This window comes from Nicotiana sylvestris, chromosome 4 (assembly GCF_000393655.2).
Source record: "Nicotiana sylvestris chromosome 4, ASM39365v2, whole genome shotgun sequence".
NCBI lineage: Eukaryota > Viridiplantae > Streptophyta > Magnoliopsida > Solanales > Solanaceae > Nicotiana > Nicotiana sylvestris.
The window spans coordinates 39,493,515-39,637,693 of record NC_091060.1 but is presented as its reverse complement, the minus strand read 5'-3'; the positions used below and the strand labels follow the sequence as shown (position 1 = coordinate 39,637,693).

The window sequence follows — 144,179 nt, the reverse complement described above, 5'->3', positions numbered from 1 at the left end:
AGAAAGTGAAATGGTGGATTATTTCCTGCAGGCCTTAGAGCCCACTTATTTCAGTCATCTGGTATCGGCTGTAGGCAAATCCTTCAACGAAGTGGTGAAAATGGGGGGCATGGTAGAAGAAGGGCTCAATTCAAATAAAATCATGAGCTATTCAGTTATTAAGGCAACCACTCAGGCTATTCAGGGCGGCGCAGGAGGAATAATTGGGAAAAAGAAGAGAGAGGATGTGGCGACAATTAATTCAGGAGATTGGTTCGGACCTAGAGGCTCATCTTACCACTATAATCAGCCTCGACCCCACCACCGAACTTACCCCCATACCCAGTATAATCCACCCCAACACTATTACCCCCACCAGAACCTCATTTTTCTGTCCACCACACCCAAACATACAACCAACCTCCTACCCATGCGCAATGGCGTGCGCCCATTCCCCAAAACACTTATCCACCACCACGAGCCTATTGAAACCCTCCTGGACCAAGTTTTCGGCCTAATCAAGCATTTAAGGATGAAAGGTTGCAGAAAAAGAAAACCTTTACTCCATTGGGAGAGTCATATACTAGACTATTTTATAGGCTAAGACAACTGGACATGCTAAGGCCGATACAGTCAAAATTGCCAAATCCTCCCCCAAAAAATCTGGATTATTCTGTAAGCTGCGAATATTGTTTTGGTACTCCGGGTCATGACACGAAGAAGTGATGACACCTAAAAAGTGCTATCCAGGAGCTCATTGATACTAATAGAATTGAAGTTCAAGCTCCAGAGGCGCCTAATATCAACTAGAATCTGATGCCAACCTACCAAGAGACAAATATAATTGAAATAATGCATAAGGGAGGGGAGCCCAAGAAGCCTTCACAGACCGTCATGATGATTGATCCAGTAAGGTCAAGCCAATTGAACCATTTATGGAATTTAAGAAGAGGTTTTCAAGTGATGTGGCAAAAAAACAAGAAAGGGTGAAAGTGGTTGTGCCAGGAGTGGCAAGCAGACCTATCATAATTGTGGAAGGTGCCCACACAGATCACGTCATTATTAAGCCGGTAACCCAGTTACCGATAGTCAATAACAGGGCTATTCCGTGGAATTATGAATGGGTGACAGTGACTTATAAAGGGAAAGAAGTTAAAGAAGAAGTCTGTGCGACCCAGGGTTTGACTCGTTCGGGGAGATGCTTTGCCCCCAAGGAGTTAAGAAAAGCTAAAGATAACCCAGTATTAGTGAAGAAAGCTGTAACTAAAGAAGAGGTAGAGGAATTCTTGAGAAAGATGAAGATGCAAGACTATTCTATCGTGGAACAATTGAAAAAGACGCCTGCTCAGATTTCAATATTGACATTGTTAATCCACTCAGACGAGCATCGTCGAGCTTTAATGAAAATCCTGAATGAGGCTCATGTTCCCGATAAATCTCAGTGAATCATCTGGAAAAGATAGCCAACAAAATCTTTGAAGTGAACAGAGTCACTTTTTCTGATGAGGAATTGCCTGTAGAAGGTACTAAGCACAACAGAGCTCTTTACCTTACGGTGAAATATGAGGACTCCGTGGTTACCCGGGTATTGGTCGATAATGGTTCCAGTGCGAACATTTGCCCTCTATCCACTCTGAGCAAGTTGAAAGTAGAAGATGAGAGGATTCATAAGAATAGTATCTGCGTGCAGGTATTTAATGACGGAGGCAAAGATTCAGTTGGGGATATAGTGCTAGAGCTGACAATAGGGCCAGTTGAGTTCACAATGGAGTTCCAGGTGCTAGACATAGTTGTTTCCTACAATCTGCTGTTAGGTCGACCATGGATTCACGCAGTTAAAGCAGTCCCATCAACACTACACCAGATGGTCAAATTTGAATGGGATAGACAGGAAATAGTTGTGCACGGCGAAGATAATTTATGCGCTCATAGCAATGCCGTTGTGTCGTTCATTGAAATGGAAGATGACAAGGGGCCCGTAGGTCTACCAGGTTTTTGACACGATGTTGTTCGAGAAAGTTCCAGAGGGGAAACACATTCCAAATCCGAAGATAGCCGCCGCATCAGTCATGGTGGCCTTTGAAATGTTGAAGAATGGTTTTGTACCAGGCAAAGGTTTGCGTTCATCTCTGTATGGCATCATACAGCCGGTGTCCCTCCCTAAAAACTTGGGAACATGTGTCCTGGGATTCAAGCCCACAACCGCAGACATAAAAAGAGCCAGGAAATTGAAACATAAGGCATGGGTCCTTCCAAAGCCGGTCCCACGTCTTTCCAGATCATTTGTCAAGTCTGGCCCAGAAGTCGCCTAGTAACAGCAATTCCCAGTTATGTGATTGATCCTGACAAGGAATTAATTGAAAAATTCGAGAAATTGTTCGACGATGTAAACATGGTGGAAATTGGAGAAGGTTCTAGCAACGCGGAAGTGCAATTTATCGGGCCAAAAACAAAGCTTAACAATTGGAAGGCTACTCCTCTCCCCATTCGGAAGGAGTTTTGGTAGTTTATTTTGATTTTCCTTCAGTTTGTCTGGGTTATTCCAGATTTGTAATCTAGATTGTTATCTTTCAGTCTGTTTGAGTGTGCAAACCTTGTTGTTTTTTATCATTCATGAAATGCAATCTCCCTTTCTTCATCATTCCTGATGGTTTTCCTTTTTGTTTTTCTTTTCTTTTCTATACAGTTCTTTTTACACTGGTTCTAATGACATGGTATGCATGAGGAATCCTTAGCCTAGTCTTAAACATCAATCTGATTTTGAAATAATAATTCAAGAAGTAGAGTGTGATGACGAATCAGAATATGATGAGGATGAGGCTTTTGAAGATATTAGTAAGGAATTAAATCACTTTGAAGGAATACCCAAACCCAACCTAAATGATACAGAAGCCATCAATTTAGGGGACACAGATAATATCAGAGAGACTAAAATAAGCGTCCACCTTGAACCAAAGATCAGGGAAGAGATAATCAAATCACTGATTGAATACAAAGATATTTTTGCATGGTCATATGACGACATGCCAGGTTTGAGCACTGATTTGGTGGTCCACAAATTACCCACTGACCCGGTATTTCCTCCCGTCAAGCAAAAATTGAGAAAGTTCAAAACTAATATGAGTGTGAAGATTAAGGAAGAAATCACTAAGTAGTTGGATGCAAAGGTCATTCGGGTCACACGATATCCCATTTGGTTAGCTAATGTTGTGCCAGTACTAAAGAAGGACGGCGAGATCAGAGTATGTGTTGATTACCGCAATCTCACAAAGCAAGTCCAAAGGATAATTTCCCACTACCCAATATCTACATTTTGATCGATAATTGCGCTAAGCGTGAAATTGGATCTTTTATGGATTGCTATGCAGGGTATCATCAGATTTTAATGGATGAAGAAGATGCGGAAAAGACGACATTCATCACGCCATGGGGAACTTATTGCTACCGAGTAATGCCATTTGGTTTGAAAAATGCTGGGGCAACTTACATGAGGGCAATGAATAGTGTGTTCCATGATATGATACACAAGGAGATTGAGGTATACGTAGATGATGTAATCATAAAGTCGAAGCAGCAGGCCGACCACGTCGGAGATTTGAGGAAATTTTTCCAGAGGCTTCGCATGTACAACCTCAAACTTAACCTTGCCAAGTGCGCATTTGGTGTTCCATCCGGAAAATTATTGGGATTTATAGTCAGCCGTCGAGGCATTGAGTTGGACCCGTCAAAGATCAAAGCTATCCAAGAATTGCCGCCTCCGAGGAACAAGACTAAGGTGATGAGTCTATTAGGGAGTTGAACTACATCAGCAGGTTTATTACTCAGCTCACGACAACTTGTGAGCATATTTTCAAGTTGCTGAAGAAGGATGCTGCGGTCAAATGGACTGATGAGTATCAAGAAGCATTTGATAAGATAAAATGATACTTGTCAAACCCACCTGTGCTGGTTCCACCAAAACTAGGGAGACCTTTGATTCTTTACTTGTCAGTCCTGGAAAATTCATTTGGTTGTGTATTGGGTCAGCATGACATCACTGGCAGGAAGGAACATGCCATCTACTATCTTAGCAAGAAGTTCACAGCTTATGAGGTTAAGTACACTCACCTGGAAAGGACATGTTGCGCCCTAACTTGGGTAGCACAGAAATTGAAACATTATTTGTCATCCTACACTACTTACCTCATTTCGCGCTTGGATCCGTTGAAGTATATCTTTCAAAAATCTATGCCCATAGGAAGACTTGCGAAGTGGCAGATTTTGCTCACGGAGTTTGACATCATCTATGTGACTTGGACCGCGATGAAAGCCCAAACATTGGCCGATCATTTGGCCGAGAACACGGTCGATGAAGAGTACGAGCCATTGAGAACTTATTTTCCCGATGAAGAGGTGATGCATATCGACGAACTAGAGCAGATTGAAAAATTAGGTTGGAAACTTTTCTTTGATGGGGCTGCCAACATGAAAGGAGTTGGAATAGGGACTGTGCTTATTTCTGAAACAGGGCATCACTATCCTGTTACGGCTCAGCTTCGTTTCTATTGTACCAACAATATTGCTGAGTACGAGGCATGCATTTTGGGTTTAAGGCTAGCTGTAGACATGGATGTCCAGGAAGTCTTGGTCTTAGGAGACTCGGATCTTCTGGTGCACCAGATTCAAGGAGAATGGGAAACACGGGATTTAAAGCTCATACCATACCGACAATGTTTACATGATCTTTGTCAACAGTTTCGATCAGTAGAGTTCAGGCATATTCCAAGGTTCCATAATGAGGTGGCCGATGCTTTGGCTACATTGGCATCAATGTTACAAATCCGAACAAAGCTTATGTTGATCCTCTACATATTCAAATCCGAGATCAGCATGCTTACTGTAACATGGTGAAAGAAGAACTTGATGGTAAACCGTAGTTCCATGATATTAGGGAGTATATCAGAATGGGTTTATATCCGATGCAAGCCATGGGGGATCAAAAGAGAACAATTCGACGGTTGGCAAGTGGATTTTTCTTTAGTGGAGGAGTTTTGTATAAAAGAACACCAGACCTTGGATTTTTAAGATGCATATATGCTAGACAAGCTACGACTGTCATGTCCGAAGTACATTCAGGAGTCTGCGGACCACATATGAGTGGATATGTGTTGGCGAAGAAAATTCTCCGAGCAGGTTATTATTGGCTCACCATGGAGCGAGATTGTATCAGTTTTGTGCGCAAATGTCATCAGTGTCAGATACACGGAGATTTGATTCATTCTCCACCATCAGAATTGCACACAATGTCAACACCATGGCCCTTTGTTTCTTAGGCATGGATGTCATTGGACCAATTGAGCCAGCAACATCCAACGGGCATAGGTTCATTCTGGTAGCCATTGATTATTTCACCAAGTGGGTTGGGGCTAAAACTTTCAAGTCTGTAACCAAGAAAGCAGTGGTTGATTTTGTTCACTCAAATATCATCTGTCGATTTGGAATCCCAAAGGTGATCATCACGGATAATGGTGCTAATATTAACAGTAATTTGATGAAAGAGGTATGTCAGCAGTTTAAGATTACACATCACAATTCCACCCCATATCGTCCCAAGGCGAATGGAGCAGTTGAGGCAGCCAACAAAAACATAAAGAAGATACTTCGGAAAATGGTAGAAGGTTCCAGGCAATGGCATGAAAAATTACCATTTGTGTTGCTGGGTTATCGCACTACTGTCCGTACTTCAGTAGGTGCAACTCCTTGTTTGTTGGTATATGGCACTGAAGTAGTGATACCTGCGTAAGTTGAAATCCCGTCCCTTCGGATTGTCGCTGAGGCTGAGATTGATGATGATGAGTGGGTCAAAACCCGTTTGGAGCAGTTGAGTTTGATTGATGAAAAAAGATTGGCAGCAGTGCATCGTGGCCAGTTATATCAAAAGAGAATGGCGAGAGCGTACAACAAAAAGGTGTGTTACCGAAAGTTTGAAGTAGGTCAGTAAGTATTAAAGCGCATCCTTCCACACCGGGCCGAAGCGAAGGGCAAGTTCGTCCCAAATTGGCAAGGGTTGTTCATTGTAACAAAAGTGTTGTCCAATGGTGCTTTCTATCTAACAGATATCGAAGGCAAATATGTATACATGGCTATCAATTCTGATGCAGTCAAGAGATATTATGTATGATTTCTTTGGTTCAATGGTAGATTGTTTGTACTTGGCATTGTTTCGAAGATTGGAATGACGAAAGTAATTTGTTCTGCTATCTAAACACTCTACCCTTTGTTTCCCCTTTTGAGACTTATTTATTTTATTTCATACCCCTCTTTTGGAATCAATAACGAAAAAAGAGAGAAAAGAAAGAAAAGAAAAAGAGAAAAAAAAAGAGAAAAGAAAAGAATTGAAAAGAGAAAATACAAGAAAACAAAGAAATTCAGGTGTGAACTACATTTGACCTGATTCCTGTTAAGGATACGTAGGCAGCCTCACGACTCAGTCATATCATATCAAAATAAAAATAAAAAATCCCCAAGCAAGAAACTGGGGCAGAAGTTGTGATTGTGGTAAGAGATCAGATTCCAAAAGTTGTAATTTTGACCCATTTAAGTTACTTTGAGCCTTTTTGATACCCTTTTCTTTCCGAACATATCTAAAGAGCCCACATTGCCGTCCAAAGAAAGACCTCCCAATCAGTCTTCAAGAGATGCCAAGTCAAGCAAGTAAAGAAGATTCATATCAGGGTCAACACTCCGGTTTAAGCAAGAGAAATCAAAAAATGAGAGAGTCTTATTGGTGAAAACCCTCATAGGCACCATGAGGCGACGAAAGCTGAAAGAAAGTAAAAATGAGAGAGTCTTATTAGTGAAAACCTTCACAGGCACCATGAGGCGACAAGGAATTGAGGAATGAACAAATGAGAGAGGTTTGTCGGTGAAAACCCTTCAGGGCACTGCAAGCCGAACAAGGTCTATAAGTTGGTGGAAAGTAAACATCGGGTTGCGAAGATCTTAGAGCACAAAGTAAAACAATTGGAAAAGTGATTGGTTAAATAGACTGGGTTGATTAATCCAAAATGCATACCATGATTATTGGTGTCAGTACTCCACTCAGATAAGTTTCTTTTTCTCTCTCCAACAGTCATCCAAATTTGGATTTTCTTCTTTATTCTTAATTCTCAAAATCGTCGCATTTCATTGCTGTTAATTTTACTCCTCTAAAGCTCTTCCAAGGTTAGCCTTGTTTCAACAAATAAGAAGGAATTTCAAAGTTTACTACCAGTTTCAAAATTGCACAAAGCAAAATGCGGCTAGGACATGCCAGAGATAGTGTGATGAAAAGTGGGACATAGAGTGTAAGCAAAAGTTAAATCGGTGAAATGGTTCAGTAATGTCGCGGGAGATGCAGAGGTCAGAAATGAAAAACAATGGTTGGGGTGTAGAGCACTCAAATCATCTAGGGTCCTGGGGTTAAGGATAAATCAGAAGGTCAAACAATTCTCGACTGGCTCAAGGCAGGCAGTAAAAGCAAAGCATGGCAAAGGAAGAACCACCTTCAGCAAGAATACCACAACTAACCATCACATTTTAAACTGACAAGATTTTTCTTTGATTTGAAACAGGGGCAAAAATTTCATTTGTTTCGGAGAAATCCTACGTGAAGAAAGAGCAAGTACCAAGCAGGTTTGATCGCAAAGTTTTCAGGACCCTCCTGGAAAATGGGACATAGTTTAAAATTCAAAATAATCATGAGTAGCAGAATCTAGCATAAATGTACCCCAAAGGAATATAAGCGGAACTTCGAAGTTTGCATGCTTGAGGTAGGATTCACTAGAAATTTTCAGGACCCTCCTGAATAATGGGACCTAACTTTAAGAATTTCATTAGATAACAAGATTTAACATAAGTTCTACTGTAAGGGAGTATAATTTAGCCCTAAAAATGTCACTCTTAAGATAAAACTTGATTTTGATTTTCAAGACCCTCCTGGATAATGGGATGAGTTTTAAATCTGTCTTAGATAACAAGATTCAGCAGAAGTCATACCTTTAGAAGATACAATGTAGCTTTGAAACAGGCATTTTACTAGAAGTTTTCAGGACCCTCCTGGATAATGGGATCTAGCTTTCAAATTCTTATAGATATTGGTAGCATGATTCAATTAACACTCACGGATATGCCCGACTACCAAACTAGGGCAAAAAATTTTCTTTTGTTTTGTCTATTTTGTGGAAGTCAGGTGCCCATCTGAAGAGCAGGGAAGGACAGCACTAGTTTCAAAGAATAGAAAGCAGTTCATACCCAAGCAATCAGGAACCCGCCTGGAGAAACAAAGGAGGACAAGTTAAAGAAAAGTAGTTTCTAGAAGAAGACAGTTCAAGTCAAGCAATCAGGAGCCCACCTGGAGAGCAAGGGAATACAATTCAAGTTTTAGCAGTCAGGCGCCCACCTGGAGAGTAAGGGGATACAATTCAAGTTTCATCAGTCATGCGCCCACCTGGAGAGTAAGGGAATACAATTCAAGTTTTGGCAATCAGGCGCCCACCTGGAGAGCAAGGGAATGCAATTCAAGTTTCAGCAATCAGGCGCCCACCTGGAAAGCAAGGGAATACAGTTCAAGTTTTGGCAATCAGGCACCCACCTAGAGAGCAAGGGAATACAATTCCAGTTTTGGCAATCAGGCGCCCACCTGAAATAGCAAGGGAATATAGTTCAAGTATTGGTAATTAGGAGACCACCTGAAGAACGAAGGGAAGCAGCAAGTCAAGTGTTGGTAATCAGGAGCCCACCCGAAGAATGAAGGGAAGCAGTTCAAGTTTCGTGGAAAAGAAATGCAAGTATTGGCAATCAGGAGCCCACCAGGAGAACGAAGGGAAGAAGCAAGGTTCAAATGAGTTCAGCAATTAGGAACCCACCTGAAAAACGAAGGGAAGCAGTTCAAGTTTCGAGGAAAAGCAACACAAGTGTTGGTAATCAGGAGCCCACCTGGAGAACGAAGGGAAGCAGCAAGGTTCAAAGGAAGACAACAATCAGGAGTCCACTTGAAGAACAAAGGAAAAGCATCTCAGAATGCAATTCAAGTTAGCAACAAAGGAATCTCACTCAGAGAGTACAAGTCAGCAGGGCAGCAGAAACTACACGTTCAAGTTTGAAGATATAGATAGGATTCTTGTAATTCGTATATCATAGTTTAGTCTGGCTTCTTTTATTTTGTCACGGTGTAATAAGGAGTTCAGTAAGCAGAAACAGCAGCAATAGCAGCAAAATCACAGCTCTTCGATAGTACCAGCTACCAAAACTTCTTGAACTACACGCAACCTGATTCCCCTATAACCCGGGATATGTAGGCTGTCCAAAACCAAGACTCGGTTGCACCCTTTCTCTTTTCTCTTATCCTTATTTCTTCCCTTTTGAATAAAAATATGTTCAAAAATTAGTCACATGGCTCACCTTATCTTTGCTTGAAAACTCTTCATGTTTCCAAACAAAGAGGGGCAGTTGTGAGCACCTAATTTTTGACAATATTTAATTTTTTATCACTTCTTCTATGTAAATATTTTAGGGGTTTTAACCTACAATTGTTAACTTTGTTACACTTTTTATTATAGGGTAAAAATACAAAATTTTAAAAGGTGAATTATTATTATTAATATTTTTTTTTATTTTTTATTTTAAAATAATAAAAAAATTCCGAAAAATATTTTTTTTTAAATTTTCAGGAGTGATTTAAAAAATAAGAAAAAGGGAAGTACTCCCTCCGGTCCAAAATAAGTAATTTTTTGGATGTTTTCACACAGAATAAGAAATCCACCTTTTAGCATTAATTAGCAATATAATTGACCATATTAACCTTCACTATCTCACATAAATACTCCTAACACATATTCCAACACTATTTACTCCAAAGACAATATAGGAAAAAAATAATTAATTCATTCTTGAAATCTAGAAAAATCACTTATTTTGGACCACAAGAAAAAGGCCAAAAAATTACTTATTTTGGACTGGAGGGAGTATTGAATAAAAAAAATTAAAGTAAAAGTAGGTGGAATTCTCTTTTAAAAAGTAAAAGAAAGTAGAAAATTAAAAAAATAAAAGAAAGTTTTGTGAAAATTTTAAAAAAATAAAAAGTAAAAGAAAGTTGGAATTAAAAAATAAATATAAAGGTATCTGAAAATTAAAAAATTTTAAAGTAAAAGAAAGTAGCATTTTTAAAAGAAAAGCAAAAGAAAGTGGATTGTTTTTTTAAGAAAAGTTAAATAAGTGGAATTCTCTTTAAAAAGTAAAAAAAGTGGGATTTTAAATAAGATAAAAGTAATTAAAGTTGGAATTTAAAAAATAAAAGTAAAGAAAGGTGGGATTTCTTTTTATAAAAAATAAAAGCAATTTGTAAGTGGAATTTCTTTTAATTAAAAAATAATAAAATAATAAAATATTTTTAAAAAACAAAATCTGAAAAATCTCGAAAATTTTGCTATAAATAGAAGAGAAAATTTGAGAAGAAGAAAAAAAAAAGAAGAGAGGGGGAGGAGAGAAATTTAGGTTGAAAATTTTCATTAAATTTTTCTTTCAACATTTCGGGCCTTGAATCTTGGGTTTGAAGAAGAATTGATAGAGATTTTGTTGTTGCTGCTGTATTGACTCTACAACTTTCAGATTTTATTCATTTGAATTCACTCTCTTGTAGGTATGTAATTCAAGCTCTTGAGTTAAAAAATGTCAGAGCATCTTTATTGAAGCAGAAGCAAATTGATTTGGTTCTTTTGATAAAGTTTCTTTCGTATTGGATCTGTTCGCATGAATGATGTTTCTTTGATTGAGTGAATTGAGATTTGCAAATGTTAACGTTATTTTAGTATGTTCATGACTCTGTCTCGTTTTTATTTTTTTTTACTTGTTTTTATTTTTCTTGGCTCATGACTTGTAACCAACATGTATTGTTTTGTTTACATTTAGATTTAAAGCTCATGTAGCACCATGGTCATATTTTGAAATTTAAAGAAGTATGTGAAGTTGAACAATTTGTCAACATTAAGATGTAAAAAAAAATAGATTGCGTTAGTGGAAGGATCTTATCTTCAATTTATGTTATTGGCTGCATACTTTCTTAAATTAACCATGTAAAGATTCAACTTCCTCTACTTCAAAATGGTACTGTAGAAGTTATAGTGGTGATACTAAAACTTTCTCTTTAGCATAGTGTTAAATAAATTAATTACTTTAAGTGTTCTTTGTTATAATCAAGTTAAAAATGCATTTTTGTATGTCCATGTTTATTTTGTTCCTTCTGGTTCATCCGAATAGTTCTCAACATGGTTTCTTTTTTTTTTTATGCTCATATGGTCATTTAAGATTCATTATTTTGTTATAAAATTTTGTTAGTCTCTTTCTAGAATTTGAAAACGAAAGTCGATCTTTTGAAGATGATATGGAGATGAACCCAAAGCTGGCACCTGTCTCTTATTATTTTCACATAAATGCCAACTCAACCTTTCTGAATTGTAGTATACTATAACAAAAGGCTCCAGTGATATACATGTAGCTAACCCATTTCTTTAGGCCTTTTGTACTTATCAATTTATATCACTCCATCCACAATAAAACCTCAAAACTCATGGCCCTCATTTAATTAATTTTAAATCCTTAGAATTCGAGGCATGTCATTTAGCGAATTTTCTATGGCCCTCGCAAAGTTGAAAAATGCGTAGTTGCTTTAGGCGCGTAATTTAAAATTACCTTCCTAAACTCGAGTGTGCATTTCATATGACCCAAATCCAAATCCCAACAACGTTAAATAAAATATGTCGTGAACTGTGGGTGCATTTATGTGACGTGGTTCAAGACATATTTTAAATGATGTTGCAATCTTCCTAAAAATGAATAAGAGCGGTTAATAAGTTAAAATTGAACCATAGGCTAAAACATGTATTAAAATCAGATAATAGGCCAATTATAACAGTTGAGCGACCGTGCTAGAATCACGAAACCCGAAAATTCCTAATACCTTCTCCCGGGTTAATAGAATTACGTACTCGGATTTCTGTGTTCACGGACTGTAAAACAGAGTCAATCTTTTCCTCGATTCAGGATTTGAACCAGTGACTTGGGACACCATAAATTATCCCAAATGGCGACTCTGAATTTTTAATAATAAATGAATCCCGTTTCGATTGTCACTTTAAGTTGGAAAAAACTCCCTTATACCCTTTTCGAGGTGTAGAAAAAAAGGAGGTGTGACAACAGCATCTTGTCAATTTGGGCAAACTTGCCTTTAGCTTTGATTCGATGCGGCATGATGCATTTCAATAGGGTTTCTTTATGTTCTATCTGCCCCAGTTTCACATAATTCGGGCTTGAAGTGATCTCAAAATGCCTTTACTTAGTTCCCTCAAATGTTCCTACATCTTCAACATTGTTTCATTGCTTCGTGATTAAACTGACTTTAAAACCAGGCTGAGAATTACGCGTGCATGTCATGTCACTAGAGTCAATAGGAAATGAACTATAAAAAGAAAAGAGAACTAAACAAAAATGACTAAAAATCACAGAAAACAGAAAATTGCATTAGACAGATGGTGAAAGGGTTTGGACAACAAAACAAACAAACTAAACTGGGGTTACAAACCTAGAACAAACCTAGACAACACTAAACGGGCTACTATGACTAAACAAACTAGGCAAAATAAAAGGATAGAAGGGTTTGAGTCACAAGACAATATCCGAATTACAACTCTGAAATAACCCAGACAATAGAAATGACAACAAAATAAACCACCAAAACTCCTCCCTGGCTAACCAAGAAAAGAGCGTCTTTCCAATCATCAAACTCAACATCTTAGCCACTGACTTCTGCATCATCAATACTAGGACCTTCACAAGTCTCCATCACATTCCTTAATGATTTCCACTTTCCTGTGCGGTCAGGCGATGATGGTTCTTGTCTCTTGCCCTTGGGCATTCGCTGTTTTAACTATTTTGGGTCCAGTCTCCGAGTCGCGTTGGGACTCGAGCTTTAATTGACCCTTAAGCTTTTTCCTGCCTGCATGGGTGGGTAACGATGGCCTTCTATGCTTTGGGTCGAAGTAACCTTATTGGTGTGTGGCTCGGAGGCTCACTCGGCTGGCTGACAGTGGCATTTACGCCGTGCCCTTAGGCACGTTGTAGTTTAATTATTTTGGGTCCAGCCTCCGAGTCGCGTTGCGATTCGATCTTTAATTGACCCTCAAGTATTTTTGGACCGCTGATAGCGCCTCTTACATTGTTTTGGTCGTTGAAACCTTTTGATATGTGACCCGGAGGCTTACATAGTTAACTATTTTGGATTTGATCTCTGAATCGGGTTGCGATTCGAGCTCATTTTAATCCTAAAGCTATCAATTTTTTAGCTGGCGACAATGGCTCTTACGATGTTTGGTCGTAGAGACCTTTTAATATGTAGCCCGGAGGCTTGCTTAGCTGGCGACAATGGCTCTTACACTATTTTCGCTCGTGAGATTTTTTGTAGGCTTTGTTTTCCACTCGTTAAGGTCATTCGAAATAGTTTTGCATGTCCTATCATCGGTTCTGGAAGAACCTGGATTTCAAGTCGTTGTCGGCGATGTTTTGAGCACTTCGGAAGGTTTATTGATCGTAGGTTGAGTAGATGGACGCTTTGCGATTTGGAGCCGACGTGGTCGGAGCTCATTTTTGCCTGTTTAGGGAAGCCTATTTTAACTGATTCTTTCCGAAGTATATTCAGAGTAGTGGCCTGCGATTTTATTTAGCGACAGTTGGGCGTCCTCGAGTCACGTTATTTTGGTTGTATCAGCCGTTTTGACCGTAGTCATATGTGTTTTGTCGTAACAATTTTTTGATCCTGAGCGATAGTTTAGGCGTCTACACCGAGGGTATGCCCTTTAGGGATTCTTACAAATGCGACGTATAGCCTAAACTTTAGGTTTTTCATGCTTGTTGAAGTCTTACAGTTTGTCATGCCTATTAAGGTCTTACAGTTTGTCATGCCTATTAAGGTCTTACAGTTTGTCATGCCTATTGAGGTCTTATAGTTTGTCATGCCTATTGAGATCTTACAGTTTTTGTTGTGATGTAGGATTGGTCTGGTTACACCGAGTCTATCCACTAGGGGTCTTACTGTTTCAGGTTTCCCAACGTATGGCAATTAATGACAGTCTCCGAGTCATCGAGTTTGTTTAAGCTTGAAGACCACTTCTCGTGAGCTCGGAGTTTCCTTGTGGGGGCTTTATGAGCCCGGAGTTCCGAACCTGGGGTCGTGCGGGTGTTGAATTGCTGACGCTAAGTCTCCGAGTATCTCGGGACGCGTTTGATGGGGAGGCATTCGCTGCGAGCACATTGAAATTCCCTTTTCTGAAGTATGAAATGTTGAAATATATTCTTTCATTGCTTGGCGTAAACATATATTGTTTCACTGTCGTGAGCTCGGCCCGCGCGGCTCCTTGGGCTATTTGATCCGGTACATTGCCTCCTATCGGAGCCCCATTCGTCATTTTCCGAGGCTGAGCCGACTGTAAAGGGAGTCCCGTAGGCTCTTTGAATCCTTCTTTAGGGAGTGTGTGGATGTCGCCTCATTAAAAAACCTTGCCGGCAAGGAACCTGCTTCTGGATAAAAGCCTGGTCGGAGAAAAAAGAGTGTGACGTTTGCTTGAGGATTTTTGTAGGGTTTCACAACCGGGCGCCCTAGCAGTAATATCGTTTGAGCATCGATATATTCCAGTTGCTCGGACGCTACTCGCCCTCCATGGTATCAAGCTTATAGGAGCCTTTGCCAACTATCCCAAAGACACGGTACGACCCTTCCCAATTCTGGCCCAGCTTTCCTTTATTAGGGTTTCGGGTGTTGAGAGTAACCTTACTTAGGATCAAGTCTCCGATTCCGAAGTATCGGAGATTCATTCTCCTGTTGTAGTATCTTTCGATTCTCTGCTTCTGGGCAGCCATCCGAACCAGCGAGGCTTCCCGTCTTTCATCGAGCAGCTCGAGGGCCGTTGTCATGGCTTTGTTGTTTTATCCCTTATTAGTGTGCCGGAATCTAGAGCTTGGTTCCCCAACCTCCACTGGTATCAGCTCTTTGGCGCCATATACTAGAGAGAAGGGTGTCTCCCCGGTGCTTGATTTTGGAGTCGTCCGATATGCCCACAGCACCTCGGGCACCATTTCTCTCCATTTTCCTTTGGCACTCTCCAATTTATTTTTCAGGTTTTGAATGATGGTTTTATTCGTAGATTCGGCCTGGTCGTTCGCACACGGATGGTACGGCATCGAAAGGATCCTTTTGATTTTGTTATCCTCAAGGAACTATGTTACCTTGCTCCCGATGAATTGCCTCCCGTTGTCGCATGTTATTTCGGATGGGATCCCGAACCGGCATATGTTGTGCTCCCATATAAAATTGATGACTTCCTTCTCTCTTGTTTTCTCGAAGGCCTGCGCTTCCACCCATTTTGAGAAATAATCAGTCATAAATAGAATGAATCTAGCTTTACCTGGCGCCGTTGGCAAAGGGCCGACGATGTCCATTCCCCATTTCATGAATGGCCATAGTGATAAAACGGAGTGTAGTTGTTTTCCGGGTTGGTGGATCATAGGAGCGAATCTCTGACACTTGTCGCATTTTTGGACGAATTCCTTGGCATTTTTTCCATGCTATCCCAATAGTAGCCTGCTCTGATCACCTTTCGGACTAGGGAGTCTGCCCCGGAGTGATTTCCGCAGTTGCCCTAGTGGATCTCTCAGAGCACGTAATCTATGCCGCCCGATCCCAGGCACACCGCCAGGGGGCCGTCGAAAGTTCTCCTGTACAGAGCCCCATTTTTGTCGTGCGAGAACCAGGCCGCTTTGGTTCGCAGGGCCCTCGATTTTTTTGGATCCGCAGGTAACTTCCTGTCCTTCAGATAAATGATGTATTTGTTTCTCCATTCCCATGTCAGGCTGGTGGAGTTAATTTCTGAGTAACCTTCCTCGACCACAGACTTGAATAGTTGGACGACAGCTCCGGGAAGAAGGTCTTTCTCTTCAGCAAAAGACCCCAGGTTCGCGAGGGCATCGACTTCGCTGTTTTGCTCCCAGGGTACATGGACCAAGGTCCATTCTTTGAAAGCGTCGTAACGCGACTTGTATTTTGTCCAAATACCTTTGTATCATGTCTTCCCAGGCTTCGTAGCTTCCGTTTACTTGATTTACTACGAGGAGCGAATCGAATTTTGCCTCGATAATCTCGGCTCCCAAACCCTTGGCCAACTCTAAACCTGTAATCATAGCCTCATACTCGGCTTTATTATTAGTTAGCTTTGTGGTTTTTATGGATTGTCTGATTATGTTGCCGACGGGCAGCTTTAAGATTATACCGAGTCCGGATTCTCTAATGTTTGTGGCACCATCCATGAACAGGGTCCATACCCCAGAGGATGTGCCTGATTTTAGTGAAAGTTCCTTCTCTACCTCGGGGACGAGGGATGGTGAGAAGTCGACCATGAAATCCGCTAGGATTTGGGACTTGATGACCATCCGGGGTTGATACTCGATATCATACCCTCCGAGTTTGATGACCCATTTGGCCAGTTGACCCGATAACTCAGGTTTGCGCAATACGCTCCGAAGAGGATAAGTTGATAGAACACAAATTTAGTGGCACTGGAAGTAAGGCTTCAGCTTGCGCGAGGTGCTTATCAGTGCGAGAGCCAATTTTTCCAGATGGGGGTATCGGGTTTCGGCATCCCCCAAGGTTCGGCTTACATAATACACAGAAAATTGTGTACCTTGCTCTTCTCAAACTAGTACGCCGCTTACCGCTATTTCGGACGCGGCCAGGTATAGGTATAGCGTTTCATCCTCCTTGGGTGTGTGCAACAAAGGCGGGCTAGACAAGTACCGTTTTAGTTCTTCCAGGGCGTGTTGGCATTCCGGAGTCCATTCGAAGTTGTTCTTTCTTTTGAGTAGGGCAAAGAAATGGTGGCTTTTGTCTGACGATCCTAATATTAATTTGCCCAGGGTCGCGATCCACCCCGTCAGCCGTTGGACGGATTTCACGTTGTTCACCACTGTGATTTCTTCGATGGCCCTTATTTTGTCGGGATTGATCTCGATCCCCCTGTTTGAGACCATGAAGCCCAGGAATTTGCCTGAGCCTACTCAAATGGTCCTCTACGTGAAGGAATTTGACTAGCATATCATCAATATATACCTCCATCGATTACCTACTTGATGCTCGAACATTTTATTAACTAGGCGCTGGTATGTTGTTCCTACATTTTTTAGCCCGAAGGGCATTACGTTATAGCAATTTGTACCATATTTCGTGATGAATGAGGTCTTTTCCATATCCTCGGGGTTCATCTGGATTTGGTTGTACCCCGAGTAGGCATCAAGGAAGGTAAGGGTCTCGTGGCCGGCCGTAGTATCGATCAGACGATCGATATTAGGCAGCGGGAAGGAATCTTTGGGGCACGCTTTGTTTAAATCTTTATAATATACGCACATCCTTAGCTTGTTCCCCTTTTTTTGGTACTACCACTATGTTAGCTAGCCATTCGAGATACTTTACCTCCCTAATGGCTCCGATTTTAAGACGTTTCGCTACCTCCTCTTTAATAAAGGCGTGTTTTACCTCGGACTGTGGTCTCCTCTTTTACTTCACGGGTTTGAATTTGGGATCGACGCTTAACCCGTGGGAGGTTATTTCCGGTGGGATACCTGTCATATCTAGGTAGGACCAGGCAAAATAGTCGATATTGTTAATAAGAAATTGAATAAACCCTATCTTGAGTTCGAGGGTCAGCCCCGTTCCCAGGTATACCTTGCGATCCAGGAGGTTCTGGATCAAAACGGTCTGCTCCAGCTCTTCGACTGTTGACTTGGTTGTATCCGATTCCTCGGGAGCGATGAAAGTTTGAGGGGCGAAGAAATCTTCCTCGTAGTTTCCGAGGGTCTACATGCTTCTCCCATCGTTTGAGGCCGAGTCTGTGGGGGTTGGAGCCTCATGGTGGACCGCAAACATTTCCCTCGCTTCCCGCTGTTCTCCATGTATGGTCGTGATGTTGTCCTTTGTGGGAAACCTTATCACCTGGTGCAAGGTCGAGGGCATTGCCCTTATATTGTGTATCCATGGCCTGCCGAGTAAGGCGTTGTATCTCATGTTGCCGTCGATGATCTGAAACTTGGTGTTCTAGGTTGTGCCAGAAGTGTTGATCGGGAGGGTGATCTCTCCTTTCGTTTCTTCTCCGATCATGTTGAAGTCGTGGAGGACTCGAGGGATGAGAACAACTTGACTGAGCAGCCCCAGCTGTTCTACCACTTCTGACCTGATTATGTTCGCCGAACTGCCCGAATCCACGAGCACATGTGTTATCCTAGTGTTGTTTAAGAGAAACGAGATCACTAGTGCGTCGTTATGCGGTTCCATCATGGCTTCGAGATCCTCTTCTCTGATTATGAGGGTTTCTTTTGGTAAGCGTTTTCGGGCTGGTCCCTCTTCTGTAACGGATGTTTTCGTTCGTTTGGACATGGGTCCCTGGAGATCGTTGGTTCCCCCAATAATCACGTGGACACTATGTTGGGGATCCCTCCACTCCGCTCGGGTTGGACCCGGTGATGTACCGGATTCTAGGTTAGTCGCGCCCTTTTCTCTGTCGCTTTTGAGGTTCCGCCTTCCCATTTCACTAGCCGAGCCAGGCGCTCTGCCCTGAAAGTGAAGATCTTGGACAAGAAAAAGTGTGAAAGATAACTTGCATTTTTGCAACCAAACCAGCAAGAAAATAATCACTATTATTTTTAGCCCCACGGTGGGCGCCAAACTGTTCACCGTGAAAATGGTAACGACAATTAAATTTATAAATGGGATTCTAAAAATACGTGATCTATTCTCGAGCTAGTTGTTAGAGTAGATGATGCTAAGAACGTGAAGTTTAACGATAAAGTACAAGCTAAAATGAGGCAGTAATCAAACCGAAGGGGCCTGTTTCCCGGATGCAGAACCGGTTGATGGGGACCTCGGGGTCGAGATTCGAGTCGAGCTCGAGCTATCGGGGGTAGCCGGAAATGGGATAAAAATTAAGGATATGATTAAGCAATGCTTTTTACGACTGATATTGAGCAATATAGTGAAGATCAAGTAAGAGAACGATAGATATTAAAGTGGCCTCGGGCCAGTGAGAACGAGCAAGTTAGAAAGAAAAGAGAGAGAGAGAGAGATATTATTGCACTTGTGGAGAAATGGAGCAACATCAGCCGGGGTTACAAAGTGATGGGGATCCCCTTTATATGGGGGGGGGGGAATCCTTTATAATACAAAACGTGTTAACCGTGCAGCTACAGAGATAGGATGACTAGATGTGACATCTTGAAAATAGGCCTCAGACAGGCCGGCCTTATCAGGTCAAGTCGCGTGTCTTGTGAACTCCTCCCTCGCTCGTTGCAGCCCGCTGTATTAGTCAGAATGCAATATCCTTCGGACCGTCTCTTGACGAACCCCGAGGATGAGTCTCGACCTTGGCTTCGAGCTTCGAGGGGTATGACCGCGGGACAACCCTATGACGGGGAACTCGGGCCCCTCGAATTCACCGTATACAAATGGAATTAAAAGTGTTAGGCACTGAGACACTTTCCTTAGGATCTTGTGTTAGAAGGGGTCGTCTAGTTCGAAGACCGAGTTATATAGAGATCACAAAGAAGAAGAAAATATAAAAAGTGTGAGGACATTTTTATCATTTTTTATTTCAATTCATGTATGCTAATACCTATTGTATTGGTCAAAATCTGACCGTTGCGGTCAGGCTGACCAATATTCCGTCCATGCGACAAGGCAGCAAAAGATGACATGGTCTATTCCATATCCCGCACTCACGATACCCATCGAGTCAGAAGAAACAACATTCAGGGGACGACCAAGGCATACATAATGTGAAAGAGCGTCAGACCAAGTACATAGCAAAGGTCCTATGGCTATATATAGTGGGGGAAACCTTCGGTAAGGGGGGCGGTTTTTCACTTCTTTCTCTCTCCCTAGTTCTTTCTTCTGTATTCATAATGAAAAGAAGAGCGAAACATTCTCCAAGAAAATATGTAAAATGGTCTCCTCCATTGATTAATGGGAGCCACAACGGAAAGTTTCAATAAGATTGGTTACCTCTATCTTATCTTATGTATTATTTTTCCAATTAGTTTATTGATCTGGAGTTTATTATGGTTGACTAAGATTTACCCCTTCATTTTCTTTAATAGATTTATTCAAAAAGGTTCCAATATCTTTTGAGTCAAACAATTTGGCGCCGTCTGTTGGGATTTCTTAGTGAAATTTCCTAGTCTCTTCCAGATCAAAGACAAGAAATATGATTACCCACCAAAAAAAGTGCTAAGGCAAAGTCCAACCCATGCAGGGCAAAGGTGCAACATAGAAGGTGAAAGAGAGCTGAATACAGTCACCAAATTTAGAAATCATCGCCCCATCAACCGTCGAAATGCTAGATAAAACGAGCAACGTTACAAACCTACTCTCATTCACCGATTCATCGGATGGGGATAAGGAAAGTATCATTTTGACTCACCTTCTGCTCTTTGCTCAAGCAGGAATACAAGTGCCGCACGGGCGAGCGAGCAAAGAGACATCTCAATTAGAGAATGGGAAACTACTACAAGACAACCGAAGTATCGCCCACCGAGGACATCTCCAGACCGGAAAACAGGAATCAGACAAGGAAGCTCCAATGTGTGCACAAAACGAACATAAGCAAAACAGTAACGTTTCGTACTCTCCGACATTACACTCTCCAATGCAAACAATATCAAGCGAACTGAGACTCCCCCAGAGGATACCTGATTCTCCAAAAACTAGGAGTGACGACGGGTTAATATTTCGACAAGTTTGAAATAACACCCTTTAAGGCCAAGGGCCTTCGACAAAAAGAAGAGTTCGACCTTGATCGAACGACGACGGGTTAATATTTCGACAAGTTCGAAATAACACCCTTTAAGGCCAATGGCCTTTGCCAAAAAGAAGAGTTTGACCTTGATCGAACGACGGAGGGTTAATATTTTGACAAGTTCGAAATAACACCCTTTAAGGCCAAGGGCCTTCACCAAAAAGAAGAGTTTGACCTTGATCAAATGACGACGGGTTAATGTTTCGACAAGTTCAAAATAACACCCTTTAAGGCCAAAGGCCTTCGCCAAAAAGAAGAGTTCGACCTTGATCGAAAGACGGGTTAATATTTCGACAAGTTCGAAATAACACCCTTTAAGGCCAAGGGCCTTCGCCAAAAAGAAGTGTTCGACCTTGATCGAACGACGATGGGTTAATATTTCGACAAGTTCGAAATAACACCCTTTAAGGTCAAGGGCCTTTGCTAATAAGAAGAGTTCGACCTTGATCGAACAACGACGGGTTAGTATTTCAACAAGTTCCAAATAATACCCTTTAAGGCTAAGGGACTTCGCCAAAAAGAAGACTTCGATAACACCTTTTAAGGCCAAGGACCTTCGCCAAAAAGAAGAGTTCGACCTTGATCGAATGACGACGGGTCAGTATTTTGACAAGTTCAAAATAACACCCTTTAAGGCTAAGGGCCTTCACCAAAAAGAAGAGTTCGACCTTGATCGAACGACGAAGGGTCAACATTTCGACAAGATTAAAATAATAGCCTTTAAGGACAAGGGCCTTCACCAAAAAGAAGAGTTCGACCTTGATCGAACGACGACGGGTTAATATTTCGACAAGTTCGAAATACACCCTTTTAAGGCCAAGGGCCTTCGCCAAAAAGAAGAGTTCAACCTTCATCGAACGACGACGGGTTAATATTTCGACAAGTTCGAAATAACACCATTTAAGGCCAAGGGTCTTTGCCAAAAAGAAGAGTTCGACCTTGATCGAACGACGACGGGTAAGTATTTTGACAAGTTCGAAATAACACCCTTTAAGACCAAGGGCCTTCGCCATAAAGAAGAGTTCGACCTTGATCGAACGACGATGGGTAAGCATTTCGACAAGTTCGAAATAACACCCTTTAAGGACAAGGGCCTTAGCCAAAAAAAAGAGTTCGACTTTGATCAAATGACGACGAGTTAACATTTTGAAAAGTTCGAAATAACACCCTTTAAGGCCAAGGGCCTTCACCAAAAAGAAGAGTTCGACCTTCATCGAACGACGACGGGTTAATATTTTGAAAAGTTCGAAATAATACCCTTTAAGGCCAAGGGACTTCTCCAAAAAGAAGAGTTCGACCTTGATCGAACAACGAAAGGTTAATATTTCGACAAGTTCGAAATAACACAATTATGACCAAGGGCCTTCTCCAAAAAGAAGATTCTGACCTCAATCGGACAACGACAGGTTAATATTTTGACAAAAGTTCGAAATCACACCCGCGAGGCTACAAGCCATCGCCAAAGAGAAAATTCGAAATGTTCCTAAGGCCAAGGGCCGTCAGAAAATATAAAGGAAAGAAAGACCGGGACTCGCCATACGGGAATCTACCTCGCACCAAAGTCACAAAAAGTAAAAACAAAGAAAAAGTACAAGGCGAATAACAACGAAAAATTCTTCTTTATACAAGGTCATTGCGCAAACAGTTGCAGATTACATACAGCTTGAATCAATAGTCTTAAAAAAGAAGAGAGAAACAAAAAAAAGAGAAAACAGACAATCAATAGTCTTAAAAAAAACAATCTTTTCACTCGGCGTCATCATCGCCACCCTCTTCACCACCATCTCAGGAAATTTTCCCTCGGCATCCACACCCTCACCAACTTCCGGTGTCGCTGAGTCATATCCATAATTGACACGAGCCTCTCGCGCCTTTTCCCGCGCTCCTTCATATGCGGCCTCAGTAACATTGCCCGCCTCCCACAAACTCTTGTATATATCCCGTTGGGCTTCAGCATGAACCCAAAGCTCGTGCAAGTGGGGGGGAGACTCGATTTGAGCCAAGAGTTGCTCCATTTCAGCCTCCAGAGCGGCGACTCTATCCCCTAAAATCAACGCTTCTCGATCTATCTCACCAATGCATTCATCAAGCCTCGCCTCACTTAATGTGGTCATCGCCCTTTGCGATTCCTGCTCGAATTGGAGGACGCGGATAGTGTTCTCCAGGGTCGCCGCCATTGCTGTAGCCGAGGACCAGGCACTCTCGATGCTCTCCAACCCGACAACCTTTATCTCCAACTCGGCCAATTTTTCCATCCACTTTGCACTCATTACCTCGACCTTGATAAGATTCTGATCCATTTTGGACTGCATTGACCTCAGTCTCCCTGCGGATAGTCACACTATGCGGCTACACCTTGCCTAACTCAAGCTCTTTGTCCTTCGTACGAAGTTTCTCCTCGAACACACTATTTCTACAAATAGCCTCCATCAACTGCTGGTCTCTCTTCTCCAATTCCTCGACAAGGGATCAAGCACCGGGATTCTCCCCCAGCCGCTCGTGTATCTCATGACACTTATTGCGATAGCGCTGATATTTCTCCAATGCCTTCAGGAAAATCTTAGTCCAAATGTCAGCCTACGAGCACTTTCAATTTCCAACATGTACGTCTGAAAAATGAAAAGATGGGTTAAGATCGTATCATCCAGAAAAATAAAAGAAATATGAAAGAAAGGCAAAATGTACCCTCAGGCCCATAGCGGCCACTTCTGCATCAAGTCAATATCAGGAACGTTCTGGAAAGCCTCGTTCTCGACAGTCGAGCATAAAATGTCGAACTGCGACACCAGATCCTCCATGTCCTCTAGGAGATTAACATCCGAAGAGATCTTAAGAATACAAGATGGGCCTACCGCATGAACTACTGAGTGGGTGATACCCTCCTTAAACATCCTAACATCATCACGATTGAGGTTTGACTCGGATTTATAGTCGTCGACCACGATGCCCTTTCCTTTTTCAACAGCTGAAGAGGAAGCAGACCAGGTATGGAGGGCCATGACACGTCTGAAACCACAACATCGCCCTCAGAAATCTAGGCCCCCATCACAGCAGGTTGTTGATCAACGATAGTGGTAGGAATCTTTGTCGATGGGGCAGATACGATGGCTGGCTCTGTCTCTACAGGCAGAGTGGTATCAACCCTACCCCAAATCTTGTCAAGGGAGAGTCGTCTAGATGTATTACAGTTGGAGGGGTTGTCTCAAATTCCACTCGCCGCCTCTTGGACGGGCCCTCTTCTTCCTCAGCATGGGGAGATTCACCCGTCAGACGAGTAGCATGAGTCGGAACCTCAATCTCAGAAGTGGCCTCCATAGGAATAACCACAACCGTAGACTCAACTGAAGCAGCCCTCGACAAGGATCGAGCAATAGATATTACATCACGGCGAGCAGACGATGCAGGCTGATGAAAAGCTAATGGAGGAGCCCTCGCTCTCCGCACTCTCCTGACATCGACAAACAGCATATAAGAAACTAAGTAAAAAGAGAGAAAAAATAACAAACAGAAATGACATCTCACCTGTAAGGGGCCTGCATCCAAATATTTCATAAAAGGCCGACCATATGCGAACCCCCGCCGTATGGGGAAGGATGACACTCACCCACTCGTGGATACCTTCGATAGATAGAGAGGGCAATTTCACAGCTGCAGAGACATAACAATGTTTAATACTATAATATCGGGCATCTCTCCGACTAACAACATAAGAAACTTACGCGCAAAGTTCCACTTCTCAGGGAACCCCGTTGGATCTGCCACAAGGTACTCGGTCCGTACATAGAAATTATTCTCGTAGAAACAACGGTTAGCTCTGTCATTCATTTTCACCACCAGACTCTTTGACCCCCAGGGCACATGTGAATCATCGTACCGCGAATGAGCTGAGGGGCAAAGATATTGAGCATGTGATCCAAAGTTATCTCACGACCGGCAAGCTCTGCGAACTTGAGCAACATAAGGAACACTTTTTATAGGTATGACGAAAGTTGAGCGAGGCATACCTCGTAAAAATGGCATAAATCTACTAACAGGAGAGGGAGAGGAAGTGTGTACCCAATAAGAAAGGGGTAGGCATAGAACACGCAGTACCCGGGGCGGTCAAAATGGACTATGTCATCCTCTACCGCCGGCCGCATGTCAACGTAACGGGGAATTCCCCACCTAGCTTTCAACTCTGCGATTTGTTCCTCTTTTATAACAGAGGGGACAGGTTTCAGCTCCTCCCCGGCGCGACTGCAGAAGTCAGAAGATTCTTTCCCAGGACGAGGCAAGATCTCGGCTACCGACGGGACCTCCTCATCTTCCACCACCTCTACTCCTCCGGTGGTCAGAGCAATATTTTCTGGCGTCGGAATTATGATAGGGAGGTCAGCGCGAGAAGAATCACCAGCCATTTGTGAGCACGTGATTTTTTCCTATATGAATTACTCCCATAAATTCAAAACAAAATAACTTTTTTCCATTGTTTATTTTCGCGGCATTTTCTGTCAATTGTTTGCATATTCTCTGTGCATGTTTATTTTATTTAATGTATGAAAAATACAAAAAATGTTGCATTTGCATGTTAGTATTTATTTTTTTTTATTTTTTTGAATTAAGTGGTAAATTAGTTGTTTTATAAGAATTGGAAATCACAAAAAAAATAGTTAATTTGCACTTTTAATTTAAATTTTGATTTTTGAGTAGTTTTCTTTTAACTTGCTTACTTAACTAATGGTGATAATTATTATTTAGGTTTAATTAGTGTTTTTAATAGGTTAAATAGGTTTTAGGATTTAACTTAGATTTTTATGTAATTTTGAAGAAGAAAAAAAAAGAAGAAGAAGAAAAGGAATTTTTGGAAAATTGATTTGAAATAGAAAACAAAAGAGAAAGGAATGAAGAAAGAACTAAGCTTTGGGCCAGATTAATTGATTTTATCCTAGCCCAATTAAATACCCACCAAAACCCGGCCAGACCCCAGCCCAACACCCACGCCTTGACCCGGTTCTTTCCCCCCACTAAGCCAAACGATTTCATTTGGTCATTCTCAATCTGGGCCGTCTATCTAACGGGTGGGAAGTGGATGGGGATTTAATATAAAAATGTCTGAAATGTGTTACCCCCCCTCGTCTCTCATCCCTCTCATACACTCTCTCCAGAACACCCCTTAGAACCCTAGAGCCGCCACCATTTCCCACCGCCTTAGGGTGGAGGAGCCTCCTCCGATCCCCACCAAAATTACACCCCATGACCCCCTCACTCCCCTCATCTCAAAACCCCACTCCGTTTGTTTCAAATCCCCTTTAATCTCCTCGAATTTTAGATCAAAAGGACGAACCCTAAATTCCAAAGTTCAAATCAATGGGCCTGTTTGAAGATTTAAGATCGTAATAGACATTATCCGTGTGTTTCTTCATGAAAACACACGGTTAGGGTCTATTCTAGTCAAGAAATCAAAGAATCCGTCAAGATTTTTTTTCAAGTTTGTCTATGGCCACTTTTAGGTATTTTTCTTCATATTATGTGGTTAGTTTTTATTTCTTATTAATCACTTCTCATCTTCTTCTGTCTCTTCTTTTTTTTTTCTATTCATCCGTGTCTGCATGACTAGTTTCAGATTGGTGTTGACCTTTGTTACTTCTAGACCCAAATTCCTCGAGTCTCTAAGACCCTGTAAGTTAGCACTTGAGAGTTTTGAACTTTTTATGTCCAGATTGGGTTCTGAAAATCAGAAGGCCCAAGAGGGAATTGGTTTGGGTCTATTCAGACCCATTAATTTGGGTCAATTGGACCTGGTTACTGTCTGGCATGTAGGGGTAAATAACAGAAGCTAAAAAGGGTAGTTTAGGAAATTGATTTGGGGAATCTTTAGTATAACAGATTGGGAAGCTTCCAGGAAGTGGGATTGGGGGTTGTTTTGAAATTCTGAAAACTAAATAGGGATACCTAAGCTAAAATGAAAACTCAAAAGGGTTCAGGTGCAAAACTGATTCTTAGGGGGCTACCCTAATGTCGTGCTTATAAAGGCATCAAAGCTTGCCATTCAAGAGAAAAAAGAGAAAAATTTTGGAAATCAAAACGGCTGAAAAAACTACTGTTCCATTGCTTTCCTTCTACAATTTTTAAATATTTTCAATTTCTGAAGAACTCTTCTTTTACCTGGTGAAAAATGGCTTAAAGAGTGAAATTGGTTGAATTTTGGAGGCTGTTTGATTGAATCTTACTGATGATCTTGCTGTTGTACTCACTGATTTGGTTTGGCTTTAGAAACATTCTCAAAGTCCTTTGTTCCTATATGTTGTAACAGGTACTTCCCACATCATGAATGACATGTGAGATGCAAATATGTAATCCAACATGGAAGTCTAATGACAAATATTGCTTGTTGAAATTCAGCCTTTTGTTCTTTAAGATCATGTAGCTGTTGTAAATAGTTTATGCTTCCTTTACATGTTTATTTGCTCATTTATATTCCTGATTTGAATCTAACTTGAAAGCTAGATCAGTGTCATAATTTGGCAAGTTTGATTTGTGAATTAGCTGAACTTATGCTTGTTGGACAGGGTAGAATGTTAATCTCCTGTAGCATGGGTCTAAGTTAGTTTGAACTTTCCTCTTTTGATTTAAGTTTAAGTTTAGAGTCAGATTTGGTTCTCAGATTCAAGTATGGTCACATTATAATTTTGTTGGCTCATTTCCTTCTAAAGTCTGTTTGGGCATTTTAATTTATTTGTAATGTGATTTTAAGCATGATTAGTTCACGTTACATGTTCAAATTCGTATTTGTTTGCTGGGATGATTTTATTGGGCTTCGTTCGTCTATAATATGCCCTAAACAGAAGGTTTCAAATTGATTTAAAATTCTGGAGTTGTCCATTGAAATTAATTGGAGATTGATTCAAGCGGGATTGGCTAGTGTTTTGTTTGTTGCTGAGAGCCTTGTTGGGTTTGTGCCAACAACCTCGATTTTGTATGTCATTTGCGTGCCTGGGGGTTCGACCTTGAATCCCACTTGCCTTAGCCTGAACGTTCTCAAAGAATTGGGCTATTTTTGGGCCCCAGGCCATGAGACCATCGAAATTGGAGCTATAGGACCTCATCAGGTCTTGGCTTACCCCCTTCATTTCATCTAGACGTCGTGGTCAGGCCCAAACTATTTCCTTCGAATAATCTGCCCCCTTTAATTCGAGGTTTGCTAATTAGTTAGTAGATTTGAGATTTTACTTAAATGAGTAGAAGTTTCTCAATTCTTCGTAGTTAATTAATTGGTTTTCTTTTCAAAATAGACTGGAGGTGTGCCATAATAACCAATTGAATAAAGTATGGCCCTCGTAATTTAATTTAGAAACCTCTTGATTAGAATAACTCGAGGTGCGCCGTGCCAAACAAAAATGACAAATGCGTGGCCCTCATTTAATTATTTCTTTTAAATCCTTAGAATTCGAGGCGCGCCATTTAGCAAATTTTCCATGGCTCTCGCAAAGTTAAAACGCGTAGTTGTTGTAGGCGCGTTATTTTAATAACATTACCTTTCTAAACTCGGGTGTGCATTTTATATGACCCAAATCAAAATCTTAAAACGTTGACCAAAAATGTGTTTAGGATTGCGGGTGTATTTCATCTGGCGCGATCCAAAGGCACGTTTTAGGCGACGTTCAATCTTCTTTAAAAATTAATTAAAAGCGGTTAGAAGTTTTTTTTAAATGGCATCATAGGTTAAAACGTGTTTCTAAAATCAGATAGTTAAGCCAAATATAACAGTTGAGCGACCGTGCTAGAACCCCGGAACTCGGGAATGCCTAGCACCTTCTCCCAGGTTAACAGAATTCCTTACTCGGATTTTTGGTTTGCGGACTGTTAAACAGAGTCAGGCTTTTCCTCGATTCGGGATTCAACCGGTGACTTGGGACACCATAAATCTCCCAAGTGGCGAATCTGAATCTTTTAACAATAAATCCCGTTTCGCTTGTCCTTTAATTGGAAAAACTCCTAATAAACACCCTTCCGGGGGTGTAGGAAAAAAGGAGGTGTGACAGCTCTGGCGACTCTGCTGGGGATCGAACCCAGAATCTCTGGTTCAGGGTTCAAGAATTCGAGCTTAGAATAATTGTTATAGTTGGCTTTATCCATTATCTGATTTTGTTACATGATTTGGGCCTAATGTGCTAATTGATTGTTTTTACCGCTTTGATATTCCGTGAACTGTATATAAACTGTTGTGAAATCCCTCTTCTCTCTGAGTCTTCTAAAGTATGAAGAAACGTGCACTTCATGTGACTTATTTTCTGTTAGAGTCATATTCCAAATTTAGAACGAGGTTCGGACAGGTTGCAAAGCCGGTGAAGTTTCTGTATTCCCGGTACACTGCCCCCCCCCCCAGCTCGAGCTGTCTGCTCGGGTAAGCCAAGTCTAGAACAAATAAACCCAGGTTTTTAAACCTAGTATAAAAATACATCATGCTGGATCCCTAGTAGGAACGATTATTAGCATCATGTGCATTTTGACTTTGGAGACTCAACACAGGGGTTGGGTCTGTCTAGGACAGGTGCACCCGAAATAAAAAGATCATCCTGATGCATCTTATTTTCTACTTGTGCATTTATTTGTTTCGGATTTGCATGCTGACCGACTTTTGAATAAAAGGAGAGAATTTGGAAAAGAAATAGCAGTGTGAGGTAATTACCTGTGGTGAAAACCAACGTCCCTAAAGTATACTGAAACTCTGCCAAAATTCTGAAAAAAAGAGGGGGATTTTGTGGTTTTTAAAGAAAAAAAAATCTTTGTGTTTTGGTAAAAGAAAAAGTTGGGTTTGTTCTCTTAAAAACTTTTCCCGAACTACGCCAGTTTGATTCTCACAGGGTGTGAGATACGTAGGCAACCCTCATCGGGTCCAACTTCTGTTTTGCAAAAATAGCCCAAGAGAACAAAAAAAATTTTACTTTAAAATAATTAGGGTAATGTCATTCTTGTCAAAATAGCCGAATGTCCCTAAAAGGGCACCAGAAGGTTGCTTTGGCAAGAACAGCCACATTTAATCACTTTCAAAGGTTTTGGCTGATTAGCCGACACAGCCTTAAAATCTTCATTTTCGAAGTGCTGAAAGGCCATATTGGCAAAGCCAGATATTTGTGTGAAAATTTTGGGGGAAAAAATGGTCATTTTTCTTGAGTCAAAACGAGTCATAGTTTCCTTTTAATTAAAATCACCTTAATAAATGTGTAGGATGAGCACAATTCAAAATGAACCTTTCTCAGTCCGTGAAGAGATCCCTTTGGAGCTACATATATGGTGGCATGATTTGGGGGAAGACAGCAGAAAGGTTGTGACAAAAGCATTGGGTGGTCTTATCGCGCTCTTGAAGGTTAAGCCAAGAAAAGACGTGATTGAGGCCTTGATACCATTCTGGGACCCAACGCATAATACTTCACTTTGCTGATTTCGAGTTAACTCCTACACTAGAAGAGATAGCAGGCTATGCCAGTTTCGAAGGGAATCTTAGAAGTCAATACCCGGTGGCACCGAGAACAGTAACCCCTCATAAATTTTTGGACTTGTTAAACATCAGTCGTGACGTCCGAGATGGAAATTTGGCCAAAGGATTTGGTACCTTCTACTTTCTGTATCGACGTTACGGGAATCCCCGTGGCTTCGAAATGCCAGATACCGGTCTTACTCATACGGGAAACCAAGACAAGTGGGAAGCTCGGAGAGGATTAACTTTCATAGCGGCGTTCCTGGGTATTTTGGTTTGCCCTAGAAAAGACGAGAACATAGAGTTGGGACTTGTAGGGATAGCCGACTTTATGATGAAAAAGGAAAATGGGACTATAGTGCCACTGATCTTGGCAGAAATTTACCGAGCACTGACCCATTGTCGAGAGGAGGGAAGTTATTTGAAGGGTGCAATATGTTGTTACAACTCTGGATAGAGGAACACCTTTGCCACCGCCCTGGATACTTGAATTGTGGTATGACCGGCCTTGAATTCATCGAAAAACATGAAAAGCGGGTAAAAGGTTATGAGTTCCCGGATGGTACAGAAGCATGGCATGCTCATTTGAGATCTCTGACTGCAAACAAGATCGAATGGTCGATCGGGTGGCTCTCGATCAGTGAAGTAATCTATATGTCGGCTGAGGCATGTTTTTTGTTGTTGATGGGTCTTCGGAGTATTCATCCTTATGCTCCGCACAGAGTCCTACGCTAGTTAGGCCGATACCAGACCATCCCACATGATGAAGATTTAAGTCATCAGGTCATTGAGTTAGTGTCAAAAGCTGCCTTCCCAGAAGAAAGAGTGCGTCGGATTTGGCATCAGTGCAGATTCTTAGGGCCTAATACTCAAGTACGAGATCTATCCAGAGGCGAGGTAGAGCCTAGTTATACTTCTTGGTATGGTAAAAGGTCCCGGGTTCAACATGAGCCTGAAAGGCCTGCAAAAAGACCCCATGTCCAACAGTTCACTGAGGAAGCACAAGTGCAATGGGACTGGTTGGCCAAAGAAAACGAGTATAGGGCTACCATAAGCAAATTGGAAAAACAAGTCAAGGACCTTCAGTTTGAAAATAGCTTGCAAGCCGCGGCGGACGAAGGAGAAAAGAAAAGGCTAGCCAAAGAAAATGAGGCCCTTCGAGCCCAAATTCAGAAAATGAAAATAGCAGCAGAAAACCCCGCCCGAAGTGCCAAAGATGAAAAGCTCATAAATAACCTAAGGCAGAAAGTGAATGACTATAGTTTTGATTTGAACAAAGCATAAAGTGAACTAGCCAGGGCTCGAAAGCAATTGGCTAAAAGCGCAGATGAACGAGTGCACCTGGTTAAGTAGTTGAAAGAAAAGTACGACAATGAGGTCGTAGGATTAAAGAAAAGGGTCATCGCCATAGAAAACAAAATGATCAAATAGGCGAAAGACTTCAAGGTTGAAAGAGAACATTGTTATACAGCATTGACACAATTAGAAATAGAGTTGCAACAACTTTAGGAGTAGAATCATGTGGTCGAGCAAACTTTGGAAGCCAGGGCCCAGTAGATCGGGCGGTTGTTACAAGAAAAAGGTGTCATAAGAGAGAGAATTAGAAACATCGCAGATTACATTGTTATGAAGTGCCAAGTCTGTGAGGATATGACTCGCACTACCTTCTTTGCGACAGTGATGACATTTGTTAAACAGATAATGAGCGACTTGGACCGACTTCAAAGGGATCTTGCATATAGGCCCGCGGCGAGATTGAATGTGTCCTGCGGGCACCAGGAGCACTAATGTACTCATGATTTTCCATTTGAGTTTGTATTTCCTTTTCAGTTAAGAGTCTGTCAGTTGTGTTGAGTCTGTATTTCTCTTTCTACCGGAGTCTGTCAGTTGTTTTAATTATGTATATTCTTTTGTTGGAGTATGATAGTTGGGGTCTATCGGTTTTGAGTCCTTGTAATCAGAGAATTTGCTTTTATGAAAATTGAAAATTCCAAAATGTTTTATTTACTTTCACGCTTATCTCCTAGAACTACGCTCGGTCTAATTCATGCGGGGTCATGGTACGTAGGCAATCTTCATAGGATTCGACCATAACCAAAGGAAAAGAAAAAGAGAGGAAAAAACAAGAGTGAAAAAGAAAAGAAAAGAGAGAAAAAAATAATAAGAGAAAGAAACAATGGCAAAACAATAGGGAAATGAGAGGATAAAAACAAAGAAACGCGAAGGCCGAAATGAAAAAGAAAGAAAGTTGCAAATGGAAAAGTCGGGATGACGCAAGCAGTCGATCAAACGTATGATAGAAATGGTTAACTGCTTAGGTGCATTCATTCCCCAAATGTGCGGTTACTAATTTGTTAAAGCCTTAACCACTAACAAGGTTGTTGTTGATGTATTGAGTCCAGGCAGGTGGTTAGTTGATTGGCATTATGGCAACTCACTCATACAACACCCGATCAAAAGACAGGCTGAATATGGCCAACCAAAAACCGGAGACAAGTATTGTTGACCCGTCAAAAGAAGCAGAAGAATTGGATGTTAATGCGATTAGGGAAGAGATGTATAAGTTAAAGCAACAAATGGCTGAAATGTACCAAGCCTGGGCAAAGGGGCATCCACCACCGGTTTATCCCGCCAACCCTACTTATATCCCACCATCGGCCCAACCTTAGGAGCCTCCCACTGTGAACTCATCTCCAGCTTTTCCCCTTTACCAACAATGCTATGGCACCACTTCCCATACTTCTCAAGCTCCACCACCCAAACAAGTCCCATACCCTCCCCCACCAATCACACCTGTTTTTGTGGCACCTCCACCTGCTACATTACACCGATCTTCCAGTGAACCTCTGTTCCAAATTCACGACAACTAGTAGTATCCCCCTGAATCCACCTTCAAAGTTCCAAAACCATATTCTCACACCCCTCATCTTGATCTCCCGGCAGAGACTGAGAAGCCACCCAAAAATCCCAAGCATGAAGAGATGATCAGAAAGGTCAAAAGCTTAGAACAATCGTTCAGATATATGAGGGGGTTAGGAGGTCAAGTAAGTGTGGCCTACAAGGACTTATGTCTGTTCCCAGATGTTCAGTTACCCGCATGGTTCAAAATGCCCAAGTTCGATCTATACGATGGGCATGGTGACCTAGTAGCACAATTAAGAGGATTCTGTAGCAATATGAGAGGAGCAGGCGGAAGAGATGTGTTGTTGATAGCATATTTCAGCCAAAGTCTGAGTGGATCGGCGTTAGAATGGTATACCAGACAAGATCACAGCAGGTGGTACACATGGGACGATTTGGCCCAAGCCTTCACCTGTCATTTTCAGTATAATCTTGAAATTATCCCAGACCGTCTGTCATTGACAAAGATCGAGAAGAAGCCCGGTGAGAGTTTTAGAGAATATGGATTCCGTTGGAGAGAGCAAGTAGCGAGGGTTGACCCACCGATGAAAGAAAGTGAGATGGTTGATTATTTCTTTCAGGCTTTGGAGCCCACTTATTTTGGTTATTTGGTGTCAGTAGTGGGCAAGTCCTTTAATGAGGTTGTAAAAATGGGAGGCATGGTTGAGGAAGGACTCAAGTCCAACAAGATCATGAGTTATTCAGCAATCAAAGTGACCATCCAGGCCATTCAAAACGGTATTGGAGGTGTACTCGGGAAGAAGAAAAAAGAGGATGTTGCGACAATAGAGTCGGGAGCTTGGGTCGGGTCTAGGGGCCCTTCACGTTACTACAACCAGCCTCAACCCTATCATCAAACTTACCCCCACATTCCATATATCCCACCACCATACTATTACCCACCGTCCGATCCCCATTTTTCCGTCCATCACACACAAACCTATACCCAACCTCCCGCTCACGCACAATGGCATGCGCCAGTTTCACAAAGTCCATACTTAGCTCCACAAAATGCCTATCTACCCCCAAGAGCCTACAAAAATCTCCCTGAAATAGGTTTTCGGCCAAATCAAGTCTTTAAGAATGAGAGGTTGCAGAAACAGAAGATTTTCACTCCTTTGGGAGAATTATATACTAGCCTATTCCACAGATTGAGACAGTTGGGTATGTTGAATCTGATCGAGGCTAAACTGCCAAATCCCCCTCCCAGAAATCTTGACCGCTCGGTGAATTGTGAGTATTGTTCAGGGACCCCGGGTCATGACACAGAGAAATGCTAGAAATTGAAAACAGTTATTCAAGAGCTCATTGATACTAATCGGATTGAGGTCCAAGCCCCGGAGGCACCCAACATCAACCAGAACCCGTTGTCGGTCCATCATGAGACAAATATGATTGAGATTGTGCATAAGGGAGGGGAGCCTAAGAAGCCTTCGCAAACCGTCCTGATGATTCGGGCTAGTGAAGCCAAGCCGTGTGAAAAGTGAGCAAGTGAGAAGTCTGTGATCAAGTTGAACGGGGCAAATAATGAACCATCTGTGGAGGTCAAGAAGAGGTCCTCAAGTGACATTGCAGGAAAACATGAAAGAGCAAAAATGGTTATGCCAGGAGTGACGAACAAGCCTATGGAAATTGTGAAGGGTGCCCGCACAGATCCTGTCATTATCAAACCGGTAACTCAATTACCCATAGTCAACAGTAAGGCAGTCCCATGGAATTATGAACGAGTGACAGTGACTTACAAGGGGAAAGATGTTAAAGAAGAAGTGTGTGAGACCCATGGTTTGACTCGATCGGGGAGATGCTTTGCCCCCGAAGAGTTGAGAAAAGCTAAGACCTCAAAAGATAACCCAGTGTTGGTGAAGAAAGTTGTGACCGAGGAAGAAGTAGAAGAATTTCTGAGAAAAATGAAAGTACAGGACTATTCCATTGTGGAGCAGTTAAGGAAGACACTAGCTCAGATCTCGCTCTTATCATTATTGATCCATTCAGACCAGCACCGTCGGGATTTGATGAAGATCTTGAACGAAGCCCACGTTCCTGACAAAATCTCAGTAAACCACTTGGAAAAGATATCTAACAAGATATTTGAGGTAAACAGAGTCACTTTTTCTGATTATGAGTTGCCGGTGGAGGGTACTGAGCACAATAGAGCCCTCTATATGACGGTGAAATGTGAAGATTTTGTGGTTACTCAGGTACTGGTTGATAATGGTTCCAGTGCAAATATTTGCCCTCTTTCCACTCTAAACAAGCTGAAGGTGGATGATGAAAGAATTTACAAGAACAGTATCTGCATTCGGGGATTCGATGGTGAAGGGAAAGATTCAGTCGGGGACATAGCGCTCGAGCTTACAATAGGGCCAGTTGAATTTACTATGGAATTCCAAGTGCTCGATGTGGCTGTTTCTTACAATCTATTGTTAGGTCGACCCTGGATTCATGCTGCCAAAGCGGTCCCGTCCACTCTGCATCAAATGGTTAATTTTGAATGGGATAGACAGGAAATTGTTGTGCATGGCGAAGATAATTTGTGTGTTCCCAGTGATGCCATTGTTCCGTTCATAGAGTTTGAAGACAACAAGGGGCCATGGGTTTATCAAGTTTTTGACACGGTATCGGTAAAGAAAATTCCTGAAGGGAAATGCGTGCCGACCCCAAGAGTAGCTGCTGCATCAGTCAGGGTAGCCGTTGAAATGTTGAAAAATGGTTTTGTACCGGGCAAGGGTTTGGGTGCATCTCTGCAAGGTATCGTACAGCCGGTTTCTCTTCCTAAAAACTTGGATACATTTGGTCTGGGGTTCAAGCCCACAGTCGCAGATGTGAGAAGAGCCAGAAAAATGAAACAGAGAGCATGGGCCCTTCCAAAGCCAGTCCTGCATCTTTCCAGATCATTTTTCAGGCCTGGTACCAGAAAGCGCCCAGTGACGACAGTTCCCAGTTCGGTGGTTGATATGGATGGAGATTTGATGGAAAAGTTCGAGAGGATATTCGCCGATGAACGTGTTGGAAGCTGGAGAGGGTTTTAGCAAGGCGGATGTGCAATTTGTTGGGCCCAGTGCAAAGATTAACAATTGGGAAGCTACTCCTCTCCCCACCAGGAGGGAGTTTTGGTAGTTTGATTTGATTTTCTTTCAATTTATCTGGAATATTCCAGGGTTGTAATTCAGATTCTATGTTCCGTCCGTTTGGATGTATAAACCCTGTTATCTTTAATTTCAATGAAATGCAATTTCTCTTTTCCTCTCTTCCTGATAGTTTTATTTTTGTTTTCCTTTCTTCCTTGTACAGTTCTTTTTATGCTGGCTTCAATGATATGACATGCATGCGGAATCTCCGGCCCAGTCTTAAAAGCCAATCTAATTTTGAAATAGTAATTCAAGAAATAGAATGTGATGTTGAATCAGAATATGATGAGGATGAAGCCTTTGAAGAGATTAGTAAAGAATTAAACCATTTTGAAGAAAAACCCAAGCCTAACCTAAGTGATATAGAAGCGATCAATCTAGGGGACCAAGATAATGTCCGGGAAATTAAAATAAGTGTCCATCTTGAACCACAACTCAGAGAGGAGATAATTGAAGCATTGTTTGAATTCAAAGATATTTTTGCATGGCCCTATGACGACATGCCGGGTCTAAGCACTGACTTGGTGGTTCATAAATTGCCCACTGACCCGGCATTCCCTCCTGTCAAGCAGAAGCTAACGAAATTTAAAACTGATATGAGTGTGAAGATTAAGGAAGAGGTCACCAAACAGTTTGAGGCCAAAGTCATTCGGGTTACCCGGTATCCTGCCTGGTTAGCCAATATTGTGCATGTGCCGAAGAAGGATGGCAAGACTAGGGTGTGTAGTGATTATCGAGACCTCAACAAGGCGAGTCCCAAGGATAACTTCCCACTGCCGAACATCCATATATTGATCGATAATTGTGCCGAACATGAGATTGGTTCTTTTGTGGATTGTTATGCGGGCTACCACCAGATCTTAATGGATGAAGAAGATGCAGAAAAGACAGCTTTCATCACGCCATAGGGAACGTACTGCTATCGGGTCATGCCATTTGGTTTGAAAAATGCTGGGGCAGCCTACATGAGGGCAATGATGACCATATTCCATGACATGATACACAAGGAGATCGAGGTTTATGTGGATGATGTGATTGTAAAGTCTAGAAAGCAGTCTGACCATGTCAGAGACCTGAGAAAGTTCTTCCAAAGGTTTCGCAGGTACAATCTCAAGCTTAATCCTGCAAAATGCGCGTTCGGTGTTCCGTCTGGAAAGTTGTTGGGATTCATAGTCAGCCACCAAGGTATTGAATTAGACCCATCAAAGATCAAAGCTATCCAGGAGTTGCCACCCCCAAAGAACAAGACTGGGGTGATGAGTCTATTGGGGAGATTGAATTACATCAGCCGGTTTATTGCTCAGCTCATGACAACTTGTGAGCCTATCTTCAAATTGTTAAAGAAAGATGTTGCAGTCAAATGGACAGATGAATGTCAGGAAGCATTTGATAAGATAAAGGGATACTTGTCAAACCCACCTGTGTTGGTCCCGCCAGAACTAGGGAGACCTTTGATTCTGTATTTGACGGTCCTAGACAATTCATTTGGTTGTGTGTTGGGCCAGCATGACATTACCGGCAGGAAGGAGTCAGCCATTTATTATCTCAGCAAAAAGTTCACAATTTACGAGGTTAAGTACACTCATCTTGAGAGGACGTGTTGCGCCCTCACTTAGGTAGCACAGAAGTTAAAGCATTATTTGTCATCTTACACTACTTACCTCATCTCTCATTTGGATCCGTTAAAGTATATCTTTCGAAGCTTATGCCCACAGTGAGGCTCGCAAAGTGGCAAATCTTGCTCACAGAATTTGACATCATCTATGTGACTAGGACTGCAATGAAAGCACAAGCATTGGCCGACCATTTGGCTGAGAATCCTGTAGATGAAGAATATAAGCCTTTAAAGACTTACTTCCCTGATGAAGAGGTAATTCACATTGATGAATCGGAACAGATTGAAAAGTCAGGATGGAAACTTTTCTTTGATGGGGCTGCAAACATGAAAGGCGTTGGGATAGGAGCGGTACTTATTTCTGAAACAGGCATCACTACCCTGTTACGGCTCAGCTTCGGTTCTACTGTACTAATAACATGGCTGAGTATAAGGCATACATTTTGGGTTTAAGGATGGCTGTGGACATGGGTATCCAAGAAGTCTTGGTCTTGGGTGACTCGGACCTGCTGGTGCACCAGATTTAGGGAGAGTAGGAAACACGGGATTTAAAACTCATACCATATCGACAGTGTTTACATGATCTTTGTCAGCGATTCCAATCAATAGAGTTCAGGCATATTCCACGGATTCATAATGAGGTCATTGATGCTTTGGCTACTCTGGCGTCAATGTTACATCACCCATATAAGGCTTATGTGGACCCTTTGCATATTCAAGTCCACGATCAGCATGCTTATTGTAATATGGTGGAAGAAGAGCTCGATGGGGAGCCTTGGTTTCACGACATCAAGTAGTACATCAGGATGGGAGTGTATCCCGTACAAGCCATAGGTGATCAAAAGAGAACAATTCAACGGTTGGCAAGCGGATTTTTCTTCAATGGAGGAGTGTTGTACAAAAGAACTCTAGATCTTGGATTGCTGAGAAGCATAGATGCTAGGCAGGCCACAACTATTATTACTGAAGTACATTCTGGAGTCTGTGGACCGCACATGAGTGGGTATGTGCTGGCAAAGAAGATTCTCCGGGCAGGTTATTATTGGCTCACTATGGAGCGAGATTGTATCAGTTTCGTGCGTAAATGTCATCAGTGCCAAGTGCATGGGGATTTGATTCATTCTCCACCATATGAATAACACACGATGTCTGCACCGTGGCCTTTTGTTGCATGGGGCATGAATGTCATTGGACTAATCGAGCCAGCAGCGTCCAACGGGCACAAGTTTATTCTGGTGGCCATTGATTATTTCACCAAGTGGGTAGAGGCTAAAACATTCAAGTCTGTAACCAAGAAGGCGGTGGTTTATTTTGTGCATTCAAATATCATTTGCCGGTTTGGGATACCAAAGGTGATCATTACAGACAATGGGGTGAATCTCAATAGTCATCTGATGAAAGAGGTATGTCAGCAGTTCAAAATTACACATCGCAACTCTACCCCGTACCGCCCTAAGGCAAACGGAGCAGTTGAGGCAGCCAACAAGAATATAAAGAAGATACTTCGAAAAATGGTGGAAGGTTTTTGGCAGTGGCATGAAAAGTTGTCATTTGCATTGCTGGGTTATCGCACTACTGTCCGTACTTCAGTAGGGGAGATTCCTTATTTGTTGGTATATGGCACCGAAGCAGCGATACCCGTAGAAGTGGAAATTTCATCCCTTCGAATTGTCGCGGAGGCTGAGATCGATGATGAGGAGTGGGTCAAAACCTGCTTGGAACAATTGAGTTTGATCGATGAGAAGAGACTGGCAGCAGTGTGTTATGGCCAGTTGTATCAACAGAGAATGACAAAAGCATATAATAAGAAGGTGCTTCCACGGAAGTTTGAAGTGGGTCAATTAGTATTGAAACGCATTCTTCCTCATCAGGTTGAAGCAAAAGGAAAATTTGCCCTAAATTGGCAGGGGCCGTTTGTTGTAACTAGAGTGTTGTCCAATGGTGCATTATATTTGACAGATATAGAAGGCAAATGTATAGAAATGGCTATCAATTCTGATGCAGTCAAGAGATACTATGTATGATTTCTTTCTTTGATTGTACTTGTTTGTATTTGGCATGTCTCGAATATTGAAATGACGAAGGCATTTTGTTCTGCTATCTAAACAGTTTATCCCTTGTCACCCCTTTTGGGCCTTATTTGTTTTCTTTCATACCCCACTTTCGGAATCAGTAACAAATATTAGAAACACAAGCGTAAAAGATAAGTAAAGGAAGGAGAGAAAAATAGAAAGAAAAGAAAAGAGAAAGAAAAGAATGAAAAGAGAAAGAAAGAATGAAAAGAGAAAGAAAAGAATGAAAAGAAAAAAGAGAGGAAGAAAAACAACAAAAGGGAAAAAGAAAGCAAAAGAGAGAGCAAAGAAAGAGAAAAAGAAAAATTACAACAACAAAGTAATTTCTATGACATGAACTACATTCGACCTGATTCCTTTAAGGATACATAGGCAGCCTCACGGTTCGGTCTCATCAAAGTAAAAATCCAAAAGTCCCCAAACAAGAAACTGGGGTAGAAGTTGTGGTTGTTATCAGAAATCTGATTCCGAAGGTTGTAATTTTGAACCCAACCAAATTGTTTTGAGCTTTTTATACCCTAAACCCATCTAAAAGTCACATTACGGTCCAAAGAAAGACCTTCCGATCAGTCTTCGAGATATGTCAAGTCAAGCAGGTAGAGGTGATTCGTGTCAGGGGAAACACTCTGGTCCAAATAGGAAAAAGAAATCAAAAATGAGAGAGTCTTATTGGTGAAAACCCTCGCGGGCACCGTAAGGCGATGAGAGCTGAGAAAAATAAAAATGAGAGAGTTTTATTGGTGAAAACCCTCACGGGCACTATAAGGCGACGAGAGCTGAGAGAAATCAAAAATGAGAGTCTTATTGGTGAAAACCCTCACGGGCACCGTAAGGCGAAAGTGAGTTGAGAGATGAACGAATGAGAGAGGTCTGCTGGTGAAAACTTTTCAAGGCACTGCAGGATGAACAAGGTCAGGATTTGGGTGAAGAAATCAGGTTGTGGAAATTCCGGGCAACAAAGTATGGCAACTGAAAGTTGATTGGTCGGACAGATCGGGATGATTAATCTGAAATGCATGTCATGGTCATTGGTACCAGCTGCTCCACTCAGATAAGTGTCTTTTCTTTTTCCTCTTCAGATAGTCTTCCAGTTTTGGGTTTTCTTATCCTTAACTCTGAAAGTCATTGCATTTCATTTCTTTTGGGTTTATTCCTCTAAGATGTTCCAAATGTCAGTTATGTTTAAGCAAATAAAATGGAATTTCAAAGCTCACTACCAGCTTCAAGATGGCAAAGCACAGTGCGGCCAGAGCACACCAAAGATAGCATGATGTAAAGTGGGATAAAGTGCCAGCAAGAGTTTCATCGGCAAAACAATTTGGTAATTTCATGGGAGATGCAGAGGTTCCGTTAAAGGGGTCAGAGGTGTGAAACAATGGTTCAGGTATAGAACACTCGGGTCATTCAGGGTCATAGGGTTTTGAAAGTCAGTCGGAAAGTCAAACAGTTCAGGGCCAGTTCGGGGAAGCTAGTCAAAACAAAACAATGCAGCGGAAAGATCTCCAGCAAAGAATGCCATCAACTAACCACCACATTTTAAACTGACAAAATTTTTCTTTGATTAAAACAGGGGCAGAAAATTCAAGTCCAGCAGTCAGGAGCCCACCTGGAGAGCAGGGAATACATTCAAGTTCAGCAGTCAGGAGCCCGCCTGGAGAACAAGAGAGTACAATTCAAGTTTTAGTTTTCAAGTTCTTATTGATATTTGGTAATGTGATTCGTTTTACACTTACATATGTTCCCAGATACCAAAACTGGGGCAGAAAAATTTCCTTTGTTTTCGTCTATTTTGTTGAAGTCAGGAGTCCGCTTGGAGAGCAGGGAATACATTTCGAGTCAGCAGCCAGGAGCCCGCCTGGAGAGTAGAGAATACATTTCAAGTTAGCAGTTAGGAGCCCGCCTGGAGAGCAGGGAATACATTTCAAGTCTAGCAGTCAGGAGCCTGCCTGGAGAGCAGGGAATACATTCAAGTTCAGCAGTCAGGCAGCCACCTGGAGAAAAGGAAAAACATCTCAGATTACAATTCAAGGCGGCAACAAAGGGATCCCACTGGGAGAATACAAGTCAACAAGGCAACAAGAACCACATGAGCAAGTTTGAAGATATAGATAGGATTTTATAATGCATAGATCATAGTCTAGTCTAGCTTCTTTTTATTTTATCACGGTATAATAAGGGGATACAGTAAGCAGTAGCAGCAACAACAACAACAACAGTGAAATCACAGCTTCCTGGTAGTCCCAGCTACCGAAACTTCCCGAACTACATTGACCTGATTCCTTTACAGCCAAGGATATGTAGGCAACCTCGGAAGCAGGATGCGGTCAAATCTTTCAAAAAATGCTTCCCACGAAGTATTCAAACGGGCAAAAATTGCTCGTATCCGCTCACTTTATCTTTGCACGAAAACTCTTCGTGTTTCCGGGCAAAGAGGGGCAGCTGTGAGCACGTGATTTTTTTCCTATATGAATTACTCCCATAAATTCAAAACAAAATAACTTTTTTCCATTGTTTACTTTCGCGGCATTTTCTGTCAATTGTTTGCATATTCTCTGTGCATGTTTATTTTATTTAATGAATGAAAAATACAAAAATGTTGCATTTGCATGTTAGGATTTAATTTATTTTTTTTTGAATTAAGTGGTAAATTAGTTGTTTTATAAGAATTGGAAATCACAAAAAAATAGTTAATTTGCACTTTTAATTTTAATTTTGATTTTTGAGTAGTTTTCTTTTAATTTGCTTTCTTAATTAATGGTGATAATTATTATTTAGGTTTAATTAGTGTTTTTAATAGGTTAATTAGGTTTTAGGATTTAACTTAGATTTTTGTGTAATTTTTGAAAAGAAAAAAAAAAGAAGAAGAAAAGGAATTTTGGAAAAATTGATTTGAAATAGAAAAAAAGAGAGAAAGGAATGAAGAAAGAACTCAGATTTGGGACAGATTAATTGATTTTATCCTAGCCCAATTAAATACCCACCAAAACCCGGCCAGACCCCAGCCCAACACCCACGCCATGACCCGGTCCTTTCCCCCCACTAAGCCAAACGACCTCGTTTGGTCATTCTCGATCCGGGCCGTCTATATTATCTGATCTAACAGGTGGGAAGTGGATGGGGATTTAACATAAAAATGTCTGAAATATTCCCCCCCCCCCCCCGTCTCTCGTCTCTCTCATACACTCTCTCTCTCAGAACACTCCTTAGAACCCTAGAGCCGCCACCATTTCCCACCGCCTTAGGGTGGAGGCGCCTCCTCCGATCCCCACCAGAATTACACCCATGACCCCCTCACTCCCCTCATCTCAAAACCCCCACTCCGTTTGTTTTAAATACCCCTGAATCTCCTCGAATTTAACATTAAAAGGACGAACCCTAAATTCCAAAGTCCAAATCAACGGGCCCGTTTGAAGATTTAAGATCGTAATAGACATTATCCGTGTATTTCTTCATGAAAACACACGATTAGGGTCTATTCTAGTCAAGAAATCGAAGAATCCGTCAAGGTTTTTTTTCAAGTCTGTCCATGGCCACTTTTAGGTATTTTTCTTCATATTATGTGGTTAGTTTTTATTTCTTATTAATCACTTCTCATCTTCTTCTATCTCTTCTTTTTTTTTCTATTCATCCGTGTCTGCATGACTAGTTTCAGATTAATGTTGACCTTTGTTCCTTCTAGACCCAAATTCCCCGAGTCTCTAAGACCCTGTAAGTTAGCACTTGAGAGTTTTGAACTTTTTATGTCCAGATTGGGTTCTGAAAATCAGAAGGCCCAAGAGGGAATTGGTTTGGGTCTATTCAGACCCATTAATTTGGGTCAATTGGACCCGGTTACTGTCTGGCATGTAGGGGTAAAAAACAGAAGCTAAAAAGGGTAGTTTAGGAAATTGGTTTGGGCAATCTTTAGTATAACAGATTGAGAAGCTTCCAGGAAGTGGGATTGGGGGTTGTTTTGAAATTCTGAAAACTAAATAGGGATACCTAAGTTAAAATGAAATCTCAAAAAGGGTTCAGGTACAAAACTGATTCTTAGGGGGCTGCCCTAATGCCTTGCCTATAAAGGCATCAAGGCTTGCCATTCAAGAGAAAAGGGAGAAAAATTCTGGAAATCAAAATGGCTGAAAAAACTACTGTTCCATTGCTTTTCTTCTACAGTTTTTGAAGATTTTCAATTTCTGAAGAACTCCTCTTTTACCTGGTGAAAAATTACTTAAAGAGTGAAATTGGTTGAATTTTGGAGGCTGTTTGATTGAATCTTACTGCTGATCTTGTTGTTGTACTCACTGATTTGGTTTGGCTTTAGAATCATTCTCAAAGTCCTTTGTTCCTCTTTGCTGTAACAGGTATTTCCCACATCATGAATGACATGTGAGATGCAAATATGAAGTCCATCATGGAAGTCTAATGACAAATATTGCTTGTTGAAATTCAACCTTTTGTTCTTTAAGATCATGTAGCTGCTGTAAATAGTTTATGCTTCCTTTACATGTTTATTTGCTCATTTATATTCCTGATTTGAATCTAACTTGTAAGGTGGATCAGTGTCATAATTTGGCAAGTTTGATTTGTGAATTAGCTGAACCTATGCTTGTTGGACAGGGTAGAATGTTAATCTCTTGTAGCACGGGTCTAAGTTAGTTTGAACTTTCCTCTTTTGATTTAAGTTTAAGTTTAGAGTCAGATTTGGTTCTCATATTCAAGTTTGGTCACATTATAATTTTGTTGGCTCATTTCCTTCTAAAGTCTATTTGGGCATTTGTTTGTTTTTTATAAAAAAAAAAAAGTCACTATTTGAGTAATAAGCTGTTGGTTTGGCAAGTGTCGAACACTCTGAATCATGTAGTATTCTGCTTATTGAATAAATCGTTGGTCATTTTAAAGTCATTGTTTAGTCTACAATCAATTGAAAAAATGGTTTGGTATGATGACATTAGGGGTCAAACTAGGTACTGATTTATTTGTAATGTGATTTTAAGCATGATTAGTTTGCGTTACATGTTCAGATTCGTATTTGTTTGCTGGGATGATTTTATTGGGCTTCGTTCGTCTATAATATGCCCTGAACAGAAGGTTTCAAATTGATTTGAAATTCTGGAGTTGTCCATTGAAATTAATTGGAGATTGATTCAAGCGGGATTGGCCAGTGTTTTGTTTGTTGCTGAGAGCCTTGTTGGGTTTGTGCCAACAACCTCGATTTTGTATGTCATTTGCGTGCCTGGGGGTTCGACCTTGAATCCCGCCTGCCTTAGCCTGAATGTTCTCAAAGAATTGGGCTATTGTTTGGGCCCCAGGCCATGAGACCATCGGAATTGGAGCTATAGGACCTCATCAGGTCTTGGCTTGCCCCCTTCATTTCATCTAGACGTCGTGGTTAGGCCCAAACTATTTCCTTCAAATAGTCTGCCCCCTTTAATTCGAGGTTTGCTATTTAGTTAGTAGATTTGAGATTTTATTTAAATGAGTAGAAGTTCCTCAATTCTTCGTAGTTAATTAATTGGTTTTCTTTTCAAAATAGACTAGAGGTGTGCCATAATAAACAATTGAATAAAGTATGGCCCTCGTAATTTAATTTAGAAACCTCTTTATTAGAATAAATCGAGATGCGTCGTGCCAAATAAAAATGACAAATGTGTGACCCTCATTTAATTATTTCTTTTAAATCTTTAGAATCCGAGGCGCGCCATTTAGCAAATTTTCCATGGCCCTCGCAAAGTTAAAACGCGTGGTTGCTGTAGGCGCGCTATTTTAATAACATTACCTTCCTAAACTCGGGTGTGCATTTCATGTGACCCAAATCAAAATCTTTAAACGTTGACCAAAAATGTGTTTAGGATTGCGGGTGCATTTCTTGTGGCGCGATCCAAAGGCACGTTTTATTCGACGTTCAATCTTCTTTAAAAATTAATTAAAAATGGTTAGAAGTTTTTTTTTAAAAATGGCATCATAGGTTAAAACGTGTTTCTAAAATCAGATAGTTAAGCCAAATATAACAGTTGAGCGACCGTGCTAGAACCACGGAACTCGGGAATGTCTAACACCTTCTCCCGGGTTAACAGAATTCTTACTCGAATTTTTGGTTTGTGGACTGTTAAACAGAGCCAGACTTTTCCTCGATTCGGGATTCAACTGGTGACTTGGGACACCATAAATCTCCCAAGTGGCGACTCTGAATCTTTTAACAATAAATCCTGTTTCGATTGTCCTTTAATTGGAAAAACTCCTAATATACACCCTTCCGGGGGTGTAGGTAAAAAGGAGGTGTGACACCATTGTGTCAATTTGGTGTAGTAAAAAGACAATGGAAAGTAAGGATGAAAGTTTTCAGTTAACTGGGGGTGAGTGAAAATTTGGAGTATAAGGAAGAAAGTATATTCGCAAAATTCTTTCAAGCAATGGGCAAGGAAGTGTGTCAATCGAATGATGTGTTCCTTCTATTTATAAGAGACATAAATCCCCCAAGTACGAAACCCAAGAGTCGCCAATCGAATTTGATAGGGCACAAAACATTTTGATTCCCTAGGAACGTGTGTCATAATGGCGGCAACCACGAAACAACGTTTCAATCCCAATGACATTTCAGTTCCGAAACAGCCGCAACGGTCCAAGGATATCGAAAGAGCGCCATCATCTCACTTAAAACCTAAGGAGCATAACCAAGGGATAAGTTGTTAGATTTCTCTCGAATTTGTAGTAATCATGATCCGTCTGCCCGGCCCGACAGGGGACGACCCCGACAGACGGAGGGACTAACTGTATTGGTCGAAATCTGACCGTCGTTGCGGTCAAGCTGACCAACATCCCGTCCAAGCGGCAAGGCAGCGAAAGACGACATAGTCTATTCCATATCCCGCACTCACGATACCCGTCGAGTCAGAAGAAACAACGTTCAGGGGACGACCAAGGCAGACATAGTGTGAAAGAGCGTCAGACCAAGTACATAGCAAAGGTCCCATGACTATATATAGTGGGGGGAAACCTTCGGTAAGGGGTGCGGTTTTTCACTTCTCTCTCTCTCTCTAGTTCTCTCTTCTGTAATCTTCATAATGAAAAGAAGAGCGAAGCGTTCTCCAAGAAAATATGTAAAATGGTCTCCTCCATTGATTAATGGGAGCCACACCGGAAAGTTCAATAAGATTGGTTACCTCTATCTCATCTTATGTATTATTTTTCCAATTAGTTTATTGATTTGGAGTTTATTATGGTTGACTAAGATTTACCCATTCATTTTCCTTAATTAATTTATTCAAAAAGGTTCAAATATCTTTTGAGTCAAACAACTATTTTCTTATTTCACATTTCATTCTGCATTAAAATAATTCATGCACTAATACCCGTTTTTTAATACTACAATTTTTGGAGGTATTATTTTATGTGAAAAACAAAAGAAGCAACCAAGTAATGTTTAAACTCTTCTTTTGCCACAGAAACGGGCTCGAAGTTTATCATACTGGGGTTGCTAAGTACTGAAAAAATGGTACTGTATGAATTAACCCAAATAGTAGCACATAAACGAAATTAAACATTTGAAAGTTGTGTTTAAATTAAAACAAACTTGAAGTTTTAAGTGAAGCTCTAAACAAGAGTAGCTTTATGCGGAATAAGCTAGTAATTTGTCACATCACAAATTTCCAAGTAATTAATCTTGGTTAAATCAAAGATGTAGATTATCTTTAGTTTCCAGTAATTGTATGTAACGTGTCGGCAAAATTGGCGTTAATGTGTCCCCATATCTGAGACATAATTAAGCAGCTCTTGGAATTGATCACCAACATTCTCTCAAGAATCGTACTTGATTAGATTTTGTGTTTCAAATTAATTACTATCACTCAATAATAATTTCATCATTGTCGTCATAAATCATAATATCTGTAGCACCTATCTACAATTATGCATGATAGAATCTAAATGAAGTCTGATTAGTTTACCAAAAACCAAGACTTAGTGCGAGCATGATGGACTGACGTTGTCTAAGTGCAAAAACTGGATGTAGTTTCCATACCATGACGGTTCCTTAACATTACCTAGACATTTTTATTAATGCGTCACAAACTACAGTCACATCTTTCTATAACAGTATCCCTATATAACAATACTTTACTATAAAAGCTAAATTTTTCCGTAACCCATTTTCATGTTATGTTATAATATATGTTCTCTATAACAGCACTTCGTTATAACATCCAAAAATATTCGGAACAAACGAGGCGGTTATAAAAAGGTTTGACTGCATGACTCTTTTTTTCTATAATCTCTCTTCTTGAAAAGCCTGTCTCAGTTCATCTTCAACACCCTCAGCACCTTGCACTTGATCACACACATCACTTTGCACTTGCACAGTTGAAGAACTATAATTGTGACAAAAAAAAACTGTTAAAGTCGACTCATAAACAGATGGGTTGAGTTTTAAAATTGTTCAGGATTTAAATTAATGTTTAATGATATTTTCTTAAAATTAATTTTTGCCATGTCACTAAATTAAATCGGAAAGTACAAAAATCCAGAAATAAATGTTGAGTAATTTTTAAAAGACAAAAGAAAAATTATATGACTTTGATGATCAATTACTCAAAGTTGAGCGATCATGTGAGTCATTAACTCGAAAAAATCCAGACGTTAGCTTCTCACTCTTATATCTTCTTTTCTTTTCTTAGGGTGATGTGCTTCATATTCTGATAGTAAGATCTTTGTCAAAGAGTTTGATTTTTTTATCTCATTAAGGTATGGAAGACCAAGCTAACATGATTAAATAGAATTAATGATATTTGATTGTAGAACACCAATAAAAATAGTCATTTAATTTGCTCATTTATAAAATAGGTGAAGGGGATAGAACTTTTAGGTAATTTTCCTACGTTAAGTTTGCAAACGAATTAAGAAATACACAAAGTAAAGTCAGAATACATAGTTTATCTTCTAACCTTGAGACCAAATCCATGTGACACATCTTTCCTCCACGGACAACCCTTTGCACATAACATTTCTAGAGTGTGTCTAACACACACCTTTCGACATTTGACCTTCAAAAGAGTACAACACACGTGCCAATCAGTACGTGACATGTGTCATAAATCAAGAAAAAAAAATTATTTAACTACACCCAAATTAACAGTTTCTTTTCAACTTTTCATCTTCATTTCCTCCCCCATGGCTGCACCCCAACACCACCTCCATGGTTGCTGAAATAGTCATAACAAACGGAAAAAAAAAGGCCAAAAAACCACTTTCAATCCATCAACGAAATTATCCATCGCAAGAAAACAGTCTCGTCCGCAGAAAAACAAAGGATAGTAATGACCCCTTGACAAAAACTTTTATTCTTACCCCTCCTAATACCCGAGATTTGAGATTATTTCCTTTGAAAATAGAATAGATTAACATCACTGGTATAGCGGTACTTCGAATACAGTGAACTCGAAATGACAAGTTGAATTAAAACGAAGAATCGCAACTATTAATAAAAATCTATATTAACAAAATAAAGTTACATTTGTTGGTCCAAGAAAATCAATCAAACAGATCATTTGACATTCGAAGCCGAAGCCAAACAAAGCGACGACGGCGTGAGCCTTACCTTCTTCTCAACTCTTTACGAGTTAGAGGAAGTGCCTTTATATTTAAACCCAACAAATAAATATATTAATAAAAATACCTTGAGATTCAAGTCAAATCAATAACTCCGTAGCGATCCAAAACGTTACACAGGAAAGAACACCATATTTTGTGTACAAAGAAGTCATGACATACCATGAGATACAAATCAAAATCATATTAATACAAGCATTAAAATGAAATAGAAACCATCAATTTGAGAAAATCCATAAGACTACATAATGCCAACAGGGGATAGATGTTCAAACGGAGTACAAAACAGTACAACAAAGCAGAAATGCTACAACACCAATCATCGGTCCAACGACCAATAGCAGGAACTGGCACCTCACAACAATCCAATATTTGCTGCAGCAGCACCAAATATTTATTTAACCAACAGATAAAGTCATTCAAAAAAAATATATAAAAAGATAATGTCTATCGAAATCGATCAATATCAAAAGAGATCATCCTTATTGCCATCATCAGCAATAATTTATTGCTTCAAGATGCTAAATCAATTCATTTCTGGGGCACACTTCGGACCATTAAGACAAACATTTTACTAAATATATAAAGAAATTTTACTTCAAAAATTTTCAAAGACAGACAACTAAGGTACTAAGCTAAATTATATTTGAGCTAGTGAACCAACGGAAGTTATATCATGGGTGAAAAAAATAGCATCATTAGCTTAAGATTGTACCTGTGAGTCGGACTGGAAACGAATCGAAGGTTGCAAGCTTGCAGACACATTCATTATTCTATTGCTGGATACAACAACAACAACAACAAAAAACCCAGTGTAATCCCATAAGTGGGGTCCGGGGAGGGTAGTGTGTTGTATAAGTCTTTATCCAGTCTACTGCTGGATAAAAACTTTGAAACCACATCTCTGCAACATTTCAACTTGTGTTTCTCTGATTTCCATGGCTGAGTCGACAGCAGATTGGTTGCATGACTTTACCTCAATGTGTTGTAAATAATCCATGTCGCCAAATCGAGAAGGGATTTCGCGAAGATATGAACATCTATGCAAAACCAACCGCTCCAGGCGAGAAAAGGCTTCATCAGATGCTCTCCATTTCGAGAGATTGAGATTTTCAAGTTTCAAGAATTTGAGCTGAGGGAACTCATCATCTCTCACTTCCCATTCATTCCTTTCAAAATCAACTTGTTGCAGTTTAAGTACATAAAGGGTGGGAAGTTGTGCAATGGTCAAAATTCCAGCAAGTTCCAGAGGAAAATTGCACAATGACAACTTCTTAAGACTCAATGGGAAGTTTAATCCACTCGGAATCATTTTCGGAATACTGAAGAAGAGCACCTTTAGTGTTTCAAGTTGTGTTAAAGAGTCTAAGACTGGGAATCGACTTCCGTTCTTTCCGCGACCCCATGATTTGTCAAATATACATCTTAACTTTTGAAGATTGGGTGTTTTGCTCACTATCCTCTCCATATCTTCTGCACTTGAAAAATATGGCGAGGAAAGTGTTGCCAAATTTTCCAATTTTGAGGGGCCCTTGTCAAGGAATTTCATTGCATTTTCAAACATAGCTATATCAATGTGTACATGTCTCAACTGATCCAACTTCCAGAAAGTTTCTGGCAGTGACACCTGCTTCCTTCATTCCTTTGACTTGAAATGTTTTCTAGATTCCGAAGATTGTTTATAGATGATGGGATAGAATTCTTAGCAGTTCGAACAGCAAAGTACCTTAGATTTCTAAGTTCTGTAGGGAAAGAATGCACAATAACAAACTCCAAATCCAATACCCTAAGAAACTTGAAGCTACCAAATACGTCTGATGCATTTTTCATGACAGAAAATCTATTCTCACCGACCTCCCTGAATAAAATCGACCGAGCATAAGAGCATGATGCGCTCCACCTAGCTATCCTATCCCGATCAGAGTTAGATGATAAGCCTTGTTGCTTAGCCTTTTTAGAGTAAAAGCGTGGAGGATCATCATCATAATCTCTGAAAATTGGAAAATTAAGTAGGATAAGAAGCAAGTGCAAAAGTCTGCATTTAACCAAATAATTAGAGAACAATAGAGAGTTAAATACCTTTTTAGCCACAAAAGGAAGTTTTCTTCCACAGCCTTCTCCTTACAGAAGTCGAGCACTAGGTCATGTACACGACATGCCTTGATCTTTCCAATGGATCTCTTCTTAGTAACAATGACCAAGTTTCTTCTGATAAGATCCTCGAAGTAATCTTCTGCAATGTCCTCCAAATCCTTGTCGTCATCATCTTCAATGAAATCCTCGGCAATCCATAACCTTGTTAGTTTTGAGACTAAAATTTCGCTATCCTCTAAAAATACTCTGAAATATAAAAGGCATGATTTCAGTTTATAAGGTAAATTGTAGTAACTTAGTTGTACTAAATCCTTTGTGCCACCCTGGATTTGTGCACCTAAACTTACTTCCAATTGCTTCCAACATTTTTCTTCCTTATCCATCCTTGAGAGGAGACCAGCCACTAAAACAACCGAAAGAGGTAGCCCTTTACACTTTTTTGCTATTTCTTGCCCAACTTGCTTTAGCTCTTCAGGGCACTTTTCTTCCCCAAACACCTTTCTTTGTAATAAGGACCAACTTTCGTCATTATTAAACAAACGTAGATCATGGGGATCAGTGGAACGTTTGGCGTAAAGAGCAACTTCCCACAGTCTGGTGGTCAGAATGATTCTACTGCCGTTATCATCATCAGGAAAGCATAATCTTAGATCATCCCATGCATCTTTCTCCCACACATTGTCAATAATAAGAAGATATCTTCTTCTCATTAATGTTTGTTTTAGTCTAGCAGCTAATTCACTTTCACCTTCTTTACTTAGATCAATAGGCTCATGAGTAGCATCACTCAAGATGGAAAGTAGCAAGTCTTTACGCGTGTATACCTGAGAAACACGACACTCACCTTGGAAATTGAAATGGGAGACAATTGACTGATCATTCATAAAACTTCTGGCCAAGGTCGTTTTTCCTAATTCAGGCATACCAACTATGGAGATAACTTCTAGCTGGTGTGGTCCTCCAACTAGTTGGCCTCTTATGGTTTCCTTCACATCCAAGAAGCCCACAGGTTCTTCGTCATTGGTAGCAGGGGAAACAATTGTTATTTCCTTCTTCTCGGACTTAGGCAACTCTGTCTTAACAATCTTAATCTCTTCTGTCATCACCGAGAGCCATATTTTAAAATACGAAAGAGGAATATCTCTAACTTTCAAAGAATCTATTGTATCCTCTAACTCATGTGCATTATCAATGACTCTTGCAGCTATATCTTGAATTTCATCATACTTATTATTGCTTGGTTCTGCTGCACCCTTGAGTAAAGGTTGGAGAAATTCAAGCTCCTCATGGACCAGTTCGAGTTGGTTCTTCACCGAAGTAAGTGAATCAGCAGGGCAACAAATGAGTCCCTTTAAGCTCTCCATAAGGAAATTGATAGAGCCTAATGAATCATTTTTAGGCAAATGGGATTGTACCCACTCCCGGATATCACGGTTAACTTGTGTCTTGACAAGCTGAACTGTATCAGCTAAAACAATCAGTTCTTGCTTCTGATGTTCCTTGTCTTTGCTGCTGTCATACAATGAATAAATGACAAGTCCAGCATCAACAGCCACATTCTCAAGCCGTGTGAAGAAACGGTTCCTCATCTCATCCTGAATGCTGTTAATCAATGACAACTCATTGAGAATAATTCTCGATGACTTAAGCTGATCCGGAAGGGTTTCAGTTTGGTCCTTATCCAAAGTTAAAAGTGTTGTAGAGGACATGGGAGGACTGCCTGATAATCTTGACATCAGCGTAGATGTTGCGAATCTGTGGCTCAATAGGCTCAATCCTTTTCTGCAGCAATCAATAAGCGAATTAGCAATTCTAAGAGCCACAGATTTGTCCTCGTCGGAATCAGGCAAATAGAAGAAGCAAACAGTTGCAGCATTGGTTGCCACAACTTCAGCATGAGAGAGGAAAGCTTTCCAGCAGCTTTCGAGTTCTGGGCTATATATTGTTCCCAGAAAACAAACAAACTTCTTGAGTACTGTCAACTCCTTTACTAACACTTTCATTTGATCCTTGACTTGAAAATATATGTTATCTGAATCATCAGGCATAGCAAGCAGCTCCCCAAGTCGAGCAATCAGCAGATCCCTAAGATTCCGTACAACATTGTTTATGAATTCCACTACAAGTTCGTGGGTCAGAGAACTAGCACCTGGAATTTCTGGATAAGAATAATAAACTCTAATATCTGGCTTGGAAAGCCGAATCTTTTTTAGCACATCAGTGGTGATGGTGTCAAGTTGATCAGGCTCGTCTTTTCTACACCATATGCTCTTAAAGAGGTCACGCAGATCATCTCCAACACTTTTCATCAATGGTTTGACATGTTTTTGCAGGGCCATAAGCTTCTTCCGATTCTGCTTTCCCTTCCAGTCAAGAAATGTTTTCAGAAACCATAGTTCTGTTTTAATGGCCTTTATCCGATCCTTTTGGGAAGCTATCAAGTCATGCTCATTTTCAATCCCTTGGAGAGCAAGTACAGAATCACGAATATCAGTAGGAACAGATGACATATTCTTTCTGCAATTTCTTTTGTTTTCAAGATTGATTCTCAACTGGAAATCCAAAGGAAAGAAGGAGAGTTAGCTTCAGAAGTTGAGTAATCCATTACCCAAAAAGTCTACCAACTTGCAAAGATGTGGGTGGGGATGTGGTGTGTCTTTGTCTGAATACTTCGCAAGAAATCAAATTATCAATTGAAATTTATTCTGCAGAAAATACGATAAAATATTTGGATTTCTAAATCAATCTATTCAATCGCAACGGAAAGTTAGCATGTTGAATCAAGGCTGCATCACCAATTTGTTAATGAAATAGTAAAAGATATAAAATTGGTTGACACAAAATACAATGGGCTGCCCATTTATGCAGTCTGTGGATAGAGAAGTTGGAATATCATCAATAATGATATCCACAATGTAGTCTTTCAAAAAGTTCTGTTTAGGGGAGAATTTATTTTCTCATTAGTTTTTTTCTATTAATATTAGTGAATTATGTAGGTCACTCGACCAAATCATTTAATATAGCATGCTTTTTTCATATATATTTTTTTGTCTAATTCATCGTCCATTAAGCTTTGTATTGTTAGATTCCGCACGCATCATGTTATTTCGATCCCAACACTAGCAGCCACCTCGACCACCGACAGTACCACTAAATACAACCACCAACTATCTCCACCATCAGCTTCCACACACCAGCATACCGACCAGTTTTACCACTTGTCACCACAACAAAATCGTCTCTACCACCAACCTCCAATGCATAACCACCACACTGCTTCATCTTCACCACTAATCAACACCATTCTAAGTTGCTCTGACACGACAGTTTAGGTGCTGCACCCGTGTCTACACAACAATAATGTGGGTGTGGGTATGAGATCCATACCAGATCTGGTCAAACGATTTTGGGTGCTTTGACCACGACAGATAGAAAAATTCGAGACGGGATACAATTTGATTCCCGAAATCAGAACCAAAACTAAGGTAAATTAGAAGAAAATGGCATATTCTTATCTAGGAAATCAATCATTTACTTTCTGCTTCCTATCTTGATCGAGCAGAAAGAGCAACAAATAGCGTCAATTGAGAATAAGGAAGACGGAGCGTTCGACAATTTGGGAAAATGCAGGACCTTTGGCTTTATTTAGATATTATTATATTTAATAATATTGTACATTTTGTAATGAAAGCTTAAGACACACTAAGTCTGATTTTTATAATAATAATTGGAGATCTAATCTAAATTATAAAAATAAAATTTAATTATAAATGAAAGATAACTATAAAAAAGTTAACTTGTAGGAGAATTCGAGAATGGAAGAAAATCAAGAAATCATGCCTACAACTTGAGAATAAAAAGAAATCCACACTTCACAAGTTATAGGTAAGTATTCCACAAAATTTCATAATTTAGAGATATTTTTATATTTTTATTTTTCAAATTATTTTTAGCCGGATCTCTACACCTGTATCCGTACTAGGATCTGGTATCCTTGAATCTTAGAATTTACATCTCGGAGGATTCATCCTCTAGACTCGCGTCCGTGTCAGTCACCTGCACCCCGTGTTCGAGCAACTTAGCCCCAATTGACTGCCGCTACCACTAGCTTCTGCCACACCACATCCATCATTACCAACCACTTCCATCACCAGCGACCACATCCATCACGTATGGACTACTATCACAGAACCACCACTGGCTACCACTACACAACTACCAGCGCCAACCTACTCCATACAACCACCACCACGACTGGTCACCACCCATATCTATCATGTTTGGCCTACCATCACATAACCACCATTGGCTAGCACCACAGAACTACTATCAACCTACTCCATACAAACATTGTTAACCACCAGCAACCAGCCAACTATTATCACTGACCACCACCGCTAGCTTTTAAGAGTGTGGCCCATCAAAGAAATAATTTAGACAACATTATGCAAGTTAGTGTTTTCTCTATTATTTTGTGGATATAATATTTGTGAGTAATTTTTTTGAATTCTATACTTATTACTCCAGTATAAATTTACGTGTCATACTTTCCTTTTAGGTTTGTCCAAGAATGTATACTTTTTATTTAAAAATAATTTAATTTTAAACTTTCCATTTATTTTAATGAAATGATTTATAGCTATACAAACTTCTATAGATTGTTTAGTACCACAAATTTCAAAAGTCTTCCTTCTTTATAAATTTCGTGCTTAACCAAACACCACCACATAAATTGGAAAAGAGAAAGTAGTTTTTAAATAAATATAATGTTCAGATCTAGATGCAATATCTTAATATTTAAATGTACTAATCAGATTAAACTTTTTAATCTTAATAAAATGGGGCTAAAATGGCATATCCCATGTCAAGATTCCAATATTTTCACAGTAAAAGAACGTTTGAGGAAGGTAAAAAAATGGGTTTGAATCTGGAGGAAGGAGGATGAAAAGAATGAATTTGAGAAGAGTTTGAATCTAGATGGTCAAAGAAGGCTGTTTGAATCTGGAATAAGAAGAAGAAGCTTATCGGAAATGGTGATTATTTAAACAAAAAAAGGAAAGAAACAGCAAGAAAATCATTTTTCCAAACGTTCATATTTTCCGATAAACACTTAATTTGTGAGGGATACATATTGTTTCCTGTCAACACCTCTGTGACACATCTTGAACAGAGATTGAGGGCCCAATAGTAGTTCAGACGCGCGAAGCCACAATTTAAATTTTAGGATAGTACTCCATATAGGATATTAGTAAATGGGATTTGAATTTAATATTTATATACATTTAATTTAATGAATTTCTCAATATTTACCAATTGAGTTTGACCAAACTCGTAGCTTTCCTTCTAACTCCGTACCAGATTATCAATCCGTCGAACCCTAAACATCAAACAGTTGTGGAAGATAGGGATATAGCAATTACTATTGAAAAGAGAAAAAAAATTCCACGTATTATACATACAGTAAAAGAAGGGCTTCATAAGTTGATTTTCAAAAGAAAATTGGAATAAAAAGGAATATGAATTTCATTGATAAGAGAATTCTCACCTTAGTTATTAGGCCTTCTTAGACAAAAAGGTTGAAGATTGAATTACTTTGGGGAGCGAGAGAGGCAAATAAGGCATTGACTAACTAAAGGAACTGAGAAATGAGAAAAAAGAAGGCACAGAGACTAGTATAGCCATGATTTATAGGAATCATTGATTAGACATCTCCAACCCCATCTCCCAATGGGGGAAATATTTAGGGCAATTTAACTCCATCCTCCCCCATTTGTCCCAAAATGGGGATAAATAATTTTCCCTCAATATGGGATACACTATTAATCTCCCTCATTACTATTTATTATTATTTTATTATTTATTCTTTTAATTTATCTCTTTATATATACCTAATTATATTTATGTAATGTCTTTATAATATTAATATTATATCTTAATTTTGGTGTATAATTTTGATAAATTAATTTTCGTGCATTTATTATTTTTATGTAGAAATGACAGAAGATGAAAATCAACGATTTCAAGAATTTTTATTTCGACATAGAAGAATTAAGGATAAAGATGCTCATTTTGCACTTCGTAATGCATTAATAGATCATTTATGAGAGAATACTAGAGGTTGAAGTTGAATATTTATCTAGTATTTCGAATAAATTTTATCCTTATGTAATATGTATTTAATTAATCTTGTATCGCAATGATTTCACTTTTATTTGAATTATTAGTTAATCTATAATAATTGCTTACAAATTATATTATTTAAAATTTTATGGAATTGTTTTAATTTTGGAAATTACAAATTAATAAAAATAAAAGATGGAATTTGTTTACTGGAAATTAAAAAATGAAATTGAAATGAAAGATAATAATATAATATAGAAGAGAGAGAAGAATATAAAAAAGTTTGGGAAAAAAATGAGGGAATGGTTGGAGTAAGTTGTCCTCGAAATGGAAAAATCTCTATTTTGGGGACCAAAAATAGGGTATAAGGTCTTTTTCTATATTTAGCCTTTTAAATTTATTTGTTTCGCGTTGGAACGGAGGTTGGAGCAGAGGCAAATTTTACAGGACTAGAAGTTATTACGTACTATATTGTCACTAGAAGTTAAAAGTTTTAGTGATACATACGGGTGGCAAAATAGTTCAAAGAAAACAGTTAACCACTCATATTATCCACTAAAAACTGGTTGGATAATGAACTTTTTAAAAATGAGTTAAATATTGATAAAAATCATATTATCCATTTAGAAAATGGATAACCAATGAGTAACCAATGGATAACCAATTGGTCTAACGTTTACATTTGCAAAGCCTCAAATTGGGATTCCTCAAGTTAGGGAAACTAAGAATTCCCCCAAAAGTGATTATATACAAGAAGCCATGGATAATATGGGTAACCCATATTATCCGCCGGTTAATCCATTTTTTATTCGTATTAAATATGAGTCGGGTCGGATAATTGATCTATTTTTTCATTACCCGTTTTTTATCCGAACCATATCCGACCCGACCCGACCCGCCTGTTTGCCACTTCTAGTGACACATGGTAATATCCTACAGTACCATTGAGAAATACTGGAGGAAAAATTACTGGAGAAATCCCATCCCTCAAAAGGTATAGTATCAATTATTACTTAGGCCAAATACATATATAACTCATCCAACTTGGCACCATTTTTTATTTTGGCACTCTTGTTAACAATAAATTTGCGTCAAGGAAATAAAATCAAGACCGAAAATATCGCAACAATCGTAGTATTTTATTTTGAATATTTGAGTGTTACAATCTCTATGAATCCTCTGATTCTTCTTTTCAATAGTAAATAAATTCAAAGGCCTTTGAGCTTGATCTTGAATCAATGTTAGTTGCCACAAATGATGATCTTGTTCTTGAGCTTGAGCTTGAGCTTGAGCTTAAGGTTGATTGCTTGAACTTGACTTTAATTTGTTCTTCGTTCTTGAGCTTGAACTTGATTTGCTCTTCGTTCTTGAGCTTGAATTTGATTGCTTGAAGCTTGAAACTTGTAGAGAATTTTGCAGTGTTTGATCCACGAGCTCTCTCTTGCTTCTTGTTATAACTTCTGGTCTCTTTTTTGAGTTATGAAGACCTCTATTTATAGTTGTGGAAAGGAAGAGTTATGATAAGAACAAACTTTTTCCGACCAATCAAATTGAAGTGTGACATGGCCGCATTTGATTGGCCAGAATATGTCACTTGCACATGTGGCACGATTTCATTGGCCTTTTAGTGTGACTTGGCATGCTTTGTCATTTTGATTCGTGGCATGATCATATTGGCTCTTCCGTTTGACTTGGCGCGCCACATCATTTCACGCGTGGCACCAAACTGGGCCTCTAGGAAGATGTCATCTCGGGCTTAATGAAGTGGGCCCATTACTTTAGCCCAATTAAATGGGCTAGCCCAATGGATTAATACTTATTTATTTAATCCATATATATTGGACTTATAGAATTAATTCATTTATATATTAGCTCATAATATTTATTTGGACCAATATATTTTGAATTTAAAATATAGTCTAAATTATTTTACGGATTTAATTTCAATAAAATTTATATGCCTATAAATGCCCCTACTTCAAGACTTGGCGAGTTATTAAATTATTGCGACTAGGCTTGAAGTATACAAACAAATTTACGTACATATGCCCCTGAAAAACGATCCATGCAACTTCAAGTACGTCCATTTTTCACGTGCACCAAAGCATTCATAGGTTATAATTATTCAAAATAATATATGTACCAAGAAAGCTTTATATCTTATTTTGACTAACTTTGATGGATTGGACCAGAAGCCTTCCATTTTGAGGACGTGCTTCACTGAACATCAATATTTAGGACTGTTGACACCTAATTTTTGACCATATTTGAATTTATTCCCACTTTTCCCACTTATCTCGTCAATACCTCACTTTCACTTTCCCTCGCCCCCACACCGGTCCCTCGTCCCACTATTCCCATATTCCCATCCCACCTTCTTTTGTCCCCCATTTTTCCTTGTCCCATCTCACTTTATCCCTTTCCAACTCACCCATGTTACACTCCAACAACAAGACAACTTTTACCTCTCCCCTTTTTCCTCATTTCTTAAGCTTCTTCAACACACACACGGTCATAGGCAGCAAGGGGAGCTCCCCAACTCTCTCATCTACCCATTTTTTCTCCAAATACACTCACCCTCCCAAAAACGCGGACAGAGTATACCTTCGATATACACTCGATATACCGTGGGTATACACGGGCAGAACACCCCCTCCCCAACGGATCTCCTTCTTTCTTTCTTCTCAAACCAGAAAACAATGACCTTTTCACCATCAAGACCAACCTTGAAGATCCAGTAATTCAGCTATCAAAAATCCGTTCAAAACACATCAAAACAAACTTGAAAATAGCTCAATTTTTTTTAGTCAAAACGACCTCTAAAATAGCAGCAAAAACATGTTGCAAACAACCATAAAATCCACCCCTAACACCACCCAAAATGAGCCAAAAGATCTGCTGAAATCGGCTAAAAGAAATCGGAATAGATGCATTTGGATTTCCGTCGCCGGTCGAAGTCGCTAGTCCGGGTTTCCGTTTGAGTCTCCTTCTAGTCCGTATGGTTTTGCTTGGCTTTATTTTGTTTTGGAGTAACGATTGTTGAGCTGTATCCATTTCATGAAGAAGGTTGTCTTCTCAGTCTATTGATAGAATATTCATATCAAAGGTTCATTTCCTCTAAATTCTTGTTTGCATTAGATGAATGTTTCAGTTTTGATTTAGATCTGTTTAAGTGTTTCATTATTATTTCTTTTGTTTTTGTTTTGATTTATGTGTGTTTGATTAGAATTAGTTTCTCAAGTCACTAAATAATTAGCTTCTCACCTATATTGTTAGATTAATATGATTTGAGAAATCCATGTTAGACTTGAACGTAAATAAGTCATTATTTTAAAGGAAGTTCTTTTTTTTTTTAAAAATAATTTTTATGTTAGCATTTTATTCCTTAGTTGATGTTATGTTTCTAGTGTTCAATTATTTTAATTTCTTGTTTCATGAAACAATATATGGCTTTAAGTTCAAAATTATTATAGTTATCTAATAAAAACTAAAAAATGGAGCCTTACGCTAAAGAAACTATGGTATATTAGAGCCATTGGATCTTTTAAATTTAAAGTGAGATGAATGAGATTTTGGGCTTTTAGATTTAATAAGTCATAGCAAGGATTATGATCCGGGCTCAAATACAAACTGGGTAAAGAATAAAAATCTACACTATATCACTTTTACCACAATAATTCCATAACTCTCGGCTTTGCAATAATCTCAAAGTCGTTTAGAAAAAATAATTGTATATTCGTAGTTTACTTTAGGCGCGATTAATAAATTATCGTGGCTATGGGAACGGTTCCCGTGGCATAGTTGCGATACCAAATCTCCTAAATTTGGGTGTGCATTTATGTGATCCAAATCCAAATCTCAACGGAGTCGGAATGTATTAACAACCACGGGTGCATTGATTGCGACGTGGTTCGAGATGTATTTTCACGACGTTGCAATTCTATTAAAAAAATAATAATAATAAAAGCGGTTTAAAGTTGATAAAAGCACATAAATTATAATATGTATTAAAATCAGATATTTAGCCATTACAACAATTTAAGTGATCGTGCTAGAACCACGGGATTCGGGAGTGCCTAACACCTTCCCTCGGGTCAACAGAATTCCTTACTTAGAATTTCTGGTTCGCAGACTTCATTTGGAAAGTCGAATATTTTCCTCGAATTGAGATTCAAGATAAACCGGTGACTTGGGATACCAAAAACCAAACCTTTCCCAAGTGACGACTCTGAATTAAATAAATAATCCCATTTCGAATATTGTCACTTAAATTGAAAAAACTCCCCCACACATCTAACCCCTCGGGACGGGGCGCGCAAAAAGGAGGTGTGACAGCTCTGGCGACTCTGCTGGGGACTAATGGACCCAGAACCACTGGTTCAGGGTTCAAGAATTCGAGCTTAGAATAATTGTTATATTTGGCTTTATTATCTGATCTTTATTACATGTTTTTGCATAATGTGCTAAATGCTGTCTTTTACCGCTTTGATATTATCTGAACTGTATATAAACTGTGCCGAAACCCTTCTCTTCTTACCTCCGGGGAGAAGCTCGCTGGTCGAGACTCCCTATTCTGTTAGTGTCAATACCTGAAATAAGAAAGAGGCCGGACAAGTTACAAAGCCGGACGATCTCGCGGGTCCCCGGTACGTAGCCCCCTCCTCGACTCGAGTTGTCCGCTCGGGTACACAGTCTAGAACAAATACCCAGGTTACGAACCTAGAATAACTCAGCTTCATGCCGGATCCCTAGTAGGAACGTTTGTTTGCATCATGTGCATTTGACTTTGGAGGCCCAACACAGGGGTTGGGTCTGTCTAGGACAGATGTACCAAAATGAAAAGACCATCCTGATGCATCCTACTTATTTTCTGTGCATTTATTTGTTTCGGACTTACATGCTGACCGGCTTTGGAGCATCTGGGAAAATTAAAAAAAAAAAGGAGAGAAATAGAGTACGGAGAGTGTGATTATCTGTTTTAGAAAAAATAACCAATTTCAAAATAGTGTCGAAACTCCGCCAAATTTTTAGAAAAAATGAAAAAAGAGAATTTGCTAAAAAAAATGGTTGTTTATTGGTCAAGAAAAAAAAAAAAAGAGAAAAGTTTAATTTTTAAATAGTTTGTTGAAGTACACAAAGAGTATTTCCAAAAATGGTGTTTGTCAAAAAAAAAAGAGTCTTTTTCCGAAAATAGTTAGTTTTATCGGACCGAACTGATTCTTACCGGATGTGAGATACGTAGGCAAACCTCATCGGTTCCGACCCCAATTTTAAAAAATCCAAAAATATATATATATATATTTTTTTAAGTTCCTTCTTTAGAAATCTTTCCTTAGAAAATGCAAATAAAAGGTTTTCTTGAAACTCAAAAAAAAAGGGGGGTAGTTTCTTTCTTTCAAAAGTCTTTCATACGAAAAATGAAATAATGAAAAACCAAGGTCCAAAATACGGGCTTCCTCCATTTTCAAGTATTCTTCCCAAAAAATCCAAAAAATCAAAATCAGAAACTAAAATCCCCAAAAAATACTCTTTAGATTGTCTTTCTTTTGTAAATGTCCATAAAATTTTTTGAAAAGTCCAAAAATATTTTGCTTTCTTTATAAGTACTTTTGTAAATAAAAAACAATAAAAAATAAAAAAAACTTTGAAATCCAAAATGTATTCTTAAAAGTCGCTCTTTCGTAAATTAAGAGGCAACTTCCAAAACCCAAAATATTTTTTCTTTCTTCTTTAGAAAAACAGAAAACCAATGAAAATTCAAAAAAAAATATTGTCCTTGTACTTTTAAAAATTCCCAGAGTTCAAATCAAAAGCAAATGAATTTTTTTTTTAAAAAAATCTTTCTTTCAAAAAGCAAAACAAAAATCAAAATCAAAATAAAAAATCAAAAAATCAAAACTATTCCCTTTCTTATTTTAAAGCATTTCTTTCAAAAATTACAAAAAAAAAAGAGTTAGCTTATTTCCTCCATTCTCAGTCTTCACGAACTACGCTTGGTCTGATTCGTGCGGGGTCGCGATACGTAGGCAATCCTCATCGGATTCGACCGTAACCTTAAGAGAAAAGCAAAAAAAGGGGAAGCAAATAAAGGAAAAACAAAAGAAACAAAAGAGCGGAAGAAAATCAAAGAAAAAGAAAAGAAAAGCAGAAAATGAGAAAAAATAGAGGGAAAAAGAAAATGAAAAAAAAAGCAAGGAAAACCAAAGAAAAGCCGGGATGCGCATGCAACCATAGCACTTGTCTAAAACTAACCGTTTGTTGCTGTCAAATTCCAGCTTAAATTTTAGAAACGGTGGTTGGTTGTGGTACACTGGCATCGCATCAATACTTAACCAGATCGAAAGGCAGTTTGGAAATGTCTACAGAAATGACTTTGCCCGCAGTTACTACATCTGAAGATAGCCCCATCTCAGGGATCCCGGCCTCGGAGTCCTCTGCAGCGGAAGAGAATAGAATCTTGCGTCTGAGGGTGATGGAGATGTGGGATGCAAGGACAAACGGAAAAGAACCCCCGACCGCCATCCCTGAATTTCCCGAGTTATTCCCAAGGTCAACGGGTACTTCTAACGTTCCAATCAGTCACCCGAACGTCCCGTTGGGGAAACCTACTATATCTGCTCACTATGTGGGAGGCACTTCTGAGGTTCGCCCCCAGACATTCATACCTGGGACAGCTCCAAACATCTTCACTGCTCCACCATCTGCTGCTACAACATAGCCCGCAGTCCCGAGGCCTGTGTTTGATCCATCGGCCTTCACTTACCAAACTCCTACTTACCAGCCAGAACATCCGCAATACCCCACATATGCCTACCCTCATCCACCACCATATGAGTTTACACCAGGACAAGACAAAACCCCTAAAGTCACAGAGCAAGATGAGATGGGCAAGAAAATGAGAAGCCTTGAACAGAGCTTAAAGAACATGCAAGGTTTGAGCGGGCAAAAGAGTGTCTCCTATACAGATCTGTGTATGTTCCCACATGTACACTTGCCGTCAGGGTTCAAAACACCAAAGTTTGAAAAGTATGACGGGCACGGAGACCCCATTGCTCATCTGAAGAAGTATTGCAATCAGTTGCGGGGGGTCGGTGGCAAAAAAGAATTGTTGATGGCATATTTTGGGGAGAGCCTAATCGGCATCGCCTCAGAGTGGTATACGGATCAAGACATCTCAAGTTGGCATATCTGGGATGCTCTTGCCCAAGACTTTGTTCGACAGTTTCAATATAACATAAACATTGCGCCGGATAGGAACTCTCTGACAAATCTAAAGAAGAAACCCTCAGAAAATTTCAGAGAATATGCAATTAAGTGGCGCGAACAAGCTTCAAGAGTGAAACCTCCAATGGATGAGATAGAAATGGTCACTGTCTTCCTACAAGCCCAAGAGCCCGATTACTTTCAGAATATGATGTCGGCCATGGGAAAAACTTTTGCAGAGGCCATCAAAATTGGTGATATGGTAGAACACGGTTTGAAAACAGGTAGGATTTTGAGTCAGGCAGCCATTAGAGCAACCTCCCAAGCCATCCAAGGCAGTTCTGGAGGAATGGCAAATAATAGGACAAGAGAAGAAACAACCATGGCAGCATCAGGGGGAAGAAGATACCGGGCCCCTAGACCTATGTTCTCTGAAATAATCCCTAAACACTACTATCCTCATTCTGATATGGTCTATGCTCCACCACTTTATGCGGTTATGAATGCTCAACCTTTCAGTCGACCGTAACCACAGGCTAACAGAAATCAACCTCCATTCCAAAGAAACCAGCCTCCTCACCAAAACCACTATAATCCTCGACCTTCCCAGAATAACTTCCGTCCTCGAGAACCACCCAGGAGACCCACTTATACACCAATCGGTGAACCCTACTCCACCCTGTTCCTTAAGCTTGTCCAGATGAATTTGCTGCAGCCCATACCCCCAAACGGGCAAAACCCGGAATCACCATCATATCAGTGGGGTGTCAGGTATGCATACCATTCAGGGGTAGAAGGGCACGATACAAACAACTGTTGAACATTGAAACAAGCGGTAGAGAACTTGTTAGAGCAAGGGAAAATTGTGTTGAAAGATGAGGATGTCCCAAATGTGACCAATAATCTACTGCCCGCTCACAACAACGGGCTGATAATCGGGATGATTTGTGAAGACAAAGAATTTGATCCGGCGCTTAAGGCCATAATTGCTATTGCTAATGCAGAAAGGAAGCCCAAGGCAACCCCGAAGCAAGAGAAAGGGGAAAAGAAGAGTAAAATCACCGAGACTGAACCGGAAAAGAAAATTGATGTATCCAAGCAGGCCTATATGGTATGGGGGACGATCAAACCACCTCAGCTGAATGAGCAAGTGGTTATTGGACGCATACCACAGAAGCCAAAGTACAGTAAAGAGGAAGATGATGAGGTGTTCACGGCTGAAGAGAGTGAGGGAATACGTGAGGCAATGAGGAAAATGCTCTGCGAAACACACATGGTCCAGCCAGGAGAGGGCACTAGCACCGCTGAGGTATCATACATGGGACCAAGCGCCAAGCTTCAAAACTGGAAGGCTACGCCATTCCTGATCGGGCGGGAGTCCTAGTAGACCTGTCCTGCCACTTTTTCTGCATCGCGAGCTATCCAGGGTGTAACTCAGATGTTTTCTTTAGTTTCCTGTTTTTAATTTCCTGAATGTCAACCCTGTTATCTTCCCAATTCCAAGAAATGAAATCATATTTCACTTTCTTTATTTTCAGAGTTTTGCTATGTTTTCTTTTTAGTTCTCTTCAATTCTAATAATGCAGCTTTAAATAACATGACATGCTTGCGGATTTCATGCCCAGATCCCAAGAACTCTGTCAGACTTCGAAATAATGAATCAAAAATTGAAATATAGAGAAGTTAAGAAAATTAAAAGAAAAGAATAGGAACAACTGAAGAAAATTGGTTCATGGTTTGGGAAATGTCCGTCACTGAAGCGGAGTTTGAGGACAGTGAGTGGGTCTAGACTCGTATGAACGTTGACCTTAATTGAAACGGATGACTGCAGTTTGTCACGGGCAATTGTACCAACAAAGAATGGCCCGCGCCTATAAATTTTGAAGTAGGGCAACTGGTGTTAAGGCGTATTCTTCCTCATCACCAGGAAGCAGAAGGAAAGTTTGCTCCTAATCGGAAGGGTCCATACATCATTGGAAAATATTGCCAAGAGAAGCATTGCATCTGGGCGACATCGAAAGAAATGACCCTGACACAGCTATGAATGCAGATGCAGTACTATGTCTAAATCGCTCTGGCGATGTCTTTGCACAGTTGAGATGACGAAGGCTTTCATTCCCGCTATCCAAACACCACCAATCCTTCGCAAACCCTTTAAGCTGATTACCTTTCTTTGATTACCCTCTTTGGAACCTGGAAGTACAAAAATAAAGAAAAAAAAAGAAAAGAAAAAAGAAAAAAGAAAAGAAAAGAAAAGAAAAGAAAAACAAGACGGAAACAAAAACAAAACAAAATTTATTGCATGAACTACGTTTGACTTGATTCCGAAAGGATACGTAGGCAGCCTCTCTCTGAGGTTCAGTCACACCAAAAGAAAAATCCCAATTCCTCCAAAGATTGAAACTGGAGCAGATGATATAATGGTTCGGCCATGAGACCGCCGAAAAGGTTCCAAAGTTGTAGTTCCGCCCAAAATCATTTTATCCCAAAGACCTTGTCCAAGTCCTTCTGATCAATTGGCAAATATAGGAAAGTGGAAAACGTCATTGTTGGAATCTGATACAAGTCAAATTGAGAGAAATAAAATGAGAGAGTCTTATCGGTGAAAACCTTCGGGCACCATGAGGCCACGGGAGTAGAGAAATCAAAAATGAGAGAGTCCGCTTGGTGAAAACTCTTAAAAAGCACTATCGGGCGACGGTAAGAAGAGAAATGAGAGAGGTCAATTAGCGAAAACCCGCAAAGGGCGTTGTCGGCCGAAAAGAGGATACTTCATCACTAAAAGTCCTGGCAAGTTTCTCTGGTTTGGAAACACGGATCAATAGGTTCATGAGAAGCTGGAGTTTGGTGCGGGTCGGGCATCCAGTCTAAGAAGCATGTCATGTCAGTTTGAAGCCAGCATGCACCCCAGATAAGTCCTTCTTTTCCCCCGAAAGGGACGCTTCTCTTTAAACTCATATGCTTGCCTTTTGCATAGTTTTCTTTGAATCCCTTTCGGTTTAACTCTGATTCCGTTACAATTACAAAGAAAAGGTGGCAGGACCGGTTTCACAGGGCCCCGCCTGGCAAGAGTCAAAGAAAATACCCAGCCTCAGTGGTGTGTCAGTCCAATCCCGACTGACCATGGTGGTTGATTGCTTCCAAAGTAAAGACGTTCGAAAGGAAAGAAAGTCAAAGGCAAAGTTCATAAGGGAAGAATAAAGCAAAAGGACAGATCCCACATGGGCGAGTCATCATGTAATCCTAAGGCTGAACCCGGTCAGGGTGAAAGAGATTCACCCTCAAGGCCAACAAGCAGCACAGTTCTCAATGGAAATGGGGACGGGATCAAGCGATGGAGATGATCAAGGCCACAAAACCAACCACCATTTCAACTAATAAATTGTTCTTTGTTGAAAACAGGTCTTACTCAAAGCAACCGTGCAAGAAGCAGGTGTAGCCCAAAAAGAAATGAAATGCGCGAGCATTTGAAACAGCTTTGTAGCAGGAAAACGACCAAAAAGGAAGTTTCCCCAGAATTCTTTCATGCATTTTGATAAATAAAAGGAAATATAAAAGGAAAACCAAAGAAAAGAAAGAAGACAAGAAATAAAAATGAAAATCCCAAAAGAAAAACAAATCATGGTAGCATAGGACCTCATTCCTCAACTATCCCGGTATAAACCGCGGATCTCCCTGGCATAACCCAAAGAGCTTTTTCTATCCAAATCCCGGCCAAAAATTGAGGATCTCCCGGCCAAAAGACCGCAGAGCTTTTTCTGTCTAAATATCCCGGCTAAAAAACCGAGGATCTCCCGGCCAAAAAACTACGGAGCTTTTTTTTCTGTCAAAATCCCGGCCAAAAAACCGAGGATCTCCCGCCCAAACAACCGCAGAGCTTTTTCTGTCAAAATCCCAGCCAAAAACTGTGGACTTTTCCCAGCATAACCCGTGGACCTTTTCCGGCATAACCCGATGATTTTTCCCGGCATAACCCGTGGACCTTTTCCGGCATAACCCAATGATCTCCCCGGCATAACCCATGGACCTTTTTCGGCATAACCCGATGATTTTTCCCGGCATAATCCGTGGACCTTTTCCGGCATAACCCGATGATTTTTCCCGGCATAACCCGTTGACCTTTTCCGGCATAACCCGATGATCTCCCTGGCATAACCCGTGGATGTTTTCCGGCATAACCCGATGACTTTACCGGCATAACCCGAGGACTCTTTCCCTTTTCCGGCATAACCCGATGACTACCCCGGCATAACCCGATGACTCTTGCCTTTTTCCGGCATAACCCGATGACTTTCCCGGCATAACCTGAGGACTCTTTCCTTTTTTTTCGGCATAACCCGTGGACCTCCCTGGTATAACCCAGGGCCCCTTTTTCTTTCCTCCCCGGCATAACCCGAGGACCTCTTTTCTTCACAGCATAACCCGTGAACCTCCCTGGCATAACCCAGGAGCCCTTTTTCCTTTTCTCCCGGCATAACCCGGTCAGTTTTCCGACATAACCTGGCAATCCTCCCAATTTGGGGCTCCAATCCCTAAGTTGAGCGGGTTTCCTTTAGTCGACATTAGGGCTCCAATCCCTGAGTTGAGCAATTTTCTTTTAGCCGACATTAGGGCTCCAATCCCTGAGTTGAGCAAGTTTCCTTTAGCCAACATTAGGGCTCCAATCCCTGAGTTGAGCGATTTTCTTTTAGCCGACATTAGGGCTCCAATCCCTGAGTTGAGCAAGTTTTCTTTAGCCGACATTAGGGCTTCAATCCCAGAGTCGAGCGGTTTTCCTTTTTTAGCCAATATTAGGGCTCCAATCCCTGATTTGAGCATTTTTCCTTTTGCACACATTAGGGCCCCAATCCCTGAGTTGCGCGTTTTAGGCTTGAGGTTTCCAATCCCCTCATCAATTCTGTAGATTTTTATGGCAATTAACTCACGAAATTTTCCTAGTTAAAACTGGGGCAGAAAATTTCGTTTGTTTGTTTGTTTGTTTTGATGTTTGAGCAGGTTGCCCTCGAAACACAAGGTACAAGATGATTGATGGAATGAATCTTAGTCCAGAATAAAGAAAAGAAGTGAATTCATAATATTGAAATGGAGAAAGATGCGGACTGCTCAAGATACGTTTGAAGTTACAAGTTTTCGCATGTCCCACCTTGATCCAAGCTGAGGAAAGAATCAACACCTACAGCTAACAAGCATCAAGATTCAGATCGGAGTCTGCAGCAAGACCTAGCCAAGACTCAAGATCAAGCTTCAAGAGATTTATAGATAGGAATCTTGTAACTCGTAGCTGATAGGCTTAGTTAGTCTTTTTAATTTTGATTTTATGTAATAAACAGGACATCGGACCGAAACTTCGACGGAACCTCGCACGGCTATCAACCTCGGCACTCCATCGCCCCATTCACTTCTGAACTACACCTGACCTGATTCCCTTATAACCCGGGATATGTAGGCCGTCCAAAACCAGGACTCGGTTGCGACTTTCCTTTATTTTTCTTCCTCTTTTGAATAACGATATGGTCAAAAATTAGTCACATGGTTCACTTTATCTTTGCCCGAAAACTCTTCGTGTTTCCGAGCAAAGAGGGGCAGCTGTTGACACCTAATTTTTGACCCTATTTGAATTTATTCCCACTTTTCTCACTTATCTCGTCAATACCTCACTTTCACTTTCCCTCGCCCCCACACCGGTCCTTCATCCCACTATTCCCATATTCCCATCCCACCTTCTTTTGTCCCCCATTTTTCCTTGTCCCCTCTCACTTTATCCCTTTCCAACTCACCCATGTTACACTCCAACGACAAGACAACTTTTACCTCTCCCCCTTTTCCTCATTTCTTAAGTTTCTTCAACACACACATGGTTATAGGCAGCAAGGGGAGCTCCCCAACTCTCTCCTCTACCCATTTTTTCTCCAAATACACTCACCCTCCCAAAAACGTGGACAGAGTATACCTTCGATATACACTCGATATACCGTGGGTATACACGGGCAGAACACCCCCTCCCCAACGGATCTCCTTCTTTCTTTCTTCTCAAACCAGAAAACAATGACATTTTCACCATCAAGACCAACCTTGAAGCTCCAGTAATTTAGCTATCAAAAATCCGTTCAAAACACATCAAAACAAACTTGAAAATAGCTCCATTTTTTAGTCAAAACGACCTCTAAAATAGCAGCAAAAACCTATTGCAAACAGCCATAAAATCCACCCCTAACACCACCCAAAATGAGCCAAAAGATCTACTGAAATCGGCTAAAAGAAATCGGAACAGATGCATTTGGATTTTCGTCGCCGGTCGAAGTTGCTAGTCCGGGTTTCCGTTTGAGTCTCCTTCTAGTCCATATGGTTTTGCTTGGCTTTATTTCATTTTGGAGTAACGATTGTTGAGCTGTATCCATTTCATGAAGAAGGTTGTCTTCTTAGTCTATTGATAGAATATTCATATCAAAGGTTCATTTCCTCTAAATTCTTGTTTGCATTAGATGAATGTTTCAGTTTTGATTTAGATCTGTTTAAATGTTTCATTATTATTTCTTTTGTTTCTGTTTTGATTTATGTGTGTTTGATTAGAATTAGTTTCTCAAGTCACTAAATAATTAACTTCTCACCTATGTTGTTAGAGTAATATGATTTGAGAAATCCATGTTAGACTTGAACGTAAATAAGTCATTATTTTAAAGGAAGTTCTTTTTTTAAAAAACAAAAAAACAATTTTTATGTTAGCATTTTATTCCTTAGTTGATGTTGTGTTTCTAGTGTTCAATTATTTTAATTTCTTGTTTCATGAAACAATAGATGGCTTTAAGTTCAAAATTATTATAGTTATCTAATAAAAACTAAAAAAATGGAGCCTTACGCTAAAGAAACTATGGAATATTAGAGCCATTGGATCTTTTAAATTTAAAGTGAGATGAATGAGATTTTGGGCTTTTAGATTTAATAAGTCATAGCAAGGATTATGATCCAGGCTCAAATACAAACTGGGTAAAGAATAAAATCTACACTATATCACTTTTACCACAATAATTCCATAACTCTCGGCTTTGCAATAATCTCAAAGTAGTTTAGAAAAAATAATTGTATATTCGTAGTTTGCTTTAGGCGCGATTAATAAATTATCGTGGCTATGGGAACGGTTCCCGTGGCATAGTTGCGATACCAAATCTCCTAAATTTGGGTGTGCATTTATGTGACCAAAATCCAAATCTCAACGGAGTTGGAATGTATTAACAACCACGGGTGCATTGATTGCGACGTGGTTCGAGATGCATTTTCACGACGTTGCAATTCTATTAAACATATAATAATAATAATAAAAGCGATTTAAAGTTGATAAAAGCACATAAATTATAATATGTATTAAAATCAGATATTTAGCCATTACAACAATTTAAGTGACCGTGCTAGAACCACGGGATTCGGGGGTGCCTAACACCTTCCCTCGGGTCAACAGAATTCCTTACTTAGAATTTCTGGTTCGCAGACTTCATTTGGAAAGTTGAATATTTTCCTCGAATTGGGATTCAAGATAAACGGGTGACTTGGGACACCAAAAGCCAAACCTTTCCCAAGTGGCGACTCTGAATTAAATAAATAATCCCATTTCGAATATTGTCACTTAAATTGGAAAAACTCCTTCACGCATTTACCCTTCGGGGCGGGCACGCAAAAGGAGGTGTGACAAGGACCAATGTCACGTTCTTAGCCTTGAACTAAGTGCACGTGCGGTATTTGGCAACTCACTCACGATCTTGCATAACTTGCTCACGTTCTTGCTATGCCAAGTCAGCCCTACTACACTCATGATCGCTAAGAAATGTTAGAACACATAAGAATTGTCAAAGGAAGCTTTTGTATTAGAGAGAACTTGATTGTTTTGCTTGGTTCATGAATTACAAATGAATGCCTCCTATTTATACTAATAACCTAGGGGCTAGTATGTAAATAATAATTATTCTACAAGTCCTTCCATATTTACAACTAAGTCCCTTCTCTAGAATATTCTACACAGCTAGATTCTTCTAAGGATTTTCCTAACAATTCTATAGGGTTCTAAGGTCTTCCTAAGGAAACTTCTATATTTCTCTAGAACCTTCCTACAAATGCATAAATATCTAGAACTTTTCTAAGGAAATTCTCCATAGTTCTAGAATATTCCACCAAGATCTTTTCCATAACTTATGTAACCCTTCCATATGGCAAAATATATGCCAAGTGGCACCTATGTGGCATGATGGTGTGGCGGGTCATGACACTCTCCCCCACCCAATTTTGTGTCGCCCTCGGCACAAAGCATCGACACATATGCGCGCACCTCGCCTTGGCGTCGCTAGAGATATTTGTCCGTTATCCATGATGCCCTATGAAGCGGTTCTCCTTCCCATTTCACAAGGTACTGGCTAGTAGCTACCTTTCTTCTTACGCGTTTGTACTTTGGATGGCTAGCAATGATGGCCTCCATCCTCCCCATCGGATGCCCCTCTTTGCTCTTGGCCTGAATCTTCCCATGACTCAACCAAGTTTAGCAACTTCTCAAGCATCGAGTCCATGTTTCCACTCCCTATTTGGCTGCCCTCTGTGGTCCAGCCTTACTGGCAAACTTAAACCCTCTGTAGGGTGCATCGTCTGAGTCCGATAGCATGCCATCACTTTGTAACTCGCCATCCTCTTCAACTATGTCCGTCCAACTTTTCTTGCTACCACCATGCTCCATTTGCATGGTGCCAAGATAGGCTTTGGAATCCCCTACTTTTGGCTTAGATTCCAAGCGCATCCCTCCAATACAGGCGGTTCCCCCTGTGTCATCCTTATGAGCTTGAGCAAAGTTCCCTATCATTGCTGCAAGTTTCCCCTGCTCTGAGCATTCACTTTCCCGATGTGATCCTTCACAGAAGTAGCACCCTCCCTTAGGCACGTACTCCCTACCATTTTCTGGCCCCTTGCTGTTTCTCTTGGACCCTTGTGCGTTATGGGATGGCCCCTTGCCATTACCCTTGTATACCTCGGCTATGCATTTCCCGTTGTCCTCATCATGATCTCCCTCATCCCTCTCGGCGTTGCCTTCTTTGGACTTGGCAGGCTCCATCTTGAAGTCAACAAGTGACTAGGCTACTCCGATGGCCCCGTTCACGTTGGCTATTTGATGTCTTCTTAACTTATGTTGTGCCCAATTTTGCAACCCATCCATGAAGTAGAGGAGGAAATCTTCCTCGGACAATGATGAGATTTGCTGCATTAAGGTAGTGAACTCGCGTACATACTCCTGAATTGTGGCCTCTATCGGAGCTCCGTTAGCTTCCACTGCCACCTCGTGTGCAGCCCGTGCACCACAATACTGCTTTCGCTTAGGGACCTTCGCGTTGGTCCCTTTTTCAAGTACCAAGCCCTTGGTAATTCCGGCCATGGTTCCCTACAAAACTTCCTTCTAGCAATCTCTTGTATTTTTTCTAACATTCCTTAGTCATAACCTTTGCTCTGATACCACGTTGTCACGTCCTTAGTCTTGAACTAAGCGCACGTGCGGCACTTGGCAACTCACTCACGATCTTGCATAACTTGCTCACGTTCTTGCTATGCCAAGTCAGCCCTACTACACTCATGATCACTAAGAAATGTTAGAACACATGAGAATTGTCAAAGGAAGCTTTTATATTAGAGAGAACTTGATTGTTTTGCTTGGTTCATGAATTACAAATGAATGCCCCCTATTTACACTAATCACCTAGGGGCTAGTATGTAAATAATAATTGTTCTACAAGTCCTTCCATATTTATAACTAAGTCCCTTCTCTAGAATATTCTACACAGCTAGATTCTTCTAAGGATATTTCTAATAATTCTATAGGGTTCTAGGGTCTTCATAAGGAAACTTCTATATTTCTCTAGAACCTTCCTACAAATGCATAAATATCTAGAACTTTTCTAAGGAAATTCTCCATAGTTCTAGAATATTCCACCAAGATCTTTTCCATAACTTATGTAACCCTTCCATATGGCAAAAATATATGTCAAGTGGCACTTATGTGGCATAATGGTGTGGCGGGTCATGACACCAAGCTACATAAATCAAAAAATTGAACAAAGTACCATCATTGTATTACTAGGTTATTCCTAGTTTGCTAGAAATTGGACTACCATCCTCTCCTTCCCGATTTGGGTGTGTAGGAAAACTCCACCGCCTGTAGCTTTCTCTTCCAACTGAATTAGAATACCAATTTTTGTTGGACTCTAAAAGTTACCAGCCCCACATCGTCATTAGTATTTCAATAACTTCCTCACTACTCCTATAAATAGCCTTATGCCCCTCCATTGTTGAACAATAATTTACGTTGTCTACAAGTTGTTCGACTTGGCCTTTGACGACTCGTGAGCATTAGCGCAAAGGTAATTTCTTCTTCTTTTCTTGTGCTTTCTACTTTGTTTTATTTTGTTGTCTTTCTTTTATTTTTTAGAAGTAACTTCGTCAAACTACGAAGTCCTTTAAAAGTTCGAGATGAAGGCTTTTAAAAGTTTGTGATGAAGATCTTTGAAATTTGCGGTGAAGACCTTTAAAAGTTCGCACAATGATCCTTAAAAGCTCGTGGTTAAGACCTTTAAAAGTTCGCGGTGAAGACCTTTAAAAGCTTGCAATGGAAACCTTTAAAAGCTCTCAGTGAAGATCTTTAAAAGTTCGCGATGAATACCTTTAAAATTTGCAGGGAAGACCCATAAAAGTTTGTGCGAAGGTCCTTAAAAACTCGTGGTCAAGACCTTTAAAAGTTCGTGGTGAAGACCTTTAAAAGTTTGCAGTGAAGATCTTTAAAAGTTTGCGGAGAAGACATTTAAAAGTTCGCGACGAATGCCTTTAAAATTTGCAGCAAAGATCCATAAAAGTCCATGCAAAGATCCTAAAAGCTTGTGTTAGAAATCCTTAAAAGTCGGCAGCGGGGACCCTTTAAAATTTGCCACGAGCACCTTTAAAAGTTCAAGACGAGCACCTTTAAAAGTTCAAAACATGCGCCTTTTAAAAGTTCAGAACGAAAACCTTAAAAATCCGAATGCCTTTAAACTTCGAGATGAACACCTTTAAAAATTTGGATGCCTTTAAAAGTTCGAGACGAACACCATTAAAAGTTCGCCACGAAAACCTTTAAAAAATTCGGATGCCTTTAAAAGTTCGAGATGAACACCTTTAAAAGTTTGTAACGAAAACCGTTAAAAATTCGGATGCCTTTAAAAGTTCGAGACAAACACCTTTAAAAGTTCGCCACGAAAACCTTTAAACAATTCGGATGCCTTTAAAAGTTCGAGACGAACACCCTTAAAAGTTCGCAACGAAAACCGTTAAAAATTTGGATGCCTTTAAAAGTTCGAGATGAACACATTTAAAAGTTCGCAATGAAAATCGTTAAAAACTCGGATGCCTTTAAAAGTTCGAGACGAACACCTTTAAAAGTTCGCAAAAAACCGTTAAAAGAAGTCCGACACAGATATCCCTTTTTTAAGGCAGAGGGCAGACTTGGAGACCAATAAACTTGAAGGTTTGGCGAACCTGAAGGCACAAAGAATTCCTGGACTTCAATGCAAATTCTTGACATCCTCCTAAAATTGGCTCATTGAAGATATCACTTTACCATGGAGGGTTGCCCCCCTTTAAATCAAATGAGATCAAAGTTCAACATGAGGATGGCATTTCAGCTTGATCTTATATTTGTTCACTTCATTTGAATAATAATTGGGGCAATATGTATTTTTTGAACTTATGCGGTTGGACTTAGAATGAAACTCTAAGTTGCCTACGTACCTCGGCGAAGAGGATCAAGTCATACCGTAGTTCAGACTGGGTGATTTTTTTTTTCTTTTATTTTTTTATGTCCTAACTTTTGCCTAGGCCGCCTCTTTCGACGTTTTCAACCTATCAGACTCTTTTTTTTTGGTAGGGGCCGTACACAGTTTAGACTCATGCGGGCCAGGAGTGTAGCAACATACAATTTAGGGTCGTGTGTCAAAGAGCGTAGAAACATGCAGTTTAGGCTCATGCGTCAAGGAGCATTGCAACTTCAAGGATAATACTTCTTTAAAAACTTGCCATTGATAAGGCCTATTCTCATGACATCTATATCAACCAACTTGTAAGCCCCACTTAAGTAAGATTCTTGTACGACATATGGCCCATCCTATTTTGAAGTGAACTTCCCTATAGGGTTATAGGAAGTAATTATGGGTCTTCGTACGGCAAGGACTTGATCTCCTACTTTAAAGGATCTCGGGCGAACTCTTTTATTGAAGGCGCGAGATAATCGAGCTTGATAACATTCAAGCTCTGTTGAGCTTCCAACCTCTTCTCATCAAGGGCCTCCAACTCTGCTATTCGAAGTCGAGCATTTTCTTCATCAGTGATCCCTTCTTGAATATCCAGTCATAACGAAGGTATTTGACGCTCAAGTGGCAAGACGGCTTCGACTTTATAAACGAGTGAATAAGGAGTCGCCTGTGTTGGCGTGTGGTGAGTCGTCCTATATGCCCATAGAGCTTCTTCCATACGGTCATTCCAATCTCGTTTGGATTTGGAGATGACTTTCTTTAACAATTTGCATAGAGTCTTGTCGAATGTCTCAGCTAGACCATTGGTGACAGCATTGTACATCGAAGAGTTATGTTGCTTGAAACCAAAGAGATCACAAATCTTGTTCATCAGCCTATTATCGAATGGCTTTCCATTATCCGTTGTTATGTAACGAGGAATGCCAAAGCGATAGATAATGTTTACTCGGATGAAACTTGCATCATTTTCTTTCTTTACTTCCTTAAGAGCAATAGCTTTGGCCCATTTTGAGAAGTAGTCAGTTACAGCCAAGATGTATAGGTGTCCACTAGAGGACTTTGGTAGTGGTCCAACAACATCCAATCCCCAAGCGTCAAACAGTCAGGATGCAACAGTCGGGTGCAACACTTCAGGAGGTTGATGAATAAAATTTGCATGGAATTGACAAGCCTTGCATCTTCAAGCATAGTCCAAGCAATCTTTTACCATCGTTGGCCGATAGTATCCCATCCTTTTTATATGGAAGTGGAGCTTTGGTCTAGACTGGTGTGACCCACATACCCCAAAATGCGCTTTTTGCAAAGCTTGGAGTGCTTCATCTTCCCCTAAGCATCGCAAGAGTACTCCCTCGAATGATCTTCTGTATAGGGTATATTTGTAGTAAAGGAAATGAGGTACACGACGACGGATTTCAGTTCTTCTCCGCGGATTTTCTGGAAGTATCCCATAGCACAAGTAGTCGATAATAGGTTGTCTCCATTCTTCTTTCTCGACTTCAGAAACAGCGACAAGATGCTTGAGTTCATTTTCTTCACCTTCAACCTCATTTGGCAGCGATACTACCCATTTTTGGCAGACAGTAACTTGCGCTTGATCAGGCAGGGTTAAAGATGAAGCTAGAGCAACTAAAGCATCCGCCTTCTGTGAGCACATGATTTTTGCCCTATGTTAAATACTCCTACAAATTAAAGAAATAGTTTTTTTCCAATTGTTTGCAATTTTATAGGATTTTTATAGGAATTTTTTGTTAAATTATTTGCATTTGTGTGCATGTTTACTTTTATTAAAGTCATGAAAAATACCAAAAATACCTTATGCATTACATTTAGATTTTTGTTCACATTTTAGGATTAATTAATTAATTAGTTGCTTTATTAAAAATAAAAATCACAAAAATGGCTCACTTTTACATTCTTAGCTTTTAAATTTTAGATTATTAATTTTTTCTCTTTAATTTAGGATCAACTAATTTTTATAATTTTATAGTTAGATAATTAGCTTAATTTCGCAATTTGAATTAATTTAGGAATTTAATTTAGATTTTTTTAGAAATTAATTAAAGAAAGAAAAGAAAACAAAAAGAGAAAGGGAATTGAAAATCTTGGTCTTAAATTCAAATTGGGCCAAACATCTTAAAAGCCCAAATTTTCCCCCAACCCAAACCAGATCGGGTCGACCCGACCCAACACCCAAACCCTTATTCTTCTTAATTAACCTAAAACCTAATATAATAAGACCTAGACCCTTAGAGCTAAGACCAGCCGTTACACACCCAAACACCCCCCCCCCCCCCCGTAACTTCTGGATCTTCTTCATGGAGAACACCACAAAACACTAGAACCTAGCTCCATCTCCGTAGCAGCCACCAGTCCACCTCGCTCCACTGGCTGCTCACGTCGGACTCTCCTCCCCTCACCAAGCCAGCGACGAACTCGCCGGAAAAAATACACCCCTGAACCCTAGAACTTCTTCACTTCGCCCTAAACGATTCTTCAACTCCTCCTCTCGACAGAACCAGCGGTGAACTCGCCGAAAAATACGACAACACACTGACCCTTCAGCTATGACACTCATCTCAAATACCTCCATTGATACAGGCCCTGTTGCTGTCTCTCTCCCTTTATTACTGTCGTATGCCACCCCTTTTCTCTCACTCCTTTCTCCTCATACACTACTTCACCTCCTTCACTCGCTGGAACTGACATCGACAGTCACCAAGCCTGGCAGCTCCCTTTGTTTTCTGGCTGGGTCATTCCCCACCTTTGTCAGGCTATTACGCTTTTCCTTTTTCTGCTTCTGCCAATTTTGCACAAGAGCCTCTTTATGTTCCTTTGTATTTACAAGGTGACAATTGATGTGCACAAAAGGGATACTGAAATGAACTGATATGATTACTGCAATGAAGAAAATACCAAGATGTTTTGGCTTCTTTTGATTCAATATCATTTTGAACAAACAAAATCAAAACAAAAACAGAGTTGGAGTTTTTAATATCGGAAGTTCATTACTTGAGCTTGTTTGGGTCTGAATCCGGGTTTGTTTGAGTTTTGCGGTGCTAATTCGAGTTTCGTCTGCGGTTTGTCACATTTATTAGTTCAAAACAGTGAAACAATCAATTTTCCGGCTATATTGAGGTCAACTCTTTCATTCTCTATTTGTTTTATTCGAGCTTGATGTTAATTATTTGTTTGGTGATGCGATCTCGTTGTTTCTGTAATTATTCTCCGTGGTTTTGAATTTGCTTGCTCGGTTATCTGTTCGTGTTTACTCGAATTGGTTATGGCTGAACATGATTTTGTCATAGTATAGAAATTGGGTTGCTCTTCATCAACTGAATTACGTCAAATTAGATTAAAGGGGCTCGGGTATGCATTTCATGTGACCCGACTCCAATTTACAACAAGGTTAAATAAAGCGTGCCGTGAACCGCAGGTGCATTTCATGTAGCGTGGCTTACGATGTGTTTTAAATAACCTTGAATTTTCATAAAAATATTAAAAAGGGTTAAAAGATTTAAAAATTCAGTAGGTTTAAAACATGTGATTGTTGATACCCAATTTTTTCTTATATATTTTTCAATATGCAAAATACCTTCAAAATAATGTATATGCATATATATAAGTATGTCCAAGTTTTTTATTATTTTTCCTTAATTTCTAAAGGTTTTTAAACCAATTTATTTCTCTATTTTTATCCGTAAAAATCCAATAATAATTTCTAGAATTATTATTTTTGGTAATTCATTTATTGGACTCTCATATTTATGCCAAAATATAGCTAAGATAATTTTAGCATATTTTTTACAAATTTACTTAGTATTTTTAAAGCTGAATTGCATATAATTGCAACATTGGCCTCTTTTAGGATTTAATAGCGTTTATAATTATAAAAATTAAATACAGTATTTTTAAATTGATAAATATATTTTATAAATCATTTTAATGCTTTCAATTTATTTCCAGAAATTAATTTGCTATTTTTTATAAAATAAATAGTGGAAAATGGCTATTTAAAATCTAGCCAGATTTCATTTCAATTATAGCCTAAAATTGAGCCCAAATCAAGACCCAATTTCCCAACCCAATTGCAACTCAAACCCGACACCCTAACCCAATTCACACGACCCTACCCGGATCCCCACCTAACCCCTTTAATCCTAGCCATTGATCATTTAGATCAACGGCCACCAACTGCCCTTTCCTTTTTAATTCAAAACGACCCCTAAACCTACTTCATTATTCACCTACCGCCGCCTTTGAACCCCTCTTCTCTCTCAACTCTCTTTGAAAATCCTGTAAACCCTAGCCGCCGCCATCAAACTATAGCCTAATCCACCCTAATACCTACCTAATCCATGGCCTTTCGTGGTCATTTGAGACCTGTACCAGCCTTCCATGGCTTCTATGTGTTTGGTTCTGCGGTTTTAGGACCAGACTTTGAAGGATTTTGGTCCAGTCCTTGCTCGACTGGTGTTCATAGCCTCTCTCCGACCATCCAGACCTTTCCCAGCCATTCACGGCCTTTCAAGGCAGGTCCTCGAACTTTTCTGGTTAGATCGTTAACTTCGAGATATTTCTCGTTTCTTTTGGGTTTTCTGAAACCCTAGTCTCTAAGATCTTTCGATTTCTTTCAGATTTACCTTAGATCTTTACTTACTATGACTTTCTTAAGTGTTTCTCGAAGGTTCTTTAACTTTGCTTTCAAAACGACTCTTCATTTTTCGATTAGGGTTTTCCTTTAAGTTATTTCAAAAATCCCTTATCTGATTTTAACATGTTTGTGATTTTGCTATTTTTTGCTCATGTTGTTCTTCTATCTGAGTTAGCATGCTGAAAACCCTAATTTCTTTTGGGTCTCATTCGAGTTCTGAAGCTGTTTGTTAGATGAGTACTTGTTTGGGTAAGTTCTTGTTTGACTTATTTGTTTATTATCTTTTAAACTCGATTATTATTGAAAACCCTAAGTCTTCTTGGTCTGAAACTGTTTGTTTGAGCATGCACTTGATTTGATTAAAGTTCTTTGTTTTTGACTCCCTCTTCTTTATGTGACTTATCTGATTCCGAATTTTATTATCTTTTAAACTCGACTTGAAACCCTAACTTTTCAAAAGGTTTCCTCACCTGTTACTGTGAGACCTTTACTTGTTTGGCTCTCTTCTTCACTTTGGCTATATGTCTGAGCCCTAACTATCTACTGAACCCTAGCTTATTTCTGCCACTACTGCATGTTTGCAATTATCCCTTTTGTCAATGTGTTTGGCCTCGCATGTCTGATGACCCTGTTCACTTTATTTATATACTGAACTGCAGAAGCATGTTTCTTCCTTGATTGATCTTAATCTTGCGATTGATTTCAAGAACTTTTCTTTTATGAACCCAAATTTCACTCACCTGTTTAAGGTTAATTGATTCCTTTCCTTTACTATGATAGTTTACCTTATTGAATCTTTTTCAAAAAATAAGCATATTTTTGTACTTAGACTTGATTACTTACTTAATACTTTTTTATGGCAATAATTAGTCTGTCTATAAACTGATTTCTTTCCTTATTTGAATCTATTACTACCCGTCAAATAGTGATTCCTTAATTAAAGGGAATCACTTGTGTAATTGATTCTGACTGGGGATTGTTTCTATATTTGTGTTAAAACTTTACTTATTACCTTATTTCTCACATGTTTTCAAAGCTATAAATACCCTGCATCCTTTTTCTTTCAAACACACGAACCATTCGAGTTCAGAACACGCACTTCACTCAAAACTCTCCCTTTTCTTTGTTACTACTTGTGTTACTGCTTTGTCTAGCTGGCTGAAAGCCAAGGCTAGGCTGTTGAAATTTGCTTACTTTTCCTTTTCTGCATTCGCTTCTTACTGGTATGTCCTAGTTAATTTTCCAGCATCAACAACAACATGTTTCTTTACTATTTCCTTCACCCTTGCCTGTTTCCTTGCTTGGGTTTAATCAAGTTACATTACCAAACATGTTGTAATCTGCCCCTTACTCTTCTGAATTAATGTTTTCCTTATGTATGAACTCTGTCAGACACTTATTATGACTTATGAATCCCAAACCCCTATATCCCCTATGTGTTTGTATTCTTTGGTTTGTTTGAGGGCATGTCAGCATTAGACATTGCTGTGCATGACCCAAACCTGACCCTCCCTGGGGTCATATGCTTCATGTCCCCTCTATGTGTTATGTTTTCTGGCTGGTTTATGGGCATGCCAACACCATCTATTACTGTGCATATCCAAACCTGACCCCTCCTTGGGTCATATGCTCCCAACAATGTATTCCCAAACCCCTGACCCCTGCTGATTCTGTGTAGTGTTAGCTTTACTACTACGGTTTTCAAATTACCCTTACCCCTTACTATTCTCAACCCAGTTTTAAACAAATCTCTGCTTCTGCACTTCCACTATACTCTTAGACTTAGGTTCTTCCCCACTTGTGTGAGCCTTGCCTTAGGACCCATGAGCTCCCTCTGAACTTGGACACATAAGGGCTGGCCCTTCCACACTGCACTCATCTCTATCTGGTTATGCAAAACTTGGGTGTAAGCACTGCCCGGGGCCCCTCGAGACCCTTAGGGAACTTTGACACACTCAAGTCCGAGAAAGTCTTTGAAACAAATGGCACTTGAGGTGGTTTATTCCATAATTCAGAGAGGAAGTCAGAATCGGGCTTCTTATGGTTGTAACTTCTTATTTTGCTTTTTCTGATGTAATTCATTGATTGGTCTGTAATAATTTATAATGAACATCGAGATTGGCTAGTGAAAAGGGGATGAGCAATTATGCATGTTTAGCCATTAGAAGGGTAGAAAACATGCCTATAGAGCCTGTTTTAAATTCTGCATGTTTAACTCTGCACTTAGAGAACATGCCTATCAGATCTGTTTCTTTAAATTCTGCATGTTTTAATTCTACATTTAGATAACATGCCTATATGACCTATTTTAAATTCTGCATGTTCTATTACCATACTTAGACACCATGTCTATAGGGTCTAAATGGTTAAAATCAGCTTTAAAATTAGATGTCATGTCTATAAGGTTAAAATTAGTATTTTTCATAGAAATCATGCCTATAGGAATTTCAAGTAAATCCTACCTGCTTCGTTTCAAGTTTAACTAGATATCATGTCTATAGGAATTAAAAAATCAACGATAATAGCGATCATGCCTACAGGATCTGAAACCAGTCTAGTTTAAAATCAGCCTAACTCGTATTGTTCTGAACTAGTTGTAAATAACCTTACTCCTCTATTTAACGCGGTTTAGAAAGCATACCTATAGGATCAAAATCGCTCGTTTAAAAACTGTTACTGCTTTGCCACATTCTGATCCAGTAATAGATCATGCTTATAGGGTATCATCAATACACCCTTAGGCAAGCCTTAGGTGACAACGATGAAAATTGAATCCGCTCTGTTAATTAGTAACTGCTACAATCAGCAGGCAGGCCTGATTCAGACTTCTTATCTGAGTTATGTAATAAACTGGCCTGCCTTAACAATTAAAATTCTCCTTGCCTTAGTACTTTAAATTCAGGCCCTCATTGTGTTTAAGTCATGTTATTTATGTGCTTTGCTTGAGGAGGTATGCATGAGCCTCTTAATTGCATACATGTTTCCCCTAATGTGAAGTCCTATGTGTTTGTATGTCACATTAGCTTTTTCACCTTTTGAAACCTAAAAGTCAGCCTAATATCCCTCCCCTTTTAGGAATAGTAGTCCTAAGTTCCTTCGAGACTGATAAGACTGGGCCGGATAATGGCATGCAATAGAGGTCGAGACCAATTCACGCTTTAATACCTTAACGGGGTGGGAAGGGTAGATATGGATATGATGACCGGTGTGATAATACCACGTGTATCCCCTCTTTTGAGGAGTGTCATACCGGGTAGCGCATTGATGTGATCCATATTACAAATAAACCTAGGACCCCTCCCCCCTTCCTTTTTTTTTAGTATTTATAGAATTGTAACTTCTCTTCGAAATTTGCCTTCTAATTGTTTTCAAACTCTTATGTGTTTAAACTTAAATCCTTTACTATTTGAGCCTATAATTGTCTATTTGCTAAATTGCACAAATTCATAAAAACTATCTGGCCGGAAACCACACTAAGTGGATCCTGAGGGGTGCCTAGCACCTTCCCCTTAGGATAATTTCAAACTCTTACCCTATCTCTGGTTATCAAACAAACGTAGAAGTGAACCTTATATGTGTCCTAATGTACCTTAAATTATTAGGTGGTGACTCTTCAAATGCAAAACCCAGTTCCCAAAAGGAATGAGTTGTCCTATACCCAAAATGTCATAAACCCGATTTTTTGATGCAAAGAGGGTAAAAGGGGGCGCGACAACATTGACAACTCTGCTGAGGATATTTAGGCTTTTACCATTTCAGATTGTTCTTGTGAATTTTTACCCCCCTTATGTGCAATTACTTGTTTAAATTCCTTTAAGCATTTAATTTCTTTTCAAAAGCAAGACTGACTTATCTTCTTCGTTTCGTTCCTTTATTGCTGCTTTGAATTATAAAACTGCTTTATTTACTGCTTTCTTAACTTTCAAATATGTTCCAATATGCTTTTAATTATTGCATAATCATGCTCAACATCATACTCTACTCGTGCCAAACAAATACCATAGCAACGCTTATAATAAGTGGTTGCGCTCTTCCTGTATCATTACCCCTAAATTCGGAAAGGCATATTTGCGGTAAAATCAGTCAATCTGCAGTGCAGTCGATGGTTCCGTGCCTTCCCCCTTGAGTTGTCCACTCAAGGGTACTAGTCTAAAACCCCATAGAAACCTTACTCTGTTCAAACTGTGCATGCATCATGGTCAAACCTAGACGTGTCAGTTATGTTGTCCACATAATGATCCTTTAAGATAGCCTTGTCCAAAGTCCACTGGGTTTCCCTAAATCCAAATGGACATCACCACATTTTGTGCATTTATTTGGAGAACTAAATGCAGCATGCTAATTGTTGATGATAAATAGTCGAGTCTGGTGGGGGTAGGGTCTAACCCTTTTGTTTTGTAGAAAATGAAGAACGAGGTCCCCAGCTTCGGTATGATTAGCACACCCCCACTCTTGCTAGACTAGTGGAGGAGTCTTCCATCAAATGACCAAATCAATGAGTGGAAAGAGAGGGCCGCCAAAGCTAGCAAAAAGGTGGAATATTTAGAATACAGTCTGCTGGAATTGGAAGGAAAAGTGAGGAAGAGAGTCACCAACTACCAGAACGCTGAAGGAAACGAAGGAGAACACCTGGCAAAGGCATTTTTACCGGTGAACCTACATGAACTGAAGGATCTGATCAACGAGAGCATTCAACCTGAGGAAGGTCCCTCTGGGACCAAATAGATATGAGTTTGTCTTTTTTGCTTTATAAAATATAATTAGGCCAATGGCCATTAGTGAATTCTTATTTCCTATTTATTTAGTGTCAATTTGGGATTAGTATTTAGCATTCTAAGTTCTCCAAGTCAATTTGTCGCTAGGCCCACCTCGGGCACAAAGAGGTTCCCAAATTAGGACACGTTTTACATTCTCGCACTATGTGTTTAAATATTGCAATACTTTTTATAATTCTCACTAAGTTGGTTACCTTTTTGTTTTTACTTTTTGTTTTATAATTCCCCTTCCCAAAGGTTAGTTCGTGCACTCTGGCAACATCATCCTATTCCACGAGATCCAGGGGCCCTCCACCCACTCCTCTTCTTAGTCCAGTCAAAAACAAGAACAAAGGCAAGATGGAAGATTTGAACAACGTCAGAAAGGAGAATTCAACTGAAGGGTAGAGGCCACCAATGGTCATGGTACTCAGGTTCATCGAGAGAATGTATCCCAGCTTGAAGAAAAGCTATCGAAATTCCAAAAAGAGCTCGAGCAGGCTCGGAATCTGGCAAGCTTGTCATTTTCCCTCAGCACCCCAGATATCAACTTTCCCAACACTCAAAATCCTACACCTCCTCAAAATATCCCAAAGCAATAGACTCATCCCGCTCCTCACCACCACACTGTTCCGCCAAAGAACCAATGCAACACCTGTCATACCTCAAACAACACTCCGTTACTCATCCCAGAACTCCAAAACTCCACAAATGACCACTTTTACACCCACCATAACACCCCCATCTACGTGGAGACCATGCCACACTCCACCCAACCTATCACAAGCACACCCGAATCTGATGAAAAAGACCCGCTCATCAAGAACCTGGCTGAGGAACTTAAGAAATTGACTAGCCGGATTTAAGGTGTTGAAGGAAGCAAGGGAATTGAGGGGTTGAACTATGAAGATCTTTGCATACAGCCCGATGTTGAACTGCCCGAGGGGTACAAACCTCTGAAGTTCGAAATGTTTGATGGTACAGGGAATCCAAGGGTCCATTTGAGAACGTACTGTGACAAGCTGGTTGGAGTAATGAAAGATGAGAGAATCCGCATGAAGCTTTTCATGAGGAGTTTGAAAGGAGATGCGCTGTCTTGATACATCAGCCAAGATCCAAAGAAGTGGTCAAGCTGGGTAGGCATGGCATCCGACTTTATGGACAGGTTCAGGTTTAACACAGAGAATGCACCGTTCTATATTCAGAATCTAAAAAAGAAACATACAGAAATATTTCGCAAGTATGCTACTCGCTGGAGGTCCGAAGCTGCTAAGGTCAGACCTGCCTTACACTACAAAAAAAGGGACTATTTGCGGGGGTTAAATTTGCAAATTCCGGGGGTCAGAAACCCCCGCAAATTGTTTTCGTGGCGGTTTTAAAAACCCCTGCAATATTTGTCGCCGCAATCAATTTGCGGGGGTCTTTTCGTGACCGTTGGTATCATTAGCGGCGGTTGATTTAGCGTCAACCAAACCCCCGTATTTTCAAAATTTAATCAATTTGAAACTTTTTTGAGGAAAATGTTGCGGCGGTTGAAACCCTCATAAATCAAGCAATTTGCAGGGGTTTAAACCTATGCAATTTGCATAGCATATTCTCTTTACTTAGTTAGAGAGTTATAATAACCTCAGTTATTTTTTTCAAAATAATATGATTTTTGGGGGTAATTGTGGCTCCCAAAATTTTCTATAGAATAATTTAAATATATTAATATTATGAAGCATGAACATAGTATTGAAATTGCATATCAAAATTAGTAACATCAAAATAACATTAAATCATAAGGAACGTAACATAAGAATTATCTTTAGTCTCAAAACTAGCTTTAAACACCACATCTACTTCACCTATTAAGTGTAAAATATCTGCTCCAGCCATTAAGTGCAAAACATCTACTGCAGCTGTTACACACAAAATATTTACTTCAACCATTCAATCCAGTATCATACTTAATTATCTAATACACTTGTAAGGAACTTCAATTGTTGTCACTGGAATCATTACCTTCAGATGATCTTCTAAAGCCCATGGGTGAAATGGATCTTCTAGTTGTATCATTTGCCTACAAAAAAAATATAATTAATAGAAGATTATAATGAATATGGGAGGTATGAGATGATCTCTGTTTCTCTACCGTCCCTTACATCTGAAGGCAACTTAGCATAGGAGTTCTTAAATGTATCAAATATCAGTATTTTCAACAGAGTTCATTTGTTCTTTATGCAAAGAAAAAGGTCCTTGTGGTGTAGTATACCTGACTATACAAGTTTTTCATGGTGGCTAAAGGTTTAGTACTCCAGTCCAAGGCCAGAACATGCCCAAACAAGTTGGTTTCAAAAGCATATCAAGCCTTTGCATAAATGCCAGATTTATATATACACACACACACACAAAGATTTAATTTTTAATGCATATACAATATTTTTATGCTTGATGTTTGCTGTATAAAATAGCGAAACAACAGCAAGAAAAGAAACATAAGATGAAGCAGCAACAAAAACGACATGGGTGTATAAAAAAGATCCAATTTTAACTGCATTATTCTGTCACCTTTACAGTGATTTCTTATTGTTTTGTTCATAAAAACTGCACATCAACACCAAGAAGTAAAACATAAGATGCAGCAACAACAAAGACAACATTGTAAATAAGAAAGACCCATTTCTACAAGTATTACCATATTTTTATGCTATTTTACAATAAATTCTTGATGTGAGATTCATTCATACACCAAAAAAACAGCAGCAAGAGGCAAAACAACAGATGAAACAGAAACAAAAACAACATGGTGCGTAAAAAAGAACCATCTTTTAACATATATACCATATTTTAAAGCCGTTTTTACAGTGAGTCTTGTTGTTTGGTTCATAAAATAGCACAACGGCAGCAAGAAGAGGAACAACAGATGCAACAACAACATTAGTAGATAAATTATTTTTTTCAAATCTTTCGATATAAAAAAATTATGAATTTTTTTTACCGTTGTAGCAGGAGGAGGAACAAAGATCCCAGCAAATTCTTCATGTATCCTCCCTTCTTTCATTATCATATAGGCCTTGAAAGCATTCATCATTTGAGTGTGAGCATTCATAATTTGAGCGTAATTCTCTTGCTTTCATTGTGAGCATCCAAAACTTGTTTGTACTTATCTTGGCACACAGAAGAACACGAACCATTATTATAACTTGAACCATTCATAACACCAAATCGTGTCGTTGTGTGTTTAAAAGCTCTGCTAGGGACAACTCCTAATCCCAAGCACCTTACTCTTCCAGAGTGCTCTTTTCCTAGCACCTTACCAACAACATCATTTGGCGAAATTTCAGACTCATCTATGGTGCTTTAACTCAAAGCTTGGTCAATCTTTTCCTAAATATAGTATTCACATAGCCCATTGCAGAAAGAAAAAGAGATGAGTTCATATGGCAGAAGTGCAGAACAAACAATGATATCCAAAAATATGAGCTTCCATAATTTTATTAAGTTTGTAACAAATAAAAACTTACACATATCTCTTTTGCCGCGTCATTAACATATGATCCATCATTTTTCCTATGAGTAGCAAGATAAAGTTGTGCTCGTCCAGGATTTTGTCCAGTCTCAATCTTCTACAAATGAAAAATCAAGTCAAAGTAACTTAACTAATTAGCAATAATTGCAAGTTTAATAACTAAAATAAACTATATGAATTAACATTTGCACCATTTCACCTCTTCTTCTAGAGTTAGGCTTGGATCCACCGATATGTGAAACAGTTTGCAGCTTTCGAATTTCAGCATTTCTTTTACATGTTTCCTTACAAAATAAGATACTTGAAAGTTAAATATACCAACAAATAAGCATATAATTACACATATCAATCAAAGAATTTGAATATATACCTTAGTTTTTTCTTTAAAACGGTAATTGCAGTAAGTAGTCCATTGATCTCGTGGAATCCCATCCGGAACATTATCCATAATCTCATCACTGCTCTTAAGTGGGTCATTGAACGCATACCACATCTTTAGCCTATTTGCAGCTCACTTCTTTACAATAGAAGTATAAACATATAGCCGTGCATTTGATTCAGATGTCCTAAAACAAAAAGCGCGGTTTCAGGAATAAAATATTAGTTAGTGATAATAGGTGCAACCAATTATGCATTTGGGATGCATATCAAAAGACAAAAGTAGATATGAATAGCAGCAATCAGCTCATGATGACAGAAATAAGCAATAGGAGGCAAGCAAGGAACATAGAAATCAATTTGGGACACTGGTTCTTTAAGCAAAAGACGGAAACATTGCACAACCAATGGAATCAATACCAGGGACAATTGCACTTTTTGACATGGAATTTTACTGAAAATACAGAGATAACAGGGGTACTAGCAATGACCATTGTAGATGTTTTGAAGACACATTCCACATGCATCAATAAGGACATGGAAAAATATCCATTTGCGTGGGTAGTGTCATGTGTGTGTACTGATTATACGCAAGATGGAGGCCAATTTGATTCAAGTACAATGAACTACTCTTTGCTACAACTGGGATGCAAGATGTAGCAAAAATGGACATACACTAGGTGAGATAAGAGCTGGACAGTGAAGATTTTGTGCACATCAAGCCAGTTTTCCATCATAATTAGTACTACTTCAGTAGAACCATTTTATGTAATATCAACTTTGAGTATCACTTGCTCAAAGTTGATATTAGGGATTACGTATTTAACATAGATTATGTATTTATACATAGCTTATCTGTAACATACAAATACACAGTCAAAGACATAATAGAATTTTAGTCATGATAACATAGATCTTATACCTTTACAATTTGATCAAAGCAACGGTTGAAGCATGACTCAGGTAAATCGGGCCATTTATCAAAGTTGATTGGAAATAAGGAGCAATAAGTAGCTAATTTTTCACAAAATCCCACTAGAACGCCTTGTCCTTCTCCAATTGGTTGATCCATATCATCAAATTCAACCACGATACAATTTCCACTAGACAAATTGATAACATCCTTAACCTTTATTTTGAGTCTCTTGCTAACTCCTTGTGAATCTTTAAAAATAAACACTAAGTTAAACCAAGCAGAACTAACATTCTCTTATATTTCGTGAAATCTCAAAGCATTTAGTAACTAGAAAAGTTAAAACAAGTTGAAAAAAGCATTACAATATTTTTCTTTTTAATAATATGAATCATGTAAAAGAAGATTCAGCAGTTTGAAATAGAGATGAAACCAAGAAAGAAAAGTTTACCTATTGCATCTACTGTCCAATGCGACGTAGACTCACGTGCACCACGCCTTCCGCGTTGTGATGCAGCTTGAACTGATGGAGTTGATTGTGTTGTAGTCTGTACGGACGGATCCGGCTGTACTGCAGCATGAACTGACGAGGTCACATGTTCTGTGACATGAACAACTGGGGCCACATGTGCTATAGCATGAACTGAAGGTGTCAGCTGTGGTGTTGGCGGAAGAAATGATGTCAGATGTGGTGAAGCTGAAGCTGAAACAGTAGCTGAATCGGAAGTTGAAGCTAAAGCGGAAGCTGAAACTGACTGAACTGACTTTTGGAAGTTCTGGTAACGTTGGGGCCTCGGCATATCTATAACCAAGATTCATTAGCACTTTATAAGTCTTCTAGACAAAACAAAGAAATGTTAAAATATCTTTATCAAAGAGAGAAATATTAAACCAATCATAACAAAATTTAGATATATATAACCATCTGTAAATCTTCAATTCATAGGTGTTTACGTAACAACAAAGTGTTAAAATGCTCAACACAAGAAATGTACCATAGAAACTAGAAAAGCTAAATCCTATTTAGGCATATGCTCCTCTATTGAAACTTGGATATTCTCATAATTAACATCAAAAAACTGTTCAAATTCTTGTTGTTGGAATGGTTCATTCTCGAATATTTCTTCTTCATCCGCCATTCCCATATCAAACAAATCTCTTGGCTTTAGATGTACGACCACACTCCATCCTTCGTCAGTTTCATCATCAACATAATATACCATATTTGCTTGAGATGCTTCAATATAAGGATCATGATCTTCACGATCACCAATATGAATCAATCTCGAAAAATTGACACAGTGAAAATTCCAAACGTCTCTTTTGAATCCTCTATCTCGAGTAGTGTCCGCCCATTGGCACTTAAAGAGTACAACTGTGAATCGGCCATAATAATTAATCTCAATTATATCTTCTAGATTTCCATAATATGGCAAGTCTGCTTGTCTTGCATTTCTATCAGCATTAGATGCAATACAAGAAGTGTCAGAGGTAAGAAAAACTCCACTATTTTGAGTTTTCAATCCTTGTTCTCTAGACAAAGTCCGAAAGTTGAATAAGCAGTGAACCTCCTTCCATCTGGCATTGGACCTCGTGCTAAGAATTGCATGTCAACAGAGATCGTGTTTGCTATGTCCGGATTCATAATCTAAATAAGCAAAACTATTTTTGTCAATATTTAAAATTCAAGAAAGAGAGCTATACATAGACAAACAATATACTACAATACACTTAATCGCTTTGGAAACCAATCAGGGAACTCCCTATTATCTCTCCTCTCTATCTCTATTACTGAAGGCCTTCGGCCTCTTGAACTCCTTCTTATGTGCTCCCTAAATTCACTAAAAAGGATTTAAATGTAACAATTTTAATCGCTTCACTCTAAAGCCTTTGTCAATTATCTAATCAATTAAAATTTCTTACTCAATATATGGCTTCACGGCATCACAGTTAAGTAACACATATCGATGAGCTTGAGTCTTCTCCAAAAGAGTCAAGCAGAATGTGGAGGATCCTCCAACTGGTTTGCCTTGACGAGGGAACATAGATGACATATCAGAAGGCTCAATATGATTTAGTTCATCATTTACACGTTTAGGCCTATTTACCCTTGATTCAATATCCTCAAAATAGCGGGAAAAGAGAGTGAAAGCTTCTTCAACTATGTAACCTTTAGCTATGGAACCTTTTGGTTGTGCTTTATTCCCTACAAGAGACTTGAAATGACCTAATAGTCTATAACCAAAATGTAATAGTATTAGAATAAGTGTTTACTTTGAATTACTATTAAAAGAGTAATTCAAAGAATTTATGAATAAATGAGTAATTTACCTTTCCATAAAATACATCCACCGATAATGTACTGGACCAACTTGTATTACTTTATCCACTAAATGGATAGTTAGATGAACTATTACAGTAAACAAAGATGGAGGGAACAACATCTCTAGGTGGCAAAGTGTGAGTACAATCCGATCTTGTATCTTTTCGAGGTCCGCGAGGCTTAAGCTTTTCCGACAAAGGTGTCTAGAAAAGGAAGAAAGCTCTACTAAGACCGCAATAACATGATTTGGAAGCACATTTTGAATTGCTATGGGTAACAATTGTTCCATAATGATGTGGCAATCATGACTTTTTAATCCAAAGATCCTCTTTTGATCCAAATCAATACAACGAGAAATATTACTTGAGTAACCATCTGGCACTGAGACATTCTTTAAATTTTTGAGGAAGGAAATTTTCTTCTCCTTTGGAATAGCAAAAGTAGCAAGCCGACATTCCTCATTCTCATCAGGCCAAAGATCACGCCTTATGCCCATATCTTGTAGATCTTTTCTAGCCTTAACATGATCCTTTGATTTATCTTTATCATTTAGCAAAGAATATTTAATTTGTCAACCACATTTTTTTCGATGTGCATAACATCTAAGTTATGGCGCAATAAGTTGAATTCCCAATATGGAAGATCAAAGAATATGCTTTTTTTTCTCCATTGCAGAGTTGCACTTTGCCCAACATTCCTTTGTCTATTTCTTTTCCTTCTATCATTCAACGCCGCAGGTCTTCCAAATGTAACATCAAGTTCTTTCACTTGTTGCAAAATATCAGAACCAGATAACTTTCTTGGCGGGATCTTCTCCTCCACATTACCATAAAAACGATGCCTTATCAATCTAAATTTATGATTTCTTGACAAAAATCGACGATGACCCGTAAAGTACCACTTCCTACTATGACGAAGTCGACAAGGTTCTGTGTCAAAATTACAAGAGGGACATGCAAAACCAGTATGTGTGTTCCAACTAGATAAGATATCAAGTCCAGGAAAGTCACTAACTGTCCACATAAGGGCTGCTTGCATTCTAAATGTTTCATTCTTTGATGAATCAAAAGTTTCCACACCTTCATACCATAACTCGTTCAACTCTTTAATAAGGGGTTGTAGGTATACATTTATATTATTTCCTGCTGTACGCGGACCTGGAATGATCATTGATAGGATAAAATTTGGTTGTTTCATACACAACCAAGATGGAAGATTATACGGAACCAAAACCACTGGCCAAATGCTATAATTAGTACTCATTGTCCCAAAAGGATTAAAACCATCACTAGCTAGTCCCAATCGAACATTTCGTGGATCAGAAGAAAATTCAAGAAAAATTGTATCAAACCTCTTCCATGCCTCACTATCTCTAGGATGTCTCATGATTCCATCTTTGCTATTATCCTCCACATGCCATCTCATGTGCTCGCAAGTCTTAGAGCACATGAACAATCTTTGTAGTCTTGGTTTTAATGGAAAGTAACGCAAAATTTTGGCTGGTTTCTTTTCTTTCTTCTTATTCTTCTCTTTCCTCTTACCAATAGTGGACACCTGATTGTTGTTTCTCTTCTCATTAAGCTTCCATCTAGAAGTGTGACAATACTTGCATGTTTTCTCATTAGCATCACCTTCCCAATATAACATGCAGTCATTTGGACAAGCATCTATCTTGACATAATCAAGACAAAGCTTGTTGATGGTATTCTTGGCTTCATAGAAAGAATCAGGGATCTTTGCAAAGTTAAATGCATCCCTTAGAAGGTCTAGTATCATAGTCATCCCCTTGTCACTTAGCCCTAACAAGAACTTTATGTGATATAATTTTAACAAGAATTCTAGCTTTGAGTGCTTAGGCCCTTCATATAGTTCTTGACTTCCATCTCTAAGCAACTCAAAAAAGTCTTTATTATTTGAAGCGGGAATATCATTTAATATTTCTTCTTCTTCCACTACTTGTGATGGACCTACATCAACGCCCTCATGCCCTATGCCCCGAAATGCTTCATTAATCAACAATTCTATAGGATTTTCGGGAGGTGGTGCATCTTGAGTGACCTCTACGTTCCCAGAATTCTGCAACACATTTATTTCCCCGTGAAGAACCCAAGTGGCATAATTTTGAGGAAATGTCTTGCAAATAAAATGATCAAGCACTATACCTCTTCTCTGCCACTTTCCAAAACCACATTTCGGAAAAGGACATTTTATTTTATCTCTATAGCTCCATTCGTAAACGCAAAATCTAGAAATTGATTCAAACCAAGCAAATACTCTGTTGAGGTTCTTGGCATTCTAATCCAAGACTTGTCCATTAGAAAGTACAAATTAATCTAAATTTTCAAAGTGCAACTGTCAATGAAGATTCTTTTGCGCAAGAGAGTTCGATAAAAAATAAGAATAGTTTTGCAACCTGTCAGTAAATCAAATTAGAGTGGGGAAACTTGATAGTTTCTGTTGTTAGGTTTTAAATATTCCTAAATTATATGCTTTTTTAACAGAAATTAATTTGTCTATGATTTTTCAACTTAATTTAAACATAATACTCAAGGGCAGAAAACCACACTTCATAAGTCCATAAGTATTGTCATATATAATAATTAAAGAAAAGCATCCTCTTTAACAAATGCACATTTTACAAATTAAACAATGTTAATAATAGTAATTATTTCTCACTTACCAGACAATGAACAATATTCACACAAAGCTACTGTTGCTTTTTAACCCCAAATCTACAAATACTGTCAATTTTTGGGTTTTGTTCCTACAGTGTACTAACAATAATTAGTAATCTATTGCAGGTTAATCATGAACTGGTTGAAGAGATACAGAATATCAATCGGCAGCTTATGGACACTATTGTAGAAATTGGTGACGAAGGTGTTGATCCAAGTGCAGTTGCTGCTGAAACAGAGGGTGGTGAAGGCACTACTGTAAAGTGTGTCTTAAAAAATTAATTTTAACCCCAAATTTCAAGCTACTAAGAACTAGAAAAGAAGGAAAAAATTTCAGTCATACCTAACAAAAGCATACATATATTTAGAAACCAAAATACTTTCAGTCACACACTCAAATCGTAGTGAAAATCGAACATGCAAGAAAAAAGAAAGACCTTTAAGCAAATATAACAATACCTGTGGGGAGAAATTACTCTGACTGAAGCAAATGGCAATACATCTGAGAAATTACACAAAATCAGAGAATGAGTAAAAGGAGTGGGGAAAATGAGGGAAACGAAAAAAATTATAAGTTTAAATCTGAAAATTCCAAGCTAGAATCCATATCCATGGCTGCTCCATTCTTCAAATAAGAGATATTACCTGAATAAAATTAAAAACAATGCCAATAGAACAGATTACTTGAACAATAGTAAATAATATTAGCAGTGATTGAAGTTCCACTGCTAATATTTTGAGACGTGGGAAAGGTTTGGGGAACAATGGCTCTTTTGTTTTCCTTCAGATTGGGGGAGTGAAAGAATAGAGAAAGAGTTTGGGGAAAAAATGAGGGAAACTAGAAAAAGTGGGAAAATTTTAGCGCTCTTTATTTTTATTTAGCGGATGTCACGATCGCCGCAATTAAAAGAGAAAAAGAATAGAAAAAAGGGTTTGGGAAAAAAAGGAGGGAAACTAGAAAAATAATGTGGGAAAATTTTAGGGCTCTTTATTTTTATTTAGCAGAGGTCTTGACCGCCGCAATTACAAGATAATTTTCGGCGGCTTAACTGACCCCAACAATTTAATACAATTTGCGGGTGTTAATAGAAACCTCCACAAATAAAACCCCGCAAATAGTCCATTTTTTTGTAGTGTTAGAGGAGGAACAGATGAATAAATTCTTTGTCCGGGCTCAGGACCCGCAGTATTATGAACGACTAATGATGATCGAGAGCCACAAATTTTCTAACATTATCAAACTGGGTGAAAGGATTGAAGAGGGTATCAAAAGCGGTATGGTTACAAACTTCGAGGCCTTGCAAGCTACAAATAAGGCCTTGCAGTCTGGTGGTGTATCCAAAAAAGGGACGTAGGAGCCGTGATGGTTGCACAAAGGACCAAATCTCCTATCAAATACCAAACTTACCCAATACCTCCACTCACATATCATCCCACTCCGAACTACCAAGAACCCTCACCCTCTTATCAAGCTCCACCACCTACTTATCAATCACCTCCGCCTCCCACATATCAGCCTACTTTGCCCAGATATTCCTAACCCGCACATGTCTACCAAACCTACAATGCTCAACTATCCCACTATCAATAACCTCCTTCACGCCAAAACTTCCCTAGACCTCGACCAAATTTTGATCGTAGACCTCCAAAACGATATACAGCCATTGCTGAACCTATTAACCAGTTGTACGAGAGACTCAAAGCTGCTGGTTATGTCACCCCCATCCTTGCTGCAACTCCTGAGAACCCTTCTCAGTGGGTTAACACAAATAAATCATGTGCACACCACTCCGGCATGAAAGGACACACCATCGATGAATGTCGTTCTTTGAAAGACAAGATCCAGTCTTCGATTGATAACAAGATCATTGCGGCAAAGGAACCCGCTCCAAATATCCGCAACAACCCTCTGCCAGATCATAAGGGTGGAGGTATCCACATGATTAAAATAGAAGATGACTGGGATCCCGAGGGATCAATCGGGTTGATCGCAGAAGGCGATGACCCAAAGAAGCCAATAGTTACCCTCAATCCAATCATAGTCCAAATTCAGCCATCTGAGGATGCTGAGGTGAACTTGTCTGTATCGCTTGAATTCGAAGCAACATTGTCAGCTAAGACACCAACACCAATTGAGGTCGAATTCATGTCTCCGGCAAATGCACCCACACCGTTTGAAGTCATAGTTTTATCACCCAAGGCACGTGCTCCATTCGGAGTAAGGATAGCCACACCGATCCCAGTGGCGATGTCAACCATGACACCATTCCATACAAAGGCTGTACCCTGAGACTATACAACCGAGGCAAGAAGGAAAGGCAAGGTTAGGTTCGAAGAGACTGTTGCCGCACAAGGTATGACGAGACTGGTAGAGTTTATACCCCGGAACATCTAGTTGAGTCATGCAAGCATGCCTCCAACCGGCCATCCATCATTGAGATAGGTCCAGATGATCTTTGGAGAAAGATACAGGCCAAGGAATACTCGGTCATCGACCAGTTAAACAAAATATCGGTGCAAATCTCCATTCTTGCTTTGCTACAAAATTCCGAGGCGCACAAGAATACTCTGCTAAAGGTGCCGAGTGAAGCATATGTACCAAAAAACATCACTGGTAGAGAAATGGCTAACATGGTAGGACAAGTGTTGCAGAGCCATAAGATCACTTTTCCTAAAGACGAGCTGGGGCACAACAAGGCACTGCATATCACCGTGCAATGCGAGGACTATTTTATCACCAGAATCTTGATCGATGAAGGTTCTAGTCTCGACATATGTCCACTGGTAACACTCAAGAAGCTGGTTAAAGGACTACACGAGATAAAGGATGGAGCTATCAATGTGAAAGCCTTCGACGGTTCCCAAAGGTCCAACATTGGGGAGATTAGTCTATGCTTGCAAATGGGACCAACCTGGTTTGATGTTGATTTCCAAGTGATAGATATGCCAGCATATTACAATCTATTGTTGGGACGACCATGGATCCATGCCGCTGGGGCCGTAGCATCAACATTACATCAGGTAGTAAATTTCGAATGGAACCACCAAGAGATGATCATTCACGGCGACGGTAACGACCCTATATACAGTCGCCAGACCATTCCGTCAATCGAAGGAAGAAGGAAGCTAGGTGGAGAGACTTACCACCATATTGAATGGGTAAATGCTATTGACAAAGACAAATGGTGGGATAACAAAATTGAGAGTATACTTAATTGGAATGGGTACGAACCTAGCAAGGGACTCGGAAAGAACCTCCAAGGAATCATTGAGCCCATAAAGCTCAAGAAAGCATGACACTACTTTCGGTCTAGGATATGACTATACCTAAGAAGAATTCAACAACTGGTCGCCACCATGGCGTCGTCCTTACTATCCACTGGGGCAGCCAATACCGCGTTTGGAGCAGACTTTCCAACATGCCGACATTGTTTATGGGTCAGACGAACAAGAAGCACTGGCAGTGGTGAAGAACTTGTTCTTAGAAGATAATGACATGGACTGTTGTGTTGTTCTCGAGGAGAAGGGTGAGGAAGGCCCTTCCATACAGGCTGTGAGCAGAGGGGCACGCCTCAATAACTGGACTATCAGGACAACTAGAGCCCGACGAGCCTTGGGGTAGCAAGGCTAAAACAAGCACCATGCACTATTTTTTTATTTACTAAATAATTTTCTTTTCACATTTTTTTTCAATTCTCGCAATAAGATCTCCAATGTTCAAAACAGTTATGCAATTTATCAAAGCATTTTGACTTTTTTTATGAATCAACACTCATTATTATTTTTCTCTCATTACTTTACTTATACAATATTACTATTACGTATCTTGATGAACTAATGACTGTGACATGCAATGAGACAACGCAACAAATGGACATTGATTCAGAGGACGATGACATACCAGATGAGATTGTCAAAGAAGTTGAGAACTTTGAGAACAGACCTAGGACCAACCTGGACAAGACAAAAATTGTTAACCTAGGTTTTACAGAGAACGTCAAAGAAACACGAATCAACGTTCACTTATCGCCATCAGAAAATAAGGAATACGCAGAATTTCTAAGGGAATGTGAGGATATATTCGCCTGGTCGTATAATGACATGACTGGTCTGAGTACGTCTATTATGGCTCACAAACTGCCAACCGATCCAACATGTCCGCCGGTAAAGTAAAAGCTCAGAAAGTTCAAGCCTGATATGAGTTTGAAAATCAAGGAAGAAGTCACTAAGCAAGTCAAAGCTAAGGTTCTCAGGGTTGTAGAATACCTGACATAGTTAGCCAATATCGTACCGATACCAAAGAAGGACAAAAAGGTCAGAGTCTGTGTCGACTACCAGGATCTCAACCGGGCCAGCCCGAAAGACGACTTCCCTTTGCCGAACATACACATCCTGATTGACAATTGCGCCAAGCATGAGCTGCAGTCATTTGTAGATTGTTTCGCTGGTTATCATCAGATCTGGATTGATGAAGAGGACGCTGAGAAAATGGATTTCATCACGCCGTGGAGAATGTTTTTTTATGGAGCAGCAAACTTCAAAAGAGTTGGCATAGGAGCAGTCCTAGTATCAGAATCCGGTCAGCATTATCCGGTGTCTTCCAAACTCAGGTTCCCATGTACCAACAATATGGCCGAGTATGAAGCCTGCATCTTAGGGATCAAAATGGCCATTAACATGAACATTCAAGAGCTGCTAGTAATTGGAAACTCGGACCTGCTCATACATCAGGTGCGAGAAGAATGGGCAACCAAGAACTCCAAGATACTCCCGTATCTGTGTCATGTATAGGAACTGAGGAAAAGGTTCATAAAGACGAAGTTCCAACATGTTCCCAGAATTCAGAATGAGTTCGCCGACGCATTGGCTACCCTGTCATCTATGATACAACATCCAGACAAGAATTTCATTGATCCCATTCCAGTAAAGATCCATGATCAGCCAGCTTATTGTGCCCATGTCGAAGAGGAAGCAGATGGAAAGCCCTGGTTTCATAATATCAAGAAATATTTGGCAAAAAGAGAGTACCTAGAGCTTGCAAATCCTACTCAAAAGCGCACACTTCAGAGATTGTCCAACAGCTTCTTTCATAACGAAGGAATCCTATATAGGAGGACTCCTGATTTGGGATTACTAAGGTGTGTCGACGCAAAGGAAGCATCCAAGCTACTAGAAGAGAATCATGCCGGGACCTGCGGCCCGCATATGAATGGTTTTGTCTTAGCAAAGAAGATACTCCGAGCCGGTTACTTTTGGATGACTATGGAAACAGACTGCATCCAGTATGTCCGAAAATGCCACCGCTGTCAGATACATGCAGATAAGATAAAGGTACATCCAAATAAGCTTAATGCAACAAGCTCACCGTGGCCATTTTCCGCCTGGGGAATGGATGTTATTGGACCAATTGAGCCTGTTACATCCAACAGACACATGTTTATCCTAGTGGTTATCGACTATTCCACCATTTGGGTCGAAGCAGCATCCTACAAAGTAGTGACTAAGAAAGTAGTGGCAGACTTTGTCCGCGACCGCATTATCTGTCGATTCGGGATTCCAGAGTTAATCATTACTGATAATGGCTCTAACCTCAATAGTGACTTGATGAAAGTCATGTGTGAGTCTTTCAAAATCAGACACAAGAATTCCATAGCTTACAGGCCTCAAATGAATGGAGTTGTAGAAGCCGCCAATAAGAATATCAAGAAGATATTGAGGAAAATGATATAGAAGCATAAACAGTGGCACGAGAAGTTATCATTTGCTTTATTGGGATACCGCACCACAGTCCGCACATCAACTGGGGCAACCCCCTATATGTTGGTTTATGGTACAGAGGCAGTCATTCCCGCTGAGGTAGAAATCCCTTCCCTAAGGATCATACAAGAAGTCGAGCTCGACGACGTAGAATGGGTAAAATGTCGTTATGAACAACTAGCCCTTATAGACGGAAAGAGAATGAATGCAGTTTTCCATGGTCAACTCTATCTGAACAGAATGTCCAGAGCCTTCAACAAGAGAGTCAAGCCGAGACAGTTCACACCAGGGCAGCTGGTGCAAAGGGAAATTCTCTCCCAACTGGCAGGATCCATACATGGTTCACCGAGTTCTGACAAGAAGAGTCCTCATACTTGTAGAAATGGACATAGAAGTCTGGCTAAAGCCGATTAATTCAGATGCAGTCAAGCGTTACTATGTATAATTATCACGCTTCCCTTATATGATGTAATTGAACTATGCCTAACCTGATTCCTATTTAAGAGAGGATACGTAGGCAGTCCTATGGGTTCGGTCATAATTAAATAAAATTTTCATTTCCCTCACAGTTGGAAACTAGGGCAAAATTTTGAGGAGGACCGTCAAAATTCCGAAGCAATTTCAGCCGAATCGTCGCAAGCAACAGTCAGTAACATTAACCAATTATACTGGGGCAGAATTTTGAGGAGGACCCTCAAAATTTTGTAGCAAGAGAGGTTGCAATGTCTTGAACCACATCACAGTCATTGGTTCATCTAAAAGTTATTCTTAATTATATATTTATGTCATATTTTTATGAAATCATGCATGTTTATTACTGAAATTGCCTTGTTTAGCAATGCTACCCTAATGATACATACAATATCATTAAATCAAAGCCGAGCAGGTCAAGCAGAGCTATACGAACTAACCTCCCCCTTTTAAAAAACTCACGATTTTTCTTTGGATGCAAGCACTCGGATTGCGAAATCATCAAACATACCATACACTCACGCGACAAACATTGTTCAGGAATACAACTCTCAGGACCATTGCACTTACCCACATTTGCTATCCACACACACCAGTGACATTCCGTGTGTCATAATGTCCCCAGCAGTCATAATATAGCAATCTGCTATCAGCTAAAAAAGCTCTATTACCATTTGCCATCTGCATTTCTACATTGCATAAGGCTACCATTTTACCTTCCGAGACTAAACACTGTCTCCATCTGCATTTCTGCATTGTATAAGGCTACCATTTTGCCTTTCGAGACTAAACGCTACCTCCATCTGCATTTTTGCATTACATAAGGCTACCATTCTACCTTCCGAGGTTAAGCTCTGCCTCCATCTGCATTTGCATTGCATAAGGTTAAACACTGCCTTCATCCTTGCATAAGGCAAAACAATGCCTCACTGCATCCGCATGGCTGAAAGATCGCCGCACACTGCATCTCATGGGCTGAAAGATCGCCACATACTGCATTTGCATGGGCTAAAAGATCGCGTCATACTGCATCTGCATGGCTGAAAGATCGCCATATACTGCATCTCACGGCTGAAAGATCTTCCCATACTGCATCTCATGGGCTGAAAGATCGCCTCATACTGCATCTCCTGGGCTGAAAGATCGCCACATACTGCATCTCATGGGCTGAAAGATCGCCAAATTATCCAAAGGCATCATCGTTCGGAGGCACCATCTTCATAGCCCGAGAACACCATGTCATGGCCTGAGGATCCCCTTTTTTAATCTTTGCATATCATTATTCAAAGGCATCATGGTTCGGAGGCACCATCTTCATAGCTCGAGAGCATCATTTCATGGCCTGTGAACCCTTTATTGCACACTTCATGGCCAAGGACATCATGGTCTAAGAACGTCATCCTAACCATCCGAAGACAACATTCATGGTCCGATGGGAATTTGCATCATTTTTAAATTTATGCACAATATACACTTGCATTACTTCTAATTGTAGGTGCACCGGCGAGCAACAACCATCTCGGCAGGAGCGATCCCGCTCTGGTTCCCGCAGCCATATCAAACCTAATCATTCCCACAAACCTACCACGCACCCGACCCTAGATATTGTGTCCGTTCTCGAAAAGCCTCCATCGGCATGCTCCGCTGACAGATCCTGAACTACATATGGCCTAATTCCTGTAAAACTAGAGATATGTAGGCAGCTTAGAAGCCAGGGCGAGGCCTAAATCTCTTTGAACCATTTCGCACGGTCAAAATTGGCTATCATATCTTTACCCGACAACTCTTTCATCCTTCCCGGGTAAAGAGGGACAGCTGTTGATACCGAATTTTTTCCAATATACTTTTTAATATGCAAAATACCTTCAAGATAGCATCTATATGCATATATAAGTATGTCCAAGTGTTTTATTATTTTTCCTTAATTTTTAAAGGTTTTTAAACCAATTTATTTCTCTATTTTTATCCGTAAAAATCCAATAATAATTTCCAGAATTATTATTTTTGGTAATTCATTTATTGGACTCTTATATTTATGCCAAAATATAACTAATATAATTTTTGCATATTTTTTTATTTACTTAGTATTTTTAAAGCTGAATTGCATATAATTGCAACATTGGCCTCTTTTAGGATTTAATTGCGTTTATATTTATAAATATTAAATCTAGTATTTGTAAATTGATAATTATATGTTATAAATCATTTTAGTGCTTTCAATTTATTTCTGAAAATTAATTTGCTATTTTTTATAAAATAAATAGGAAAAAATGGCTATTTAAAATCTAGCCAGATTTTATTTCAATTATAGCCTAAAATTGAGCCCAAATCAAGACCTATTTCCCAACCCAATTGCAACTCAAACCCGACCCCCTAACCCAATTCACACGACCCAACCCGGATCCCCACCTAACCCCTTTAATCCTAGCTGTTGATCATTTAGATCAACGGCCACCGGCTACCCTTTCCTTTTTAATTCCAAACGACCCCTAAACCTACTTCATTATTCACCTACCACCGCCTTTGAACCCCTCTTCTCTCTCAACTTTCTCTGAAACTCCTGCAAACCCTAGCCGCCGCCATTAAACTACACCCTAATACTTACCTAATCCATGGCCTTCCGTGGTCATTTGAGACCTGTACCAGCCTTCCATGACTTCTATGTGTTTGATTCTGTGGTTTCAGGAACAGACTTCGAAGGAGTTTGGTCCAGTCCTTGCTCGACTGGTGTTCATGGCCTTTCTCCGACCATCCACGACCTTTCCCAGCCATTCACGGCCTTTCAAGGCAGGTCCTCGACCTTTTCTGGTTAGATCGTTAACTTCGAGATCTTTCTCGTTTCTTTTGGGTTTTCTAAAACACTAATGTCTAAGATTTTTCGATTTCTTTCAGATCTACCTTAGATCTGTACTTACTATGACTTTCTTAAGTGTTTCTTGAAGGTTCTTTAACTTTACTTTCAAAACGACTCTTTATTTTTCGATTAGGGTTTTCCTTTAAGTTATTTCAAAAATCCCTTCTCTGATTTTAACATGTTTGTGATTTTGCTATTTTTTGTTCATGTTGTTCTTCTATCTGAGTTAGCATGTTGAAAACCCTAATTATTTTGGGTCTCATTCGAGTTCTGAAGCTGTTTGTTAGATGAGTACTTGTTTGGTTAAGTTCTTGTTTGACTTATTTGTTTATCATCTTTTAAACTCAATTATTTTTGAAAACCCTAAGTCTTCTTGGTCTGAAACTATTTGTTTAAGCATGCACTTGATTCAATTAAAGTTCTTTGTTTCTGACTCCCTCTTCTTTATATGACTTATCTGATTCCGAATTTTACTATCTTTTAAACTCGACTTGAAACCCTAAATTTTCAAAAGGTTTCCTCACCTTTTACTGTGAGACCTTTTCTTGTTTGACTCTCTTCTTCACTTTGGCTATATGTGTGAGCCCTGACTATCTACTGAACCCTAGCTTATTTCTGCCACTACTGCATGTTTGCAATTATCCCTTTTGTCAATGTGTTTGGCCTCGTATGTCTGATGATCCTGTTCACTTTATTTATATACTGAACTGCAGAAACATGTTTCTTCCATGATTGATCTTAATCTTGCGACTGATTTCAAGAACTTTTCTTTTATGAACCCCAATTTCACTCACCTGTTTAAAGTTAATTGATTTCTTTCCTTTACTGTGATAGTTTGCCTTACTGAATCTTTTTCCAAAAATAAGCATATTTCTACTTAGACTTGATTACTTACTTAATGCTTTTTTATGGCAATAATCAGTCTGTCTCTAAACTGATTTCTTTTCTTATTTGAATCTGTTACTACCCATCAAACAGTGATTCCTTAATTAAAGGAAATCACTTGTGTAATTGATTCTAACTAGGGATTGTTTCTATATTTGTTTTAAGACTTTACTTATTACCTTATTTCTCACCTGTTTTCAAAGCTATAAATACCCTGTATTCCTTTTCTTTCAAATAAACGAACCATTCGAGTTCAGAACACGCACTTCACTCAAAACTCTCTCTTTTCTTTGTTACTGCTTTGTCTAGCCGGCTGAAAGCCAAGGCTAGGCTGTGGAAATTTGCTTCTTTTCCTTTTCTGCATTCGCTTCTTACTGGTATGTCCTAGTTGATTTTCCAGCATCAACAACAACATGTTTCTTTACTATTTCCTTCACCCTTGCCTGTTTCCTTGCTTGTGTTTAATCAAGTTACATTACCAAGCATGCTGTAATCTGCCCCTTCCTCTTCTAAATTAATATTTTCCTTATGTATGAACTCTGTCAGTCACTTATTATGATTTATAAATCCCAAACCCCCATATCCCCTATGGGTTTGTATTCTTTGGTTGGTTTGAGGGCATGTCAACATTAGACATTGTTGTGCATGACCCAAACCTGACCCTCACTGGGGTCATATGCTTCATGTCCCTTTGTATTCTCTGGCTGGTTTATGGGCATGTCAGCACCATCTATTGTTGTGCATATCCAAACCTGACCCCTCCTAGGGTCATATTCTCCCTTCAATGTATTCCCAAACCCTTGGCCCCTTTGTATAAAAATGTTGATTCTGTGTAGTGTTAGCTTTACTACACGTTTTCAAATTACCCTTACCCCTTACTATTCTTAACCCAGTTTTAAACAAATCTCCACTTTCGCACTTCCACTATACTCTTAGACTTAGGTTTTGTCCCTCTTGTATGAGCCTTGCCTTGGGACCCATGAGCTCCCTCAGAACTTGGACACATAAGGGCTGACCCTTCCACACTGCACTCATCTCTATCTGGTTATGCAAAACTTGGGTGTAACCACTGCTCGGGGCCCCTCGAGACCCTTAGGGAACTTTGACACACTCAAGTCCGAGAAAGTGTTTGAAACAAATGACACTTGAGATGGTTTATTCCATAACTCAGAGAGGAAGTCAGAATCGGGCTTCCTATAGTTGTAACTTCTTATTTTGCTTTTTCTGATGTAATTCATTGATTGGTCTATAATAATTTGTAATGAACATCGGGGTTGGCTAGTGAAAAGAGGATGGTCAATTATGCATGTTTAGCCATTAGAAGGGTAGAAACATGCCTATATGGCCTATTTTAAATTCTGCATGTTTAACTCTGCACTTAGAGAACATGTCTATATGATCTGTTTCTTTAAATTCTGCATGTTTTAATTCTACATTTAGATAATATGCCTATATGACCTATTTTAAATTCTGCATGTTCTATTACCACACTTAGACACCATGCCTATAGGATCTAAATGGTTAAAATCAGCTTTGAAATTAGAAGTCATGTCTATAAGGTTAAAATATGTATTTTTCATAGAAATCATGCCTATAGGAATTTCAAGTAAATCTTGCCTGCTTCGTTTCAAGTTCAACTAGATATCATGTCTATAGGAATTAAAAAATAGGCGATAATAGAGATCATGCCTACAGGATCTGAAACCAGTCTAGTTTAAAATCAGCCTAACTCGTACTGTTCTGAACTAGTTGTAAATAACCTTACTCCTCTATTTAACGCGGTTTAGAAAGCATACCTATAGGATCAAAATCGCTCGTTTAAAAACTGTTACTACTTTGCCACATTCTGATCCCGTAATAGATATCATGCTTATAGGATATCATCAATACACCCTTAGGCAAGCTTTAGGTGACAACGATGAAAATTGAATCCGCTTTGTTAATTAGCAACTGCTACAACCAGCAGGTAGGCCTGATTCGGACTTCTTATCTGAGTTATGTAATAAACTGGTGTGCCTCAACAATTAAAATTCTCCTTGCCTTAGTACTTTAAATTCAGGCCCTCATTGTGTTTAAGTCATGTTATTTATGTGCTTTATTTGAGGAGGTATACATCAGCCTTTTAATTACATACATGTTTCCCCTAATGTGCAGTCCTATGTGTTTTGTATGTCGCATTAGCTTTTTCACCTTTTGAAACCTAAAAGTCAGCCTAATATCCCTCCCTTTTTAGGAATAGTAGTCCTAAGTTCCTCCGGGATTGATAGGACTGGGCCGGGTAATGGCATGCAATAGAGGTCGAGACCAATCCGCGCTTTAATACCTTAACGAGGTGGGAAGGGTAGATATAGATATGATGGCCGGTGCGCTAATACTATGTGTATCCCCTCTTTTGAGGAGTGTCATACTAGGTATCACATTGATTTGATCTATATTACAAATAAACCTAGAACCCCCTTCATTTTTTTTAGTATTTATAAAATTGTAACTTCTCTTCAAAATTTGCCTTCTAATTGTTTTCAAACTCTTATGTGTTTAAACTTAAATCCTCTACTATTTGAGCCTATACTTGTCTATTTGCTAAATTGCACAAATTCAGAAAAACTATCTAGCCGGAAACCACACTAAGTGGATCCTGAGGGGTGCCTAGCGCCTTCCCCTTAGGATAATTTCAAGCCCTTACCCTATCTCTGGTTATAAAACAAATGTAGAAGTGAACCTTATAGGTTTCCTAATGCACCTTAAATCATTAGGTGACGACTCTTCAAATGCAAAACCCAGTTCCCAAAAGGAACGAGTTGTCCTATACCCAAAATGTCATAAACCCGATTTTCCGATACAAAGAGGGAAAAAGGGGGCGCGACAGCATTGGCGACTCTGCTGGGGATATTTAGGCTTTTACCATTTCAGATTGTTCTTGTGAATTTTTACCCTCCCTTATGTGCAATTAATTGTTTAAATTCCTTTAAGCTTTTAATTTCTTTCAAAAGCAAGACTGCCTTATCTTCTTCGTTTCGTTCCTTTATTGCTGCTTTAAATTATGAAACTACTGTATTTACTGCTTTCTAAACATGCAAATACGTGCCAAAATTTGGAAAGGCATATTTGCGGTAAAACCAGTCGATTAGAGGTGCAGTCAACGGTTCTGTGCCTTCCCCCTTGAGTTTTCCGCTCGAGCGTACCAGTCTAAAATCCCATAGAAACTTTACTCTATTCCAACTGTGCATGCATCATGGTCAAACCTAGCCGAGTCAGTTATGTTGTCCACATAATGATCATTTAAGATAGCCTTGTCCAAAGTCCACTGGGTTTCCCTAAATCCAAACAGACATCACCACGTTCTGTGCATTTATTTGGAGAACTAAATGCGATATGCTAATTGTTGATGATAAATAGTCGACTCTGGTGGGGGTAGGGTCTAACCCTTTTGTTTTGTAGAAAATGAAGAACGAGGTCCCCAGCTTCGGTATGATTAGCACACCCCCACTCTTGCTAGACTGGTGGAGGAGTCTTCCATCAAATGACCAAATCAATGAGTGGAAAGAGAGGGCCGCCAAAGCTAGTGAAAAGTTGGAATATCTAGAATACAGTCTGCTAGAATTGGAAGGAAAAGTGAGGAAGAGAGTCACCGACTGCCAGAACACTGAAGGAAACGAAGGAGAACACCTGGCAAAGGCATTTTTACTGGTGAACCTACACGAACTGGAGGATCTGATCAACGAGAGCGTTCAACCTGAGGAAGGTCCTTCTGGGACCAAATAGATAGGAATTTGTCTTTTTGCTTTATAAAATGTAATTAGGCCAATGGCCATTAGTGAATTTTTATTTCCTGTTTATTTAGTGTCAATTTGGGATTCGTCTATTTTTTATCAATAAAATGAGGCATTTAGCATTCTAAGTTCTCCAAGTCAATTTGTCGCTAGGCCCACCTCGGGCACAAAGAGGTTCCCAAATTAGGACACACTTTACATTCTCGCACTATGTGTTTAAATATTGTAATACTTTTTATAATCCTCACTAACTTGGTTACCTTTTTGTTTTTACTTTTTGTTTTATTATTCCCCATCCCAAAGGTTAGTTCGTGTACTCTGGCAACATCATCCTATTCCACGAGATCCAGGGGCCCTCCACCCACTCCTCCTCTTAGTCCAGTCAAAAACAAGAACAAGGGCAAGATGGAAGATTTGATCAACATCAGAAAGGAGAATTCAACTGAACGGGTATAGTCCACCAATGGTCATGGTACTTAGGTTCATCGGGAGAATGTATCCTAGCTTGAACAAAAGCTATCGAAATTCCAAGAAGAGCTCGAGCAGGCTCGGAATTTGGCAAGTTTGTCATTTTCCCTCAACGCCCCAGATATCAACTTTCCCAACACTCAAACCCTACACCTCCTTAAAATATCCCAAAGCAATAGACTCATCCCGCTCCTCACCACCACACTGTTCCGCCAAAGACCTAATGTAACACCTGCCATACCTCAAACAACACTCTGTTACTCATCCCAGAACTCCAAAACTCCACAAATGACCACTTTCACACCCACCATAACACCCCCATCTACATGGAGACCATGCCACACTCCACCCAACCTATCTCAAGCATACCCGAGTCTGATGAAAACGACCCGCTCATCAAGAACCTGGCCGAGGAACTTAAGAAATTGACTAGCCGGATTCTAGGCGTTGAAGGAAGCATAGGAATTGAGGGGTTGAACTTTGAAGATCTTTGCATACAACCCGATGTCGAACTGCCCGAGGGGTACAAACCTCTGAAGTTTGAAATGTTTGATGGTACAGGGGATCCAAGGGTCCATTTGAGAACGTACTGTGACAAGCTGGTTGGAGTAGGGAAAGATGAGAGAATCCACATGAAGCTTTTCATGAGGAGTTTGAAAGGAGACGTGTTGTCTTGGTACATCAGCCAAGATCCAAAGAGGTGGTCAAGCTGGGTAGGCATGGCATCCGACTTTATGGACAGGTTCAGGTTTAACATAGAGAATGCACCGTTCTATATTCAGAATCTAAAGAAGAAGCATACAGAAACATTTCGCAAGTATGCTACTCGTTGGAGGTCCGAAGCTGCTAAGGTGAGACCTGCCTTAGATGAGGAATAGATGAACAAATTCTTTGTCCGGGCATAGGACCCGTAGTATTTTGTACGACTAATGATGATCGAGAGCCACAAATTTTCCGACATTATCAAACTGGGTGAAAGGATTGAAGAAGTATCAAAAGCGGTATGGTTACAAACTTTGAGGCTTTGCAAGCTACAAATAAGGCCTTGCAGTCTAGTGGTGTGTCCAAGAAAAGGGACATAGGAGCCGTGATAGTTGCACAAAGGACCAAATCTCCTATCAAATACAAAACTTACCCAACACCTCCACTCACATATCAGCCCACTCCGAACTACCAAGCACTCTCACCCTCTTATCAAGCTCCACCACCCACTTATCAATCACCTCCGCCTCCCAGATATCAGCCTACTTCGCCTAGATATTCCCAAACCGCACATGTCTACCAAACCTACAATGCTCAACCATCCCACTATCAATCACTTCATGAACGCCAAAACTTCCCAAGACCTCGACCAAATTTTGATCACAGACCTCCAAAACAATATACAACCATTGCTGAACCTATTAACCAGTTGTATGAGAGACTCAAAGCTGCTGGTTATGTTACCCCCATCCTTGCTTCAACTCCTGAGAACCCTTCTTAGCGGGTTAACACAAATAAATCATGTGCATACCACTCCGGCTTGAAATGACACACCATCGATGAATGTCGTTCTTTGCAAGACAAGATCCAGTCTTTAATTGATAACAAGATCGTTGTGGCAAAGGAACCTACCCCAAATATCCCCAACAACCCTATGCCAGATCATAAGGGTGGAGGTATCAACATGATTGAAATAGAAGATGACTGGGATCCCGAGGGATCAATCGGGTTAATCGCAGAAGGCGATGACCAAAAGAAGCCAATAGTTACCCTCAATCTAATCATAGTCCAGATTCAGCCATCTGAGGATGTTGAGGTGAACTTGTTTGTATCGCTTGAATTCTAAGCAACATCGTCAGCTAAGACATCAACACCAATTGAGGTTGAATTCGTGTCTCCGGCAAATGCACCCATACCATTTGAAGTCACAATTTTACCACCCAAGGCACGTGCTCCGTTCGGAGTAAGGATAGCCATACCGATCCCAGTGGCGATGTCGACCATGACACCATTCCATACAAAGGCTGTACCCTGGGACTATACAACCGATGCAAGAAGGAAAGGCAAGGTTAGGTTCAAAGAGACTGTTACCGCACAAGGTATGATGAGACTGGTAGAGTTTATACCCTGGAACATCTAGCCGAGTCAAGCAAGAAGGCCTCCAACCGGTCACCCATCATTGAGACAGGTCCAGACGATCTTTGGAGAAAGATACATGCCAAGGAATACTCGGTCATCGACCAGTTAAACAAAATATTGGCTCAAATCTCCATTCTTGCTTTGCTACAGAATTCCGAGGCGCACAAGAACGCTCTGCTGAAGGTGCTGAGTGAAACATATGTACCAAGCAACATCACTGACGGAGAAATGGCTAACATGGTAGGACAAGTATTGGAGAGCCACAAGATCACTTTTCATGAAGACGAGCTGGGGCACAACAAGGCACTGCACATCACCGTGCAATGTTAGGACTATTTTATCACCAGAATCTTGATCAATGGAGGTTCCAGTCTCAACATATGTCCACTGGTAACACTCAAGAAGTTGGTTAAAGGACTGTACGAGATAAAAGACGGATCTATCAATGTTAAACCTTCGACGGTTCCCAAAGGTCCAACATTGGGGAAATTAATCTATGCTTGCAAATGGGGCCAACCTGGTTCGATGTTGATTTCCAGGTGATAGATGTGCCAGCATCTTACAATCTGCTGTTGTGACGGCCATGGATCTATGCCGCTGGGTCCGCAGCATCAACACTACATCAGGTAGTAAAATTTGAATGGAACCACCAAGAGGTGATCATTCACGGCGACGGTAGCGACCCTATATACAGTTGCCAGACCATTCCGTCAATCGAAGGAAGAAGGAAGCTAGGTGGAGAGACTTACCACCATATTGAATGGGTAAATGCTGTTGAAAAAGGCAAATGGTAGGATAACAAAATTGAGAGTATACTGAATTGGAACGGGTACGAACCTGGCAAGGGACTCGGAAAGAACCTCCAAGGAATTGTTGAGCCCATAAAGCTAAAGAAAGCATGGCACTACTTTCGGTCTGGGATATGACTATACCTGAGAAGAATTCAACAACTGGTCGCCACCATAGCATGGTCCTTACTATCCACTGGGGCAGCCAAACCGCGTTTGGAGCAGACTTTCCAATAGTCCGACATTGTTTATGGGTTAGACGAACAAGAAGCACTGGCAGTGGTGAAGAACTTGTTCTTAGAAGATAATGACATGGATTGTTGTGTTGTTCTCGAGGAGAAGGGGGAGGAATGCCCTTCCATACAGGCTGTGAGCAGAGGGGCACGCCTCAATAACTGGACTATCAGGACAACTAGAGCCCGACGAGCCTCGGGGTAGAAAGGATAAAACAAGCACCATGCACTATTTTCTTATTCACTAAATAATATTCTTTTCGCATTTTTTTTTCAATTCTCGCAATAAGATCTCCAATGTTCAAAATAGTTATGCAATTTATCAAATCATTTTGACCTTTCTTATGAATCAACACTCATTATTATTTTTCTCTAATTACTTTACTTATTACGTATCTTGATGAACCAATGACTGTGACATGCAATGAGACAACGCAACAAACAGACATTGATTCAGAGGAAGATGGCATACCAGACGAGATTGTCAAAGAAGTTGAGAACTTTGAGAACAGACCTAAGACCAACCTGTATGAGACAGAAATTGTTAACTTAGGGGATACAGAGAACGTCAAAGAAACACGAATCAGCGTTCACTTATCACCATCAGAAAGAAGGAATACACAGAATTTCTAAGGGAATGTAAGGACATATTCGCCTGGTCGTATTATGACATGACTGGTCTGAGTATATCTATTATGGCTCACAAACTTCCAACCGATCCAACATGTCTGCCGGTAAAGCAAAAGCTCAGAAGTTCAAGCCTGATATGAGTTTGAAAATCAAGGAAGAAGTCACTAAGCAAGTCAAAGCTAAGGTTCTCAGGGTTGTAGAATACCCGACATGGTTAGCCAACATCGTACCGGTACCAAAGAAGAGGAAAAGTCAGAGTCTGTGTCGACTACCAGGATCTCAACCGGGCCAGCCTGAAAGATGACTTCCCTTTGCCGAACATACACATCCTGATTCACAATTGCGCCAAGCATGAGTTGCAGTCATTTGTAGATTATTTCACTGGTTATCATTAGATCTAGATTGATGAAGAGGATGCTGAGAAAATGGATTTCATCATGCCATGGAGAATGTTTTTCGATGGAGCAGCAAACTTCAAAGGAGTTGGCATAGGAGTAGTCCTAGTATCAGAAACCAGTCAGCATTATCCGGTGTCCGCCAAACTTAGGTTCCCATGCACCAACAATATGGCCAAGTATGAAACCTGCATCCTAGGTCTCAAAATGGCCATTGACATAAACATTCAAGAGTTGCTAGTAATTGGAGACTCAGACTTGTTCATACATCAGGTGCGAGAAGAATGGGCAACCAAGAACTCCAAGATACTCTCGTATTTGCATCATGTGCAGGAACTGAGGAAAAGGTTCACAAAGATAGAGTTCCAACATGTTCCCAGAATTCAGAATGAGTTCGCCAACGCATTGGCTACCCTGTCATCTATGATACAACATCCAAACAAGAATTTCATTGATCCTATTCCAGTAAAGATCCATGATCAGCCAGCTTATTGTGCCCATGTCGAAGAGGAAGCAGATGGAAAGCCTTGGTTTCATGATATCAAGAAATATTTGGCAAAAAGAGAGTACCTAGAGCTTGAAAATCCAACTCAAAAGCGCACACTTCAGAGATTGTCCAACAACTTCTTTCACAGCGGAGGAATCCTGTATAGGAGGACTCCTGATTTGGGATTACTAAGGTGTGTCAACGCAAAGGAAACATCCAAGCTACTAGAAGAGAATCATGCCGGGACCTGCGGTCTGCATATGAATGGTTTTGTCTTAGCAAAGAAGATACTCCGAGCTGGTTACTTTTGGATGACTATGGAAACGGACTACATCCAGTATGTCTGAAAATGCTACCGTTGTCAGATACATGCAGACATGATAAAGGTACCTCCAAATGAGCTTAATGCAACAAACTCACCGTGGCCGTTTGCCGCATGGGGAATGGATGTTATTGGACCAATTGAGCCTGCTGCATCCAACGGACATAGGTTTATCCTAGTGGCCATCGACTATTCCACCAAATGGGTCGAAGCAGCATCCTACAAAGCAGTGACTAAGAAAGTTGTGGCAGACTTTGTCCGCGACCGCATTATTGTCGATTCGGGATTCCAGAGTCAATCATTATTGATAATGGCTCCAACCTCAACAGTGACTTGATGAAAGTCATGTGTGAGTCTTTCAAAATCAGACACAAGAATTCCATAGCTTACAGGCCTCAAATGAATGGAGCTGTAGAAGTCGCCAATAAGAATATCAAGAAGATATTGAGGAAAATGATAGAGAAGCATAAACAGTGGCACGAGAAGTTATCATTTGCTTTATTGGGATACCACACCATAGTCCGCACATCAACTGGGGCAACCCCCTATATGTTGGTTTATTGTACATAGGCAGTCATTCCCGCCAAGGTAGAAACCCCTTCCCTAAGGATCATACAAGAAACCGAGCTCGACGACGCAAAATGGGTAAAACGTCGTTATGAACAACTAGCCCTTATAGACAGAAAGAGAATGAATGCAGTTTGCCATGGTCAACTCTATCAGAACAGAATGTCCAGAGCCTTCAACAAGAGAGTCAAGCCGAGACAGTTCACACTGGGGCAGCTAGTGCCAAAGGGAAATTCTCTCCCAACTGGCAGGGTCCATACATGGTTCACCGGGTTCTAATAGGAAGAGCCCTCATACTTGTAGAAATGGACGTAGAAGTCTGGCCAAAGCCGATTAATTCAGATGCAGTCAAGCGTTACTATGTATAATTTTCATGCTTCCCTTATATGATGTAATTGAACTACGCCTGACCTGATTCCTATTTAAGAGGGGATACGTAGGCAGTCCTATGGGTTCGGTCACAATTCAATAAAATTTTCATTTCCCCCGCAGTTGGAAACTAGGGCAGAATTTTGAGGAGGACCCTCAAAATTCTGAAGCAATTTCAGCTGAATCGTCGCAAGCAACAGTCAGAAACATCAACCTAATAAACTGGGGCAGAATTTTGAGGAGGAACCTCAAAATTCCGTAGCAAGAGAGGTTTCAATGTCCTGAACCACATCACAGTCGTCGGTTCATCTAAAAGTTATTCTTAATTATATACTTATGTCATATTTTTACAAATCATGCATGTTTATTACTGAAATTGCCTTGTTTAGCAATGTTACCCCAATGATACATACAATATCACCAAATCAAAGCCGAGCAGGTCAAGCAGAGCTAGCGGGGATACGAACTAACCTCCCCCTTTTACAAAACACACGATTTTTCTTTGGATGCAGGCACTCGAATTGCAAAATCATCAAACATACTATATACTTACGAGACAAACAATGTTCAGGAATACAATTCTCAGAACCATTGCACTTACCTACATTTTTATCCACACACCAGTGACATTCTGAGTGTCATAAAGTCCCCAACAATCACAATATCGCAATCTGCTATCAGCTAAGAAAGCTCTATTACCATTTGCCATCTGCATTTCTACATTGCATAAGGCTACCATTCTGCCTTCCGAGACTAAACACTGCTTCCATCTGCATTTTTGCATTACATAAGGCTACCATTCTGCCTTTCGAGGTTAAGCTCTGCCTCCATCTGCATTTGCATTGCATAAGGTTAAACACTGCCTTCATCCTTGCATAAGGCTAAACATTGCCTCACTGCATCCGCATGGCTGAAAGATCGCCGTACACTGCATCTCATAGGCTGAAAGATCGCCACATACTGCATCTGTATGGGCTGAAAGATCGCCTCATACTACATCCACATGGCTGAAAGATCGCCACATACTGCATCTCACGGCTGAAAGATCTTCCCATACTGCATCTCATGGGCTGAAATATCGCCTCATACTACATCTGCCTGGCTGAAATATCGCCTCATACTGCATCTCATGGGCTGAAAGATCGCCACATACTACATCTCTTGGGCTGAAAGATCACCAAATTATCCAAAGGCATCATCGTTCGGAGTCACCATCTTCATAGCCCGAGAACACCATGTCATGGCCTGAGGATCCCCTTTTTTTAATCTTTGCATATCATTATTCAAAGGCATCATGGTTGGAAGGCACCATCCTCATAGCCCGAGAGCATCATTTCATGGCCTGCAAATCCTTTATTGCACGTTTCATGGCCCAGGACATCATGGTCTAAGGAAGTCATCCTAACCGTCCGAAGACAGCATTCATGGTCCGATGAGAATTTGCATCATGTTTAAATTTATGCACAACATACACTTGCATTATTTCTAATTGTAGGTGCACCGGCGAGCAACAACCATCTCGGCAGGAGCGATCCTGCTCCAGTTCCCACTGCCATATCAAACCTAATCATTCCCACTAACCTACCACGCACCCGACCCTAAATATTGTGTCCGTTCTCGAAAAGCCTCCATCGGCATGCTCCACAGACGGATCCTGAACTACATATGACCTGATTCCTGTAAAACTAGGGATATGTAGGCAGATCAAAATCCAGGGCACAACCTAAACCTCTTTGAACCATTTCGCATGGTCAAAATTGGCCATCATATCGTTACCCGACAACTCTTTCATCCTTCCCGGGTAAAGAGGGGCAGCTGTTGATACCGAATTTTTTCCTATATATTTTTCAATATGCAAAATACCTTCAAAATAGCATCTATATGCATATATAAGTATGTCCAAGTATTTTATTATTTTTCCTTAATTTTCAAAGGTTTTTAAACCAATTTATTTCTCTATTTTTATCCGTAAAAACCCAATAATAATTTTCAAAATTATTATGTTTGGTAATTCATTTATTGGCCTATTTTAGGATTTAATTGCGTTTATATTTATAAAAATTAAATCCAGTATTTGTAAATTGATAATTATATATTATAAATCATTTTAGTGCTTTCAATTTATTTCTAGAAATTAATTTGCTATTTTTTATAAAATAAATAGGGGAAAATGGCTATTTAAAATTTAGCCAGATTTCATTTCAATTATAGCCTAAAATTGAGCCCAAATCAAGACCCAATTTCCCAACCCAATTGCAACTCAAACCCGACCCCCTAACCCAATTCACACGACCCAACTTGGATCCCCACCTAACCCCTTTAATCCTAGCCGTTGATCATTTAGATCAACACCCACCGGCTGCCCTTTCCTTTTTAATTCCACACGACCACTAAACCTACTTCATTATTCACCTACCGCCGCCTTTAAACCCCTCTTCTCTCTCAACTCTCTCCGAAACTCCTGCAAACCCTAGCCGCCGCCATCAAACTACACCCTAATACCTACCTAATCCATGGCTTTCCTTGATCATTTGAGACATATACCAACCTTCCATGGCTTCTATGTATTTGGTTATGTGGTTTTAGGACCAGAATTTGAAGGAGTTTGGTCCAGTCCTTGCTCGACTAATGTTCATGGCCTTTCTCCGACCATCCACGACCTTTCCCAGCCATTCACGGCCTTTTAAGGCGGGTCCTCGACCTTTTCTGGTTAGATCGTTAACTTTCGAGATCTTTCTCGTTTCTTTTGGGTTTTCTGAAACCCTAATCTCTAAAATCTTTCTATTTCTTTCAGATCTACCTTAGATCTGTACTTACTATGACTTTTTTAAGTGTTTCTCAAAGGTTCTTTAACTTTGCTTTCAAAACGACTCTTCATTTTTCGATTAGGGTTTTCATTTAAGTTATTTCAAAAATTCCTTCTCTGATTTTAACATGTTTGAGATTTTGCTATGTTTTGCTCATGTTGTTATTCTATCTGAGTTAGCATGTTGAAAACCCTAATTTCTTTTGGGTCTCATTCGAGTTTTGAAGCTGTTTGTTAGATGAGTACTTGTTTGGTTAAGTTCTTGTTTGACTTATTTGTTTGTCATCTTTTAAACTCGATTATTGTTGAAAACTCTAAGTCTTCTTGGTCTGAAACTATTTGTTTGAGCATGCACTTGATTCGATTAAAGTTCTTTGTTTTTGATTCCCTCTTCTTTTTGTGACTTATCTGATTCCGAATTTTACTATCTTTTAAACTAGACTTGAAACCCTAACTTTTCAAAAGGTTTTCTCACCTGTTACTGTGAAACCTTTACTTGTTTGACTTTTTTAAGTGTTTCTCAAAGGTTCTTTAACTTTGCTTTCAAAACGACTCTTCATTTTTCGATTAGGGTTTTCATTTAAGTTATTTCAAAAATTCCTTCTCTGATTTTAACATGTTTGAGATTTTGCTATGTTTTGCTCATGTTGTTATTCTATCTGAGTTAGCATGTTGAAAACCCTAATTTCTTTTGGGTCTCATTCGAGTTTTGAAGCTGTTTATTAGATGAGTACTTGTTTGGTTAAGTTCTTGTTTGACTTATTTGTTTGTCATCTTTTAAACTCGATTATTGTTGAAAACCCTAAGTCTTCTTGGTCTGAAACTATTTGTTTGAGCATGCACTTGATTCGATTAAAGTTCTTTGTTTTTTATTCCCTCTTCTTTTTGTGACTTATCTGATTCCGAATTTTACTATCTTTTAAACTAGACTTGAAACCCTAACTTTTCAAAAGGTTTCCTCACCTGTTACTGTGAAACCTTTACTTGTTTGACTCTTTTCTTCACTTTGGCTATATGTGTGAGCCCTGACTATCTACTAAACCCTAGCTTATTTCTGCCACTACTGCATATTTGCAATTATCCCTTTTGTCAATGTGTTTGGCCTCGCATGTCTGATGACCTTGTTCACTTTATTTATATACTGAAATGCAGAAGCATGTTTTTTCCATGATTGATCTTAATCTTGCGACTGATTTCAAGAACTTTTCTTTTATGAACCCCAATTTCACTCACCTGTTTAAAGTTAATTGTTTCCTTTCCTTTACTATGATATTTTGCCTTACTGAATCTTTTTCCAAAAATAAACATATTTCTTTACTTAGACTTGATTACTTACTTAATTCTTTTTTTATGGCAATAATTAGTCTGTCTCTAAACTGATTTCTTTTTTTATTTGAATATGTTACTACCCGTCAAACAGTGATTCCTTAATTAAAGGGAATCACTTGTGTAATTGATTCTGAATGGGGATTGTTTCTATATTTGTGTTAAGACTTTACTTATTACCTTATTTCTCACCTGTTTTCAAAGCTATAAATACCATGCATCCTTTTTCTTTCAAACACATGAACCATTCAAGTTCAGAACACGCACTTCACTCAAAACTCTCTCTTTTCTCTGTTACTACTTGTGTTACTGCTTTGTCTAGCTGGCTGAAAGCCAAGGCTAGGCTGTGGAAATTTGCTTTCTTTTCCTTTTCTTCATTCGCTTCTTACTGGTATGTCCTAGTTAATTTTCCAGCATCAACAAGAACATGTTTCTTTACTATTTCCTTCACCCTTGCCTGTTTCCTGTTTTTGTTTAATCAAGTTACGTTACCAAACATGTTGTAATCTGCCCCTTCCTCTTTTGAATTAATGTTTTCCATATGTATGAACTCTGTCAGTCACTTATTATGACTTATGAATCCCAAACCCCCATATCTCCTATATGTTTGTATTCTTTGGTTGGTTTGAGGGCGTGTCAGCATTAGACATTGCTGTGCATGACCCAAACCTGACCCTCTCAGGGTCATATGCTTCATGTCCCTTCTATATGTTGTGTTCTCTGGCTGGTTTATGGGCATGCCAGCACCATCCATTACTGTGCATATCCAAACCTGACCCCTCATAGGGTCATATGCTCCCTGCAATGTATTCCCAAACCCCCGACCCCTTTGTATAAAAATGCTTATTCTGTGTAGTGCTAGATTTACTACTACTGTTTTCAAATTACCCTTACCCCTTACTATTCGCAACCCAGTTTTAAAAAAATCTCCGCTTCAGCACTTCCACTATACTCTTAGACTTAGGTTTTGCCCCTCTTGTGTGAGCCTTGCCTTGGAACCCATGAGCTGCCTCTGAACTTGGGCACATAAGGGCTGGCCCTTCCACACTGCACGTATCTCTATCTGGTTATGCAAAACTTGGGTGTAAGCACTGCCTGGGGCCCCTCGAGACCCCTAGGGAACTTTGACACACTCAAGTCCGAGAAAGACTTTGAAACAAATGGCACTTGAGGTGGTTTATTCCATAACTCAGAGAGGAAGTCAGAATCAAGCTTCCTATAGTTGTAACTTATTATTTTGCTTTTTTTGATGTAATTCATTGATTGGTCTGTAATAATTTGTAATGAACATCGGGGTTGGCTAGCGAAAAGGGGATAGGCAATTTTGCATATTTAGCCATTAGAAGGGTAGAAAACATGCATATAGGGCCTATTTTAAATTCTGCATGTTTAACTCTGTACTTAGAGAACATGCCTAAAGGACCTGTTTCTTTAAATTCTGCATGTTTTAATTCTACATTTAGATAACATGCCTATATGACCTATTTTAAATTCTGCATGTTCTATTACCACACTTAAACACCATGCCTATAGGATCTAAATGGTTAAAATCAGCTTTGAAATTAGATGTTATGTCTATAAGGTTAAAATCATTAGTTTTCATAGAAATCATGCCTATAGAAATTTCAAGTAAATCCTGCCTGCTTCGTTTCAAGTTCAACTAGATATCATGTCTATAGGAATTAAAAAATCAGCGATAATAGAGATCGTGCCTACGGGATCAGAAACTAGTATAGTTTAAAATCTGCCTAACTCGTACTGTTCTAAACTAGTTGTAAATAACCTTACTCCTCTATTTAACGCGGTTTAGAAAGCATACCTATAGGATCCAAATCGCTTATTAAAAAAATGTTATTGCTTTGAAACATTCTGAACTAGTAATAAATATCATGCTTATAGGGTATCATCAATACACCCTTAGGCAAGCCTTAGGTGACAACGATGAAAATTGAATCTGCTTTGTTAATTAGTAACTGCTACAACCAGCAGCCAGGCCTGATTCAGATTTTTTATCTGAGTTATGTAATAAACTGGTCTGCCTCAACAATTAAAATTCTCCTTGCTTTAGTACTTTAAATTCAGGCCCTCATTGTGTTTAAGTCATGCTATTTATGTGCTTTGCTTGAGGAGGTATACATGAGCCTCTTAATTGCTTACATGTTTTCCCTAATGTGCAGTCCTATATGTTTTGTATGTTGCCTTAGTTTTTTCACCTTTTTAAACTTAAAAGTCAGCCTAATATCCCTCCCCTTTTAGGAATAGTAGTCCTAAGTTCCTCCGGGACTGATAGGAATGGGACGGGAAATGACATGCAATTGAGGTCGAGACCAATCCGCGCTTTAATACCTTAACGGTGTGGGAAGAGTAAATATAGATATGATGACCGGTGCGCTAATACCATGTGTATCCCCTCTTTTGAGGAGTGTCATACCGGGTATCGCATTAATTTGATCCATATTACAAATAAACCTAGGACCCCACCTTTTTTTAGTATTTATAGAATTGTAACTTCTCTTCAAAATTCGCCTTCTAATTGTTTTCAAACTCTTATGTGTTTAAACTTAAATCCTCTACTATTTGAGCCTATACTTGTCTATTTTCTTAATTGCACAAATTCACAAAAACTATCTAGCCGGGAACCACACTACGTGGATCTTGAGGGGGTGCTTAACACATTTCCCTTAATATAATTTCAAGCTCTTACCCTATCTCTGGTTATCAAACAAACGTAGAAGTAAACCTTATAGGTGTCCTAATGTACCTTAAATAATTAGGTGGCGACTCTTCAAATGCAAAACCTAGTTCCCAAAAGGAATGAGTTGTCCTATAACCAAAATGTCATAAACGCGATTTTTCGATGCAAAGAGGGAAAAAAGGGGCACGACAGCATTGGCGACTCTACTGGGGATATTTAGGCTTTTACTATTTCATATTATTCTTGTGAATTTTTACCCTCCCTTATGTGCAATTACTTGTTTAAATTCCTTTAAGCATTTAATTTCTTTTGAAAAGCTAGACTGACTTATCTTCTTCGTTTCTTTCCTTTATTGCTGCTTTAAATTATGAAACTGTTGTATTTACTACTTTCTTAACATGCAAATACGTGCCAACATGCTTTTAATTATTGCATAATCATGCTCAACATCATACTCCACTCGTGCCAAATAAATACCATAGCAACGCTTATAATGAGTGGTTGCGCTCTTCCTATATCATTACCCCCTAAATTCGGAAAGGCATATTTGCGATAAAACCAGTCGATCATCGGTGCAGTCGACGGTTCCATGCCTTCCTCCTTGAGTTGTCCGCTCAAGGGTACCAGTCTAAAACCCCATAAAAACCTTACTCTATTCAAACTGTGCATGCATCCTGGTCAAACCTAGCCGGGTCAGTTATGTTGTCCACATAATGATCCTTTAAGATAGCCTTGTCCAAAGTCCACTGGGTTTCCCTAAACCCAAACGGACATCACCACGTTCTGTGCATTTATTTGGAGAACTAAATGCGGCATGCTAATTGTTGATGATAAATAGTCGAGTCTGGTGGGGGTAGGGTCTAACCCTTTTGTTTTATAGAAAATGAAGAACAAGGTCCCCAACGTCGGTATGATTAGCACGCACCACTCTTGCTAGATTGGTGGAGGAGTCTTCCATCAAATGACCAAATCAATGAGTGGAAAGAGAGGGCTGCCAAAGCTAGTGAAAATTTGGAATATCTGGAATACAGTCTGCGGGAATTGGAAGGAAAAGTGAGGAAGAGAGTCACCAACTGCCAGGACACTGAAGGAAACGAAAGAGAACAACTGGTAAAAGCATTTTTACTGGTGAACCTACGCGAACTGGAGGATCTAATCAACGAGAGCATTCAACTTGAGGAGGGTCCTTTTGGGACCAAATAGATAGGAGTTTGTCTTTTCGCTTTATAAAATGCAATAAGGCCAATGGCCATTAGTGACTTTTTATTTCCTGTTTATTTAGTGTCAATTTGGGATTCGTCTATTTTTTATCAATAAAATGAGGCATTTAGCATTTTAAGTTCTAAAAGTCAATTTGTCGCTAGGCCCACCTCGGGCACAAAATTCCCAAATTAGGACACGTTTTACATTCTCGCACTATGTGTTTAAATATTGCAATAATCTTTATAATCCTTATTAACTTGGTTACCTTTTTGTTTTTACTTTTTGTTTTATTATTCCCCTTCTCAAAGTTTAGTTCATGCACTCTAGCAACATCATCCTATTCCACGATATCCAGGGGCCCTCCACCCACTCCTCCTCTTCTTCCAGTCAAAAACAAGAACAAGGGCAAGATGAAAGATTTGAACAACGTCAGAAAGGAGAATTCAACTGAACGGGTAGAGGCCAACAATGGTCATGGTACTCAGGTTCATCGGGAGAATGTATCCCAGCTTGAACAAAAACTGTCGAAATTCCAAGAAGAGCTCGAGTAGGCTCAGAATTGGCAAGTTTGTCATTTTCCTTCAGCACCCCAAATATCAACTTTCCCAACACTCAAAACCCTACACCTCCTCAAAATATCCCAAAGCAACAGACTCATCCCGCTCCTCACCACCACAATGTTCCACCAAAGACCCAATGCAACACCTGCCATACCTCAAACAACACTTCGTTACTCATCCCGGAACTCCAAAACTCCACAAATAACCACTTTCACACCCACCATAACACCCCCATCTACGTGGAGACCATGCCACACTCCACCCAACCTATCTCAAGCACAATCGAGTCTGATGAAAAAGACCTGCTCATCAAGAACCTGGCTGAGGAACTTAAGAAATTAACTAGCCGGATTCAAGGCGTTGAAGGAAGCAAGGGAATTGCGGGGTTGAACTATGAAGGTCCTTGTATACAGCCCGATGTCGAACTGCCCGAGGGGTAAAAACCTCCGAAGTTCGAAATGTTTGATGGTACAAGGGATCCAAGGGTCCATTTGAGAACGTACTGTGACAAGCTGGTTGGAGTAGGAAAAGCCGAGAGAATCCGCACGAAGCTTTTCATAAGGAGTTTGAAAGGAGATGCGATGTCTTGGTACATCAGCCAAGATCCAAAGAAGTGGTCAAGCTGGGTAGGCATGGCATCCGACATTATGGACAGGTTCAGATTTAACTCAGAGAATGCGCCGGATGTATTCTATATTCAGAATCTAAAGAAGAAGCATACAGAAACATTTCGCGAGTATGCTACTCGTTGGAGGTCCGAAGCTGCTAAGGTCAGACCTGCCTTAGAGGAGGAATAGATGAACAAATTCTTTGTCCGGGCATAGGACCCGTAGTATTATGAACGACTGATGATGATCGAGAGCCACAAATTTTTCGACATTATCAAACTGGGTGAAAGGATTGAAGAGGGTATCAAAAGTGGTATGGTTATAAACTTCAAGCCCTTGAAAGCTAAAAATAAGGCCTTGCAGTCTGGTGGTGTGTCCAAGAAAAGGGACGTATGAGCCGTGATGGTTGCACAAAGGACCAAATCTCCTATCAAATACCAAACTTACTCAACACCTCCACTCACATATCATCCCACTCCGAACTACCAAGCACCCTCACCCTCCTATCAAGCTCCACCACCTACTTATCAATCACCTCTGCCTCCCACATATCAGCCTACTTCGCCCAGATATTCCCAACCCACACATGTCTACCAAACCTACAATGCTCAACTATCCCACTATCAATAACCTCCTTTACGCCAAAACTTCCCTAGACCTCAACCAAATTTTGATCGTAGACCTCCAAAACAATATACAGCCATTGCTGAACCTATTGACCAGTTGTATGAGAGACTCAAAGCTGCTGGTTATGTCACTCCCATCCCTGCTGCAACTCCTAAGAACCCTTCTCAATAGGTTAACACAAATAAATCTTGTGCATACCACTTCGGCATGTAAGGACACACCATCGATGAATGTCGTTCTTTGCAAGACAAGATCCGATCTTTAATTGATAACAAGATCATTATGGCAAAGGAACCTACTCCAAATGTCCGCAACAAACCTCTTCCAGATCATAAGGGTGGAGGTATCCACATGATTGAAATAGAAGATGACTGGGATCCTGAGGGATCAATCGGGTTGATCGCAGAAGGTAATGACCTTAAGAAGCCAATACTTACCCTCAATCCAATCATAGTCCAGATTCAGCCATCTGAGGATGCTGAGGTGAACTTGTCTGTATCGCTTGAATTTGAAGCAACATCGTCCGCTAAGACACGAGCATCAATTGAGGTTGAATTCGTGTCTACGACAAATGCACACACACCGTTTGAAGTCACAATTTTACCACCCAAGGCACGTGCTCCATTCGAAGTAAGGATAGCCATACCGATCCCAGTGGCAATGTCGACCATGACACCATTCCATAAAAAGGTTGTACCCTGGGACTATATAGCCGAGGCAAGAAGGAAAGGAAAGGTTAGGTTCGAAGAGACTGTTGCCCACACAAGGTATGACGAGACTAGTGGAGTTTATACCCCGGAACATCTAGCCGAGTCAAGCAAGCAGGCCTCCAACCGGCCACCCATCATTGAGACAGGTCCAGAAGATCTTTGGAGAAAGATACATGCCAAGGAATACTCGGTCATCGACTAGTTAAACAAAATATCAGCGCAAATCTCCATTCTTGCTTTGCTACAAAATTCCGAGGCGCAGAAGAACGCTCTGCTAAAGGTGCTGTGTGAAGCATACGTACCAAGCAACATCACTGGCAGAGAAATGGCTAACATGGTAGGACAAGTGTTGGAGAGCCACAAGATTACTTTTCATAAAGACGAGCTAGGGCACAACAAGGCACTTCACATCACCGTGCAAGTGAGGACTATTTTATCACCAGAATCCTAATCGATGGAGGTTCCAGTCTCAACATATGTCTACTGGTAACACTCAAGAAGTTAGGTAAAGGACTTCACGAGATAAAGGATGGAGCTATCAATGTGAAAGCCATCGACGGTTCCCAAAGGTCCACCATTGAGGATATTAGTCTATGCTTGCAAATAGGGCCAACCTGGTTCGATGTTGATTTCCAAGTGATAGATGTGCTAACATCTTACAATCTGCTGTTGGGAAGGCCATGGATCCATGTTGCCGGGGCCGTAGCATCAACACTGCATTAGGTAGTAAAATTTGAATGGAACCACCAAGAGGTGATCATTCACAGCGGCGGTAGCGACCCTATATACAGTCGCCAGACCATTCCATTAATCGAAAAAAGAAGGAAGCTAGGTGGAGAGACTTACCACCACATTGAACGGGTAAATGTTGTTGACAAAGACAAATGGTAGGATAACAAAATCGAGAGAATACTGAATTGGAACGGGTACGAACCTGGCAAGGGACTCATAAAGAACCTCCAAGGAATCGCTGAGCCTATAAAGCTCTAGAAAGCATGGCACTACTTTCGGTCTAGGATATGACTATACCTGGGAAGAATTCAACAACTGGTCGCCACCATGGTGCGGTCCTTACTATCCACTGGAGCATCCAATACTGCGTTTGGAGCAGACATTCCAACAGGCCGACATTGTTTATGGTTCAGACGATCAAGAAGCACTGACAACGGTGAAGAACTTGTTCTTAGAAGATAATGACATAGACTGTTGTGTTGTTCTCGAGGAGAAGGGGGAGGAAGGCCCTTCCATACAAGGTGTGAGTAGAGGGGCACACCTCAATAACTGGACTATCAGGACAACCAGAGCCCGGCGAGCCCTGGGGTAGCAAGGCTAAAACAAGCACCATGCACCGTTTTTTTATTTACTAAATAATTTTCTTTTCGCATTTTTTTGAATTCTCGCAATAAGATCTCCAATGTTCAAAACAGTTATGCAATTTATAAAAGCATTTTGACTTTTCTTATGAATCAACACTCATTATTATTTTTCTCTCATTACTTTACTTATACACCATTACTATTACTTATCTTGATGAACCAATGGCTGAGACATGAGACAACGCAACAAACGGACAATGATTCAGAGGAAGATGACATACCAGATGAGATTGTCAAAGAAGTTGAGAACTTTGAGAACAAACCTAAGACCAACCTGGATGAGACAGAAATTGTTAACCTAGGGGATACAGAGAACGTCAAAGAAACACAAATCAGCATTTACTTATCGCTATCAGAAAAGAAGGAATACACAGAATTTCTAAGGGAATATGAGTACATATTCGCCTGGTCGTATGATGACATGACTGGTCTGAGTACATCTATTGTGGCTCACAAATTGCCAATTGATCCAACATGTCCGCCGGTAAAGCAAAAGCTCAGAAAGTTCAAGCCTGATATGAGTTTGAAAATCAAGGAAAAAGTCACTAAGCAAGTCAAAGCTAAGGTTCTCAGGGTTGTAGAATACCCGACATGGTTAGCCAACATTCTGCCGGTACCATAGAAGGACGAGAAGGTCAGAGTCTATGTCGACTACCGGGATCTCAACCGGGCCAGCCCGAAAGATGACTTTCCTTTGTAGAACATACACATCCTGATTGACAATTGCACCAAGCATGAGCTGCAGTCATTTGTAGATTGTTTCGCTAGTTATTATCAGATCTGGATGGATGAAGAGGACGCTGCGAAAATGGCTTTCATCACGCCGTGGAGAATGTTTTTCGATGGAGTAGCAAACTTCAAAAGAGTTGGCATAGTAGCAGTCCTAGTATCAGAAACCGGTCAGCATTATCCGGTGTCTACCAAACTCAGGTTCCCGTGCACCAACAATATGGTCGAGTATGAAGCCTGCATCCTAGGGCTCAAAATGGCCATTGACATGAACATTCAAGAGTTGATAGTAATTGGAGACTCGAACCTGCTCATACATCAAGTGCGAGAAGAATGGGCAACCAAGAACTCCAAGATACTCCCGTATCTACATCATGTATAGGAACTGAGGAAAAGGTTCACAAAGAGGGAGTTCCAACATGTTGCCAGAATTCAGAATGAGTTCTCTGACGCATTGGCTACCCTGTCATCTATGATACAACATCCAGACAAGAATTTCATTGATCCCATTCCAGTAAAGATCCATGATCAGTCAGCTTATTGTGCCCATGTCGAAGAGGAAGCAGATGGAAAGCCTTGGTTTCATGATATCAAGAAATATTTGGTAAAAGGAGAGTACCCAGAGCTTGCAAATCCCACTCAAAAGTGCACACTTCGGAGATTGTCCAACAACTTCTTTCACATCAGAGGAATCCTATATAGGAGGACTCCTGATTTGGGATAACTAAGGTGTGTCGACGCAAAGGAAGCATCCAAGCTACTAGAAGAGATTCATGCCGGGACCTGCGGTTGTATCATAGGGTCATATGCTCCCTGCAATGTATTCCCAAACCCCTTTGTATAAAAATTCTTATTCTGTGTAGTGTTAGCTTTACTACTACTGTTTTCAAATTACCCTTACCCCTTACTATTCTCAACCCAGTTTTAAACAAATCTCTACTTCAGCATTTCCACTATACTCTTATCTCTATATGGTTATGCAAAACTTGGGTGTAAGCACTGCCCGGGCCCCCTCAAGACCCTTAGGGAACTTTGACATACTCAAGTCCGAGAAAGGCTTTGAAACAAATGGCACTTGAGGTGGTTTATTCCATAACTCAGAGAGAAAGTCAAAATCAGGCTTCCTATGGTTGTAACTTATTATTTTGCTTTTTCTGATGTAATTCATTGATTGGTCTGTAATAATTTGTAATGAACATCGGGGTTGGCTAGTGAAAAGGGGATGGTCAATTATGCATGTTTATACATTAGAAGGGTAGAAAACATGTCTATAGGGCTTGTTTTAAATTCTGCATATTTAACTCTGCACTTAGAGAACATGCCTATAGGATTTGTTTCTTTAAATTCTGCATGTTTTAATTCTACATTTAGATAACATGCCTATAAGACCTATTTTAAATTTTGCATGTTCTATTACCACACTTAGACACCATGCCTATATGATCTAAATGGTTAAAATCAGCTTTGAAATTAGATGTCATGTCTATAAGGTTAAAATCAATATTTTTCATAGAAATCATGCCTATAGGAATTTTAAGTAAATCCTGCCTGCTTCGTTTCAAGTTTAACTAGATATCATGTCGATAGAAATTAAAAAATCAGTGATAATAGAGATCATGCCTACAGGATCTGAAACCAATTTAGTTTAAAATCAGCCTAACTCATACTGTTCTAAACTAGTTGTAAATAACCTTACTCCTCTATTTAACGCAGTTTAAAAAGCATACCTATAGGATCCAAATCGCTCGTTTAAAAACTGTTACTGCTTTGCCACATTCTGAACCAGTAATAGATATCATGCTTATAGGGTATCATCAATACACCCTTAGGCAAGCCTTAGGTGACAACAATGAAAATTGAATCCGCTTTGTTAATTAGTAACTGCTACAACCAGCAGCCAGGCCTGATTCAGACTTCTTATCTGAGTTATATAATAAACTGTTCTGCCGCAACAATTAAAATTCTCCTTGCCTTAGTACTTTAACTTCAGGCCCTCATTGTGTTTAAGTTATGCTATTTATGTGCTTTGCTTGAGGAGGTATACATGAGCATCTTAATTGCTTACATGTTTCTCCTAATGTGCAGTCCTATGTATTTTGTATGTCGCCTTAGCTTTTTCACCTTTTGAAACCTAAAAGTCAGCCTAATATCCCTCCCCTTTTAGGAATAATAGTCCTAAGTTCCTCTGGACTGATAGGAATGGGCCGGGTAATGACATGCAATAGAGGTCGAGACCAATCCACGCTTTAATACCTTAACGGGGTGGGAAGGGTAGATATGGATATGATGACCGGTGTGCTAATACCACGTGTATCCCCTCTTTTGATGAGTGTCATACCGGGTATCGTATTGATGTAATCCATATTACAAATAAACCTAGGACCCCCCTCCCCCTTTCCTTTTTTTAGTATTTATAGAATTGTAACGTCTCTTCAAAATTCACCTTCTAATTGTTTTCAAACTCTTACGTGTTTAAACTTAAATCCTGTACTATTTGAGCCTATACTTGTCTCTTTGCTAAATTGCACAAATTCACAAAAACTATCTGGCCGGGAACCACATTAAGTGGATCCTGAGGGGTGCCTAACGCTTTCCCCTTAGGATAATTTCAAGCCCTTACCCTATCTATGGTTATCAAACAAACGTAGAAGTGAACCTTATAGGTGTCCTGATGCACCTTAAATCATTAGGTGGTGACTCTTCAAATGCAAAACCCAATTCCCAAAAGGAATGAGTTGTCATATACCCAAAATTTCATAAACCCGATTTTCCGATGCAAAGAGGGACAAAGGGGGCGCGACAGTAATTAATCAGATAATTAGGCCAATATTAATAGTTGAGCGACCGTGCTAGAACCATGGAATCCGAAAATGCCTAACACCTTCTCTCGGGTAAGCAGAATTCCTTACCTGAATTTCTGTGTTCCCGGACTATAAAACAGAGTCAATCTTTCCTCGATTCAGGATTTTAAACCGGTGACTTCGGACACTATAAATTATCTCAAGTGGAGACTCTGAATTTGAATAAATAATCCCATTTCGGTTGTCACTTAAATTGAAAAAAACTTCCTTATACCCCTCCTTCGGGGGTAGGAAAAGGAGGTATGACAGCTCTGATGACTCTGCTAGGGATCAAACCCAGAACTTTTGGTTCAGGGTTCAAGAATTTAAGCTTAGAATATCTGTTATAGTTGGCTTTATTTATTATCTGATTTTTGCGTGTTTGAGCCTAATGTGCTACATGTCACTTTTTACCGCTTTGATATTGTTTGAACTGTATATAAATTGTTACGAAAGTCTCTTCTCTCTGAGTCTTCTAAATCATCTAGGAAGGGTGCACTTCGTGTGACTTCTCTTCTGTTAGAGTCACATCCCAATTTTAGAACGAGGTTCGGACAAGTTGCAAAGCCGGTGAAGCTTCTTTATTCCCAGTACGCTGCCCCCCTCGGCTCGAGCTGTCCACTTGGGTAAGCCAGTCTAGAACAAATAAACACAGGTTTTTAAACCTAGAATAACATAGCCTCATGCCGGATCACTAGTAGGAATGTTTGTTTGCATCAAATGCATTTAACTTAGGGGACTCAACACAGGGGTTGGGTCCATCTAGGATACGTGTACCCAAATATAAAAGACCATCCAGATGCATCCTAATGCGTTACATGTTGCAATCTTCAAGGGTAAACGGGGTCATTTGGCGGACCAATGGGGGTTGAGGATAAATGAAAAAAAGAGCTTGAAGTATAAAATGAAGCAAGTGGGGGCCAGTTATAATTTTCTTTCACACTTTTTCAAGAAAAAAAAAACCAAAAAAATGAAAATGAAAAAATCCATAAAGATTTTGCATTTTCCCATCATTTTTCCAAAAAAAAATCAAAAAAAAAGGAAAAGAAAATCCAAAAAGAGTTTACATGTTTCATCATTTTTCAAAAAAAAGGACAAAAAAAAATATTTTCTCTAAATTAGTTGTTTTTTTTAATTCTCGCCTGTATCCAATCTGTCCGAATTACGCATACCTGATTCTCGTCTTTAGGGGCGTGATACGTAGGCAACCCACGTAGGGTCCGGTCTTCCTAGTGAATCTTAGGCTCTCGGCTTCGCGGGGTCTTAGCCTCTTCCATTTTAGCCACTTTTAGCCACGGGTTAATTTTAGAAAAATAGTCACAATCATGTCTTGCATGTGCCCAACAGGAAGTATTATTGTCTCACATAGTGTTCTAGGTCTTTAACTTTATTTGATCTAATTTTTCCATACAGGTGTGGATCTACTTACCGGAGTTTAGGCATGACAGGCGCCTTAGGACCATCCAGTCAGGGTCGATCATTCAGGAGTTTGCTTAAGGAGATTTTTTTAGTAATTATGTTTTGAGTCTATTGTTCTTTTTATGTCTTCTTTTACCTTCTAGTTTTGTACAATAATCTAGAGTTTTTTATTATTGTACTTTCTATTTTGTATTTGAAAAAAAAAGTATGTTATAATTCAAAAATCAAGAAAAGAGATTTTGCGTTTTATATTTCCGTTAGAATTTTCCTTAGAAATACTACTCCTAGGAATTAGAAAGAAAAAAAGAAAGTTTGAGGTGGTTTTATTTTAAGAAATTAATATCTAGAACTCAAAATAAAAATTGTTTTTATATTTCCTTTTAGTACATTTAGAACAAAAATTCAAAAAAAGAGATAGTATTTTCTTTTAGTACCTTTTTAAAATTTTTCTTTAAGATATTAATTCCAAAGTTCAAAAAATAAAAAGATTTTTCTTTTGAGGTTCTTCTTTGGAAAATTAATGAAAAATAAAAAAAATTCTTTTTTATATATATTAGAACTTTAGAATATTGTATATAGAAGAAAAACATACTTTATATATGCTCCTTCCGGAAAAAAATCAAAAAAAAATATTTTTCTCTTCTAGGGTTTTTTTCCTTAATAATTTCCCATAGAGTATTTGTTTCAATATATATATATATATATGCTCATTTAAGCTTGAGTTTAGAATAGTTTATAGAACATTAAGTCTAGAAAATTCAAAAAAAAGGGATTTGCTTCTTTTATTTTTCTTTTCTCATCAGGATAGTCATTAAAAAAAGAAAACGTTAGTTTATTTAGTCTATTCTCGATTTTCTCGAACTACGCAAAGATCTGATTCATACGGCGTCATGATACATAGGCAACCTACATAGGGTTCAATTGAATCATTGTTTTATTTTATTAAAAGAAAAAGGAAAAAGATGGGAAAAAAGAGGAAGGTGAAATTATGGGATGTGAGAAATGAGAGGAAATAAAAGAGTGATAATTAGAAAAAAAAAAGAGGAAGGAAAATGAGCAAGCCAAGAAGTGCTAGAAAAGAAAAGAAAAGAGAAGATTGAAATGAACAAATTGGGATGATGCCAAGTGACCTTGTGGCCCTCGAAGTCATTTTTGAACCGTTAGTTGTTGCTAGGTGCCTTGCACACAATGTGATATTTACAGGTGTTAAATGCCCTAACACTAACGTGATGACCTCATTTTGTTCCTTTTGTTATCTCCATTGAGCAGAAGGGTGGTTGGTTTGTGGTTCTTAAGGTAACTCATCCATACAACACAAGGTCAAAGAGCAAGGTAGCCATGACTAGCAAAGACCTGGACACAAGAGTTGTTGACCCGTCGAGGGAATTTGTGGAGTGTGAGTTTAAATTGAAAGGGGAGGTCCAAATGTTGAAACAGCAGATGGCAAAAATGTATCAGTCTTGGATCAGGGGGCATCCTCCACCTTCATTCTCCACTAACTACACTGAAAACCCTGCAACTATCCCATCACTATCACAAATCCATATTCCCACTGCTGCTGATATCTCCCCACAACCTTTTCACACTCCACCCCCCAGAACCACCTCATATCCCGCTCCTTTGACCACTCATGTTTGGTAGCTCAATCACTTGCTACCTTTCCTCGATCCTCTAACGAGACTGTGTTCAAAGTCCTTGATGCCAAACACTATGCTCCAGAACCAACTTTCAAAGTCTCGGATCCATACTCCCATGCTCCTTATTCTGAGCCTCCCGGTGAAACTAAAAAGCCTTCTAAGCTAGCGGAGCAAGATGATATATCCAGGAAGGTCAAAATCTTAGAGCAGTCTTTAAGAAACATGCAAGGGATAGGGAGCCAGATGAGCGTGTCTTACAAAGACTTGTGTTTGTTTCCTGACGTCTAAATACCTGATGGGTTTAAGATGCCAAAGTTTGATTTGTAGATGGGCACGGAGATCCCATAACCCATTTGAGAGGTTACTGCAGTAAGATGAGAGGTACCGGTGGGAAAGACAAAATATTGATGGTGTATTTCAGTCAAAGTCTGAGTGGGGCAGCTTTGTAGTGATACACCCGCCAAGACGTTAGCAAGTGGTACACATGGGATGATATGGCTCAGATCTTTGCCCGACACTTTCAGTACAATATATAAATTGTCCTAGATTGCATGTTCCGCACCAAGATGGAAAAGAAGCCTAATGAAAGCTTTAGGGAATACGAGCTCAGATGGAGAGAGCAAACTGCCAGAGTCAATCCCCCGATGGAATAAAAAGATATGGTCGAGTACTTTATTCAAGCTCAAGAGCCAACTTACTTTGGGCATTTGATCACGGCTGTGGGTAGGCCTTTTAATGATGTGGTAAAAATGGGAGAAATGGTAGAATATGGGATGAAATCTAGCAAGATCATAAATTATTCTGCTTTAAAAGCCACAACACAAGTAATTCAGAACGACACATGAAGCTTGCTGGGTCAGAAGGAACACGATGATGTTGCCATGGTTGTTTTAGAGTCACGACATGGTCCAAAGGGTCCGCCTCACCAATATACCCAGCCTCAACCCCAACCCCAAACATATCCCCGAGCTCCATATAATCCACCTCAATATCATCCTCCAAACAATGTCCGGTCATCTGTCTAACCACCGGGTCACTCCTTATGGCAAGCGCCAGTACCGAATAATGCATTCTTGCCTTCACAACATTTTCTAGCACCCAACAGCCCTAGAAAACAGGGTCAGGGAGGGGAACAAAGGCAAAAAAATAGTTTCACGCCAATCAGAGAGTCCTACACAAGCGTGTTTGAAAAGTTAAAGCACTCTGGCCTGATTAAGCCGCTCCTTGGCTATACTCCAGACCCATATGCAAAATGTTTTGATCCTACTGTACGATGCATGTACCACTCTAACGTTCAAGGGCATAACATTGAAGATTGTCGTTCTTTGAAAAGGGAAATAGAAAGAATGATTCAAGAAGGGGTAATTGTGATCGAGGACAGTGACAGGGAGCACGCGAATCCTCTTGGGAACTTGTTGACTGAAGTTGATAATATTGAAGTTGGTAATGGTCTTGGCAATATTGATGAGGAACTCAGTGGCTAAGATGTCGTGCTAGGTAATTGGAAAGACGCTCCATTTCTTGGTTAGCCGGAGATGAGCTTTGGTGGTTTATTTTGTTGTCATTTCTCTTGTCCGGGTTATTTTCAGGGTTGTAATCCGGATATTGTCTTGTGACTCAAATCCTTCTATCCTTTTATTTTGCCTAGTTTGTTTAGTCGTAGTAACTCGTTTAGTGTTGTCTAGGTTTGTTCCGGGGTTGTAACCGCAGTTTAGTTTGCTGGTTTTGTTGTCTAAACCCTTTCACCATCTGTCTAATGCAATTTTCTATTTTCTGTTATTTCTAGTCATTTTTGTTTAGTTCTCTTTTCCTTTTATAGTTCTTTTCCTGTTGACTCTAGTGACATGACATGTATGCGTAATTCTCAGTCTGGTCTTAAAAGTTAGTTTAGTCATGAAGCAATGAAACAATTTTGAAGATGATATGGACATTTGAGGGAAATAAGTAAAGGCATATTGAGATCACTTCAAGCCCGAATTGTGTGAAACTAGGGCAGATAGAACATAAAGAAACACTATTGAAATGCATTCTGCCACATCAGGTTAAAGCTAAAGGCAAGTTTGCCCTTAATTAGCAGGGGTTGTTCGTGGTAACGAGAGTGTTGTCCAATGGTGCTTTGTATTTAACAGATGTAGAAGGCAAATGTGTGGATATGGTTATCAATTCTGATGCAGTCAAAAGATATTATGTATGATTTCTTTGGTTTGTTTAATTGTGTTGTTTGTATTTGGCATGCTTTGAAGATTGGAATGACGAAGGCATTTTATTCTGCTATCTAAACACTTTATCCTTTGTTACCCCTTTGAGCCTCATTTATTTTCTTTCATATCTCTCTTTTGGAATCAGAAGTAGAGTTTAGAAATATGATACAGAAAATAAGGATAGAAAAGAAAAAAAAAAGAGAAAAAGAGAAAGAAAAAATGAAAAAAGAGTAAAGAAAAAAAAAGAAAAAAAAAAGAAAAGGAAAAAAAGAGAGAAAGGTACAAAAACAAAGCAATTCCTATGTCATGAACTATGTTTGACCTGATTCTTTTTAAGGATACGTAGGCAGCCTCATGGTTTGGTCCCATCAAAATAAAAATTTAAAATTCCCCAAGTAAAGAAACCGGGGCAGAAGTTATGGTTGTTGTAAGAGATCTGATTCCAAAAGTTGTAATTTTGAGCCCTTTTAAGCTGTTTTTGAGCCTTAGTGATACCCTTTGTTTCTAATCCTATCCAAATGCCTACATTACAGTCCAAAGAAAAACCTTCCGATCAATCTTTGAGTAGTGCCAAGTCAAGCGAGTTAAAGGTATGATTCTCATCAGGGGAAACACTCCGTTCTACACAAGGAAAACAAAAAAATGAGAGAGTCTTATTGGTGAAAACCTTCACAGGCACCACAAGGCGACGGTAAGTTGAGAGAAAGAACAAAATGAGAGAGGCTTGATGGTGAAAATCCTTTGGGCACTACAAGTCGAATAAGGACCGTGAATCAGATTGGATAATCGGAGCACTGAAGCCCAGTTTCACAGTTTAGGGGTATAACAAGAGTTGAACATCAGATTTGCTTGACAGATTAGGCCACTTAATCCAAAGGTGCATGTCATGGTCATTAGAGTTGGTACCTACATTTGATAAGTTTCTACTTTGTAGTTGTCTTGTTAGGAATCATCTCTTTCCATTATCCTTTACTCTGTTCCTTTTGTCTTGTTTACTTCATCTTCTTGAGTCTGTTTGGTCAGAACAAGTGAGAAATGACTTCAAAATTGGCCACCAACTTTCCAATTGCACAAAGCGGGGTCTGCCTAGCACATTAAAGTGGTATAAGTAAAGAAAGAGAAACAAACGCACTGAGTTGGTAACAATCAACATGCTTTGGGATTCATAAAAAATACAAAGGTTCGATATATGTCAATTTATGAACAATGCAACAGATAGAGGGTGTTGGGTTTGAACGGATCAAAGGTATTTTCGGTAATAAGGGTGATGGATAAAGTGGTTAATCAATAAACAAGCAATGCCTTTCAAGTTGAAATCAAAGTTATCATGGCAAGTGAAGGAGAAATCTCCCTCAAAGTCAAGGCTACAAACCAACCACCATGTTTAAACTCACAAGTTTTCTTTGTCTGAAACAGGGATGGAAGCTATATTTATATCAAAGCTTGGAAACTTGAATTTTTCAGGTGTAAATGCAATGCCCCAGTTCTGCTTACACAAAGGCTATTGAAAAGATCACACATCACCCCTAGGAGACGCACTTCCTAGCCTGGGTCTTTCAAGTTATGTTTTGTTTTAGGAGACGCACTTCTTACATTGAGTTTTCCCCAAGGAGACGTAATTCTTGGTTCTAATCATTAAAGTTATATCCGTTAGGAGACGCACTTCCTAGCAGGGGTCTTTCAGATTATACTTGTTAGGAGACGCACTTCCTCGCTTTGGTCATTTAAATTCATTTCTAGGAGATGCACTTCCTAGTTTGGTTCATTTAAGTTCATTCCTAGGAGACGCACGTCCTAGTTTGAGTCATTGATGTTTCACCCCTAGGAGACGCACTTCCTAGTATGGGTCTTTCAAGTTATATTTTGTTTTAGGAGACGCACTTCCTAAATTGAGATTTCACCACTACGAGACGCACTTCCTATTTGGTTCATTAATGTTCATTCATAAGAGACGTACTGCCTAGTTTGAGTCATTGATGTTTCACCCCTAGGAGACGCACTTCCTAGTCTGGGTCTTTCGGGATACACTTTCAGGAGACGCACTTCCTAAATTGAGATTCCACCCCTAGGGTCATTTAAATTCACCCCTAGGAGACGCACGTCCTAGTTGGAGTCATTGAAATTCTACCCATTAGGAGACACACTTCCTAGTAGGGATCTTTCAAATTATAATTTTTAGGAGACACACTTCCTAGCTTTGGTCATTTAAATTCATTCCTAGGTGACGCACTTCCTAGTTTAAGTCATTAACATTTCACCCCTAGGAGACGCACTTCCTAGTTTGGATTATTTAGGGTTTCGCCCCTAGGAGACGCACTTCCTAGTCTTGTTCTTTCAAGTTATATGTTTGTTTTAGGAGACGCGCTTCCTAAATTGAGATTTTACCCCTAGGAGACGCACTTCCTAGTTTGGGTCATTTAAGTTCATTCCTAGGAGTGACACTTCTTAGTTTGAGTCATGGAAGTTCCACCCCTAGGAGACGCACTTCCTAGTCTGGGGTTTTCAGGTTATATTTTTATTTTAGGAGACACACTTCCTAAATTGAGATTTCACTCCTAGGAGATGCACTTCCTAGTTTGAGTCATTTAAGTTTGACCCTAGGAGACGCATTTCCTAGTCTGGTTCATTGAAGTTTTACCTGTACGAGACGCACTTCCCAATCAAGGTCTTCCAAGTTATTCTTTTAGGAGACGCACTTCCTAAATTGAGAGTTCATTCATAGGAGACGCACTTCCTAGTTTGGTTCATTCAAGTTTCACCACTAGGAGATGCGCTTCCTAGTTTAGTTCATTCAGGTTTTATTTTTAGCAGACGCATCTGCTAGTTAAAATTTTATTGTTTTACTCATAGGAGACGCACAACCTAGTCTAGTCTTTAGTTTACTCTTATCATTGCATCAATAGTATAAGTGGTTTACAATTTTGCTAACAACTCACAAATCTTCCTAGTGCAAACTAGGGCAGAAAATTTCGTTTGTTTTGATTGCAGACACCCACATGGAAAATAAGGGAACAAAGAAAGTTTCAATAATCACTGCCTACCTGGAGAACAAGGGAAAATAGTTCAAGTTTCAAGAGAAAGCAGTTTCGAAGGAGGACAGTTCAAGTTCAACAATCAGGCACCCACCTGGAGAGCAAGGGAATACAATTAAAGTTTTGGCAATCAGGCACCCAGCTGGAGAGCAAGAGAATACAGTGACGTTTTGGCAATCAGGCGCCTACCTGGAGAGCAAGGGAATACAGTTAAAGTTTTGGCAATTAGGCGCCCACCTAGAGAGCAAGAAAATACAGTTAAAGTTTTGGCAATCAGGCGCCCACCCGGAGAGCAAGGGAATGCAGCTAAAGTTTTGGCAATTAGGCGCCCACATGGAAAGCAAGAGAATACAGCTAACGTTTTGGCAATCAAGCACCCATTGGAGAGCAAGGGAATACAGTTGAAGTTTTGGCAATCAGGCTCCAACTTGGAGAGAAAGGGAATACAGTTCAAGTTTTGGCAATAAGGCGCCCACCTGGAGAGCAAGGGAGTACAGTTCATGTTTTGGCAATCAGGCGCCCACTTGGAGAGCAAGGGAATACAGTTCAACTTTTGGCAATCAGGCGCCCACCTGGAGAACAAGGGAATACAGTTCAAGTTTTGGCAATCAGGCGCCCACCTGGAGAATAAGGAAAGTAGTTCAAGTTTCAAAGAAAGACAGCATAGGAGGGAAAGCAATTCAAGTTTCAAAGGAAGACAACTCAAGTTTTGGCAATCAGGCGCCCACCTGGAGAACACAGGAATACAGTTCAAGTGTTGGCAATCAGGCGCCCACCCGGAGAATAAGGGAATTCACTTCAGAATGCAATTCAAGTCAACAATAAAAGAAGCTCGCAATAAGAATGGGAGTCAACAGTCCGAGATGATCAACAGAAGTTAGTCGCAACCCATAATAAAAAAAAGGCAAGAAGTGAATCCAAATGCAGAAGTTGATGAAAGATGTGAGCTGCTCAAGACATGATTGAAGTCACAAGCATGGTGTGTCCGGTTTTGATCCGAAAAGCTGAAGAAGAATGAACTAGCACCTGCAACTAGCAAGCGTCAAGGTTCAAATCCAAAGTCTTCATGAAGAACCATTCAAGATTAAAGATCAAGCTTCAGAAGACTTATAGATAGGAATCTTGTAACTCCTAGTTGACAGGCTTAGTTAGTCTTTTTTACTTTTTTGATTTTGATGTAATAACAGGACCGCGGACCAGAACCTCGATGGAACGACACCTCGACTAGCTCTCCACCTCGGTATACTCCATCACTGTTCCTACCTCTGAACTACACTGACCTGATTCCTTTATAGCCAAGGATATGTAGGCAACCTCGAAAGCAAGGTTCAGTCCAATCGTTCAAAAATGCTTCCCATGGAGTATCCAAACGGGAAAAAATTGCTCGTATCCACTCACTTTATCTTTGTCCAAAAATCCTTCGTGTTTTTGAGCAAAGAGGGGCAGCTGTGAGCACGTAATTTTTGCCCTGTGTGAAATACTCCTACAAATTAAAGAAATATATTTTTTCCAATTGTTTGCAATTTTATAGGATTTTTGTAGGAATTTTTTGTTAAATTGTTTGCATTTCTGTGCATGTTTACTTTTATTAAAGTCATGAAAAATACTAAATATACCATGCATTGTATTTAGATTTTTGTTCACATTTTAGGATTAATTAATTAATTAATTAGTTGCTTTATCAAAAATGAAAATCACAAAAATGGCTCACTTTTACATTCTTAGCTTTAAAATTTTGGATTATTAATTTTTTCTCTTTAATTTAGGATCAACTAATTTTTATAAATTTTATAGTTATATAATTAGCTTAATTTCGCAATTTGAATTAATTTAGATTTTTTTAAAATTAATTAAAGAAAGAAAAGAAAACAAAAAGAGAAAGGGAATTGAAAAGCTTGGTCTTAAATTCATATTGGGCCAAACATCTTAAAAATCCAAATTTTCCCCCAACCCAACCCAGACCGAGTCGACCCGACCCAACACCCAAACCCTTATTCTTCTTAATTAACCTAAAACCTTATATAACAAAACCTAGATCCCTAGAGCTGAGACCAGCCGTTATACACCCAAACACCCCACCCACCCCAGCATAACTTCTGGATCTTCTTCATAGAGAACACCACAAAACCCTAAAACTAGCTCTATCTCCATAGCAGCCACCAGTCCACGTTGCTCCACCAGCTGCTCACGTCGGACTCTCCTCCCATTACCAAGCTAGCGACGAACTCGCTGGAAAAAACACACCCTTGAACCCTAGAACTTCTTCACTTCACCCTAAACGATTCTTCAACTCCTCCTCTCGATAGAACCAGTGGTGAACTCGCCAGAAAACGCGACAACACCAAGACCCTTCAACCGTGACACTCATCTCAAAAACCTCCATTGATACCGGCGCTGTTGCTGTCTCTCTCCCTTTGTTATTGTCGTGCGCCACCCCCTTTCTCTCACTCCTTTCTCCTCACACCCTACTTCACCTCCTTCACTCGCTGGAACTGACATCGGCAATCACCAAGTTCAGTAGCTCCTTTTGTTTTTTGGCTGGGTCGTTCCCCACCTTTGTCAGGCTATTACGCTTTTCCTTTTTCTGCTTCTGCCGATTTTGCACAAGAGTCGCTTTATGTTCTTTTGTATTTACAAGGTGACAATTGATTGCACAAAAGGGATACTGAAATGGACTAATATGATTACTGCAATAAAGAAAATACCAAGATGTTTTGGCTTATTTTGATTCAATATCATTTCGAAAAAACAAAATCAAAACGGAAACAAAGTTGGAGTTTATAATATCGGAAGTTCATTGCTTGAGCTTGTTTGGGTATGAATCCAGGTTTGTTTGAGTTTTGCGGTGCTAATTCGAGTTTCGTGTCACAATCCAAACCGATGGGCCACGACGGGTGCCTGAGTCTTACATGTCAAACACCCCAAAGCATACAACTAAAATATGAACCTGAATAACATCTGTTGCATTACAAAATTAACATACGTGAAAGAAGCCTGCCATCAAGGCATATGTACGTATACAGGCAGAATAAAGTGGGCGAGCCGACAAGGCTGCTATAGACAATTATACATCAAAAACTGAAAGCCGACAAGGCTACATACAACCCAACTAGACATACTGTCTACAAACCTCTAATAGAAACATAACTGTACAAAGACGGGACTGAGCCACGTCATACTCCTATACATATATATGTACAAACGTATCGTACCAATATCAAAAATAGCTCCGAATCAAATGGAGCACGCCAACTCTCGCTGATCAGGGATCCTAAGAATGGGGACCGTCAGCTTGCCTACCTACATCTGTGGGCATGGAATGCAGGCCCCGTGAAATAGGGCGTCAGTACGAAAAAAGTACTGAGTATGTAAGGCATGGAAATTAGTACGTAAAAGACATAGATGAAACATGGAATACTGAAACACATTTTTAAATTTGAATAACGTTGTAAATACTGAAACGTTTATAACGCCATGCACGTGCGTGTAAATGTCATTCCATGCATAGGTATGGTGTACATAATATCATCATGCCATTGGGGGCATTCCATCATATCATCTCGGCCACTGTGGGCAATATCATCAACATATATCAGCTGATCAGGTGGTGGTGCGTATATAACGCCATAACCTTTTCCATATCCCATATACATATATACGCATATATAAAGCCGTTTGAATACATACATATATACGCATATATAACGCCGTTTGAATCATATTTTAGCTACTGTGGGCAATATCATCATCATATACCAACTGATCAGGTGGTGGTGCGTATATAACGCCGTAACTTTTCCCCATATCCCATATATATATTTACATATATACGCGTATATAACGCCATCTGGTCATGGGTCAATGCACATGTACGAAATGCATGAAAAATATGTAATAATCTCAATATTCCTTCCGGATAAATTTTTCCAACTGCATATTATTCTGAGACCCATGAACAGAAGAAAATAATAATTCTCATGGGGAATCAAGAATATAGACACCCCTACTATTTCTATGAATAGAATAATTTATAGAAACCGTGTATTTGCTCGTTTCTTTCGTATAATCTAGACCATTCCAAAAGAAATAAGGGAAGGCCTTAACATACCTGGAGTAGAAAAAACTCCGTATAATATTCTGTTGGAAAACCTTCATTGATTGATCGAAATTTGCCCGTGCTTCTTAGAAATTCATGGACGAAATTGCTTCTGGTTCCTAAAAATTTTGGAGTGAAAT

General features: G+C 39.7%; 5 protein-coding genes across 8 annotated transcripts; 1 reads left to right on the top strand and 4 right to left on the bottom strand.

Moving 5' to 3' along the window:
* Positions 1-48,039: 48,039 nt before the first annotated feature.
* On the bottom strand, positions 48,040-57,469 carry LOC104232921 (putative late blight resistance protein homolog R1B-16). 4 transcript variants are annotated; one of them, XM_009786199.2, is made up of 5 exons: positions 57,274-57,468; positions 51,714-54,280; positions 50,350-51,624; positions 48,971-49,069; positions 48,040-48,397 (listed from the first exon to the last, which is right to left on the bottom strand). In XM_009786199.2, the coding sequence occupies exons 2-3, from the start codon at positions 54,236-54,238 to the stop codon at positions 51,222-51,224; spliced, it is 2,928 nt and encodes a 975-aa protein (XP_009784501.1). In that variant the 5' UTR covers positions 54,239-54,280; positions 57,274-57,468; the 3' UTR covers positions 48,040-48,397; positions 48,971-49,069; positions 50,350-51,221. The 4 variants fall into 4 exon arrangements, with proteins under 4 accessions (XP_009784501.1, XP_070028001.1, XP_009784502.1 ...); XM_070171900.1 differs by lacking the exons at positions 48,040-48,397; positions 48,971-49,069 and adding an exon at positions 49,081-49,228; XM_009786200.2 differs by lacking the exons at positions 48,040-48,397; positions 48,971-49,069 and adding an exon at positions 49,683-50,009.
* On the bottom strand, positions 50,506-51,198 carry LOC138889452 (putative late blight resistance protein homolog R1B-13). Its single transcript, XM_070172762.1, has one exon. The coding sequence runs from the start codon at positions 51,196-51,198 to the stop codon at positions 50,506-50,508; it is 693 nt and encodes a 230-aa protein (XP_070028863.1).
* A 7,262-nt stretch (positions 57,470-64,731) lies between the features above and the next one.
* Positions 64,732-65,580, top strand: LOC138889451 (uncharacterized). The gene has a single exon (XM_070172761.1). The coding sequence runs from the start codon at positions 64,732-64,734 to the stop codon at positions 65,578-65,580; it is 849 nt and encodes a 282-aa protein (XP_070028862.1).
* A 25,406-nt stretch (positions 65,581-90,986) lies between these two features.
* On the bottom strand, positions 90,987-91,859 carry LOC104249397 (uncharacterized). Its single transcript, XM_009805820.1, has 3 exons — positions 91,511-91,859; positions 91,069-91,310; positions 90,987-91,001 (listed from the first exon to the last, which is right to left on the bottom strand). The coding sequence occupies exons 1-3, from the start codon at positions 91,857-91,859 to the stop codon at positions 90,987-90,989; spliced, it is 606 nt and encodes a 201-aa protein (XP_009804122.1).
* Positions 91,860-93,931: 2,072 nt separating this feature from the next.
* LOC104249398 (uncharacterized) lies at positions 93,932-98,316 on the bottom strand. Its single transcript, XM_070172760.1, has 3 exons — positions 98,135-98,316; positions 96,517-96,559; positions 93,932-95,677 (listed from the first exon to the last, which is right to left on the bottom strand). The coding sequence occupies exons 1-3, from the start codon at positions 98,314-98,316 to the stop codon at positions 93,932-93,934; spliced, it is 1,971 nt and encodes a 656-aa protein (XP_070028861.1).
* Between the last annotated feature and the right edge of the window lie 45,863 nt (positions 98,317-144,179).

What these genes read in the sequence shown, in the direction of transcription:
- LOC138889452 (XM_070172762.1), bottom strand. Translation starts at nt 51,198, where the DNA reads ATGTTTGAAAATGCAATGAAATTCCTTGACAAGGGCCCCTCAAAATTG.
- LOC104232921 (XM_009786199.2), bottom strand. Translation starts at nt 54,238, where the DNA reads ATGTCATCTGTTCCTACTGATATTCGTGATTCTGTACTTGCTCTCCAA. An exon ending in TTCCTTTTGTGGCTAAAAAG is followed by an intron (nt 51,625 to 51,713) that starts GTATTTAACTCT and finishes TCCAATTTTCAG; the next exon opens with AGATTATGATGATGATCCTC.
- LOC138889451 (XM_070172761.1), top strand. Translation starts at nt 64,732, where the DNA reads ATGGGCAAGAAAATGAGAAGCCTTGAACAGAGCTTAAAGAACATGCAA.
- LOC104249397 (XM_009805820.1), bottom strand. Translation starts at nt 91,859, where the DNA reads ATGCCGAGGCCCCAACGTTACCAGAACTTCCAAAAGTCAGTTCAGTCA. An exon ending in TTGGACAGTAGATGCAATAG is followed by an intron (nt 91,311 to 91,510) that starts GTAAACTTTTCT and finishes TTATTTTTAAAG; the next exon opens with ATTCACAAGGAGTTAGCAAG.
- LOC104249398 (XM_070172760.1), bottom strand. Translation starts at nt 98,316, where the DNA reads ATGGTTGACATCGCCACTGGGATCGGTGTGGCTATCCTTACTCCGAAT. An exon ending in AATTCAAGCGATACAGACAA is followed by an intron (nt 96,560 to 98,134) that starts GTTCACCTCAGC and finishes GTAATTTCTCAG; the next exon opens with ATGTATTGCCATTTGCTTCA. An exon ending in AGAGTAATTTCTCCCCACAG is followed by an intron (nt 95,678 to 96,516) that starts GTATTGTTATAT and finishes GTCTTGGATTAG; the next exon opens with AATGCCAAGAACCTCAACAG.